Below are 105625 nucleotides of genomic sequence, written 5' to 3' on the forward strand. Positions count from 1 at the left end.
CCCTGCAACAAGAGAGGCCACCAAAACTAGAAGCCTGCACACTGCAACTAGAGAGTGGCCCCCACTCCCTGCAGCTAGAGAAAAGACCACACACGGCAAGAAGATGCAGTGCAGCCAAAAATCAATAAATCAAAAGGCACCAGAATACCACCCTATATAACATAGATTAACAGGGGACTTCCCTGGGGGTCCAGTGGTTAAGACTCTGAGTTCCCACTGCAGGGTACTCAGGTTTGATCCCTGGCTGGGGAACTAAGATCCCACATACACCAGGAGCTGCCAAAAGAGAGAAGAAAAAAAAAAGAAGCCCACAAAAGACAACTCAGTAAGAAAACAATATTTCCTACACTATTTAAAAAAAAAGAAAAGAAAATATAATACAAAAATCCATGATGAATAAAATACCAAGGTTTTTTTGTTTGTTTAAAAAAGTAGACTAACAACAAGGATTTGCTGCAGAGCATACTATATTCAATATCTTGTAATAAATAGAATCTGAAAAAGAATATATATAACTAAATAACCTTGCTGTACACCTGAAACTGAATGATACTGTAAATCAACCATTATAACACGTTTTAAACTTAAAAAAAATGCTAGAGTGGCTATATTAAAATCAGACAAAGCAGACATCTTAACAAGGGACATATATGAGAAAAGGGCCAATTCGCTGATCTCAAATGTGTATGCATCTTGCCACATACAACTAGCAAACAATCCAACAATACACAGTCAAGACAAGAAAAAAAGCTGATGATTCTGCAAGGAAAACGGACATATCCACATGTATACTTGGAGACTTCAAACTATGCTCCCAGCAGTTGATGGAAAACAGCAACGACATTGTCCAGCTCTTTGCAGCCCCAGAGACTGTAGCCCACTAAGCTTCCCTGTTCATGGGATTCTCCAGGCAAGAATCCTGAAGTAAGGTGTCATTTCCTACTCCAGGGGATCTTCCCAACCCAGGGATCGAGCCTGTGTCTCTTGCATCTCCTGCACTGGCAGGCAGGTTCTTTACCACCAATGCCACCTGGGAACCCCCATGGATAGAAAAAGTAGACAGAAAATCTGCAAAGATCTAGAAAACCTGAACAATACTATCAATCAACTTGAAATGGCATTTCTAGAATATTCCACCCAACAACAGCAGAAGACACATTCTTTTCAAGTGAACATGGAACATACACCAAGACAGGCCATATTCTTTAATCATACTCATCAAGGTGGGTCATAAAACAAACCTTACATTTAAGAGAAGTCAAACCAAAGAAAATATGTAACAAAATTAAGCTAGATATCAGTAATAGCTATGCGGAAAAAAATCTCCAACTTTGAGATTAAACCATAAACTTCTTAATAACCTAGATGGAAGTGCCATGAGAAAACACTTAATTCAGTGAAAATGAAAATCAAGGTTTGTGAGATGCAGCTACTATAAATCAGGTGAATGTATTTAATGTCATTGGAGCTACACTCTGAAAATGGTTAAAATGGTAAATTTTATGTTACATATATTTATCTACAATCGGAAAAACCACAAGAGAAGAGGGAATGAGGCCATCACCTTGATATATCACTTTGTATATTCCATTGGTTAGAACAGGTCACAAGCTTCGTCCACACTCAAGGGGTGGGATGATGCCAGGGCTGTGGGTGGGACTGACACAGAAGCTCATCTCTGCAGAGACCTTCCCAGCTCAGGACCTTCTCCCTGACCATCCAGCCTTGCCCATCAGATTTCCAACTGGCTTTCATCCTCCTTCCATCACACGACTTGACACTGGCTCATGCCTTTTCTATAGCCAAGAGTGCCCACCTCTGGCCCTTGACCTTCATCCTCATCCTTCTAGGCTCCACCTAAATGCCACCTGGCCTCTGGAAACCTTCCATGACCGCCAGAGGACTTGAGTCTTGAATCAGCCTGGGTTTGCTCAGGCAAATCCCTTCTTTTGTTTGAAACTCAATTTCCTCATCTGTATAATGGGTCCTACAATGTCCTCTTTGCAGCTTTGTTGTGAGAGTCAATCCAGTGTCAAATGTTTCCAAGCCAAGGTTCTGGGCATGGGATGTTCCTTCCTTCTTTCCTTTATCAGACCTTTGTTGAGCATCTGCTGTATGCCAGGTCCTGTACTGAGCTCTGGGGAACATAGCACAACCAAGGCAGACCCCAGATTCTGCTGAGGGGAGTTCTGGGGGGCCCTGACCTCATCTAAGCCACAGCACTGCCCACTTGGGAGCTGGAACAAGCCTCTTCTCTTTACACAGTCTCCCCTGCACTATGTTCTCCACACAGCAGCCAGAGGGAGACTAACCAATGCAGACGTGACTGCACACCTCACCTCTCCCTCCTATAAAACCCTTCATGGCTCCCTGTTGCCTTTGGGACAGAGACTGACATCCCCCACCAGGTCTCCAGGGCCCATGATGCCTGACAGTTAATCCCCTGCTAATTTATCCCACCCCCACTCCCTCCATGCTAGTTCCTGTGAGAGGAAAGGAGGTGATTATCTAGGGAAAGTGGGTTCCAGGCAAAGGGTCAGCCAGTGCAGAGACTGCGAGCCATGGCTGGCATGATGGAGAAGCAGTGATGAGGCCTGTGTAGCTGGAGCAGAGTGAGCGAGGGGGAGAGAGGGAGGAGGAGAGGGCAGGGAGGGGACAAGGTAGGTCATGCAGGGCCAGGGGCAGGACTTGGATTTTACCCCCAGGAGGTCTGTAGGCAGAGGAGGGTTGGGGCCTGACTCAGGTGCTTGTGAGCACCCTCTGAGGAGTGTGCTTCAGGTAGGACAGATGGGTTGGGGGAGGGGGTCAGTGAAGATGAGCCAAGGACCTCGCTGGAGGGGACTGCACTGGTCCAGGCGGGAGATTCTAGGGCTGGGTTAAGTGGAGGCAGAGGAGCAGGGGAGAAGTGGGCAGATTTAGGATATTTGAAGGCAGAGGCGACAGACTTGCTAATAGATTGGTTATGGAAAGAGCAAGCAAAATGTCAAGGATAACGTCAACATACGTGGGCCCAGCACGTGGAAGGATGGCACTGCCATCTGTTGACATGGAGCCGACGTGGGAGTAGCAGGACTAAGGACCAGGAACAATTTTGACCTGAGGAACTTCCACTTGAAGATGTAGAGTGGACTCATGCATCTGGGCTCCTTTGAGGATTTCTATGGGGGTGGAGCAGACAGGCAGAGAGAGAGTAGGCCTTTGTTCCTGGGGGCTGGCTGAGGGCCTGGGACGCTCTTCCTGGACCTTGTCCCCAGAACCTTCTACACACGGGTACACCCACCCACTCAGGGCCCTCCATCTGGGCTCTGGAGCTGTCCGCGACCCCAGGTGCTGAAACTCCAGCTCCAGTGCCTGGCAGGGGGTGTGCTCTCCAAACGTATCCCTGACTTCGTGCACGACGGCAAAGCTCTTTCTTCGCTATTAGTATGCGCTGGTTTCCCAACCTGTATTGTACAGATTCCTAAAAAGAGGCAGGTATATGTGTTGCTGTAAGTCAGTTCCAAACTCCCTGCTCTTCAGGAGGTTACTGCGCCTTTAAGTATCGCTGACAGTGTCACTTCTGAGGTCACAACTACCGAGGCTCTAAAGACAGGCCTGAGTTTAGGCTGTGGATTGGCTGATGGGCTCATGAATATGTAGATAATCCCCACCTCCACCTCGTTCTGGTAGGCTCAGGAAAGAGAGGGGCGGAAATGAGGCGGGATTGTGGTGAGGGGCTGGGGGCGTGGTCAGGGCTGTGTGTATGTGTGTGTGTGTGTGTGTGTGTGCATTCTGTTCCCGGCTGTGTCTCCAGGACCTACCTACAGCAGCGCCTGGCACACGGCTGGAGCTCAATAAATGCCTGTTGATATTTGAATCCACAGTGTTCACTTTCCTGATTCAGGAGATCTTGTCTTGTCTATAAGTGTTGTATTATAATGACAACGGCTGTTATTCGTATGCATTAATCCTGATTGTCTCAACAATCCTGGATGATGCACAGTATTTTACAGATGAAGAAACTGAGGCTCGGAGAGAGAATGACAAATACTGAGGATCCAGACGTAAGCATACTGGTCTCTGTCCTCGTGGGCTTCACATCCTATGTCACCATGTTTAACCACCACGTGCCCTGCTTGCATCCTCCGTGTAGCTCTGAGGCCAACCAGGGTGAAGGGTTCCCTGTTCTGTCCCTAGGATCTAGACCATTGCCACCTCTCCACCTCGGCCAGTTGTGTACCCTGTACTCGAAAGATTTCCTGTGCCCTCATCCCAAGCCAGCGTCTCAGAACTCCAGGGTGGGAGGGTTTCCCGGTGGAGGAAACCACAGATGGAGAGGCCTGGTAGCTGGAGAGATGAGGGGACAGAAGGGAGGTGGGACTGATGCCACAGGCTTTAAGGGACAGGCTAAGAAATTTGGGCAAGGTAGCTTTCATGTCCCAGGAGAGAGCCCAGGGATCTCCTTCACCCCCTCATCCAGCCCCCAGCACGCGTGCAACACGCATTTGCTGTTTAGTCTCTTAAGTCGTGTCTGACTCTTTTGTGACCCCATGGACTGTAGCCTGCCAGGCTTCTCTGTCTATGGGATTTCCCAGGCAAGAATACTGAAATGGGTTGCCATTTCCTTCTCCAGGAGATCTTCGCGACCCAAGAATCGAACCCGTTCCTCCTGTTTGGCAGGCGGATTCTTTACCACTGAGCAACCTGGGAAGCCTCATTGGGTGCTCAATAAATGCTTGTTCCATTTCAAGTGAAGGCGCCACTATTTCTGAACGAAGGCGTGAGTCTCTGTTGCCCCCTGCTGGTGGCCAGGAGCCAAGCCTCTGGAAAGTGAATTTTCTATGGGATTGATTTCTTTTCCACACTCCAGTGTTCTTGCTTGGAGAATCCCAGGGACGGGGGAGCCCTGGGGGTCGCACAGAGTCAGATACGACTGAAGCGACTTAGCAGCAGCAGTAGCACTTACTCTGGGCTTTATAGATATTAACTTACTCATTCACACAACGCTCAGAAGTGTGTGCCCATTAAGCCTCATATTCCAGCCGTGGGGGCGACTGAGCCTCAGAGAGATGAGCCACTGGCCTGACAAGTGTCATAATTGGGATTCAAACCCTGCGCAGTCTCTAGATTTAGGCTTAAGCTTCCAGATTTAAACGCTGTAATTTTAGGACAGTCAGTGAGCAGATACTATGTACTGGGATCCAGGGAACAGAAGAGCAAATAAAACAGGACAGGCACTGATGATGTATAACTTTAGTTACTATAGTTTTATAACATGTCTTTCTGTTCAGTAGAGCCGTGTGGATTCTTTATCACAGTTCAGTGGGCAGACTGTGGCCAGTCACCCAATCTCTCTGTATTCCCCATCTGTGAATGAGATCCCACCTCCTGGTGTGATAAATGAGTTAAACCTAATAGTGCACCGGGAATTGTGCCCGGCACATAGTATATGCTCAATAACAGCCATTCATCTCAGGACATTCCAGCCTTGCTTCCCTTACAATTCAAAGATCCACATGAATTTGAGAATTGGCCTACCCAGTTCCAAGCAAACTTTGTAGGGATCTGAATTGTGATGAAGTTCAATGTTCATCCAGGAGAGAACTGATCCCTTAAGATCGTGAGTTGCCCCAGGTACCTCTGTTACCCAGTTCACCACTTGTCTGCTTTTCCATTTATGTTTTTCAGTAAGATCTTACCGTTTTCTCTCTACAGGTTTTTCTGAAGTTTATTCCAGGTACTTAGTAGTCTCTGTCATAGTTGACGAGCTTTTGCTGATGTGTTATTTACCACTGCTGCACGATGAATTACCTTAAAACTTCATGGCTTAAACCATTTCCTAGTTTCAGAAATCTAAGGGTGCTTAGCTGGGTTCTCTGCTTTAGGGTCTCCCACAGGCTGCAATCAAGGTGTTGTGCTGGGGTGGTGTCTCATCTGAAAGCTTGACTGGGTCAGGATCCTCTTCCAAGCCCAAGTGGTTGCTGGTAGGGCTTCAGTTCCTTGCAGGCTGTTGGCTGGAAGCGGACCCCACTCCCCACCCCATTCCTTGCCCTGAGGGCCTCTCTGAAGGACAGTGGAGCACTTGAGTTAAATGTAGGTATTTTCCCCCAAATAACTCTCATACCTGTCATTTCCATTCTTTTATCTTCAAAAAAAAAAAAAAAAAATATTTGGGGACTTGCCTGGTAGTCCAGTGGTTAAGACTTCACCTTCTAAAGCAAGGGTTGTGGGTTCAATCGCTGGTCAGGGAGCTAGGATCCCACATACCTTGTGGCCAAAGGACCAAAACATAAAACAGAAGCAATGTTGTAACGAATTCAATAAAAGACTTTAAAGATGGTCCATATCAAAAAATCTTTTTTAAAGAACATTTAAAACTAATTCTTAATTTCCTAAATAATAATATATTCACCTTGTAAATATTGCAGCTGAGGTTCAACTCTGCTTAATCTTGGCCTCCAATTCTTCACTTCCCCAAAACCACCCCCATCATTATTTTGGTAAATATACTTCTAGCTTTTTCTTCTCATTCTTACAATCATATACATGTCCCCAGAATGTTTTAAATGCATATATTCTTTTTTCTCTTTCTAACTCTCTCTCTCCCCCATGTTGGATCATGCGATCTCTGGGAGAAGCCAGCTGCCATGTCATGAGCAGCCCTGTGGGCAGGTCCATGCAGTAAGGAACTGAGGCCTCCAGCCAACAGCCATGCGAGGGTGCCAGCTTGGACGCAGCTCCTCCAGCCTCAGTCGAGCCTCAGATGGTGTCTTAACTTTGACTTTGTGAGAGACCCTGAACCACAGCTCAGTTAAGTTACTCCTGGATTTCTGATCCATAGAAACTGGGTGAGATAATAAATGTGTGGGGTGTTTTAAGCAGCTAATTTGAAGATAGAATATTTGTTATGCAGCAACAGCTAACTGATACACCCTGGGTGTCACTTAGTCTACTTTCCCAGGATGAACACCCTACCTCACAACCAGGACTCAGCCATCCCAAGCACACCCCTAAGTCACTCTATGGAGATACTCAGGTACAATTGCTGTATTGTACAGGTGCACATTTTAATTGTTTAATGTCTTTGAGTTAAATTTAAAAGCTTATATTGGACTATCTCAAATAACAACTTGAACTAAGATCTAATACATCTCATTTCAGCCACTACACAGTACAGGGAAATGGGATAGCACAGTGGTTGAGACCAACCCGAGGTCCTGGGTTCACCTCCAGCTGTGCAGCCTCAGGCAGGTTAGTTAACCTCTCTGAGCTTCAGGCTACTGACTCATAAAGTGAGGCTATTGATAGGACGCACTCCACAAGGTTGTGGCAGGTTATGTTATGTACAGTGTTAAGACTGGTGTCGTCCGAGAAAACTCCAGAAGTGATGAACACGTGGCTCTTGAGCCCTTGAAATGTGGCTTAGTGGGACTGAGGAAATTATAGATTGATAAACTGATCTAGATGTAAATAGCCACAGGTGGCCAGTGGCTACAGTATTGGATGACAGGCTTGAAACAACACTTGGCAAAAGGTAAGTGCTTAATAAATGCTTGATAGAAATATTACCCTGCCCAGTTGTTCTCCAGAATGCCAATTTACACCTCAACAGCAGCACAGAGGTCACCTGAGGTGTCCCATCATGCCCCTCCCCTGCTCAAAATCCTCTGTGACTCCCTATTGACATCAAGATAATGTCCCAGGAAATTCCCTGGTGGTCCAGTAGTTAGGACTCCCCATCTCCACTGCAGGAGGCATGTGTTCGAGCTCTGGTTGGAGAACTAAGATCAAACATGCCGTGTGCCATTGCCAAAAGAAAAAAAAAAGGTAATGTCCCAGATTTGTTGGTTTCATTGTGATTACAACTTTTAGCACATTGCAAATTAGTTTTTCTTGTGGGGATGGAGTACTTTGATTTTTTTTTTTTTTTTTTTTTGGTCCTATAAGTACTTTCTCCTCAGCTGCAACTTTGGAGGGCAGAGACAAGGTCCAGCACATGGTAGTGCACAGTCACAAAAGAACCTCTGTAACCCATCACCTCTGCATCCATCTCTTCATCCAGTGCTGTGGTCTTAGCCAGTGGCCCAACTAAAAACCACATCCCAAGACTTTGAGCCTTTGCCCAGGCTGTTCCTTCCACCCAGAAAACTTTTCAAGGTGGACTCGGACTCACCTTTCCAACTCCCACCCGAGCTGGGCCTCTCTGCTGGAGCTGGACCAAGCATTTCCTGTCTCTGAGCCTCAGTTTCCTCAACTGTAAAATGGAGTCATTGATAAAGATTAAAAGACATAGTTTCTGCAAAGCCCCTGGCAGGACATGAGTAGCTCATTAAATCAAGTGCTTAGTATTCCTCCCATGAATTTGGAAAGGCTCAGCTTGGGTGTGGCCACCCCCCTCTACTCACATCCCCACTACAAGCTCTTACCCTAGAGCCCACTCTTCTGCATCCCAGGTCTCAGGATTTTCTTTTTTAGGACCTTTGAGGACTTCATTGGAACGGGGCAGGGTCTGCAGGCTGTCTTATATGTGCTTTTTCAGCCGAAGTCAATTCCTCTTTTGGATCTTACCTCCTTCAGGTCTCACCTCTTCAGGACACTTCTGGGTCCTTTACTACCTCAGCTCCAATGGGGGGATTTCTCCCTCCACATTCCAATTTGAATCTGTTGTGTAACAAGTATTGGTGAGGATGTGGAGACATGGGAACTCTCATGAGTTGCTGGTGGGAACACAGAGTGACCAGGACCCAGGAATTCTGCCCCTAGGTATGTGCCTTAGAGAACTGAGATGGGTGTTCAGACAGAAACTTACACATGAATAATTATAGTAGCATAATTCATAGTGACCAAAAAGCAGACCCAAATGTCCATCAATGGATGAATGGTCCATCCATAGATGGACCAGATTTTTAAAGGAGAGCACTGACACTCGTTACAATGTGGCTAGACCTTGAGAACACGATGACAATGCTCAGTGAGAGAAGCCAGACACAAGAGGACACACAGCCATGGGATTTATCTGGTGGTCCAGTGGCTCAGGCTCCGTGCTTTCAATGCAGGGAGGGGACCTGGGTTCTGCCCTTGGTTAGGGAACTAGATCCCATATGCCGAAATTAAGAGTTCAAATGGCGCAACTAAAGATCCCATGTGCTGCAACTAAGACCCAGCACAGCCAAATAAATATATTTTTTAAAAAGGACACGAGGTCATTTTGCTATACACCTGAAACTAAAACAACACTGTAAATCAGCTATACCCACAATAAAAATTTTTTAAAAGAAAAAGAGGATACACAGTGTGTGATTCCCTTGATGATAGGAAACATCCAGAACAGGCAAATCCACAGATACTGGTTTCCTGGTTGTCAGGGGCTGGTGAGTGAGTGTTCATGGGGACAGGGCTTCTTTTTGGGGTGATGAACTCTATCATCTGGGACTAGATAGATGTGATGGTTGCACATTGTGAATGTACTTAATGACACTGAATTGTACACTTGAAAATGGTGAATTTTACCCCAATTACAAAAATATGTATTGTACAGTGTCTCCCCTGCCCCCACCCCTGGCTGCCTCCTTGAAGCCAGAGCCCAGAACCATCTGGTCACTGCTATGTCCCTGATGGCCAGCATGGGGTCAGTCATTCAGTTGTTGCTGTTTTAGTCATTGAGTGGTGTCAACTCCTTTGGAACCCCATGGACTGTAGCTCGCAAGGCTCCTCTGACCATGGCATTTCCCAGGCAAGAAAACTGGAGTAGGTTGCCACTCCCTTCTACAGGGGATCTTCCCTATCCAGGGATTGAACCCTCATCCCCTGTATTCACAGGTGGATTCTTTACCACTAAGCCACCAGGGAAGCCACAGTCACTCAGTTGGCATTCAATAAATAGTAGACATTTGTTGAATTAATGAATGAACGTGTGAATCAACAAACTTAGGCACCTGCTTTTCATGAGAAAAGAATGCTCCATTTCTTTAGCGTCTGGATGATTCTGTCAGAATTCAGCTGTGGGGACATCAAACCCTTCTCCCCACACACCCCTCACTCTAAATCCGGATTCATCTCTAGCCCAGGCACCCAACTTGACCGGAAGCACATGGTCTTTATCCAGGAGAGGAGGGCAAATGAGGGAGGGCCCAGTCCTTTAGCAAGTAAAACTTTTATTAAATAAACTTTCAGTTTCTCCAGACCAAAGAGAGGTGTTTTGGACATGAAGGTGATGACTGCAGCTTCTCACCTGAAACACGCCACAGTGACAAGGACCTCGAGATTCAAAGCAAGTCAACTCAAAGTTCCCTCCAAGTCTTTTTCTCCTCTTTGTGTGTGTGTGTGTGTGTGTGGCGGTTTGTCTCCAAAAGTCAGTTTTGCAAGTTGAAACTTCATGAAATTACTCGTAGCAGAAATAAAGTACATCGTACAAATCACGTCGGTCTTTGATGTGGAGTATAAAAATGGTATTTACAGCCAGTAAACATGGACCAAAGGACACACACCACTGCACGCCGGCACGCAGTCCCAAGCAGGCCTGGCGGGGGCCGGGTGGGGCAGGACATAGCCGAAGCCCTGCGACCCCTGAGCACACACACACACGCAGACTCACAGAACACAGGCACACTAGAGAGGGTCTTGGAACAATTATCAAACTGGAATATCGAAACAGGTTTGTCAGAAGATTTTTTTCTTCTTTTTTTTTTTTTTTATGTTTTTTCTTCTTTTTTTTTTTTTTTTTGCTTTTCTTTTTTCTGGGTCCGTCAACACATTTTGGTAGAAACAAAAGGGAATGCTTTTTTTTTTTTTTTCCTTTTCAAAAATTTTTTTTTCTCTTGAGCTTATGAAGTTCTCTGGTGCCTCGTCTGGCATGAGGCCCCACCGGATGTCAAAAAAAAAAAAAAAAAAAAAACTTGACTCTGTGCTTCAAGGGGGGTTTTCACGGTTTGAGTAGCTATACAGAGGCGCCCCACGGGATATCCCTCCCCGCCCCAACTAGGAAACAAAAAAATCCATTGTTGTTTGATTTTCCCCCCATTTCTTCTTTGTACCTGCTCAGAAAGACCAAAAAAAAGAAAATTCTTTGTAGAGGTATCTCCGGTGAAGGGGTGCTGGGCCAGCGCACACTGGGCTCCTCCGGTGCACGTGGCGATCTTGGTCATGACATTGTGAATTCCAGGCTGGTGATCCAAAGGCAGGGAGGGTGGCTGCCTGCCCTTGGGAGGGGGCTCGAGGGGTGGGGGGGGCTTCCCCCGGCCCTGTCTGCCCCCGACGGAAAGCTAAGGGCTATTGGCCACATGAGTAAGGCTATGACTGGGGGTGGGGGGAAGGGTCGGGGGAGGCCAAGGGGTCTCTTTTGTGCCTGCATCCGGAGAAGGCAGGGCCCTGGGACGCGGGGGCGGGGGCTCAGGAAGCTGCAGCTAGGACCAGGGACACTGAAGCCGGCTGAGCCCTCAGGCCCATGAGAATTATCGGTGGCGGGGGGGTCAAAAGTCCTGGAGGTATATCGCGTTCGTTGGCTGATTCCCAGTGCTTGACCGGCGCCCTGGTCTGACATGACAGCGGGAGGTGGGGGGACACTGGGCTGCCCCGCCAACCTCAGCCCTTCTGAGCGTCCCTGCTGGGTGACTGGCCCAGGGTCACCTTCTCTTGGATGGAAAGAAGTCGGAAAAGTTTGGTCCCATGATCTATACTCAAAAAATATATATACTGTCTATAGCTCTATATATATATGCATATATATATATAGGAAAAGTTGCGATTTCGTTTGGGGAAGCCATGAAGGTTGTGTGTGTAGGAAGCGGGTGGAAGCGAGGAAATCTCCGTGGAGGGGGTAGTGAATCCTTGGCCCCCACCTCAGGAGTCCCCCAAAGACCACGAAGCCCCTTCCCCACTCCATGGGGCCTTGGGTAGCGTTTCACATTTTGGGAAGGGGAGCAGGGGAGTAGGGAGGGGAGGGGAGGGGGCTGGTGTCCAAACTCTGTTGTAATTTACGGAAAAGTCCTGGATCAGTTGGAAGCGGGAAACCCTCCTGGGGTGGGAAGGCCCCTCACCTGGCGGAGAAGGGAGGGGCGTTAGGGCGCCGCGTGAAGAGAGGGGGAGGGTGGGCACGTAGGCCAACAAATCACCTCCCACCCGCTCCCCTGCCCTGGCCAGACTTGGATCTGGGATCCCCAAGGACCCCTATCTTTGCAGAAAGAGTCCATTTTGGGGTTTGGAGGTTGACACACACGGCTTGGAGGGGTCGCTAAGCCCCGTGTCCTCGTCTGGCCACCGGGCACAAATATTTGTTTCTGTCCGTCTCCTCTCCCCTGCTCCCTGTCGCTCCATGAAGCAGCAACCCGCCCCCATTTCTGTTCACTCGTGGCGCTGGAAACAGTGCCTGGTGCACAGTAGGTGCTTAGTAAAGACTCGCTGTCAGAGTTCAAAGCGCGCGGATCACAGATGTTGGCTTCAGGTGGCGAGTCTCCGAGCATGCCCCCAAAGACCCACAACCCTTGAATCTGTGGGTGCTGAACACCCTTGAATCTGTGGGTGCTGCCCTGGCAGAGGGTCTGGAAGCAGACCCTCACTGAACACCTACTTCACACCAGACCCCAAGGTGGGGAGCCTCTGTGATGACCGCGGCAATGGTGGGTTTAGTGGAGAAAAATCAAAATAAGTTATCAAGAGCTTTCCAGGTGGTGGGTCCTGGGCTCAGCTGGAAAAACACCGAGTGCCCCATGTGAATCCACCCCACAGCCCCTGGGGGAGGCGACGTGCATGAGCCCATTTCACAGATGAGGCTTGTCGAGGCTGGAGCACAGTTATAAGTTTCCCCACTGGCCCTGGAGGCTCAAGGTTCATGCCTCCAAAGAAGTGATGAGTTGACAGGGTCGTTCACTCTGATGGTGCAGACATTAGGGGATTTGTTCATTTGTTCAGGGGATTTCCGCCCCCACCCTCACCCCTGGCATGGCCTTGGGTGGGGCAAACATTTCACTCTCTCATCTACCCACTGGGTGTGAATTGTGCCAAAGGAAGGGCTCCCAAAGGGGCCTAGCTGGGAGAACTGATTCTTAGTACAGGACAAAAGCCCCTCCTCACGGCCCTCCTCACCCCAGACCATGCCCGCTTCTCAGGTGAACTTCTATTCATCCTTCAAAGCCTTCTCCAGGAAAGATTACCTAACTGCCCTTCCCACCCCCATCTTACTGTTCCGGCTCCAGCCCTGACCATGGGGTGAGGGTAGGGGGTTGAGGGGACTGGGGGGGCGTCTTTGTCCAGCTCTGTCCCCGTCAACCAAACCTGGGGGCTCCTTGAAGCCTCTTGCATCGTCCCTCCAGCCTGGGGAGGGTTTGGAGAATGAGGAGAGGGTGCGGACAAGACAGGGTGGGGGTGGGGCAGGGGCAGGGCCGCCTAGCGGCTCACCTGGGCCAAGCCCGCAGCCTCTGGGTGGCTGTGGGCCCGGTCAGTAGGGGTGTCCCGGGTCTTTGGGCCGCTTCAGCTGCACTTTGAGCCTCTTCATGCCGATCTGAAAGCCATTCATGGCCTGGATGGCAGTCTGCGCACTGGCCGGGTTGTCAAAGCTCACGAAGCCTGCGGAGACCGGGGTGGACCCACGATGGTGGGCAACGCAGGGGTCCTCGGCTCGCTCCAGTGCTGCAGCCCTGGCTGCCCGGCTTGTGGGGTCCTGGGGGCGGGGGTGTGCGCTCGCAGGAGCAGATGACCCAGGGGAGGTAGGGAGGCTTCCCAGAACACACACAGCAGTCCTGATGTGGTTCTGACACCTTGGTGGCTTGCATGCCTCTGGGGATAGGGCACTCATTCCTTACCTGGGCTCTGCTCTGATGAGGCTTCCCAACTGATAGGGGGAGAGGGGGACAAGTGGGGCTTCTGGGGGTCCAGGGAACACCACGGTCTCCCTCCCCCACCCAGGCCCACCTCCTTCTAGGCTCTGGATCCCTACCTTTTGCCTCCTCTAAGCCCTCCATCCATTTGGGGTCTTGTCTGTCCATCTGACTCTTCCTGTCTGTCTCTGTGTCTATCTGTCCTTGTCTCTCTTCTTCTCTTCTCTCCTTTTGTGTGTGTCTTTGTGTTTCTTGTCTATGTCTCTCCCTCCCTCTCTTCTCTCTTTTTGTGTCTGTCTCTCTCTTTGCCACCATCAGTCATTCCAGCCACAGATATCCCCCAACGTGGACCATCAGAAACACTCCAGCGCACCACCTCCTGACACACACACCTTAAACTTCCACCACATAATTCCCTCCACCCAGCCCTACTCCTACCCCTTACCTGTTGGTTCTCATAGACTTTCTGGGGGGCTCTGCAGAGGCTACAGGGGCTGGGGGCCACCCCAGGGGGAGGGGAACCACATGTGTGAGCATTTGGGGGCAGGGTACCTGAGATCTGTGGGAGAGGCAGAGAGGTCAGGGCAGAGAGATGGTGGGATCAGGGCTGAGGGGTCTGGCTGAGGCCCACAGGGAGCCATAGGGGAATCTGGAAATGGGGTAGGGGGGGTGTCTTCATATCACTCACACCTCCCATTATACAGACGAGGAAACTGAGACTCAGAGAAGGCATGTGACCCCCTGACTGCTGAATGTTATGGAGGTTTTCTTCCAGAAATTTCTTTATTCTTCCTAGAAGCAGGATGTTTCCAGAAGCAAAAACAACAGCCAGTTAAGGATGTGACTGGTGATGGAAGTAAAGTTCGATGCTGTAAAGAACAATACTGCATAGGAACCTGGAATGTTAGGTCCATGAATCAAGGTAAACTGGAAGTGGTCAAACAGGAGATGGCAAGAGTGAACATTGACATTTTAGGAATCAGTGAACTAAAACGGACTGGAATGGGTGAATTTAACTCAGATGACCATTATATCTACTACTGTGGGCAAGAATCCCTTAGAAGAAATGGGGTACACCTACAGTCAACAAAAGAGTCTGAAATGCAGTGCTTGGATGCAATCTCAAAAATGACAGAGTGATCTCTGTTCGTTTCCAAGACAAACCATTCAATATCACGGTAATCCAAGCCTATGCCCCAACCAGTAACGCTGAAGAAGCTGAAGTTCAATTGTTCTATGAAGACCTACAAGACTTTCTAGAACTAACACCCAAAAAAGATGTCCTTTTCATCACAGGGGACTGGAATGCAAAAGTAGGAAGGCAAGAGATATGTGGCAAGGCAAATTTGGCCTTGGAGTACAAAATGAAGCAGGGCAAAGGCTAAGAGTTTTGCCAAGAGAACGCACTGCTCATAGCAAACACCCTCTTCCAACAGCACAGAGAAGACTCTACACATGGACATCACCAGATGCTCAAAACTGAAATCAGACTGATTACATTCTCTGCAGCCAAAGATGGAGAAACTCTACAAAGTCAGCAAAACCAAGACCAGGAGCTGACTATGGCTCAGATCATGAACTCCTTATTGCCAAATTCAGACTTAAATTGAAGAAAGTAGGGAAAACCACTAGGCCATTCAGGTATTACCTAAATCAAATCCCTTACGATTATACAGTGGAAGTGACAAATAGATTCAAGGGATTAGATCTGATAGACAGAGTGCCTGAAGAGCTAGGATGGAGGTTTGTGACACTGGTACAGGATGCAGTGATCAAAACCATCCTCAAGAAAAAGAAAGGCAAAAAGGCAAAATGGTTGTCTGAGGAGGCCTTACAAATAGCTGAGAAAAGAAGAGAAGCTAAAGGCAAAGGAGAAAAGGAAAGATACACCTATTTGAATGCAGAGTTCCAAAGAATAGCAAGGAGAGATAAGAAAGCCTTCCTTTGTCAATGCAAAGAAATAGAGGAAAACAATAGAATGGGAAAGACTAGAGATCTTTTCAAGAAAATTAGAGATACCAAGGGAACATTTCATGCAAAGATGGGGACAATAAAGGACAGAAATGGTACGGACCTAATAGCAGCAGAAGATATTAAGAAGAGGTGGCAAGAATACACAGAAGAACTATACAAAAAAAAGATCTTCATGACCCAGATAACCACGATGGTGTGATCACCCACCTACAGCCAGCCATCCTGGAATGCAAAGTCAAGTGGGCCTCAGGAAGCATCACTATGAACAAAGCTAGTGGAGGTAATGGAATTCCAGTTGAGCTTTCAAATCCTAAATGATGATGCTGTGAAAGTGCTATACTCAATATGCCAACAACTTTGGAAAACTCAGCAGTGGCCACAGGACTGGAAAAGTCAGTTTTCATTCCAATCCCAAAGAAAGGCAATGCCAAAGGATGTTCAAACTACCACACAATTGCACTCATCTCACACGCTGGCAAAGTAACACTCAAAATTCTCCAAGCCAGGCTTCAACAGTACATGAATCGTGAACTTCCAGATCTTTAAGCTGGATTTAGAAAAGGCAGAGGAACCAGAGATCAAATTGCCAACATCTGTTGGATTATAGAAAAAGCAAGAAAGTTCCAGAAAAACATCTACTTCTGCTTTATTGACTATGCCAAAGCCTTTGACTGTGTGGATCACACAAACTGGAAAATTCTTAAAGAAATGGGAATACCAGACCACCTGACCTGCCTCCTGAGAAACCTGTATACAGCAACAGTTATAACTGGAGCTGAAACAACATACTGGTTCCAAATCAGGAAAGGAGTACATCAAGGTTGTGTATCGTCACCCTGCTTATTTAACTTATATGCAGAGTACATCATGAGAAATGCCAGGATGGATAAAGCACAAGCTGGAATCAAGACTGCCGGGAGAAATATTAATAACTTCAGATATGCAGATGACACCATCCTTATGGCAGAAAGCGAAGAACTAAAGAGTCTCTTGATGAAAGTGAAAGAGGAGAGTGAAAAAGTTGGCTTAAAACTCAACATTCAGAAAACTAAGATCATGGCATCTGGTCCCATCACTTCATGGCAAATAGATGGGGAAAGAATGGAAACCAAGAGAGACTTTCTTTTTTTGGGCTCCAAAATCACTGCAGATGGTGATTGCAGCCATGAAATTAAAAGACATTTGCTCCTTGGAAGAAAAGTTATGACCAACACAGACAGCATATTAAAAAGCAGAGACATTACTTTGGCAACAAAGGTCCGTCTAGTCAAAAGCTATGGTTTTTCCAATAGTCATGTATGGATGTGAGAGTTGGACTATAAAGAAAGCTGAGTGCTGAAGAATTGATGTTTTTGAACTGTGGTGTTGGAGAAGACTCTTGAGAGTCCCTTGGACTGCAAGGAGATCCAACCAGTCCATCCTAAAGGAGATCAGTCCTGAATATTCATTGGAAGGACTGATGCTGAAGCTAAAACTCCAATACTTTGGCCACCTGATGCGAAATGACTCATTGGGAAAGACCCTGATGCTGGGAAAGATTGAAGGCGCGAGGAGAAGGGGACAACAGAGGATGAGATGGTTGGATGGCATCACTGACTTGATGGACATGAGTTTAAGCAAGCTCTGGGAGTTGGTGATGGACAAGGAAGCCTGGTATGCTGCAGTCCATGGGGTGGCAAAGAGTCGGACATGACTGAGCAACTGAACTGAACTGAGAAGCAGGATGTGGGAGCAGGGGGGCTGGGTACTGGGCCGGGGGCAGGGGGGTGGGTGTTGTTCCTAACTTGCTGTGTGACCTCAAGCATGTTGTTTGACCATCTATACCTCTCCTTCCTCCCCATGTAAATGGGGACAATTCTTCCCTTTTATGGTTGGACAATGAGTATATACAGCAGGACTTCCCAGGTGGCTCAGTGGTAAAGAATCTGCCTGCCAGTGCAGGAAACCTGGGTTCGATCCCTGGGTCTGGAAGATCCCCTGGAAAAGGGAATGGTAACCCACTTCAGTATTCTTGCCTGGGAACCTATGGACAGAGGAGCCTGGCAGTATATAGCCCATGAGGCTGCAAAGAATTGGACACAACTTAGTGACTAAACAGCAGGAGCTTAATAAGCAGTCAAGAATCAGCCCTTCCCAGAGGACAGGGTAGGGTTCAGAGTCCAGATTTTGGAGTCAGATTGTTTCTAATTTAGGTTCTTGCCTGTGACTTTGGGCAAGTTACACATCTCTGAGCCTTAACATCCTTTGTGTCTGGGGACAAGGAAGTCTTCCCCATGGCCCACAAGGCCCTTCATGACCTGCCCTTCCCCTCCCTGCCTTCCTCTCCTCCCTGTCTCCTCCCTGTCCTGCCCCAGGGCCTTTGCACATGTGGTTCTCTCTGCCTAGAACACTCTTCCCCTAGACACTCCTATGATTGGCTCCTCATCATTCAGGCCTCAGTGAAGCACTGCCTCCTCCTATCAGTCTGTATTTTCTTACCGGTTTTATTTTTCTCTATATCATTTATAACACCCTGGCCTATATCCTGGGCTTTCCTGATGGCTCAGACAGTAAACAATCTGCCTGCAATGCAGAAGACTCGGGTTCCATCCCTGGGTCAAGAAGATCCCCTGGAGGAGAGAATGGCACCCCAGTCCAGTATTCTTGCCTGTTTATTTCCACCTCCTCCCCCTGGACCTGTGCTTTTCAATTCAGTTGGCAGCCACTGGCCATGAGTTGTTACTGAAATTGAAATTCATTAAAATTAAGTAAAATAAAAAATTCAGTGCTTTGGCCACAATAGCTACACTTCAAACGCTCAGCAGTTACATGGGGTGGACAGCTCAGACAGTGGGGATATAGAATATTTCTATCCTCAGAGAAAGTTCTACAGGCAGGGTGGCAGGGCTCTGAGCTCCCAGAGGGCAGTGATTTTTGTTGGCTTCCTTTACCAATCTGTGCCAGGCACTGTGCTGGGCACTGGCACACAGTAGGTGCACTGTATGTCTATTTGGGTTTTTTTGTTTAATCTTATACAGGGCTTGTGTTATTGATTTATTTATTGGCTGCACCCTGTGGCATGCGGAATCCTAGTTCCCTCACCAGGGGTCAAACCTGTGCTCCCCACACACACACAGTGAAAGCTCGAAGTCTTAACCACTGGACCACCAGGGAAGCCCCTATGTGTCTATTTGTTGAATGAATGGATGAATGAACAAGGGAATCTTAGAAATGACTCATGCTAAGTGCTGGGTACACAGTAGGCGCTTAATAAGTGCTTGTTATGATCATAAATGTGATTCTTTCTTTCTTTTTTGCCCTTGACCCTGCTGCACAGCTTGTGGGATGTTCCTTCCCCAACCAGGGATAAACCCGGGCCCTGAGCAGTGAAAGCACAGAGTCCTAACCACTGGAGCTTCAGGGAAGCCCCAGAATGTGGTTCTCTCAGACCAGATCTGTCTTGTGGCTGACCACACCCGACCCCCCAACCCCACCCAGGGCAAGGGGCCTGCGGTTCAGGGAGTGGCAAGCAGGAAGGGGCACCCACAGCAAGGACTCACCAAAACATTTGCTCTGGTTGGTGGCCCGATCCATAAACACCTTGGAGGAGATGATATTGCCGAAAGGCAGGAACATCTGCGTCAGCTCCGTGTCTCCAAACTCCTGGGGGAGGTGGTAGATAAACAGGTTACAGCCTTCGGGACCTGCAGGTGGGGGGAGAGAAAGACATAAAGCCCCCAAGGAGAGGAGGCCGACCCCCGGGGGAGGGGCATGGGTCCGGAGCCCACAGCTAGTGTCTCCAGCTATTGGGGGAGGGGTGCACCCTGACACCCAGAAAGGAGGGGCGTGGAAACAGCGGGGAGGGAAGGCAGGGTGCCCTGAGCCCTTGTCTATAAAATTCCACATTCAGACACTCCACACCTCTGCTGATCCTCAGGCCCCAGAGAACTGACAAACTTTAGATGATCCCTAGCCCCCCAAACTGAAATAAAGCCTTTCATCCTAGACCGCAGATAATCCAAAACTCCCAGACAACCTCAACACCCCCCAGAAAACCCCTAAACCTCAAACTCTTGGTCATTGACAAAAATCAGATGAACTGGTTGTAGGGTATAACAGAAACTCTGTACTGTCTTTGCCATCATTCCATATCTTTAAAACTGGTTTAAATGGAAAGGTTCATTTTTGGAAGTCTAATGATCACAGATTAGAATAAGACAAGTAACTCCCCGGTCCCAAACCCCAAACATCCAGATAATTTTCAAAACCTTGGATAACCTTCCAAACCTTGGCTAATTTTTAAAAGCTTGGATAATTTAAAAACTGATGCAAAAATAAAATGTAGAGAAATAAAAAGATTATTCTTCAGTCCCAAATCTCAGATATCCTGAAACCACTGGTCACGTTTAAATGATTTGCTGTACCAACCAGAAATAATTTTTTAAAGCACAGCTAACCATCAGAATCATTCCTTCCCGAAGAATCCCCAGTGCATGGCTCATATAAGAATTATAAATAATCAGAACATTTTAAAACCTTAATTACCCAGTTTAGTCCTCAAACCTGCTGCTAATCCCGAACCTACAGACGATCTTCTCCTAGGTCTCCCCAAACAAAGGTAACCCTCAAACCACCAAGAAATCCCAACACTCATGATGAACATTCCCCACCCCAGAAAATCCAAAATTCAAGATTACATTACATTCACATCCACCCTTACCTTCCTGATGAGGACCGCAGTTCTGCTAATGTGCTTGTCTGCTGTTGTTGTTTGCTTACTTGTTTGTCTGGCCCTGTCGCAAGGTTTGCCTGAATTTAGCTCCCCGCCCAGGGATTGAACTCGGGGTCACGGCAGTGAAAGCACCGAGTCCTAATCAGTGGACCTCTAGGGAATTCCCTAATGTGCTTGTTTTTAAAATACAGGTGTGTTTCCACACAACTGATGTTACAGAACAGTTGTGAGCAAACATGAATTTTGTGTTTGCTTGTGTGCTAGCTCAACTCCAAGAAACACTAGGTGAAGGCAGAAAGCCACACCTAGCTGAACTGAACCTCATAAGAAAGCAAAATGCACACACATATGCAAAGGCAGCTTCCACATTCACCACCTTTCTCAGCTCTCCAAGTGTATTAGGAGGAGGACCTGTTCCCATCTGAGGTTCAGACTCTCCGTCTAATTTCAGACAAAACTTTCCACCACTTCACGATAACTCACATGCTACAACCCATCTGACGCCACTTTCCTGTGCAAACTTCTAATGCCCAATTTATTGTACTATTCATGGATTTCTTAATCATCTAACATGAATAAAACTGTGCTACCATTTTTATTAGGGTCTTTTTTTTTTTTTGCCATGTCACAGCCAATTTCTAAAAAAAGAATTTGGCCACACCAGGGCTGCATGAGATATCTTAGTTTCTCAACCAGGGAACTTGTGCCTCCTGTAGTGGAAGCACAGAGTCTTAACCACTGGGCCACCAGAGAACTCCCACAGGCAACATTTTGAGTGGTGTACCCTGACCCAACTTCCCCCACGAGCCCTGCAGTTGGTATTGTGAGGCTCTGGAACTCGGGTGGCTTTCCAGAAAGCAGATATCCTGTTCTGTTACAGCAGCACAGACGGCATCGGAACCAGCTTTTACCCACAGCGCCCTGCTGGGCAAGGAATTGAACAGAACCTCACAGAACTCAGTCTACAGGCCAGGCCATCCATAAACTTCCCATGTCCTGGGGGAGTCGGGGGACTTTTCTGGCTGGTCGCCTGGCTCCAGCTCCCCACCCCCACCCCCACTAGATGGATTAAGGCGAGGAAAACCTCCCAGGCTGCTGCTGCTAAGTCGCTTCAGTCGTGTCCAACTCTGTGCGACCCCATAGACGGCAGCCCACCAGGCTCCCCCGTCCCCGGGATTCTCCAGGCAAGAACACTGGAGTGGGTTGCCATTTCCTTCTCCAATGCAGGAAAGTGAAAAGCGAAAGTCAAGTCGCTCAGTCGTGTCCGACTTTTAGCGACCCCATGGACTGCAGCCTACCAGGCTCCTCCATCCATGGGATTTTCCAGGCAAGAGTACTGGAGTGGGGTGCCATTGCCTTCTCCTTCCAGGCTGAGTGCCTACAATGTGTCAGGAACCGTGCTGCTCACTCCCCAGCAAGGCCTCGGCACGGGTGGCCTTGCGGCCAATGAGGAAACAGAGGCATGGGGCAGGGAGGTGCCTTTCTGACGATGCCTCAAGTCAGCACTGGGTGGATTTGAATCCCCGCGGTCCGACTCCAGAATCTAACTCCTCTCCCACTTGACTTTACTGAGGAACTCCCATCTCACCAGAGATACCTCATCACCCCACCCCCTGACCTCAAACTCAAAAAAAGTCATTCCACTCTGGAGAGAGCTCGTGGTGGAGACAGGGTCACTGCTATCCCTATGGGGTCGGGACTAGCCCGGGTCCCACTTTCCGGAGGAGAAGACGGAGGCTCAGAGACCAAGAGTCAATTGCCTCCCAAACACCCAGGTGATGCTGGGAACTGAAGGCAAGTCTCTCCTGACCTCAGGCCGAGCAGTTCCCTGAGGCTAGGTCAAACCCGGCAGGAGGTCCTGGAGGTGGAGGGGGGCGGTCAAAGGGCGGGGCTGGCGCCCAGGGGAGGTCGCGGCCCCCTCACCTTCTCGCTGCTGCTGCTGCAGGAGGGGCGGCGGCTGGGGGACGCTGTGCGCGATGGGCGTGATGGCCGCTGTGGGGTACATGGCTGCAGAGACCGGGAGCGAGACATAGGGCGGAACGGGCGTGAGGCCGGTGGGCGCATGGGGCGGGGCTAAGACTGAGGGGGCGAGGTCACAGCCTAGGGTGGGGCCAAAATGGGTCTTGGGACGGTGGAGGGGGGTGGTCACAGGGGAGAGTTGGTCTGAGGGAAGTACTAAGACCTTAGTACAGGGAAGAGTAGAAGGGAAAGAGGTCATATTCGAAGGGTGGGGCCATGGCTGAGGGCAGAGCCAAGGCCAGATTTTAGGAAGAAGGAGGGGGCGTGGTCACATGGGAGAGACAGTCTGAGGAAGAGGCCACAGCCACAGGAAAGAGTAGAGTGGACGCGGTTGTGGCTGAGGGTGGGGCCACGACACGTCTTGGGAAGGCAGAGGGGGCGTGGTCACATGGGAGAGACGTATGTAGGAGGGAAGCGTTTAATGGGCGGGGCCATATTTGAGGGGTGGGGGACCACGGCTGAGGGCGGAGCCAATGCCCGGTCTTGGGAAGAATGAGGGGGCATGGTCACACTGGAGAGCGGGTCTGAGCAGGACACGACAAGCGGGACCAAAGGCAGGTTATGAGGGGCAGGGCCAAATGTCGAAGGAGGGTGAGGCGGGGGCCAAGCCACAAAGTAGGAGGTATGGCTAGACAGAAGAGGCAAGGTAGAATGAAGAGGGCGGCCCTGAGGGGTGGAACCAGATCTAAGTGCAGCTAGGGGCGTGGAGTGGCTAGTCCAGGGAGGAAACTGAGGGCGGGGGGGTTGGGGGGGGGTGCCACGCGTGGGGGTGCCGCACTGCCTCCCTACCTGTGTACTGCTGGACTCCAGAGAAGGCAGGATGGAGGGTCTCGGCTACCGTCGGACTCTGAGCTGCGGGGCAGACGGAGGGGCTCAGTGGGGCGGGGGCAGCAGAAGTCTTCCATCCACCCCACAGCATCCACCCCGGCTTCATTTCTGCATAAACATTTTATAGGTATGACCCTCATTCCACAGGTGAGGAAAACTGAAGCTCAGGGAACCTCTTACAGGTGGGAAAACAGCAGCTGGCACAGGGCCACTCAACTCGAATCCAGTTTTCTCAGACTCCAGAGAGGTTTAACTCCCAACTCTTTGTCCCCATCCAGACCCCCTTGCTCCTCCCCCTTTTTTCTCTGGATTCTCTAGGGCTCCAGGTCTCTGCTCCTGATCACCACCCATTCACATCTCTTCCTTCTTTTCCCTCCCCACACCTTGATCAGACAGCCTATGGATCCCCTATGTGACTGTGACCTTCCGATGGTCCCTAGTGGAGGACACAGGGGGAGGAGAGGGCTTGTCGAGGCAACTAAAAATCTCCTTGAATGGAGAGAGGTTGTTAGAAGATAGGGTAGTGAGGGCAGAGAGATAAGCCAGTAAAGGGGTCACATGAATGAATTACTTCGTAGTAATGGAACAGTGCTGTATGTTGATTGTGGTGGTGGTTACACAAAACTATACCTGTGATGAAATGACATAAAATGAACGAACCACACACACAGACACAAGTGCCTGTAAACAGTGAAGTCTGAACAGGGTCTCCAACACCTGTTCAGTTCATTGTACTGTACTGATGCCAGTTTCCTAGTTTTGACAACATACTGTTGTTACGTAAGGTGTTAGCATCCGGAGACACTGGGTGAGGGGTAACCAGGACCTCTCTGTACTATGTTTGAAACTCCCTGTGAGCACCAATTATTACAAAATAAAAATAAACAGATTCTCAGTGGTGGAAACCCAGATGACAAACTTCACCTAAGCAAGGTGTGGGAAGACATTTGCCTTGAAATCAGGGTATAGGGTAGAGAAAGGTGAGACCTCTGCTTCAGTAGGGCAGAGTCCAGTGCCACAAATCTGTGCATGGTCAATCCTGGATGAATGAATGAATGAATATGGGCACTGATCCCAAATGGTAACAATTAATAGTGAAGATTTGATGGCACCCTTCTTGGTACCAGGAGATGGGTTAGCATCTTACAGACTGATTGCCTCATCAGAGCAACATCATGAGATGAATGATACTATCTGTCCCATTTTCCAGATGAGCAAATTGAGGCTCTGAGATGTAAAGAAACTCCCCACAAGGGCCACTGAATTGGAATTTGAATCCAGGAAGGTCTGACTGCAAACTTCCTATGTTTAACCCCCTTCTCTGTGCCCATGTGTGTGTGTGTGCTTAATTGCTCAGTCGTGTCTGACTCTTTGGGACCCCCCAGACTGTAGCCCTTTAGGCTCCTTTGTCCATGGGGATTCTCCAGACAAGAATACTGGAGTGGGTTGGCATGCCCTCCTCCAGGGGATCTTCCCAACCCAGGGATTGAACCCAGGTCTCCTGCATTGCAGGCAGATTCTTTACTGTCTAAGCCACCAGGGAAGCCCATGAATACTGGAGTGAGTAGCCTATCCCTTCTCCAGGGGATCTTCCTGACCCAGGAATCAAACCGGGGTCTCCTGCATTGCAGGTGGATTCTTTACCAGCTGAACTACCAGGGAAGCCCCTCTGCACCCATAGCTAGTATCTATTAACCTAAGAGTCCCTGCTTCCTGTACTTTTGTTCCCTGGACACCAAGGCAAAGGGATTCATGCTTGTCCCAGGGACACCCTCCCTGTCCCCTGCCACTCTCCTCGGCCCCAGGGGACCACCCAAGTTACCTGGGTAGGGCACAAGGCCATTGGCATATACAGTTTCTAGGGCAGGGTGCCCGCCAGGGAAGGGCACGACACCTGCGAAGCCGTTGGTGATGGGGGCCACGAGGCCGGGCACGGCGGTGGTGCCGAGCAGCGGGGGCGAATGCAGTCCTGGGGAGTGGAAGAGCATCATGGGTAGCCTTAGTCCCAGCTAAGGCTGAGAGTCATAGCCCCGGCTCTGCCCCCCATCTGTGGGCCCCTGGCAGACTCTCACCAGAGGCAGGGGCGATGGGCGTGGCAGGCAGCCCGTTAAGGCTGACAGCGCCAATCTGCTGGATGTGGCAGGGTGAGAAGGCCACGCCGGGGCTCAGGTAGCTGCCTGATGTGGACAGGACCGTCGTCTGCTGCTGCATGAGCTGGGGGTGGAGAGGGAGTCAGGTACACAGTCCAAGTGGCACCTGGCCTTAGAGCATGGCTCATGGGGTTGAGGAGCCAGTCCTCCAGAAACAGGGGCAGGGGGTCAGGCCAGGTATCTTGGCTCAGGTTGGGTTAGGGCTCAGTTAGGAATTGGGGCTTAGCCTGGGATCAAGGCTCAGCATAGGATCAGGGCTCAGACTATGTTCAAGGATCATTTAGGAATCAGAGCTCAGCCAGGGACTGGAGCTCAGTCTATGATCAGAACTTAGTCTGGGACCAGGGCTCAGCCAATGTTTTTTTATGTGTTCTGCTTGTTTTGGTTGTGCCATGCATACGGCATGTGGGATCTTATTTCCCCAGCCAGGGATCGAACCTGCGTGCTGTGCACTGGAGGCATGGAGGCATGGCAACTTCCAGGGAAGTCCCAAGCTCAGCCAATGTTGAACTCACTCAGGGCTGGGTCTCAGTTTGGAGTTAGCCTGGAGGTTTAGCTAGAATTGGGGCTTATCTAGATTTGGGGAACAGCCAGGATCTGGGGGTCAACCCAAGACTGGGTCTTGATTTGACATTCACCCAGGGTTGTGGCTCAGGCTGGATTTGGTGGCCGAGCCTGGGGTCCTGTCAGTTGGGGTTCAGCTTGGGCTCAGAGCATAGTTCATGGTGGGGGGCTAAGCTGGGGCTGAGATCAGGAAGTGGACTGGATCTGGGGACTTAGCCATAACCAGAATAAGGCCATGAGTCAGAGATTGGGCAAGAGAAACAGAAAGATAGCACTCAGAAAGAAACAGAAAGAGGCACTCGACAGAGACTAGATGGAGAAAGAGAGAGAGAGACACTGAGCTAGGCCCTCAAAACAGTGGTGTCAGGAGCCCCACTGGAGACAGGAGTGTGTCCGCCGTTCACTCACAGCCTGGGCGTAGGCACTGTAGGGGCTGAAGGGCAGGGTGAGGGACGGAGTCAGGATGCCCAGCTGGCCCACCATCTGCTGCATGCGCCTCAGCGTCCGCTCCTTGTCCGTGTCGGCAAACTTGACCACCAGGCTGGAGGAGGCACCCTGCAAGGGCAGCCGCAAGCAGGGAAGGAAAGAAGGGGGACATTGCCAGGACTCTGAGGTACCTTGGGGGGAGTGTAGGGGTGTGGGTGGCAGCAGCTATCAGCCCCTCCCTCAAGGTCCCAGGGGCCGCAGTGAGACTAGTCTGGAGATCAGCATCCTGGGTCTCGCACTTGACCTTGTAGGCTGCCATGCACACAAGTGGGGCACCCACTTGTCTAGTGGGGGCTGCCTTTGGGAAGCAGAGGAGGACCTGACTGTCAGCCATACTTTCAAAAAAGATGGAGAACCCAAGTGCTGGAGAGGAACAATGAAGGCCCATACAGAGGATTCTATAGCTGCCCACACCTGAGAACAGGTGAGGTTCCAATCATTTGAGAAACTGAATACCTCCTTTGATGGGGAGCTCACTACCTCTCCACTCACCAGCTCCATCAGTGGACAGCTCTGAGCAGGAGAAAGCTTGACCTTGGATTGAGTTGATTCCCCCCTCTCCAGGGACTAGAACTGATGCCCAATGACCCAGAGAGCAAGAGAAGGGAGGATCTGAGACTGCCCTGCTCTTCATACCATGTTGCAGAACAACAGAAAGGAGAGTGGGTTCCCCAAGGCCTGTCTTCCCTGCGGCAGATTCGGACATTTTTGTACAGTGATGGAGGCTCCCAGGGCCACTTTTCTGGGTGGCAGGGCCACCCCCAAGACCCCAGTGGTCTCCTCCAGCCTCTCACGGCTGCAGGCCCACCAGCTCCCAGCTCTAGACTTGCCGCCTGCCTATCTCCCACACTGGCCCCACGGAGACATTTCCAAATGGCCTGCCCCTTCCTTCTCCTGGGGATACCCTGGGAGGCTCCCCATTGCCCTGGGAGGAATCCCAAGCTTCTTGGCCTTGAACTGCAGGCCCCTCCAGCCCCATCCCCTCCTGTTCCTCTGGGGCTCACACACATCTGCACACACACATGCATTCCACCCACAGTGACTCACACCCACCATCCACACTCATACACATACATACACTCAATAATACATGCACATATACTCACACACACATGTACACACACATTTGTCTACATTCACACACATGTGCTCACCCCTCCACACATACTCACACACTCTTACAGATGCACACACATGCACTCATTCCCCCCATATCACTGGGGCACACTCACACACAAACACACATGTGCACTTACCTATATAACTTACATATGTGCACTCACATGAGCACACCCACTCAACACACTTGCATGCATGCAGTCACAGCATATACATGTGCATATGCATCAGCATACATGTGAACATTCATGTGCACACTGACACCCACCTACTCACAACCACACACTCACATACAGGCATGGAAGCACACTCTCAGGCACATGCACATGTGTGCACACCAACACACACACTGGCCCACACATACTCACACATGGGCAGCCAAACACTGGCAGGACATTCTGCATAGTCTACACTTGCACGCTCACACACACACACAAATACATACATATACCCAGTCATACCACCATCAGAGATGCACTTCTTTCTCCCTACCCTGTCCCCTCTCTGAAGAAGGGCCAGGGGTTACCAGATGGCTGGGATGGTCAGGCCAGGCCCCTCCCCCTTGCCTACCCTGACCCAAATTGCCCAGGGCAGCTCTGACTTACCGGCATGGTCTGGCTGCCGTGCAGAGCGTGTATGGCCGCCTGAGCCTCGGTGTGGGAGGAGAACTTCACGAAGGCACAGCCTGCTCCAAGAGAAGGGGAGGGGTGAGGGGACACAGGAGAGGGGCTGGCAGCCCTGCACAGCAGGTCAGCATGGACATGGGCAGCCCACAGGTTGGACAACAGAGAGACAGGCAGCCATATGTTCAGACAGACAGTGGGACAACAAAGAACCAGACAGTAAGACAACTGTTTGTCCAACACATCATCAGAGGGTGTGAGGTGGTGCCCAGGGTAGGGAGGCAGGAACTGCCCATTAGAACAAGTGAAGGGGACAGGATTAGAGAACACCCACCAGCCACCAATACCACAAGATCCAGAGTTGTAATCAGGCAGAATTAAAGTGACAAACCATCAGACACAGAGAGAGATATGGACACACTCGGGCAGAGGTACACTCAGACCCAGATGGATACGCCCATGTGACCAGAGTTGGATAGATGGGGATGAAGAGTCATCGGGCAAGGGCAGAATCAGGCAGACAGACAACCAGAGACCACCAGACACAGGCAGATCCAGACAGATGGTCATAGGATACAGTTCCAGACAGAGGGCTATGGAAGGGTCACACAAATTTGGGGGAGAGGAGTGAAGACATCCTGGAATTCAATAATGATGACAGTTGCACAGTTCTGTGAATTTTGTGAAGCATTTCACTGTCCACTTTTTTTTCCCACTGTCCACTTTTAAAAGGTGAATTTTACAGTATATGTGTGTGTGTGTGTGTGTATGTATACTCAGTCTTGTCCAATTCTTTGTGACTCTCTGTACTGTAGCCTGCCAGGCTCCTCTGTCCATGGGATTTCCCAGGCAAGAATACTGGAGTGGGTTGTCATTTCCCCAGGGGATCTTCCTGACTCATGGATCAAACCCACGTCTCTTGCGCCTCCTGCCTTGGCAGTATGTGATTACAGTATGTGACCATATCTCAATTTTTAGAAAAGAGCCAGGCAAATAAATAGACAGGGACCATCAAATATATTCGGTCCTAGTAAGATCAAGTCACAAGGGCAGAGACAGGCCAGTTCTGGACAGATAAACCTGAACAAGTAGAATCAGGTAGACAGAGATCACCAGACACCTGAAGACCCAAACAGAGCAGACCAGAAAACAAGTTGCTGGAGATCATAAAACAATCATTCCTGGATGGTACAACCTTATAGGAACGGTGGAGTAAGTAGGATCAGGTACACCGACAGTCCAGGAGACACAGGCAAATCGAGACAGAAAGTCTGATGGACACAGACACAGGAGGCAGCCCCGGATGTCCTGGGCCGGCGAGTGGGACCAGGTGAGACTAGACAGCCTCTGCTCGCCCCGCCCCTGGGCCAGCCCCGTCCTTTTGTGTGCCTAGAGGAACCCCATCCGGCCGGCCGGCTTTCCACGTGCCAGGCCACGCCCACTGCGGGCCAGTCCCTCCCCACAAGCCCGGCACCGCCCCCCGGATCCAGCCTCCCTCTCCGGGGCCCGCGCCGACCCATCCCACCAGCCGCGCCCTCCTATAGTCCCGCCCCCGGAGCTAGCCCCGCCCCCAGCCGGTCACCTTTGCTGCTGCCGTCAGGTCCCCGGAGCACGGTGCACTCGTCGATGACCCCGAAGGGCTGGAACAGCCGCAGCACGTCCTCTTCTGACTGCTGCTTGTTCAGCATCCCCACAAACAGCTTCCGGTCCCCTGTGGGCGGAAACACCACCTCAGCCAAGTCCTAGCCTCCGGGAACTTCCGCATCCCTCCAGCAGAAAGCGGAGGCACCGGGGCGTGGAGTGGGGCCCCTGGACCTCCCCGGGGCCCTCTTCTACGCGTGTGAAGGAGGACGCAGCCTCGCGCTTTCCCTGCCTTCTCACCCGCCCACGTCCCTGAGGCCTACCACCTCATTCAGTGCCCTCTGCCTAGAATGCCCTCTCTGCCCAACTGCTCCCCATTCTAGGCAAAACGGCTACTCCCGCCTCTGTATTCCTCCCACCTCTCTGAGTTCTTCAGAAAGCCCACACACAGTACTAGGGTCTATGCCTTGCCTGGCCTGGGTCTATGTCTGTCTGCCATCTAAATTTTCTAGGCAAGGGTGAGCACTGAGGGTGCCTGCATTCTCACAGTACCCAGCAGAGCTCCCCATCGGACTTTCCCAGGGCTCCGGAGAAGCCAAAAAATCAATGTCTGATGAATGAATAAAGGCATGTGTGTGCAGAAGACCAGTTTTCTGGGGAGCCTGGGATTGGCTGGAAGCCTGGCTGGGACCTGCCCAAGCCTAAGGCCAGGGGCCAGTCTGGCCCAGCCTCTCCCATGTGAGGGACTAGAGCCCTCTCCCGCCTCCCGGGGGAGTTGCACTGCTCTCCTGTAATCAGGGACCAGGCAGCTTCCTCTGTGAGGAATGGTGAGTTGGGTTGCTATGGAAACCCGTTCTCTGGCAGCTGTCATTCATGGGGGTGGGAGGGAGAGAGAGGGACAGGGAGAGACCAAGAGACAGAGATAGGCAAAGAGAGAAACAAGAAGAGACAAAGAGAGACACACAGAGAGGCTCTGAGAGAACCAGAGAGATAGGAGGAGAGAAAAAGATGAGAGAGAAACAGATAGAGAGGGAGATAGAGATTGAGAGAGAGACAAAGAGAGACAGACAGAGATGAAAACATGCAGAGCCCCCTCTCCAATCCCTAACCTTCAATGGAAGCCAGGTTGAGAGTGTGAAAATGGGCTCCCAGCCCAGATGGGCTTTACCACGCTCCTATGCATACACAGAGGTCCTAACAGCCCTGCCCCACACACCATTTCCAAGGCTGAGTGCTCTCCTTCAGGCCCGTAATCCATCTGAGATGGGGAGGAGGGGTCAAAGTATCTAAGAATGGCTAGTCTTGGATCCCATGGGGGACAGTCAAGCATCTCCTGATGGCACACACCCATCCTGAGATCCAACTTCATGTAGACACAAGACAGAGCCTGCACACCCACACTCCCAGCCTAGAACAGTCAAGCACACATGCTTGCACATATACACCTACGCACCTATGCACAGCCCAGGCACACAGATGTGCACACAGACAGGCACTGAACCAGCCAGAAAACACATGCCTATGTGCACACTCCCATACACATCTGCACACAGGCATGCCCAGGAATGCATGCTCACATACACACATATGCACTGGCTCATATATCCAACTGAGCACACACACAACCCAGAAAGCCATCCATAGTCCTTTGGGGTCCCCCAGTGCCTCTGCATCTGAAGATATCCATCATTGCAACCTGAAATGAATCAGGTATTTCAAGTTCTAGGGGAAAGCAGCAGGGCCTGGCCATACCCTCCACAGCTGGGCCTGTGGCCCTGCGGTTAGGAGGGACCCATGCCTTCCTTCTCTATCACCTTGCCCCACCCTCGCGGGGGCCTCTGCCTCTCCCACCACCTTTTGTGCAAGGGTTTCCCTCCTCCCGTTCCTCCATCAACCCACAGTCTGGCAGCCATGGAGAGATGACAACTACCTCCACGGCTTTCGCTGTCCGCAGGCTTCACCTGGATTGGTCGCGCCATCTGTGAAGAGAAGGGGAGGGAGGTCAAGGTGGACAGTGTGGGCAGTGTGGTGGGAGCTTCTTCTGGGCCCTGCCAGGCACTCCTGCCCACTTCCCCAGCCTCAGCATCCCACCAGCTTCTGGCAGCAACCAGCACCTCAGTCACCACTGGGTATGACCAACTCAGTCACACCAAATGACACATGGTCCTACCTCCAGGGCTTTACTCTTGCTACCTGGAAAACTCCTACTTTGCCTTCAAGCCCCAGGAACAATACCCCTTAATCCAGGAAGTCTCTCTGCTGCACCCACCCCTCCTCCCCAAAGTTTGATAGATTGCTTGCCAAGATGGCACAACTCCTGTGGTCCCTGTATATAATGGGATATTGTGGCTCCTCTCATTGAGAACTGGAGTCTGTTTCTTTACCTCTTCTATCTGGACTTGGCCATGCAACTTGTTTTGACCAATAGAATATAGTGGAAGTGAAGTAGTGGGAGTTCCAAGCCTTGGCCTCAAGAGACTTGGCCATCTTGGAACCCTGGAGATTTCAGGGTGGACAATTCCAGGTGACTCACTGGAGGATATGATATCTCATGGACAGAGATGCCCTGCTGACAGCTCATGGGGGTCCCAGCCCAGCTAACCCCAGTCAATCCCCAATTGACTACAGCTGCATGAATGACTCAGGATGAATCAGCCAAATTGTCCAGTTAAGCCCACCCTGGGCTTGCCAACCCATGGAATCATGAATAAATAAAACGGTTGAGGCAGCTTATTACTCAGCAGCAGCTGACTGGTACACCAAGGCAGCTAGTTTTAGCCAGCCCCCTGAGCCACAAGTCAGGAGAACTGTCATACTTGAATGGACCAGCCTTCAATCTGGCCTCATTGTTCTGGACATGTCTGTCCACCACCCTCCAGCACTGAAACTGGAAGAAACCAATGAACTATTCAGTGGAAGAAATTCTTCCCTAACTCCAGCTCCTGCAACTTACCCAGTCCTGGGTATGAGCTAATGCAAGTATTTCAGAACAGACTTGAGGGATGTGGGGTTGGGTGGCATTTACTTCTCTCTTGGCTCTAGGACAGAATCTTCTTCCCAACCCGGTGTCTCTGGTAAACTGTTCATCCCAGTTCAAAAGCCCCCAGGCAGGCAATCCTTCCACCTTTTGGGGCCTCCTCCTCTCTCTGCCTCAGGGCAGGAGGTGTCTCCATGTTTCTGCTTCCCTCCAGACTGAGACCATCACATTACTCCCCATCCTTCAGGGCAGGGTACAGGAGAGAATCAGAGGAGTTTGCTGAACTGAAGTGACCAGAAGGAAGTGGTCAACACCTGCCATCATAGAAAGGCTCCTGGTCCCTCTCCACCAGGCCTGGGGTCGGAACGAGTGCTGGTCCCAGCCCCCCTCCCAGGTCAGTCTTGGAGTAGATCCCCACAGCCATTCGGAGGTACTTGATGATACTTGATAAGTGTCTTCTAATCACAACACAGCTGCCTGGCAAGTTTTCAGAGAGAGAGGCACAATTTTTACCCTGTTTTTTACGGATGTCAAAATCAAGGCCTGAAGAGGTATTTTTCTGCTCCCCCTCCCCTGGTGGGCCCCCTCATCTGATATGCTCCCCCATTTCAAGTGTGTGTCTGAAGCATATATGGGCCTCCTCAATGTGAACTCAGCCTTGGGAGCCCCAGAACTCAAAGGGTTTCTATTTCCCCCATCTTGGCCCCCATTTCCCCCAGCGCAATCATCCTGCCACCCAACCACACCCTCAGAGGGACCCTGACCACCTGGGAAAGGCCCAACCACATCTCCCTTCCCCCACCACACACACATACACACAAACACACATATGCACGCGTGCGCGCGCACACTCATCTTGGACCCTCTTCACCTGGGTACCACACCCCTCTAGCTGGAGGCCTGAGGAGAGATTATTTCAACCATATGGGACCAGTTTCTGGGCTGAGGGCAGACTGAAGTGGTGAAGGGAGATGGGAGGGAGGGGGCACCTGGGCTCCAGTCTCCCTCTCTTCTACCTCTCCCACCCGCCTCCGCTGGCCCTCACCTCCTCCCTCCCTCCCAGCACCTTGGGCAGATGAGGATGGGGTTGCCATGGCAACGCTGATTCACCACACGGAAGCTGGCAATTGTTGTTGCCATGGAAACAGCCTCTTAGGGGCGAGCCCAGCTCCTGCCTTGCACAAAAGAGATATTTAAATATAATCTTCTGGAGATGGATGAGCCGAGGGAGGGAGCGAGGGAGGAGGACCACAGGGAGGGAACCTGCCCCCATCAGGGTACCCTCCACCTTTACACCGTTCTCTGGGTCTGGATACCTGCTTCCCATCTCCCCCCACCTGCTGCAGAGCCTGGGACCTTCCGCCTACTAGGAGGCCCCTTCCCCCTCCTGGGTCAGCTCAGCGAGAGGAAAGGGGTCCTGGCCTGGCTCTAAGAAGCCTGGTGGGCATCCCCTTCCTCTCCAGTCCCCCACTCGAAAGTCGAGGTTCTGAGGCCCGGCCATCCACATCCCGCAGACCCGCGCCTCGCCTTACCCACCGGCCTAGAGATGTGCGCTAGGCTGGCATCCATGTGCCGCCGCCCGCCCGGCTGGCCCTGAGAGCACAGGCGCGCACACGCGCGCACGCTCGGGCTCCGCGCCTCGCTCTCCGCTCTCCGCGCCCAACGCCCAGGCAATCCGCACGCCAGAGGCCGGGCCCTGCCCGCCCGAGCCGGGAGGAGGCGTGCCGGGGAGAGCTGGGTCTCCCCTCACCCCACCCCTCCTGTCGCCCCTGCCCACCCATCTGGCTCTGCCCACCTCCTTCCGGCTCCCTCTCTCCATCTGTCCCACCAAGGTCTCTGCTGAATGCCCTTCCTCGCTCCTCTACCTTCCCTGGCTCCCCACTGTTGTATCCTTTCCCTTCCCTTTCCCTCCCTCTTTACACTTATTCAACAACATTCTCATGTGCTTCCAGCTGAGTAATTCTGCAACCTCAGGGAGCATTCCACTAGTAAGGCAGTGGGGGAAACAGAAGGATATGCAGTTATTTCCAGACTCATGGGGTCAAGTGCTGGGAGAGCCTAGAGCAGAGAACAGTGAAGAGCCAAAGACTTTCCTGGAGGTGCACTGAAATGGAAAATGTGCAGTGGGTTTTAAAGTATGAATAGGAGTTCATGGCAGGGTGAGGGGTGGTGAGGAACAAACTGGAGCAATACCTATGTCCATTGATTCATTTAATCTGCAAACAACTTTATGAAATGGAAACATACTCCTTTTAAAGATGGGCAAATCAAAAAGGGAGAGGAGAAAATCAGAAGCAGAGACCAGATCTCCTGCCAGTTTTCTCAGGGGGAGTGGGGGGTCTCTGAGAACCCAGCCATCCCTCCAGCCAAGGATCAGGTGGACTAGGGCTCTGGGCGGGCATATGTTAAGTGACTGGAATCCAGTCCTTGCTCTGCCACCCAGCTCTTGCTAAATGACTACAACCAAGCCATACACCGTTGCGAAAATAGGGTCCTTTATGTCTGACTTATGTATATGCTGCTGCTGCTGCTGCTAAGTCGCTTCAGTCATGTCCGACTCTGTGCGACCCCATAGATGGCAGGCCACCAGGCTCCCCTGTCCCTGGGATTCTCCAGGCAAGAATTCTGGAGTGGGTTGCCATTTCCTTCTCCAACGCATGAAAGTGAAAAGTGAAAGTGAAGTCACTCAATCGTGTCCGACTTTTAGTGACCCCATGGACTGCAGCCTACCAGGCTCCTCCGTCCATGGGATTTTCCAGGCAAGAGTACTGGAGTGGGGTGCCATTGCCTTCTCTGTTATGTATATGAGAGATGAGGAAACTGATGCCACTTGGGGGAAGGACTGCAGGAAGACCCTTTGGTAGACAGGCTGGGGCCCCAGATATTCTCCTGGGTTTGCAAAGCTGTGCCTTTTGAAGGTGTGGGGGCCCAGAGAAAGCCCTGACTGGGTTGTTTCTGGATGGTGTGGAGGGGGATGAAGCAGGTGGACCCCTATCTGGGCTGTCTGGGCTAGCATTCCATGCTCTTCCTCTCCCATGCAAGCCCTTCTCCTGTTCTAGATTCTGCCGTGGCTCCCTATTGCCCTTGGGGTGGCGTGCCAACTCCTCATCCTGGCATCCGAGCCAACTTTGTTGCTCTGTCCCAACCATTCCTGCCCCTTTCTCCTCCCCCTCCCTGAGGACAATGGACTGGAACACACCCCTGTGCACCCCATCCTTGCCCAACAAGCCCCTTGGAATGTAACCTCCCCCCGAAGCCTTCCCCTCCATCCTCCCTGCTTCAGTTGCTTTGCCCAGTCATTGCCTTGATGACAGCATCTCCCCCCACCCTTAGCACACATTCTGTTCCTCTCTAGGAGGGGTTTCCAGGGTCAGGGCTGAGGTGAGGGGCTCTAAGACCTCCTCCTGAGAAAGAACCAGCATAGGGTCCACAAGCGGCAAACAGGATGAGACAAGACAAGACCTATGGTTTCCAGACTCCTGTCCCACAGGCAAGAGTTGGGCAGGCGTGCTGGGCAGAGTGCCCGGCACGGGAAGTAACCCAAGAGCTTGTGCCAGGCGTGTCTGAGCTGTCCCCATTTCACGGGAGAACACGAGCTTGGGAAGAGACGTGACTGGCCAGAGTCCCACAGCTCGACTCCTGGGATGATGAGTTCATTCATTCGGCTGTGTATTTGCCAAGTGCATGCTCAGCCTCTGGTGTGTCCCAGCTCACAGGACCCTCAAACACACCACAAACCCATTTTACAGATGAGGACACTGAGGCCTCAAAAACCATATCCTGAGACACTTGGCTCCTCAGGGGCCTCCTGCTCACTCCCAGGACTGGCTTGACTCTGAGCCAAGTCATGAAATGTGGGGGTGGGTTCTGCAAAGGGACCACTTCAGATACCCCTGTGTACACAGAAGGGGGTTCAGGGTTTCAGGGAGGGGCCTCTGGTGGGGTGCTCACAGTTTGACAAACTCAAACTCATCCCTTTCCAGAATGCTCAGATGCGCTGCATGGCTGATCCCTGATCTGGCTCATCCCTCACTCCCAAGAGCTTCACAAAGAAAAAGATAGTGTTGCCTCAAATGGCCACCAGCCCCTTGCCATCCTCGAGGTGGGAACTGGACCTGTTGCCTTTTGTCGCCAGAGTGGGACTTTCTTCCATCCCCAGGATCCCCACCCTGGGTTTGACAGGCCAGCGGAGAATCCCTGTAACAATCGGAGGCGTCGGCCCGGTGTGGATTCCAGGGTCCTGTGGTCCATGCTGGGTTCTATTCTTGGATTCTGTTATTCATTGTAGGATCTTATTCCAGAATGCTGAGATCTGATTAAACTGCATCCCCCATGGACTCTGCTGTCACATTCGAGGTGGGAATTGGAAGGGGTGTGTGTCACTTGCTACAGAAAACAGCATTGGAGGGGGGAGGGGGCGTCGGCTGTGCCAAGGTGGGGGAAGATGCACTGAGCTGGCAAACCACTGGGACCACTCCCTCGTTCATCAAAAGATGAAGAGACAGAGGGGTCGATCTGTACTGTGTCCCCCAATGCGTGCACGTGCACACACACACACACACACAGGGATAGGAAAGGTGCTGGCAGTCTTTGTCTCTAACATGGCCCAGCCCAGGGCCCCTGTCTCCCGGGCAGTGCGCAGGCATGTGCAGCATGTGACCCTGCAGGGCAGGCTTTCTTCCACAGCCAAGACTCCATTCTCTGGCATTGACACCTATGGGGAGGCTTAGACTCCTGTGCTCAGACATGCTGACAGGTAAAGGGTCCTCCTGTCCAATAGACCCCAGGTCTCCTTGTGCGATTAGTGAGCAAGCCTCCAGCTCTCCTACTGTAAGACTGGTTCCATTTCTGTGGGTGTTCTTGTGGAGGGAGGCTCACCCCCAAAGACAACCCCTTCTCTCATCACAATTGGAAGACACACATATTCAGGGATCCCGAACTCCTGTGTATGAGACTGACCCAAACGTGGCATGTGTCCACCCAGAGCAAAACACTGGCAAGGATCTCTGTGCCTTAACAGCAAAACTAGAGACAACTCACATGTCCACCAGCAGGAGGATGGATGAATAAACGGTGCATCCAGGCTGTGGAATACCACACAGCAATGACAAAGCACAAAGCTACAAGGCATCATATTGAATCTCATCCGCATGGTAACGGAAGAAAAGGAAGGGCTGATTGCCATAAAAGTCAGAACAGGGGTTCCTCCAAGGAGAAGAGAGGGGCTTTGGCTTGGGGACGTGGGTCGGGGTGGTTTCCGGGTGCACAGTGTAATGGGTGCTTGCTTTATAGTCAGTTGGGTTGCATGCACTTTTCACTAAATGTGCAGTATTTTTCAAATTTTAAGAAAAAATTTAAGCTGAGCCCCTCTGTCCCCAGGATCTAGCTCTGAGCCTCCTCTTTATTTATCAGACATCTGCCCTCACCTCCAGGGCGCAGGGAGCAGCTTACAGGAAACTCCAGCAGAGAAGCCACAGGTTCAAGGTCTGTGAAGCAGGGTGGGTGGAGCCATAGTGCTCACCCTCCTGGGTGACCTGGGACAAGTCCCCTCCTCTCTCACCACAGTCCCCTTGTCTGTCACATGGGGCCAGAGCAGACCCAGGGCCCTGCTGACATGGCAGCTGGATGAAGTGCCCCCAAAGTGCTGGGGGACAATGATAACACGAGGGAAACTGAGCCCTGAGAGGAGAAGAGGTGGCTTGAGGCCCCTAATCCCTCCTTAGCTGTGATCTGGTGTCAAAACGAGACAGACAACTCCCTAACCTAGACGTATAATGATGCTGCACCATGCTCCTGAGTCTCGAACATTCTAGGTCTACACTGTTGAACAGTCTAGAACATTCTAGATCTGCGCTGTCTAACGTGGTGGCTGATCCCTGATCTAGAACATTCTAGATTTTGCAGTGTTCAGGACAATAGCCTCTAGCCACAGGTAGCCAGTGGAAGTTTAAATTTACATCTATTAAAATTAAATAACATTAAAAATTCAGTCCCTGAGTCACACTCACCCCTTTTCAAAGGCTCCATAGCCAAACGGAGCAAGTGTCCACACTACTGGACAGTGGAGACAGAACATCCAGTAAATTCTATTGGATGATGATAGCCCAATATGGGGATGGGCAAACTACAGCCCTTTTCTGCACCCCGCCCCAGCCAGTTTTTGTCAATAAAGTTTTATTGGCACTTAGCCACACTCAATGTGATTGTTTTGTGCTTTCAACAGATGCAACAGAGGCTGTATGGCTGGCAAAGCTGAAAACATTTGTTCTCTGATCCTCTTCAGAAAAGTCTAAAAACTGACTCCATTCTTGGAAAAGCTCTGAGTAGGTTTACAACAACTTGAGGAAAGGAATCTACTTTTTCAATTGTCAATTTTATAAAATTCAACTCCACATTGAGCATCTCTGGTAACCACTAAGTGTTCTGGTTGAGAGGGATTGAGGGTGTGCAAGACACACACCAGATTTTCAAACACTTGCTGCTGCTACTGCTAAGTCGCTTCAGTTGTGTCCGACTCTGTGCAACCCCAGAGACAGCAGCCCACCAGGCTCCCCCTCCCTGGGATTCTCCAGGCAAGAACACTGGAGTGGGTTGCCATTTCCTTCTCCAACGCATGAAAGTGAAAAGTGAAAGTGAAGTCTTAGGATGAAATAAAAAGAATGTGAACTATCTCATTAGTAAGTTTTACATGGGCCCTACTGACAGCCTCTTGATAGGATTTTGGGACAGTGGGTTAGAATAAAAGAAAGCATTAAAATTCATTTCACCTGTTTCTTTCTACTCTTTAAACGCTGCTCCTAGAAAAATCTAAATGCTGTATGTGGTATGCATTCTACATATTTCTCTTAGTACTGTTCTAGAACATTCACCAGCTCCTTATTCTCCTAAACAGGGTTCCTCAACCTCAGCACTGCTGATTTTGGCCTGAATCATTTTCTGTTGTGGGGGGCCGTCCTGTGCACTGTAGGGTGTGGAACAGCAGCCCTGGCCTGTACCTGCGAGATGCCATGGTCAAGATGATCATCACAAATGTCCTCAGACATTGCCCAGTGTCCCTGGGGGCAGTAAACTTCCATTAGGTTCTCGTGCGTTCCCACACTCAGCTTGCCAGGCACACTCCTGCCTCCATGTCTCAGTACGCTCCGTGCTCACATCACCCCCATCTGCCAACACCCTCCCAGTCACTCAAGACTAGCTCCAATGCTTCCCCCTCCAGAAAGCTGCCCTGTTTGCCCTCCATGAGGTCATCACCACAGGTCACCTGGTTCTCCCTTGAGATGCAGTTCCCCAGTCACCCTTCCATCCAGCTGTTCATTTTGTGGTCACCCCCTGCAGTGAAGTGAATGGCTGTCCTGCCCCAAAACGTGTCCAATACCTAACCCCTGCAATCTATGAATGAGACCTTATTTGGAAATGGTATCTTTATAGATGTAATTAAGTGACAGATCTGTGCACAAGGTCATCCTGGATTTAGGTGACCAGGACTGGACTGGTGTCCTCATAAGAGAAAGGCAGTGGAGATGGCAGAGATGTAGATATGGAGGAGAAGGCCACCTGACAACAGAGGCAGGAATTGGAAGGATTACAGGCCAAGGATTGCCAGCGACCACAAGAAGCTGGGGCGGGGCAAGGGGAAGGGAGGAAAAACTGGTTCAAAGGGGATGCTGTGGGCAGTTTGAGCTCTGCTGGGTATGGGGTGCCTGAAGGAGTCACCAAGGGGTATCTTCTGTACACAGAACTGGTAAGAGAAGTGCAGCATCAGGCCTACTAGGTAGGTGCTTAATAAAAGGTTGCTGGCTGGCTGGCAGGATAGATACGGATGAAAGAATTGGATTGTGCTAGGAGAGTGAGCAGAGAGAGGAGGACAAAGAGCCCTGAGACTGGGACTTCCCTGATGGTCCAGTTGCTAAGACTCCATGCTTCCAATGCAGGGGTCCAGGTTCTATCCCTGGTCAGAGAACTAGATCCCATATGCTGCAACTAAAGATCCTGCATGTTGCAACTAAGACCCAGTGCAGCCAAATAAATAGATACATATTAAAAAAAAAAAAAAAAAGACGCTGTGGCTTTTTCCTGGCTCACTCTCAGATCACATGCCCTGAGGGAAGCCAGTCACCATGCTATGAGGTCCCTCAAGTAGCAAGCACTGGGGAGATGCCCACAGAGAGGAGCGGAGGCCTCCAGCCAATAGCCATGCACTGGGCCAGATTTGCCAGCCACAGTAAGCTCTGGCTGACGACTCCACTGCAACCTCAGGAGAAACCAGAAGCCAGAACCATGCAGCCAACTCATGTCCCAGTTCCTAACCCCTGGCAGCTGTGAGACAATGCATGCTGATTGTTTGAAGCCACTAAGCTAAGGAGTAATTTGTTATTTATTTTTATAAATAAAAATCTTGGCCACATAGTGAGGCATGCAGGATCCTAGTTCCACAACCAGGGACCGAACCTGTGCCCCCTGAAGTGGAAGTGCAGAGTCTTAACCACTGGACTGCCAGGGGAGTCCCTGAAGAGTAATTTGTGACACATCGGGAGATAACTAATAGAATCCACTGAACCCCACTGTGCCCCTGGGTGCTACGGACAGACCTGCCCTCCAGTTTCCTGTTGGTTTGGGGAGGTGTTGGCAGAAGGTCCAAGTGAGGGAAAAGAGTGAATCCAGATGGTGTTTGTTCACCTTTGCGTATCTGGTCCCCTCTCCTAGCATGTCCTTCCTCCTCATCTTTCAAGTCTCTTCTCAAATGCCACCTCCTCAGTGAAGCCCTCAGTGACCTCCTCAACAGTTTCTTCCCTCTACCCCACCGCATTATACTCTTCCGGTGCTGAAGATCCGGTGCTGGTTCATCGTCACATGGCAACACCAGGTGGAAACTAAACAAGGAGCCCGCTGATGTGGCCGCCATAGCGTATGCTCTCGCTTCTGCCACTTCATCTTTCAAAGAGGGGCTCTTTGCTCTGCAAGGTAAGGTTGAGGCCACCCCCCAAACCTTTGGATGCTTGCTCAGAGTTGAGTCAAACTCATGCCACAGCTTCCGGTTCCTGGCAGGTGAACCCCAGATTGTCCACTGTCAGCCGTGTAGCATCCATGCTCCCAGCAGGAATGGCAAGATGCCACCCTAGCATCCTCTGAAGCCCCTTGATACTGAAGGGTCCCTGAGATTTCTAGAGGGAAAGGCGACACCCCCTGCCCCCAAACTCACGGGGTGGGGTGCTACAGATCTCACTGAAGATCTGGCTTGGCAGGCTGAAGGGGACCTTCCATCCTTTCCTGGGGGCAGGGACCTCCTGCCCACCCAAAAAGGACAGGGCTGACAGGAGAGAACCAGCAGGCCCAGAGCTTGGGCCAGCCTCCCCTGGGGAGGAAATACCACATAAGGAGTCATAGCTTTACTTGCTCCATAAGGACAAGAGGAAAGAAAATCCCCTCCCTTCTTATGGTGAGAGGTAGGTAGGGTCCTACCAGGTAGGTAGGCCTCCCTGAGGCCCACAAGGCCCTGAACATCTGCCTTCATCCTCTCCTTGCCCTCCCCTCCTCCCTCTCTCCTCCTCACTCTCTCTGCTTCAGGAACACGGCCCTCCTGGTTGTTCCTCCAACACACCAGGCACCATCCTGCCCCTGGACCTTTGCTCCTACTGACCCTCTGCCTGCTAATGCTTCCTCATCCTCCAGTGACACTCTTATGTGAAGCCAGGTGCCCTCAGGCAGTGTGCAACCTCCACAACCACACAAAACCACCCTGACATGAAGTGCACAGCCAGGGATGCAGTTAACACACAAGAAATGCCCATCTGGGTGATGATTTCTGTGTCTCTGCTCCATTCGTCTCTTTCTGAGTTCAGAGGCAGATGAGCTTCACAGCTGACCCCAGGAAGGACCTTAGCCTTCCCCAAACTGACAGCATCCCCTCCATCTGCCCCTTCACTTCCCAGCAGCATCCAGCACTCACCCCGGGCAAGGTCTTCTGTTCGTGCAGGGCAGTCTGAGCTTTGATGGCGGAGTCCCTGGCACAGTAGGTGAGAAAGGCACAGCCTGGAGGGGAGAGAAATAGAAGTGTTAGGAGAAAAGGAGGCTGTGCACCCATGTTCACAGGAAGATCCACTGTGAACCACTCACAGGAGATCCGTAGAGGAGTCAGATCCACAGAGACGGAAGGTAGATGGTGGGGGCCATGGGCTGGGGAAGGGGATGGGGAGTCAGTGTTTAATGGGGACACAGTTTCAGTTTGGGAAGATGAGAAAGTTCTGGAGATGGATGGTGGAGATGTTCGCACAACAATAGGAGTGTACTTAAAGCCACTAATTTCTGCACTTAAAAATGGTTAAAATGGCAAACTTTCTGTTATGTATATTTAACCACAATTTTAAAAGCTTAGGAAATAAAAGAAGGAAAAGTGATTAAGGTGGTAAATTTAAATTATGTGTATTTCACTATAATTTTAAAAATAGAGAAAAGGAGGCTGGAGCCCCCTTTGGGGTGGGGCAGTTAGGAGTAGCTCAGCTCTCCCCTCCCATACCCACACTTCCCAAAGGGTGAGACGGGAAAGGCAGAGAGGCGAATCAGCTGTTAATTAAATCTGTGGCTGATGCTAAAAAGCGGGGTGAGATGGGGGGTGGGGGAAGGGGGAAGCGGCAGAGCTGCCGCCCCAGGGAGGAGGATAGTGAGGGGCACCAGCAGCCCCAAGGAACCAGAAGAAGCCTCAGCACTGGACTGAGGAGCACAGTAACTCTGCCACTAACCAATTCTGTGGCCTCGGATGGCCCGTTGCACCTGTGTGGGCGCCTCAGTTTTCCCCATCAGAACAGATGCTCGGAGGGTGCAGTGGAATGGACCAACCTAGATGCGGGGCGGAGCTATAGGGGTGGGGCGTGGCGTCAAATGGAAGGACCAATCAGGAGAGGCAAGGGGCGGGGCCGGCTCTAAAGTGGTCCAGAGCCGGGGTGTGATTGGAAGACGTCCTGAGTGGGGGCAGGGGGTGCGAGGCATGAGAGCCATAGAGACAAGAAAGGTTGCAAGACAGAGACCGTAGGGAACTGAGCAGAGGGAGGCGCCCAGAGAAAGGCCAATGAGATTAAAGATATTTTAAAAGATTTTGTGGGGTGGGAGATGCAGGCAAGTTCTTTGGGATGGACACAGGGATCCGGGCCTCAGAGCTAGGTTTGCCTCTCTAACCCCAGGGGACCTCAGTTTCACTGACTGAAATGAGACCATCGTTGGCTGCTCTGATGCTGTCGAGTCCTGGGTCCTCCACCCCCAGCTCCCTTCCCATGGTCTCTCAGCTTCCCCCGACGGGGACCCCCCTGTGCAGAGCCCCTGGGAACAGCTCTGGGGGCACCACTTTCGCCCCAGGCTGGAGTTAATTAAAGCTGCATCCTGCTGGGCTGCGCTTACTTCTCCGGCTGCTCCCACCAGCTGGGCCTGGTGGTGGGGAGGAGTCTCTGACCCAGGCCTGAGAGGTGCCCTGGGGCCCTGGGGAAGGGGCACCAGGCAGAGCTGAGGACAGCTTCTAACATTCATTTTTTTTAAAAATTGTGTTGGGAATGTAAAATGGTGCGGTGGCTGTGGAGAACAGTTTGGCAGTTCCTCAAAAAAGTTAAACATAGAATTACCATATGATCCAGCAATTCCACTTCTGGGTATATATCCCCAAAGAATTGAAAGCAGGGACTCGAAAAGAAACACTCGTGCTCATAGCAGCATTGTTCGGGACAGCAAAAAGGTGGAAAAAACCCAAATACCCATCAACAGATGAATGGATAACAAAACGCTGTCCGTCTATACAAGGACCACAAAGAAAGGAGATTCTGACACCTGCTACAACATGAATGAACCCTGCAGACACGATGCTCAGTGAAATAAGCCAGACACAGAAGGACATTTACAGTATGATTCCACTCAAATGATGTCCTAGAGGAGTCAGATCCACAGAGAGAAGGAAGTAGATGGTGGGCCCAGGGGCTGGGGGAGGGGATGGGGAGTCAGTGTTTCATGGGAGACAGAGTTTGAGAAGATGAGAAAGTTCTGGATGGTGGGGATGGTTGCACAACAATATGAATGTGCTCAGTGCCACTGAGCTGTGGACTTAGAAATGGTCAAGATGGCAGATTTTGCTATGCATATTTTACCAGAATAAAAATTTGTAATAGGAGATATTACAAATACACCCTCTTTATATATTGTGTGTGCTTATCCTTTTTTGGTTATATTTAACGCCCATATCTTCTCCCAATACACGTCTTCCTGCCTTTTTTTTTTTTTTTTGAGATTCTATTTTCTGAATTGAATCTCCAGGGTCTTCAAGGAATGCAGAGGCACTAAGAAAATAGCCATAAGGCCTGAGAAACATTAGGCATGGCTGGAAAGAAATTGGGAGGTATAAAAGAGGGGCAAAGCCCTTTCTCCTTGGGTCTTTTCTTGCCTGTGGAGCCCTATATGCAGAAGACAGAATGTGTCGGCTCTAGGAGTGTAGGTATAACCCTTGAACAACATTTTGCCAGCCTGTGGGTCTGTCTGGAAGGCTTGCAGCCAGATAGACGGAAAAAAACAACCACCAAAAAAAAAAAAAAGGAAAGGCAAAACATGCAAGCTGCTGTCCCTGGTACTGAAATGTCTCCTTGTTTTCTGGGCCCTATCTTCCCAGCCTCTTAGCTTCTTTTTCTAACTGGTGAAAATGTGTCATATTTACCCATTTCTTGATAAACAGAGCCTTGAATTTCAGTTTCTATTAGGGCTGAATTGTTTCCCTTCTCCATCAACTCAACTCATTCTCCTAATCTCCAGGACCTTAGAACGTGATCTTATATCATTGCAGATATAACAGTAAAGGTGAGGTCATACTGGAAGTAGGGTGGACCCTAATCCAATAGGACTGGTACCCTTATAAAGGGGGAAACTTTGATCCAGAGACAGGCACACAGGGAGAATGGCATGTGAAAATGAAGGCAGAAATCTGGTTGATACAAGGATTTCCAGCACCACCGGAAGCTGGGAGATTTGCATCAGATTCCTAGTCACAGCCTCAGGAGGAGCCGGCTCTGCCAACAACACCTTGATCTCAGACTTCTGGCCTCTAGGACTGTGAGAAAATACATTTCTGTTTTTTAAGCACATTATTTCGGCAGCCCCAACAAACAAATACAGTTCCCAATGAATACAGACCTCTAATGATGTTAATAAAGCTCCCTAGATTTTTCTTTATTATTATTATTTGCCACACTGCACAGCATGTGGGATCTTAGTTCCCTGACCAGAGATCAAACTCAGGCCCCTTGCATTGGAAGCGTGGGGTCTTAACCACTGGACCACCAGGAAAATCCCTAAAGCTCCCTAGTTTTTAATGCTAATAAGCTTATACTCAATATTGATTCATTTAATCCTCACAACAACCCCACAAAGGAGATGTTAGCATCGTCCTTGTTCTGCAGATGAGGGGTTGCAGTACCAAGAGGGGAAGCGACTTGCCCAGGGTCACACAGTGGAACATCAGAGGCACCGTGAACTGTGTGCCAACCACTTGGATACAACTACCTGGAATTTGTATCTTTTCTAAAAATTTCTCCTAGGGCCTATGGGGAGGACCACAGGCCCTTGCTTTACCTCGCCCTGAAAGGAACCTTAAAATAGTCTCACCTTTCTGAGATAATCTGGGACTGGATCCAATGGTGAAGAGGCCATGGAGCACATTTCAGTTGGGGATTGGGGGTCTGGTTTGCTGTGTCCTAGTCCTAGAGTGACCCTCCCAGGGAACTCTCAGCCCAGCCAGTGCCCACGATGAGTGAGCCTCTTCTCAGAGATTCCAACCCTGGTTACCCTCACCCCACACACCAGACTTGTCCACCATAAAAGTGTGTATGTTAGTCTCTCAGTCATGTCCGACTCTTTTGTGACCCCATGGACTGTAGCCCACCAGGCTCCCCTGTCCATGAGATTTCCCAGACAAGAATACTGGAGTGGGTTGCCATTTCCTTCTCCAGGGGATCTTCCTCACCCAGGGATAGAACCAGGGTCTTCTGCATTGTAGACAGATTCTTTACCATCTGAACCACTAGGGAAGCCCCATGATAAGAGTAGGGCCAGGTATTCAGCAAAACACACCTCAAGCCCCATGCTGGCCAAGCCCTGGAGTTCTGTAGAGGTGAGGTGAGTCAAGAAGGCAGCCCTACCTCCAAGAACCAATTGCCCAAAAGGCTCAACCCTATGATTTCCTTCACACCCACCCTTATTTTCAAAGTCTGGACAAAGGTTGACCTCTTGACACCCAAGGTGGAGCAGGGACTAATGGAGGGGGGTGGGTCTTTGGAAAACAAGAGATTTCCTCAATGTATGAAAGCAGTCTACCAACTGATCTATCTCATCATGCTTGCTCTTTGTAGGGAGGGAGCTCCCTGTCACTGCTGCTTAAGCAAGCAGAAGATCCCCTAGAGAGGAAATTTCTTTGCTGGGAAATCCTGAGGATCCCTCCTCTCGCCAAGATCCTCTGTTCTCTGCTCCAAGATCAGGGCTTTTGGGATTTCATGAATCAAAGTTGTAACAATGCTAGTATGATAATAATTGAAGTCCAGTGAGTGCCAAGCATCTTACAGGGACATCACTCATATGAACCCTTTGAACCCTCAGCCCAGCCCAAAAGAAAGAATTGATACCATTGTATCTTTCTTGTCATTTTAAGATGAGGAAACTGAAACACCAGACAGACATTGAGTTGTCTGCCCAAAGTCACACAGAGGTGGGATTTGAACCCTTGAAGTTTAACCCCAGTCCTAATCCTTCTGCACCACAATATCCCCCATTATTATAAGATAATGATAATAGTGCCAGTAAACAGCCAACTCACTGAGCCCCTAGGCCAGTTGCTGTCCTAGGTACTTTACTTCACACCCTCCTTTTCTCTGCAGGAATCCTGTGGGGGGTGGATGTGATGCACAGTATGGAGGAACTGAAGTTCAGAGAGGTAAAGTGACTTGCCTATAACTGCACAGCAGGTAAGGGGTGGGGATGGAATTTGAAGCCAGGAATATCTGATGCTGAGGGCTTCCCTCCCATCCACTGCACCTCTAGGATTTTGGTCCCTGGAGTACAGAGTGGCAGAGGCACCCAATTCTACCATCTTCCATAAAACTCACTTCAAACCTTTCATACTCCAAGACAAAGGTGGCCTTAAGTGTTTCCATGAAAAGACCCTTGTGGGCCATGGACAATCTAGACACCAATTGTTTGATGCATGAATAAACTGAATCATTAATGATACAGGCTTCCCAAAAGTGGAGCCCCACGGTGACCCCACAGAGCCTTCAATGGTGGGGAGAAGAGTGTCCACCTTATAGATGAGGAGGCTGAAGTTCCCAGTGGCCCAGGTCACCCACAGAAATGACAGGGCTGGGACTTAAGCCCATATCTGCATGACCCATGACAAAGGGCTCTTCCCCCAGCCCACAAGGATGCTCCTCTCTCCAGTCCTGGAGATGCTCCTGAGAAAGGGAGCAGAAGTAGCCATGGTCCCTTCACGGCAACAGGTCTCTGTTCAGCTGGGGCTCTGGGGACAACACTTTGACTGATGGGAGATGCTAAGGTTCCCAGGCTGGGTAGAGACAGAGATGGACACACCTCCCTGTGTGTCATCAGCCTGGAAGACAGAGTGAGGGATACAGGGCTGGGGGAAGCCCAGAAGATGAGGAGCATCTTCAGGCACTCAATAGTGATCCCCCTAGAAAAGATACATCCACTCCAGGAATCTGTGAATGGGACCTGATCTGGAAAAAGGGTCTTTGCAGATGTAATCAAGGATCTTGACATGAGGTCATTTTGGACAACCAGGTGGACCCCAATCCAATGCCAAGCATCCTTATTTGAGACAAAAGAGGAGAGACAGATGGAAGGACAGGGGAAGATGAAAGCAGAGACTGGACGGATACAGACACAAGCCAAGAGATGAGTGGAGCCTCCAGAAGCTGGAAGAGGCCAAAGGGACCCTCCCTGAGCCTCCGGAGGGAGCAGAGCTTTGATCTCAGACTTCTGCCCTTCAGGGCTGAGAATCTGTGGTCATTTGTAACGGCCACCCCAGCAAACCAGTACAGATGGGAACCCAGGAGGAGAAGCGGTTTAGAAGGAAGATGTGGAACCCAATTTGGGCCCTGCTGAATCTGAGGGTTTGCAGGTCTTTATGGAAAGGACCCTCCAGGACTGACTAAAAAACCCCCCAAGTGGCCCAGGAAGATGTACCAGCTGTGTACATGGAGCCAAGCTCTGCTGAAGCCCCTCCCCCATCATCCCTGGAGCTTCACACTACTTTTATCCTCATGTTACAGGTGAGCAAACCCGTGTTCAGAGATGCTGAGCCGCTTTCTTGATGTCACACAGCAAGTCGGAAACAACCCCTGCTACTAAAGGCAAACTGGGGGTGGCTAAAGGGCTTCTGAGTCCCAGAAAATTCCACAGCACTGGGGATGACTTAGGTCTTGGGAGCCTAATACCCTGATTTAATGAACTAACAACAAAAAAAATGTTTTAAAGATGAAAACAGGGAATTCCCTGGAAGTCCAGTGGTTAAAACTCTGTACTCTCACTGTGGAGGGCCTGGGTTCAATCCCTAGTCAGGGAACTAAGATTCCACAAGCCATGCAGTGTGACCAAGAAAGAGACAAAACAAACAAAACCCCACCAAGAAAACACAAAATAAACTCAAAAAATAAATAAAAGGAAAAACTATTTTCCTTTTTACTATTCATAGTTGTCATGTTCAGGCATAAGTCTGGGATATTTGTCACTTCCCAGGGAGCTTGACACGTCTAGGAACTGATCCTGATGGACACTGGTGTGTCCCTGTCTGCACCCTGGTCCCAGATACACCTGGCCTCTCGCTGACCTGCCTTTGAATTTGCCATTTCCTTGGTCCATACATCCTCACCCTCATCTTTACCTTGCTCATTTCTCCTCAACCTGCAGGTCCCAGCTGAGTCACTCTTCCTCCAGGAAATCTCCCCATCCCCGACTGATGCTGGGGCAGGAGGACTGGCGACAGGTAGCGTGCATGTCACTGATGTGTCCCCAGTGCTCAGCGTTGGGCCCATTACACAGCCCGTGCCCAGGAAGAATTTGACCACTGTACATGGTCTCCATCCTAGTTCAGCCCCACCTGGACTGCTCATTTCTCCTCCCCACTGGTCCCCGGCTCCGCCCTCGTCCCCCCATTATGTCCTCCCCAGAGAAGCCACGAGAGGGCGCCTATGAGCGCCTGAGTCAGGCCCCGCCCCTCTGCCCACAGCCCTCCAGGGTTCCCACCTCCCTGAGGGAAATGCCCAAGTCCTTCCACAAGGCCCTGCACAACTAGCTCCTTCCTCTCCCTGCCCTCCTCTCCTTCCTCTCTCTCCCTCGATCACTCTGCTCCAGACACACAGACCTCTTGACTCTTCACACACCAGGAATGGTCCTGCCCCAGGGTCTTTGCATGAGCTGTTGTGGGATGTATTTCCCCTCTGATCTCTGCAGTTTACTCTCTTACTTAAGGTCTTGGCTCAAATGTCACCTCCCCCAGTGAAACCTCCTTGGAGCACTCCGTTTCAAATGACAGTCCTCAAACATGCCCCCCTCCCCGTTCTATATTTTCCAGTACCCTTAGAACCATCTCAAATGTCACTTTTTTTTCCCCTTGTTTCTCCCCTACTGAAATGTCACTCCAAGAGGATGGGGGGGGGCAGGTTTTTCAGTTTTGGGTCCCTAGTACCTAAATAGTGTCAGACACACAGTAGGTGCTCAGTAAATACTTACTGCAAAATGAATGATTTTGCTTCCAAGATGACCTGCTAATATCAAGACCACCTTGTGGGTAACGACCCCATTGATATGTTTTCCTGCCTCCCCTCCCCCACCACGCCCAGCATGGGGTCAGTCAGTATTTCCGAAGTACCGATCATGCGCCAGGTGTGCAGGGAAAACAGAGGCAGGAAAGACAACCTGTTTCATTTCTCTCTAATCCCCAACATCTCCCCTCCCCAGCTATAACCAACTGTGTGAACCTCTCATCTCAAACCCTTTTGAGCCCACCCCCTCACCACACACTGACACCCCTAATTCTAGTTCTTTAAATTCAGCTCTAATCTGGTGACTAAAGATGGGATCTAACCCTGCCCAATGCCTTCCTGCTGTGTGCTCTAGGGCCAGCCACTTAACTTCTCTGAGCCTCCACTTTCTCATCCATAAAATGACAACATCATCCACTCAGCACTATAGGCGACACTCCCTTCTGCTGTGGGGCCACCTCTCCACCACCCCTGCCCCTGGCCGCCCTCTCCACCTCCTCCTCCATCCTCTCATCCTGAAGCAGTCCCCCACTTAACTGGGAACAGAGGGGCTGATGGACCCCACTCCCCTATTCACTGTCCCTCCCTCCACTTATGAACTCATTGGCTCCTGTCCAGGAGGGCAAGACCTAGGACCCAGGGCTCATGCTTCATCAGGCACACTGTTCTAGCCTCACCTCTATCTCCCTGGCTGCTGCTCCTTAGCCTCTGTTGCTGCCTCCTCCTCTGTCCCCACGTTACAAACAGGGCTTCTCAGGGTTCATCTGGACCTATGACTTTCTGCCTGCACCCATGTCGACTGCTCCCATGGATTTAGTCACCATCGCTGCACCAGTGGTTACTCCATCAGGGCACCCACCCATCCATCCACCCATTCGCCTGTCCATCCATCCACCCATCCATCTGTCCATCCTTATATCTATCCATCCATTCACCCATCCTTCTATCCATTCATTATCATCCATTCATGTATCCATCCATCATTCACTCATTTACCCATTCATCCATCCACCCACACATCAAGCTATCAAGCTATCTCTCCATCCACCCATCCATCCATCCACCCACCCATCTATGCATCCACCCATCCATCCGCTGAGTTTCAGGCACTCACTGTTCTGGGCACTGGAGACATAGCAGTGAACACAAAAGGCAAAAATACCTCATCTTAATAGGGCTTCTAGTCTACTGGGAGGAGAGAAACACAAATAAAATAAATAAACTCTATGGTACATCAGAAGTTTTCATTTTCACAGAGGTAAAAAAAAAAGGAAGCAGGAAAGAGGGATGTGGAGTGTTGGAGAGTGGCTGAGATTATAAATCAGGTCCACAGGATGACTTCACTGAGAAGGTGGGGTTTACAGAGGATAGGGAGGAAGTGTGGTCCAGACAGTGGGCAAAGCCTGTGCAAAGGCCCTGGGGCAGGACCATTCCTGGTGTACTGAAGGAACAGCAAGGAGCTTGTGTGTCTGGAGCAGAGTGAGAGAGGGAAAGAGATGGAGGAGGGGAGAGGTCATAAAGGCGGGGAGAGGTCATAAAGGGCCTTGTGGGCTGTGGGGAGGACTTGGGGTTTTACCGTTGGGCAGGTGGGAGCCCTGGAGGACTGTGAGCAGAGGAGGGGTGGGGCCTGACTCAGGTGCTCACAGGGACCTTCAGCTTGCTGGGAGAAGTTCAGACTGTGGCTGGTGAGGGTGGGAGCTGGGAGATCAGGGGAGAGGAGACTAAGCTAGTCCAGGGGATGTGATGGGGTAGACAGAGGAGTGGGGAGACATGAGTGGACTGGAGAGGTTTAGAAGGCAGAGCCATCAGGAGGGAGGGATAGGGGAGCAGAGGTGTGAGACAGGGAGAGTCAGGGTGACTCTGAGGTCCTGTTCTGACACACTGAGGGCTTATCTCCATGACACTACGCTGACCACCAACTGCTCAGGCCAGAATGTTAGTGTGATCCTAGATCAGAATCCCCCTCGGCACTGCTGGCATCCAGGCTGGGTCATCCTCTGTGTGTGTGTGGGGGTGCTGTCCTGGCCACTGTGGGGATGGAGCAGCACCCCTGGCCCCACCCAAAGCCAGGAGCCCCCTCAGTCATGACCACCACAGATATCCCCAGACATTGCCCAGTGTTCCCTGGTTAAGGATCGCCCTGGGTGAGGCCCACTTCACCAGATCCCTCCCTATTGGATCCCAGCAAGAGATGATGACTTGACTTTTTAAATCACTACACATCACCACTCTTAGGACTGCTCAGCGTTCTGTCCACTTTCTCATAGTGCATCGCACTCCTCTTGGTCACACAGTAGGTCTGGTTCACTCAAAGGTGGCATATAGCAGGGACTCAAAAAAAAAAAAAAAAACCAGTTGAGAGAAGGGGTGGGTAAGTAGGTGAATAAACAACCTTGCAGCTCTGCCTAACCACATGGGGTAGCTCTGCTGTTGCTGCTGCTGCTAAGTCTCTTCAGTCGTGTTCGACTCTGTTTGATCCCATAGACGGCAGCCCACCAGGCTCCCCTGTCCCTGGGATTCTCTAGGCAAGAACACTGGAGTGGGTTGCCATTTCCTTCTCCAGTGCATGAAAGTGAAAAGTGAAGGTGAAGTTGCTCAGTCGTGTCCGACTCTTAGTGACCTCATGGACTGCACCTTACCAGGCTCCTCCATCCATGGGATTTTCCAGGCAAGAGTACTGGAGTGGGGTGCCATTGCCTTTTCCAGGGGTAGCTCTAGATGACGACAAATCCCTTCCAGCATAGACACTGCTGTGATGAACTTGTTGTGTGTCCTTGGGGAGGTGCTCTCCCCTCTCTGAGCCTGCACTTCCCACATATATCATTTTGCTCTGGAGACCCCTAGCTGGGGCGGGAATGAGGCCTCGGGTGCCTCCTCCTAGCAGAGGGTCAGGGACAAGGATGTGATGAGTGCCCCCTTCTCACCTCTCGGATGTGGGGAACTCCACCCCGGAAGGCTGCTGGGGGAAGCCAGAGGACTCTGGTGAGGGAGCTCACACAATCTACCCTCGTGGCACCTCCAGGCAACCTGCCACCTTTCAGAAGTCCCTCAGAGGAGCTGAGCTCACCTGTGGTGGCAGAAATGTCCAGCCACGTTCTGGGACTCTTTGTGCCTCAGTTTCCCCACCTCAAAAACGGAGGACCCAGAGTTCACTTTCCCCAGATTCAGAGCTCCCTAAAGGACCCTGACCTTCCCCTACCCACAGCCCTCCAGGGCTCCCACCAATCTACCTGTAAAAGCTCAAAGTCCCCTCCCTGCCCTTCCCTCCTCCCTCTCTCCTGCTGGCTCACTCTGCTCTAACCCCGTTCTCCCAATGCTGCAAACTTATTCTGACCTCAGGACCTTTGCACATGCTGTGCCCACTTCCTGGCATGCCTTTCTCTTGGCTTTAGAACAACCTTTTTCATCTGCCATGCAGGGCTCATCCCAGATGTCACCTCCTGACATCTTTGGTCACCCGCAGTAAGTTTTCACCCTTCAACACACATCCCTCTTTACTTCCTCCATAGCAACTTGCTCCTACTCAAGTCTTAGCTGTTTGCTCATTTAGTGTCAATCCCTCTTCTCTCCCAGACTGATTTGCGTCCTCCCAAACCAGGCACAATGCCTGGCACACCCCAGAGACTGGACAGAGGTTGTTAACTGTCTGGCTACCTGACCATTTATTAACACCAATGATGTGCAAGACGCTATTGACAGGGATTGTGTTAACTCTGTCATTATTTGCATTCTACAAATTAATGCTAATTCTTACAACTACTCTGTAAGAGAACTCTCAATACTCCTTCTCTTTTACAAGTGAGGATGCTAAGGCTCAGGAAAGATAAGGCGGCTTGTCCAAGATCACACAGAAATGAAAAGCAGAGTCAGGAATAGAAACAAAGCCTCTTGGGCTGCAAAGCTGATGGTCATTCCCATTCCCCTGATGGGGAGGAAGGTGGTAAATGTTGAGAAGGTATCCACCCAGCCACCCACTCACCCATCCATCCACCCATCTACAAATGCATACCTCCATCCATCTACCCACCTACCCATGCATCCCTCCATCCATCCACCCATCTACCCATGCATCCCTCCATCCATCCACCCGTCTTCCATGCATCCATTCCTCCATCCTTCCAGCCATCCATCCACTCCCTTAGTCCAGTCCTCTATGCTTCTGTTCCTCCATTCTCCATCATCTGTCTACCCAACCATCTTTCCATCTATCATTCCTCCATCCATCCATCCATCTATTCATCCACCCATTCATCCACCTAGATATCTATCAGTCCATTCAGCCTTTCATCCACCTACCCACACTTGCATCCAGCAATCCACTTATCCACCCACCAAGTCATCACCATCCATCCATTCATGCCTGTAGCCGTCTACACATCATCTGTTGGCCAGGCCACACCCAAGCACCCCCTCACCCTCTCATCCTCTCCTTCCCCTAGGCCTTTGTTCATCCACATGCTCCACTTCAAAATGGTGAACAGGACACGGTCCCTACCCTCACAGAACTTACATGTCAGTGATGATCACCATGACCCCAGATCAACAGGACTATTGCTAGGTCCATGTCTTCCAAACTTAGCAGCCCCTCCCTCTGGCCCTGGTCACCTTCAATCCAAGGAGAACAAGGAACCCTGGATGGCTTTCACCTTGAGTCTACATCTCCACGATCACATCTCTTTCCCTACTTCCCTTATTTATTTTCCAAGGTGGGTCAAGTCTCAGGCTGGGAGACTATTTTGTTGTGTGACTTGGGTGTGGGTGTTGCCTGTCTCTGAGCCCCAATTCCTTGTCTATCCATGGGGGAGGGGCTGGTTCTCTAAGAACCATTGTGACCTAAGCATGTGTCTGTTTATTTGTGTCCTTTTCATCCCACACTGTGAGCCTCAACCCCAAGGGGAAGCTTCTGTTGTATCCGCCCAGGTGTGTGAGAAGTGTGCATATTACAGATAAGGCTAGGAGGCTGGCAAGAGGCTGATAGTAGCAATGACAGTTAACAGGACATGAAGCTTTCTTTCCACACGGGTCTGAGATCCTCCTCTGCTCTAAATTCTTCCATGGCTCCCCAGTGTCCTCAGTAAAGATCCAAGCTCAGTGCAGCATAAGAGGCCCTTCAGGGTTGAGTCCCTGACTTCAAGGTTGACTCCCTGGCCTCAACTACCATGCCTCACCTAATTCCTCCTCGACTCCAGCTGTGCTCCTTCACACCTCCAGGCCTTTGCAAACCCAGTTCCCTCTGCCCACATCCACGAGGACAGAGACAGTCACCTGGCTTGCTCACTGCTGTGTTTCACATCCACCATAGGGCTCAGAACATAGAAAGCGCTTCTGTGAATAAATACATGAAATGCTTTCTCCACCTAGCAAATTCCTATTCACCCTTCAAAGCCCCAGTTCTAATCCCCCTCCTCCACCCAGCTGGATTCCCTAGGCAGAGCCTTCAACTCCCTATCCAGTTCTCTCAACACTGCACCCCTTCCCTTTGAAACACCCTGACCATTCCAGCTGTAGGTGCCAATGTGTAGCTCTGCTCATTAGGGGGGTCTCAGATCTCTCTTGCCTAGTACAAGGCCCCAGAAGGCTTTCAGGAAGTGTTGGCTAAATGAATGAGTGTGGTCCTACTGAGTGCTCCTAATGGCCAGGGTCTCATCAGCCAATATCAGGGTTTAAAGAGACAGCAAATGTCATCAAAAGGGAACCATGGGGCTCCCAGGACCCTCTGCTGTTTCCCCACCAAGGCAAAACTCCATCCACTCCTAACCTGGAGGGTCTTTGCACATGCTCTGCCAGGATCACCTTTCCCCATCAACAGATCCTTCAGGTCTCAGCTTAGTAGCATAACAAGCATAGGCTCTGCGCCCAGCCCTGTGTCAAGAGCTTTAACCACTATTCTGGCCCTCATCTCCCTTAACTCTCCTCAAGATGGGAGGCCCCACTGGTCTCACAACTCTTTTACAGATGACAACACTGAGCCTTGAAAAGTTGAAGGCAGCTGCCCAAGTTTCCATAGCCAAGAAGATGCAGAGAAACCAGACATCCTAACTGCTCTCCCTTATCAACTGCCTCCTCCAGGAAGCCCTCCTGGGCTCCACACCTGCAGCAGCTGGGGCCTCCTCTGGATTGTCCCTGCGGATGTGCGTCCACCATCTCAGCCCGGACATCAATGCCTTGGAACTTCCGGTTCCTCACTGTGTGGGCCCCCCCTCCCCGCCGCCCCCCCCCCACTCCCCCGCAGCACATCACCACCAAATGGGATCTGGGGGTGGGAGGAGTCTGGGAGAGGATTTTTCTCTATTTTGCCAACACTGTATCCTGGGTCTGGAAGAAATAGTGGTTCCATTAATAGATGGCTTCACAGCCTGTTGACTCCATCATGCCCCCCAGGAATTCCTGTTTGCCTGGACTCTCAGACCTGCACACAACAGGCGCTCAACCAATGCACTCTGCCTAACGGAAGGCAGAAAGGATATCATGGTCACCCATAAGGTCCCCAGGGCCTCATAAAAGCCTGTTAGCCCCCTGAGGATGGAGTGGTTGGGGAAACTAAGGCATGGAGGGAGGCGTGCCCAGCTCGAAGCCACACAGCCAGCCCTGGTGGCTTGCCCCCCGCCCCCTCCCTGCCCACCCGCCGCTGTCCCCTCCCTTCGTCCCTCCTCACCGGGCAGCGCCTGCCGGCCGCCCAGCCCGTCGGCTCCCTGGGGCTGGCACGTCACACACGGAATTTCATGCCTGGAGCTCGGCGTGCTCCAGCCTCTCCCCCCCACCCTCCGTCACCCCCCAACCGCCAGCCGAGCAGCTGGTGCTCCCATGGAAACTGCAGGCCCCCACCCGCCCCCCGCCCCTCCTTACCGGCCCCCTTCACAACCTCCGCTTTAAGACAAATATTGTCATTAACATGCAAATGCATATACGATTACCATAAAGGGGGCCGCGCGGCGGTGGCGGACGAAGCGATAGCGGGCTCCTGCCCCGGGCAGGGCGGGTATTAATATTCAAGCCGATCGCGCGAGAGAGGGCCCGAGCCACATCAGGCACCTGGGAGGAAGGGAGGGCATGTGTACCCAGCCCTCTCCGAGGGAGGGTCCCAGAGGGGGCCCGTCCCCCCAGCAGGTGGCTGGAGGGGACTATGACGGGACCCTGATCAGTGGGAGCCCCTCCAATTCCTGGCCTGAGCCCCTGGCTGGGCTGGGGGCACCAGGCAAGGCCTTTCTCTAGATGAGGCGCAGATCTGAGCAGAGGGGAAGCAGTCTCTTGGCCTCCCTGCCCCCCCAACTCTCTCCCCAACTCCCGCCCTCTCTCTGCCTTCCCCTGTGGGTGGGGATGGGGGGAGGCTTCGTCAGTCTCCCCCTCCTTCTGTCTCTGTGTATCTCTCTCCTCTGCTCTTGCCAAGCCTCTCCACCTCTGTCTCTGTCTCCATCTCTCGATCTTAAAAACAAAAACAGCCAGCACCCATGGGTCTGCGCTCTTCCAGAGAAACCTCCACTTCTTCCCTGCCTTTCTCTTGGTCCCAGCAGGGAGGCCCCCTGCACAGACCCTTAGGAATGGGGGTGCCCCCACCTCACCCCTGGCTGGTGGCTGTCAGATGTCATAGCCCCACCCCCTCCCTTCCCCTCCCCAGCACCACCCCTGGGGAAGGTGGGGGTCCCAGCTCAGCTTGTCACTCCTTCATCCCACAGATACACTTCTGCTTCTTTGGCCTGGGTGGGAGACAGGTGTGTGACAGCTGGGTGAGGGGCACCTCTGGTCAGTCCTTGGGACCCAGTATTTGCCCCTCCAGCCTCAGTTTCCCTTCCACATGAAATGCACAGATGCTCACAAGCCTGTGGGAGTCATGATCCCATCAGCAGCAATCAACCAGGCCCCCCATTGTAAAAATTAAGGGTGAGACAGTGATCATGGGAATAATGCAATACTGGATGTCCATTCTCCTGCTGGCTGCAGGGGCCACAGGGCCACAGTCAGTGTTCTCAGCGCCCCTGGTGCCCAGCCTCCAGGGGCCCCCCAAGGCTCTCTAGGGATTTCTCTCCACAACCTGAGGTCCACACTCCCACCCCTGGGCTCTCAGCCAGCACCCTCAGTAGGCACCCTGCACCCTGCAGGTTCCCCAGAAACAAAACCAGATGAGTGTTAGCAGGAGGTGCCTGGACCTCCCCACGCATCATTCCACTTCCCTTTGGCGGAGGCCCAGAGAGTGACAGCCACTGGCCAGAAGTCACACAGCTAAGCACCCCCACAGCAGGCCTCCAGCCCAGCTTCTGGCCCTTGAGACAACTCCCATCTTCAACACCCCCTCAACTCCCTCCCACAGATAAAGTCCTACCAGGCCCAGCACAGGTGGGATAAGGAGGAGCCTCCATTGGTGTCCTGAGGGCACTGGGTTGGACAGGTGGATATGGAGAGAAGGCCCTCCACTCAATTACCCCCAGGCCCTATATCTGGGGCTCCAACCTGCCTAGGGCTCCTGCAAAGTGGATGTGAGGGACACCCAGCTCCTTAATTTTCACCCTCCAAGGAAAGACTGCAAATGGGAAACACACTGAGGCACCCCCTAGTCCCAACATTCTCCAGCCAGAAAAAAAAAAAAAAACCTGCATTCATGAGACCCTGTTCTGTCGACAACAGGTAAACTGAGGCTCTCAGGTCAGTGAAAATCCAGCCAGTCTCTCCCTTACCCTTCTGTGGGGGTGGTAGGATTCTCCAGGAGAGATTTAAAAATGAGAAAAGAGGGGAGGACCGCCGGGTGGCTCCATCTCCCCACGCCCCATCTGTCTCCGAGACCCAGAGCTCGCCAGCAGCCTTTCATTCAACGTTTGGGGGGGGCACGTGGACACCACCTCCATCAGAATCTTTCTAGAAATGAGCCCTTCGGACACACTGGGGGTTCGGGTTGTGGAAAGACCCCTCACACAGCTGTGGATCCCTCAGCTTGACTCATGGGTGAGCACAAGCCCTTTGCCCTCCTAGGCCACAGGGAGCGGTTAGATTTTCCAGGCCGGTTTTTTTTTTTTTTTTTGGGTGATGGTTGGATTTGAAAGAGATGGGGGATGGGAGGAGCTGCTTTCCTCCCCCTGGGTATCAGCTGGAGGGGCTAGCTGAAGTGGCAGGCCTGGACTTCAACCCACCAGATCCTCCCTATGGCCGGTCCCAACCCATCATTCACTGATTCATTAATTTGTTCATTATTCATTCATTCATTCATTCAACAAACACATATTCATGCTTACCATGCCTGCCACACAGAGAGGAAGATGGGGATGAATGCAGTCTGAAATAGGTCACGGGCCCTGATCCAACCCCAAGGCCCCTCCAGGGTCTCACCGAGGGTGTCAGCACAAAGTCTTCCCCGTCCCCACCCCTCAGTCCCCATCCCCTGCCAGGAGAACTGCCAGGGCCACCCCAATCCAGACACTGTGCCGTGATCTGAGCCCAGGGCTGGGGCCACAGTCCCCAGCACCCCCTGTCAGCATGCCAACAGAGAATCAGGTGGCAGGGAGGCAGGCAGGCCTTCCCACCCGACCTGCCTCCTCTGCTGGGCTCACAGGTCGCCCACACCTCCCTGTCCACCCCAGGATCTGGGCTCTGCCAGATGGACAGCCCAAGCTCATCATCTTTGGCCTCAGCCCTCAACACACTGCTAACAGGCTTGGCCAGTTTTAACTTGAGCCAAAGGTGGAGGCGGCAGTCTGGGTGCGGAGGGGGCAGTGGGTGGCACAGAGAAATGGAGGGGGAATGCTGATCCAAACAGAGAGGGTGGGCATGGGGGAGGGTACACGGTAGCCTTTGAACCACCCAAGAGGCCGGTGCTCCCCCTGACTGGCTTAGCTGCCTGCACCCCCACCCCCCAACCCGCTTTCTTTGTAGTTACCGATTAGCCCGAGATCCTGAGCATCCGTGTCCCCCGCGGCCGGCTGGACCTGCCCCGCCGGCCTGGCTTTGTGCAAATGACCAAAGCAATGAAATCCAGTGGTGCAAACTTCCCCGACGGGCCTGGGGAGGCCGAATGAATGGAGGGGGGGTGCACAGGGAGGGGTGGCAGTGTTTAGGCAGCTTCCCAGCAAAGGGGCAAGAAAGAGTGGGTGAGGGAGGAAGGACGGGGTGGGGGTCTAGAGGGAATGAGAGGGAGAGGGAGAGAGGGAAGGATGCTGGGGCGGGGAGGATGGGAGGAAGGGGGAGATGAGAGAGGAGAGAAAAGGGAAGAGCAGAGAGAGGGAGAGGGAGAGAGAGACAGAGAGAGAGAATGCCGGAAGGTGGGGAGGGAGGGAGTGGGGGCGGAGGAGGGGAGGGGGCCAGCTCGGATCTGTCAGCTGCACCCCCAGAGGGGGGAGGAGGGGGTGGGTAGACCGGGGTTGGGGGGGAAGAAATGATGCTGTGGCAGAGGCAAGCGGAGGGAGGAGGTGAGGAGAGGAAGGTTGGTGGCGGGGAGAAGATGCCGGAAGGTGGGGTGGGGAGGCCGAGGGAGGAGAGGGGAGGGGAGGGGAGCGAGCCGGGCGCCCACCTTTGTGCATGCCCGTGTAGGGGTCTTTGAGCACCGTGAGCTCATAGATGCGGCCGAACTGCTCGAAGAGTGGCTTGAGGTCCTTCTCGTCCAGGTTTCGCGGGATCTGGCCCACGAAGAGCTTGATGGCGTCCAGGTCCTTCGTGCCGTCGGGCTGCCCCCCGGGGGGCTCGGGCCCGCTGCTGCCCACGGGCGAGGGCCGCGGCTGCAGGAGCTGCTGCTGCTGCCGGCGCGCCTCGCTCTCCGTCAGGCGGGCCATGGCGGGCGAAGGCGGGCGGCGGGCGCGGGACCGAGCCGGCGGCGGCGGCGGCGGCGGCGGCGGGCGGCGGGCGGACTCGCAGCTGGAGCGACGGACACCGCCTCCCGCCTCCCTCCCGCCGGGTCCCCGCGCCCTCCTCCCTCCTCCGCGCGCCCGCTCGCGCCAGCATCAGGACCACAAAAGGGCGGCTCCGCAGCGGCCCCTGGCGGCCAGAGAGCTCCTCGCCGCGGCGGCGCCCCCGCGCGCAGCGTCTATCCCGAATCGCACTTGAACATCCTGCATCCCACACATCCGGCATCCTTCCTGGCCGCCCTGTCCCAGCCGGAAAACTGAGGCCAGCGGGCTCGTAACCCCTGCCTTCTGGGTGGGTGACGGCAAATCTTTAGGCAGGACCGACCGGGCTTCGAGGTGGCTCGAGGTCTTCCCACTGATAACACCAGGAAAAACACAAAAAGTAGCACACAGTTCTACGGGGCGCTCACTTGGCTTTTACAGGACTGTCCATGGAATGGTTAAGCAGACAGAATAATAACATTAATAATAATAAAAATAATAGCAACAAGAAGGAGTATTTTGATAATACTATGCTCAGCACTTTTACGTTTGTAACTTACGGAATAGAAACAGCGATCATTGTGTTATATCCTCAGCGACACTTTTGGTCACACTTGCCATGGGCACATACTGTTCAAAATATATAGAAAGAAATGGATGCATTTGAGCCAAGTGCTCTATGGGCATCACGCCATCCCTGCTAAAACTCTCCATCAAAACCCAAGGAGGTTGTCACCTCACACTGGCCATCATCAAAAAGCCTACAAATAATAAATGCTAGAGAGGGTGTGGATAGAAGGGACCCCTCCTACACTGTTGGTGGGAATGTAAATTGGAGCAGTCACTATGGAGAACAGTATGGAGGTTCCTCAAGAAGCTGAAAATAGATCTATCATATGATCCAGCAATCCCATTCTTGGGCATATATTTGGAGAAAACTTGAATTTGAAAAGATACATGCATTCCAAAGATACATAGCAGCACTATTTACAATAGCCAAGAAATGGAAGCAAGCTAGATGTCCATCAACAGATGAATGGATAAAGAAGATGTGGTATGTACGTCTGTGTGTATACACACACACACACACACACACACCAGAATACTACTCAGCCATAAAAAAGAATGAAATAATGCCATTTGCAGCAACGTGGATGGACCTAGAGATTCTCATAGTAAGTGAAGTAAGTCAGGCAGAGAAAAACAAATATCATATGATATCACTTAAATGTGGAATCAAAACAAAATGAGGCAAATGAACTTATTTACAAAACAGACTCACAGATATAGGAAACAAATTTATGGTTACCAAATGGAAAGGGGGGTATAAGTTAGGAATTTGGGATTAGTAGATACAATAAATTATATTATCTATATTAGTAGATATATTAGTATTATATTATTTATATTAGTAGATATGTATCTATGTTATATCTATATAGATATATATAATATATATATATAATTAGTAAATATAGAAAATAGATAACAACAAGAACCTACTCTATAATACAGGGAACTATATATATTCAATATTTTGTAACAATTTATAATGGAAAAGAATTTGAAAAAGAATATATACATATACATATGTACACAGCCACTTTGCTGTACACCTGAAACTAACACAGCATTGTAAATCAACTACAATTCAATATAAAAAAATATCCAAAGATGTCTCCAAATTAAAGCCTGAGTTTCCTGCAGCACCTCCCTGCCCTCCCCTCCACCTTCTCTCTCCCTTGCTCAGTCTGCTCCAGACACATGCACCACTTCACTGGTGCCCCAACACATGAGCTGTGGTGCTGCCTCAGGGCCTTTGCACAACTGTGCCTGGAATGCCCTTCGCCCAGTCCGCTCCTTCAGTCTCCCATCACTTTCTGTGTCTACCTGATCTAAAATCATTTAGCCACCATTACTTCTTTTCTCAGGCTTCCTTTTTCTTCCATAGCATTTATACTCATGATAATTTAATTAATTTAATTCTCTGTTCAGTTCAATCACTCACTCATGTCTGACTCTTTGCAACCCCATGGACTGTAGCACACCAGGTTTCCTTGTCCATCACCAACTCCTGGAACTTGCTCAAACTCATGTCCATTGAGTCAGGGATGCCATCCAACTATCTCATCCTCTGTCATCCCCTTCTCCTCCTGCCTTCAATCTTTCCCAGCATCAGGGTCTTTTCAAATGAGTCAGTTCTTTGCATCATTATATATTGATTGATTGATAAGTCACTTTGCTCTCTTTCCAACACCAGGCTCTGTTCTCAGTGCTTGACTCAATCCACAGCACAATGCCTGGGATGAGTACAGACAAATAAACCAGATACTTTATTATTATTAGCCATGCTGCAAGGCATGTGGGCTCTTAGTTTCCCCACCAGGGATAGCCCTCCGCAGAGTCTTAACCACTAGTCCACGAGGGAAGCCCCTAAACCAGATACTTTGGACTGTGTTCAATGCAATGGAGGAAACAGAAGTAGAGAGATGGCTTTAGGAGGCAAATTCAGGGAAGGCTTAGAGAGGATGGCCTTTAAGAATGAAAAGGCAGATGCAAAGGCCCTGAGGCAGGGTTGGAGGAACTGGGGTCAGAGGTTGTAAGATAAAAAGCACCACACAGCCACTGGAGGGGTCAGTCTACTGACCCTGACTTTAGTTTAAATGTATTTCCTTTGTTTTTTTTGTTTTTTCTTAATACAGAAGGCTTCTTTTCTCTCTCTCTCGTTTTTTACAATTTATTTTTTGGTCATGTAGCATGTGGGATCTTAGTCCCCTGATCCAGGATCATACTCATGCCCCTGCAGTGGAAGCATGGAGTCTTAACCACTGGACCACCAGCGAAGTCCCTCTCTTTTTTTTTTTTTTTTGAAACAAAAACAGGATCAGTCATAGTGCTGTAATGAGCCAAAGGAAAAATCAGTAATTCTGATTCTATTTAAAATGTTGACCTTTTTGTTCATCATGGATTTTTTTCAGCATTATTTTTAGTTTTTGAAAACTATTATATTAAAATATTCTCTATTTTTCTCTATCCTTAAAGTTTGCTCCTCAGTAGAGGTCACCCTCATAGCAAGCATAAGAGGTGGGTAATGTTACTATACCCACTTTACAGAGGGGGAAACTGAGGCCCAGAGAGATCGAGTCACTTGGGCAAGGTCACACACTGAGACTGCTGGGATATGAACCCACATGCTTCCCACAGTCCCACAGCATCTTCCCCATGTTTTAGACAGCCAAGCTCCAATTTCCTTATTTGCCAAGTTAGGACTAAAGAGGGTGAAGCCCCTGGCATGGATTCAGTGATGCTAATAGGTGAGGCTCAGCATAAAACCAGGAGCACCTTTAGCATTCAATAAATGGCTGTTACCCTGCCTGATACCAGCAGCCACCCCAAGACAGGATTGAGGGAGGAGCAGAACCCGGGTAAGGGATCCAGTGTCCTCCTAGAACACCCCACCCCTTGACCCTGCACCCCTGGTTCTCAGCTCAGCCTGGGGCTGAGCTGGTGGTGCTGGGCTGGAGACAGGCTCTGTCTCCATGGAGACAGGATGCTGAAGCCCTGTGGCCCTCTGATATGCTGGGAGAGTCATTTAAAAGAATAAAAATAAAACCCCACCAGCTCTCTTGTGAGTCAAAGAGGCATTTTCCTCAGCCTCTTTCTCCCACTGGGGACAAGGAGTGGGGAAGAGCCCAGTATAACTTGAGTCTGAACTCCATGATCTAAAATTCAGTAACTGTGTGTGATCAGTCGTGTCCAACTCTTAGTGACCCCCATGGACTGTAGCCCACCAGGTTCCTCTGTCCATGGAATTCTCCAGGCAACATTAGTGGAGTGGGTTGCCATTTCCTTTTCCAGGGGAATCTTCCTGATCCAGGGATCAAACCCTCATCTATTGCATCTCCCACACTGGCAGGAGAATTCTTTACCACTAGCATCCCACCTCCTGAGCAATCTTCACCCCTGGCGTTTATTCCCTGACACACATCAGCCATATCAGGGAACAGGTCATGGCAGAGAAAACCAAGACTGTGTAGCTGAGGGCACCTAGAACACTTGAGGCTGACTTTGATTTTATTATCAGCAGAGGAAAGCTGGTCACACCGGCTTCGTGGCAGGAGGTCCTTGGTCTGGGCTGTTACTTAAAAGACAGTGAGGGTGGGAACAGAGCCTGATGGGGAATCTGGGGCTGAGTTACTTCCCAGCCGGTTGACTGGCTCTCAGGATCTGCTGAGAGCCCCAGGACCTTTGCACAGTCTCCCAGAATAGAGTTTCTCAAAATAATTAAACAGACTTAATTTATCTTAAAGGAAAACTCCCTACAGTTGGGATCAGGTCATTCTCTGTGCAGGGGAGGTGGGGGGGGGCTGTTGAGCAGCTTCCCTGCCCCACCCTCTTGGTGCCAAGGGCACCCCCAGTTGTGACAGTTGTCCCTAGATGTGGCCCAGGGTCCAAGGTGAGAACTGCTGATGTGAATGGGTAAGGTGCTTACTTTGGCTTACCTTGGCAGAGGGGCCAGACTGGGATCAGGGGGGCAGTGTCCAGGCGGCACTGCCCCTCAGATGTGCAGGAGACCACCTGGGCAGGCATTCCCTTGAAAACACAGAACCGCCCCCAACCCCATGGGTATGATGAGGGGCATGGGACTCTATTTCAAACCAGTCTCCAAGTGAGGGGCAGCAAAGGTGTGAGGAGACAGCCACTGTGTCCCCGTCTCGACGTTTACAGGCAAGACTCTCATTTCACGGGGTGTGGGTTCATTTCACAGGGCGTGGGTGTGATGACGACTGAGCCCATGAAGGGAAATGTCCTTTCTGGGTCCTGGTCTTGCCGTCCTTGGTTTGGGGGTTCATCCGGTGGTGGTGGGAGGGTCAGCCAGTGGGACTGGGGGCCCAGCCTGGAGCACCAGTGCCAGTGGTCTCTGCACTGCCAGCCCAAGTGTCATCCTGGGTAAAGGTCAGCCATGCCCCGTCCCCTTGGACCCTGTGTCCTTCGGCCTCATCCCTTCAGTGCCCCCAAGACCCTCATTGTCCAGGCTGTGTACACCTCCTCTGGCACATCCCCAGAGATGTGCCCATCCGACAGGGCTTAGGGGCTCAGGGTTTGTCCCCCAGAAACACTGTACCGCAGTCCCCACCAGCCCCAGATGCCTCCTGCCTTCACACATTTAAGGATACAAGGCACCCGGGGCTGTCCAGGGCTCAGTGCCCCCAGCCCCTCTGCCCTCCCTCTGCTGGGATGGAACTGCCCAGATCCTCTCTGACCCTCGCCATTTGGCTTCAGGGATGGGAAAAGGTTTTTCATCGAGCCAACCCCTTGCTGCCCCCTGTCTCAGCAAACCGCACTCCCTGGACACAGCCAGGGGGCGGGGGTGGGGGGAATCTGAAACACAACTCTGTCACCCCCTGAGCAAATCTCTCTCCCGTGCGGAGGTGGGGGAAGAAAAGGAGGGGCTGGAAATAGGAGTAGGGACCCAGCCATGCACCCCTCAGTGATCATGGTCTCTTCCCCCCATCCCTCCTCTGCTGTGGCTCTGCCCCTTTGGCCCTAGGAGTGGACACCTGCCCCTCAGGGCTTCTTCCTTCCTCTTCTGAGCCTGGGAACAAGAGGGCCTGGGTGTTGAACTAGGGAGTTTGTCAGAGGATCTTCCCCCTCCCCAAGTTAGAATGAGAAAGAGATGAATAAATGCTCTTTTCTGAATGAGCTAGCCTTACTGTGTTTCTGTAACTCGCCATCAAAACAGCATGAGAGTCTGTATTGCAGGATTCCATTTCTGTGAAATGTTCAGAACAGGCAGAATCCAGAGACATACAGTGCGTTTGTGGTTACCAGGGGCTGGGACAGAGGCTGGGGAGGTGACTGCTCATGAGAGCAGGGTTTCCTTTCAGGAGTGGGATAGGACGTTCTGGAATTAGATGGAGCTGACAGATACACAGCTCTGTGAATGGACTAAAACCCACTGAACTATACACATTGAAATGGCAAATGTTATGGTGTGTGAATGTATCTCAATAAGACTTAAAAAAAGAAAAATAAAAAAGGTGGGAGACTTCCCTGGTGGTCCAGGGGTTAAGATTCTGCACTCCCACCTGGGGGACACGGGTTCAATCCCCAGCTGGGGAACTAGGATCCCACATGCTGCAGGACGCAGCCAAATAATAAAAAAATATATATTTTTAAAAGTGACTGCCAGCAGCGTCCTGTTGCCAAGGGACCTTAAGGCAAGATACTTCTCCTGCCCAGAAACCCTTTTGTCCTCTGCAAACTGGACATAGATGCAAGTATGTGATCCTGACCCGTGCCTTTAGCAGAGGAATGGAAGGAGGGTCCCCGCTGGGCACCAGGTCCCGGTGGTTTCAAGCAGGAGCTGTCAGTGGTTGCCGACCCTTGGACTAAAGGATCAACCTACAACTTGCTCATTAATCACAAAGGGGGAACAGTGACTCTCTTGTGGGACACCCAGCAGACACATCGCCCTGAGCTTGGCAATGACACCCCCACTTCATTCCTGGTTCCTGTACCAGCGCCCCCTGTACCCCTGCTCCTCCTCTCCCTTAATTTTTTTCTGGACCTTCTGTAGGTCAAATATGATTAAAATTATCAATAACTCTCAGAACTGAGGCTGAAATGTCAAAAGAAGCCAAGGATGTGTGTATGTGTGTGTGTGTGTGTGTGTGTTAGTCACTCAGTTGTGTCCAACTCTTTGCAGCCCCATGGACTGTAGCCCGCCAATGGAATTCTCCAGGCAAGACTACTGGAGTGGGTAGCCACTTCCATTCTCCAGGGGATCTTCCCGAACCAGGGATCGAACCTGGGTCTCCTACATTGCAGTCAGACTCTTTACTGTCTGAGCCACTTGGGAAGCTCCTGAACTGAGGCTGAAATGTCCAAAGCAGCCCAGGACATGTGTCCCCTGCAAAAGGACTGTACCACCAGTCTGTTCTGGTAGCTGCCGGATGTGTCCTATGGTGAGAAAGGGGAGAAACCAGAGGGCAGTGGACCCCCCACAGTGGGGGCCTGTGGACTTCTGGGGGGCTGGAACAGTAAGCATTTGAGGGTTTGTGGCCCCTGCAGTGAGAAAACAGCTGAGGGTGATTCACAGCTGGGTGAGTCTGGTTGTGGCCATGTGCCAATAAAGCTTTATTTACAAAGATGGGCAGTGGGCCAGACACAGTCAAGGGCCACAGTTCTCTGGCACCTGGTTAAACACACTCCCTCCTGAGAAGCACCTATGAAGGCTTGTGATGGTATGAACATCAGCAGGGCGCCAGTAGATAAGCCATTGTCCCTTCTGAGTTCAGAATACTACACAGCAGGGAAAAGGAGCATGGAGTTTAAGTGAGAGATACCAAAACAAGAGTTAATGCAAGAGAAGGACAGTACAATGTGACTCACAGATGTGTAGGCCACACACAAGCAAAGCTGAATATTGTGTACATATCCATAAACAAGACGCTTGTTTCTTGTAAGGAAAGCTATGACAAACCTAGACAGCATATTAAAAAGCAGAGGCATCACTTTGCCAATAAAGGTCTGTCTAATCAAAGCTATGATTTTTCCAGTAGTCATGTACAGGTGTGAGAGCTGGACCATAAAGAAGGCTGAATGCCGAAGAATTGATGCTTTCAAACTGTGGTGCTGGAGAAGACTTTTGAGAGTCCTTTGGACTGCAAGGAGATCAAACCAGCCAATCCAAAAGGAAATCAACCCTGAATATTCATTGGAAGGACTGATGCTGAAGCTGAAGCTCCAACAGTTTAGCCACCTGATAAGAAGGGCCAACTCATTGGAAAAGACCCTGATACTGGGAAAGGTTAAAGGCAGAAGAAGGGGACAACAGAGGATGAGATGGTTAGATAGCATCATTGATTCAATTCAATGGACATGAATTTGAGCAAACTCTGGGAGATAGTGGAGGACAGAGGAGGCTGGTGTGCTGCAGTCCATGGGGTTGCAGACTTGGACATGACTGAGTGGCTGAACAATAACATAACCTTAAACACACACATAAACATTTTTAAGAGTGAGAAAGTTACAGTGGGAGATGCCTCTGTGCAGAAAGAGGAGAGACCAAGGTGGTTTCACCAGATGCTCTTCCTGTTTTATAGCCTTAAAACACAGACCCTGGAAAGAGATTGATGCCACTGGGGTCCCAGTAGGGGACTGCACTTTTGCCCAAATCATTTGCTGCTGCCCAGGGTTGATGGAGACCTGCGGTCATGTTCACTGATGCTCAGGGAGCCCACAGAACAGGGTCATCTTCACAACTGTCCCCTGGGAGTCAGTGGCCTTGCCGCAGCCCTCCTCTCCTCTGCCCTTCCTTCCCCACAGCTTCCCATCACTCTCACAGCATGCAGCAAATGCCCACCAACTCCCCAGGGGCCTCTTGTGCCCCACCTCCTTCCTCTCTCCCCCTCCATCACTGCCCCACCCACACAGGCCCCCTCCTCACTGCTCCTGCAACTCGCCAGGCCTGGTCCTGCCCCAGGGCCTTTGCATGGGCTGTGCACTCTGCTTGGACCACTGTCCTGAATTTCCATATGGCTTAGTCCCTCCTGTCACCCTGACTTCACTCAAAAGCCCGCTCATATCCACCTGGGAGGTTTATTTTTACTCCAGTGGACCGCAGGCCCCAGGGTCTCTGCTTGGCAGCTGCATCTGTATGCCCAGCAGGGCACCTGGCACATGCTGGGGAAATACTGGCTGACTCCACAGTTGAATGAGACTGATCTGCAGTGGCGGGACCAGAGGGCACCTGGGGACAAGGAGGCCACAGGGAGGGGTCATGGATGGAAGCCAGGAGCGCTGAGGGCGATGCATACACCATGCCTTCCATGTGGCAATGGTTCCGTGGGTGTAACATGTGTGCACCTCTCACCGCCTAACATGCCTACGGACAGAAATACTGTTTTCACACGTGGATTTCATTTCCAGAATGTGACTTGGTGTACACCCATGTACACACACCACATACCCAGGGTGGACATGACGGGGAAACACCAGCACATACATAACGGCAGCTGTGTCTGCCTGCCGGTGTTGTTGTGGTTTTCATGTTTTTGGTTATAATGGGCACAGTTTCGTGGAAAAGGAAGAGGAAGTTAACAGCCTGTGTTGAAATAAGGGAAGGGGCTGGCTTTTCCCCTGAAACGTGGGGAGTTTTACCTGAGTTCGAGCTGGAGCCAGAGCCACCTTCCAGCCTCGGGGTAGTGGTGTGGGGGACATGAGGGTCTGAGAAGAGGCGGCAGTGACATTGACCCTGAAGATGGGAGTCACTATGAAGACTTGAGCAACTGTGGTCAGGCCCACAGAGGTCCAGCCCCTCCTCTGGGTCCAGGGAACCCAGCCCCCTTCTCCCCTCATGTGTTCCCCACCTGGACAAGCATAGCCCCCTGACCTGCTGGGAGTACCCACTCCCAGTCTGCCTTCCCCAAAGCTGCCACCAGAGGGCGCACGTGAGCACCTGAGTCCAAGCCCTCCTCTGCCCACAGCTCCCCCGAGGCTCCCACCTCCTGGGGTCAAGGATCTCACAGCCCTCTTTCTTGGCTGAAGCCATGGAGTTCAAGCCACACCCCCTGTACTGCCTACCCCCCCCCACCCCCACCGGCTTCCTCTCCCCGTTGCATATGTCTCTGTACTCTGCTCTCTGCTCCCCAAAACCAAAGCCCCTGAGGCAGGAACCCTGACACAAAGGCACAGAACGGTGTGGACAGGCAGAAGCCAACAGGGACAGGCCCCAGATCAGGGGTCCCCCCCAGTGGAGCTCAGGAAGCAGGCAGACCCCTCGGGAGCTCCCAGGCCCAGAGCACGGAGCCCGCTGCTGGAACCCCAGTGTGGAGCTGCACCAGGCACCCCGATGACTGGCCAGGGCCTCCCCAAAGCCTGGGCTGGGGCTGGGGCTGGGGCTGGCCAGTGGGCTTGACCTTCATACAGCCATCACCCTTCCCCCATATCAGGTTGAATGGTGTCCTTCCAAATTCACAACCATGCAGAACTCCAGAACGTGTCCTTATGTGGAAATGGCATCTGCAGGTGGAGTGAGTTGGCACACTGGCTGGAGCACGATGCGCCCTAAACCCAAAGACGGACGCGTGCTTATGAGACGTCAGAAGAGACGGCCACGCGACCCTGAGGCCAGGAGCCGGGGGACACACAGGACACACGCTGCCTCCAGGGCTGGGGGGTAATGGATCCCAGCTGTATTGTGGTACGCCACCCCCACCATGGTCTATCGGCTCTGAGCTGGCTGCCACCTTCATGTTGCCATGGGGCGGGTGACGGTCCCAGCTACGGGCAGGAGGCACACCGACTCTGCTCTTTATACAGACATGAGGCTCTGCCCCCAATCCTCCCCCAAGAAATGCATATGACCCTCAGGGGGTCTGTCCAGATCCTGAGGCCCCAGCCCCGACAGGACACGCGATGCTGTGGTTTGTTATGGCTTTATTTCTCATCGTCTGGCCGCATCCCACAAGCAGCCTGAGCTCCACCTAGTCAGTGGCCCTGACCATGCCCCCCGGGGAGGAAGGACACTCACTCGGCATCCCCAGCCGGTCCCTGGCTCACACATTCACACCCGGGGAAGGGTGGGCCACCAGCCCCGCATCGCCCTAGAGGGGGCCGGGCACTGGGTAAACAGTCGGGCAGACGGGCCACTGGACAAGGAGGGTCAAGGAACCTGCAGCCCCAACGGCTGCCCCTCCCAGGCCTGCCAAATAGTCACCTGTTCCCTCCAGTGGGTGGTAGGTGGCTTCGGGGGGAAGCCAGTCCCCAGCCCCTCGGAATCGGAAGGCTAGTGAGCGTTCCCTGGTGGCCAGTAGGCCCCTGGAGTCCCTCCTCCTGGACCCTGAGTCCCTCCTCCTGGACCCTGAGTCCCCAGCACTGGACAAGTCACTGATTATATTGCTAATGAATGGTTACACCTGGGTCTCCCTGAGGTCACTCCCAGCCCTGCTCGCCTCCCCCATCTCACCCCTTCCCAGGGGCTCAGGCCTGGACCTGCCCCCTACAGGTCCCAGGAAGAGCTCCCCTGTGGTCACGTCCCCTCCGGGGATATGGGGGAACATGCTTCCCCTGAATGCGACCTCCTCCTTGCATATGAGGAAACCGAGGCCCCGGGACAGGGGCAGAGGGGCTGCCTCCGTCCCCAGGGCTCCTCAGGAGAACAGGCTGAGCAGGAGCTCCAAGGACTAGGAGAGGTGGGCGGGGCCGGGTGGGCGGGGCTCCCGGGCAGGGGACGGGGCAGAGGAACCCAGAGGCAGGGTGAGAGGGCCGACAGAGAGGGTGCCGGGTGTCCAGGGCGCCAGCTCCCCAGGGGCTTCAGGGAGTCCGGAGGCGGCCCCTTGAGCTGGCTCCCCTCAGCCAGGCTGGGGGGTGTGGAGGCGGTGCACAAGGCTGCGACGGAGGGGCTGGAACCGGAGACCCAGAGGCCCTGCGGCGCACTCTCCAGACAGGAAAGAAGGGAGAGCCCCGGGGGTGGGGTGGTTGGGAAATGCGAGGGCAGCCTCGAGGTCAGAACAGAGCCAGCATGGTGGAGGGCTAGGGGTTTGGGGGGTGGCCTGGCCCGACTTCCTTGGCCTGCAACTGCCAGGTCCAGGATCAGCGTTTTGGGCGGGGGTGATGCCCAAGGCCACGCTGGGTGCGTTTCCTCTTTCCTGGCCATGGCTTATGCCCCAGGGTCATGGGGCCGACTCCAGGGTGGGGGGCTCATCCACACATTTGTCCCCGAGTCTGTGGCCTGGCCCCAGACCTCCACCGAGCTCCTCCAGGGGAGCGCAAAGGACAAAAAAGAGAAAGAAGCCCCCAAGTCCTCAAGAGCAACACAGAAAAGCTCTGTAATTCAGGGTTTCGGCCACCGAGAGGGAGGCCCTGCCCTCCAGGTGAGGCGGGGATGGCAGCCTGGTCACTGCGTCTTGGCCTTCAGCAGTCTCTGAACTGTTTTGTATAAGAGGTCGAAGTGCTGGGGGGCGGTGGGAGGACTCCAATGAGACCAGGGAAAAAGGGCCACCCGTTGGGCTCCCACAAGGACCCGCCTCCCACCGCCCCCTGCTTACCTGGACTGCCGTGTAGGCCATCCCGAGGTAGGCACCAATGCAGACGGCTAGGAGCAGGTCAAAGATGGCTGGCTTGACCCTGGGGATGGGAGCGGGCGGTGGAGGCGGTCAGCCAGCTGCTCCCAGCTGTCCCGAGGACCCAGGCCCCTGGGCGGTGACAGGGCGCTCACCTGTAGGCATTCATCACCTGCTTCAGCTGGTCGTAGAAGACAAACTCGGGGTCCCTGGCAAGAGAGCACTTGCTCAGCGGGCTCACCCTGACATCAGAGCCACCCGAAGTCCCACTAGCCCAGGAACACAGCAGCGGGGAGGACCCTGGGTATGTGTCTACAGGGGGTTGCCACTGTCTGTCCTAGGGAAGGACGTCCTTTATTCTGAACTAACATCTTTTCTATGGTTTTCTGGGCCAACAATTCTCTAAGAACAAAGTGTGGTGACTGTGGAAATTCTCTGGTCTCGTTTCTATAGAGGGAGAATGATCACAGCTGAGGACTCGCAAGCCCCAGCTCCACAGCTGTGGGTCCACTGTGACCCTCAGTTTCTTCTTCTGTTCAAGAGCTCTGTCTCCCTGGAGTGCCACAAATTGGGAGCAAGATGGAAAGCCAGTGAGTGGCACTGACCTGTCTGTGGAGGAAGAGGGGTGTCTCCTGCTGAGGGTCCCCCAACACCCTTCCTCAGTCCTCATTCATCCCAACCAGGGTACATGGGAGCATCAAACAGAAAGACAAAACCCAGGAGGCCTGCAGTGGGCAGGAGCATTCTGAGGGCAGGAGGGGGCCAGGGGTATGAGTCGCCTGAGGCCCAGGGCACAGAAGGACCACAGAGGGTGGGCAGGGGTACAGGGCTGCCAGATAAAACACGGGGCTTCAGTTCTGTGAGGACTGAAGATAGAGACGACACGGGCTTTCAGGGTAAGTGTGTCCCAGACCACATGAGAGGTACTTATGCTGGGCTAATTCGTCGTTCACCTGGAGCTCAGATTTAATAGGGCGCCTGCACTGCTCACTCATCCTGTTACATTTCGCCCTGAGTTTCCATTTGCTCCGTCTGGTTCCAGGGTGGGCAGGGAGACCCTGGAAGGGCCCTCTGCCAGCTGGGGGCAGGGGCTGCGCCTGGTCTCACCGCTTGTCGGCCTTGACGTGGTGCGGCTTGACCTCCTTCAGGTAGCGACTGAGGTAGTGCTCCAGCGTGCTGAGGAACGTGCCGTCCTTGTCCACTAGCTGGGCGGCCCGTGGCTGGGTGGTCAGCCAGTCCATCACTGAGTCCAGCTGCTCCTGCTGGATCTGCTGTGGGGACGCGGCGGTGGTCACAGGACCCCCCACACACTCCCACCAGGCGCCTGAGCCCACCCACCCGCCGGCCAGGCCATTACCATCTGCTCCGTGAAGACTGGCATGTCCGGGGGCGTTCCCTGCAGAGAGAGGCGGGGCGGGGCTGAGTTCAGACCCACTGGGGGACTCAGGGGGGCGGAGAGGGCGGCTAGCGGGTGGCCGGGGGCTCACCTTCTCTGTCAGGTTGTAGATGACACGGGTCAGGGCCTCAGCGATGAGCCTCGTGTTTCGGGTAAGGGTTTTCGAGTCAACCCGGGACCTTCGAGGACAGGTTTTTTTAATTTATTTTTACTTTATTTATTTAATTAGAGGCTAATTACTTTACAACAACATGAATCAGCCACAGCTGTACATGTGTCCCCTCCCCCGCCCCATCCTGAACTCCCCTCCCACCTCCCTTAGAGGGCAGATTTTAAAAACATACATATTTGGAAGTGACATCAATCACCCAAAACTAAAAATGATCACATATGTATCTGATGATGAAAAGACAGAAGAAACAACAGCTTTCCCAGCGGATGGTCCCCCACCCCACACCTCGGTCAGGCCCACCCACCAAGGGGCTGCCCCGGGTGCCCAGCTGAGCCCTGAGGATGCTGTGGGCCTCAGTGACCAGATGGCTCTGGGCCCGTGTGCTCCTCCAGAACCTGGGGGTATGGGGGGACTGGTCAGGACATCTGCCTCCGCCGGCTGCTGAGGGCAGAGCTGAGGTAACGCCCCATGGAGGGGCTACGGTGTCCCCCACACCCACGGCCACCCAAACCCCGGGACGAGACCCGAGCTGGCAGCAGGCTGTCCGCAGACATGACTGGTTAACACGCGGTCACAGTGGAGCAGGGGGTCCCGAAGTCCACGGCTCTGTCCTCATAAGGAAGGAAGCCTGGACACAGGCATGGGGAGGGGACCCATGACAAGGGAGACAAGGGCAGCAGCTCAGCCACAAGCCCAGGGTCAGCAAGGGCTGAGGCCACACAGGACCGGGAGCCTCAGAGGCGACACATCCTGACCTGAGTGGGCGTGGGGTGCAGGCTGCCGTGGAGGCAGGGTGAGGTGGCGGCCGCTGGCTCTCCCAGCACCCTGCCCAATCAATTCTTCCCTCTCTTCTGCTGGCTCATGCCCTCGGTTCTGGTGCCCCCTCCTCCAGGAAGCCTGACGGGCCCCGGCTGGCTCAGTCCGATGGTGGGGGGCTCACCTCACGTCCATGATGCTGCTGCGCTGGCCGTCGCGGTGGCTCTGCAGGTGGGACAGGGTGAAGGCGGGCAGCCGGCGGACGGCAAAGCGCTCGTGTTCCCAGGCCAGCATGTCCTCGGCCAGGTTGATCTTCTTGTGCACCATGGAGAACCGCACCTCGGGGAACTGGTGGGCGGCCACCTGCGAGCGGAGCCATGAGGCTCTGCCCGGTGCCCGTGCGCCACACCCTGGCTTCACTGGCCTCTGCAGAGGTGGCCCCTGCCGCCCCACGGATCCCCAGTCCCTCCCCAACCTCCTGCTTCTGGAGCCTGAGGATAAGCCCACCTGCCCGCTGGAAACCCAACTGAGGCCCCAGGGCTCACACAGTTGGGGGGGCGCAGCCCTCACGGGGCGCCTACCGTTTCGAGCTCCCGCAGGAAGGCATGCTGCAGCGTCCCCTCCCTGGGCGGCTTGGACACATGCAGGTGGAGGCTGTCACCCCGGCCCACAGTGTCCAGGCAGAGGACGAAGGCCACGTTGTCCTGGAGCAGGCTGGAATCTGCAGACAGTGAGGGCTGGTGGGCAGGGGGTGTGGGGGAGTACCGGGGTCCCGAGGCCACCCTGGCCGCGGGGGACGCTCACCTGTGTGGTCCAGGTTGTCTTCCAGCCAGCGCTTGGTGCCCTGGTAGTTAAACTTTCCTCCTCCGGAAGCAAAGAACAGGAGGTTGTACCTGGCAGGGAGGAGTGGGGCCAAAGAGTTGACAGGTGGGAGTCCAGGCTCCCAAAAAGGAGGGGTGGTCTCCCCGCTGAGTACCCAATCCCACCCTGTCCTGGCACTGATGACATCGGGGCATCCTGAGTGCTGCAGGCGCTGGACACATCCCTGGCCCCCACAAGTGAGTGCCAGGAGCCCCCTAGTCCTGACAACCACAGACATCCCAACTTCACCCAGTGTCTCCAGGGTGAGAAGGGAGGCTCCAGAGACCTCTCAGAGTGGAGAGGTGGGCCACTCAGAGTGGTCCACCCATTCAGACTGGGTGGACCAACCAGGAAACAGAAGTGATGGGAACTCAGCACCACCTCCCTGAGCAGGAGTGAAGCCAGCGGGGTGGTGAAGGACCAGGTAACTGGGCCCCGCCCCAGCTGTATCCACCTCACCACAACCACAGCAGTCCTTATAAAAGAGGCACAGCAAGTGTGGCCCTGCCAACACCTTGATCTCAATGCCCACCGCGCCCCGCCCCCCCGCCACCCACTGGACTGTGAGCACAGTGCTTCTCAAGCCATCTGCCTGAGAGCAGGCGTGGGGCCTGGAGTGTGAAGTTTGGGGAGACCCGCTGGCTACTAGGGCCCTGCTCTCCCAGGGCACCGTGCTGTGTGGACAAGTGCCCCTGCGAGAGACTGCAGTGTCCGGCACTAAGATGGGGAGATGCTCGTCTAAGTGATGACGATTTTGCAGGGGTTTCTGTTTCTTGCATCTGGAAGCAGCCCAGCCCCTGGTGGGATTTCCGGGGAGGGGGTAGGTGAATGGACCTGGAGGGGCGGGGCCTGACTGAACCAACTCTGAGATCACGGGTCGGGCCCGCCCCCAGCCCCGGGCCCTGTCACTCACGCTGCGTGCGTGCGCTTGTAGGTGTACAGCCTGGAGAAGAGGCGGGCGAGCTCCAACAGCACCGAGATACCACTCCCGTTGGAGTCCGCACCGTGCGACAGCCACTGCAGGCAGGGACAAAGGGCACGCTCACCCCACCTCAGCATGCACCACCACCCACCTCCACCCCGGCCTGTGGCCCACTCTGAACCCCACCCCCACAATCTTACCTTAGGTCCTCGTTTCCAGTCCAGCTGGGATTGCTTCCTCTCCCCGCTAACCCCCAGCTCTGCCCAAACCTGACTGATGCACCCTTGGCGTGGCCCAATCCCTGCACACGTGGGAAGCTCCCCCAACCCTGCTACCCTGCAGCCTGAAGCCAGACTCCCCAGCTGGGCAGGAGGGGCATGGACATACCGGGGCCACCCCGAAGGCATCGTAGTGGGCCACGATGACAATGGTGGGCAGGTCCTCTCCACCCAGCCCAGTCAGCCGCCCCTGTAGAGACATGGATGTGAAGGGCCCCCCCATAGGAAGCAACAGCCACCCTCACCTCAAGGGGCAGGGTTCTAGGCTCTGCCGGCTACACCGTGGGCACCAGTGGACCAGTGGGCACGGTCACTTTCCAGTAAAACTTTATTTACAGAAACAGGCTGGCCAGACTCTGCTGGGGGCCAAGGTGCCAGCTGTTTCTCCACCTGGAAACCAGGCCTACCCTTCACAGGCTGAGCTCCACTGATGGAGACCCCACCCGTCCGTAAGACCCTGGCCGTAAGGACAGCACAGGAAGAGCCCGAGTCAGGGTCCTCTTGTGTAAACCGGCCCTCCGTCAAATCCAACGAGGAGCAGTTGGGAAGACAGCCTGTCCAGAGCACTGCCTAAGGGCATCAGGCGCTAAGGCCCTGCAGCCTTTACTCTCTGGATGGAGAGCTGCCCTGCAAGGAGACAGCGGAGGCCTCCTGGTGCGGGGAGTGGGAACAAAACTGCTCAGAGCTTTTGCTGGGGGGAGCAGTGATAAAACCCCATGTTTGCCAGTGGAGAGAATGGAAGTGGGGGAGGACTTGGGAGCTTGCTCTGGCCTGGACGCCTCCTGATGGGAGATGGGTGTCTGGATTTTTCTGCACTCTGCTTTAATTGCTGCCCTGAGCTCTCCTCTCTACCAGCTTAGTGAATGTTCCATGAAGGGAAAGGGGTGGCCATTCCAGGAGGCAGGGGTCAGGGAAGCAGGAGGAGCTGGAGGAGCCCCACCTCCTCAGAGGCAGGGACTTGATCCCCTCACCCAAGAAGCAGCCCCTCCAGTGGGGACAGGCAGGTGCCAGGCACTTACCTCCACGCTGGTGATGAGCCAGTCGCTCACGGCCTTGCTCTGGACCCCGCTGGTGACCATCTGGAAGCCGTTGGCAGTGGCAGTGTGGAGCAGCACTGGATACAGGGCCAGGGAGGGTCAGCCTGAGCCCCGTGACTGCCCTGCAGCAGCTGGGGGGGGAGGGGGGGTCCCAGACCAGAACCTGGGTCCTCGTCACCCCAGACTCTAAGCATTCAGTCTGAGTAAAAACGGGACTGTTCATATGGACAGAACACAATGTGATAACTGGACATGGGAGCAAACCTGGGCATCCAGGACAAGGGCTGGTGAAAGTCTCTGGTTCCCACACGGAGCCCATGTGCGCCCTCGCTCTGCTCTGTAGGGCCATCAGGGCCCCTTCCTAAATCACAGAGGGGTGCACACTGCCTCTGACCCAGCTTCCCAAGGATCACTTGAGCAGGGATGCCAAAACATGAGTTTCCCATCAGACAGCTCATGACCCTCCAGCCCATCCCCCAAAGTGGAGATGGTGTGAGAACCCAGAGATTCATAAAAATTAAAGTTTTGTTCTCTCCAGAATCAGGAGAGGGTGTGCCCACCTCCCACAGTGTGAGCTAATGGTCCACTTCACCTGGGGGCAGGGGCTGCCTTAAAACGCCCAGGAACTCACCCTGCCTCAAATCCTTCTGTTCTTTACACATTTAAAAACACAACTGTAGGGATTCCCTGGTGGCTCACTGGTAATGAATACACTGGCCAGTGCAAAGGACGAGGGTTCAATCCCTGGTCCGTGAAGATTCCTCCCTGCGGTGGCGGCTGCAAGATGTGATCTGTGATGCCCGGTGCCCCCACGGTTAAGCATATGTTGGCTTGGAAAGGGGAGCCCCAGAAACAGCACAGCGCAGCCCATCCACGCACCCTCCGCCCTGCAGCAACCCTCACCAGCCCACCTTCGGCGGCGGAGGCGGAGCCCTGGGAGGCGGAGGCAGCCTGTGTCTGCTCATAGATGGACAGCAAGGCATCGTCCTCTACGGCAAAGTACACGGGAACGATGGTCTCCATGGCCAGCATCTCAGGCTCAATCTCCATGAATTGCTGCGAGAGAGGCACGCGTTCGGTTTGCGGTGTGTGTGGGCGAAGGGGACCCGGAGGGAGAGAGGGGACCCCGGGGCGAGGCAGAGCTCACCCGGATGACGTCCTGCGGCACAGCGGCCATGGTCCGCGGCAGGATGATGACCACAGCGCCGGCAGACTGGCGCAGGGCGCGCTGGTAGCGCTCATACGAGAAGTCCAGCAGCCGCACGAGCACGCAGCGCCGGCTCAGCACGTCCGCGTCGATGGTGCGCGCCTCTGTGTTGAGCACCGCGTTCCGCGTGCCTGTGGGGACGGGATCCTGAGTGGGGTTCCGGATCCCCACCGGCCTCCAGCCCGCCGCACACCCACCCCAACCCCGGGGACTCGCGGGGCCTTCCAAGAACCTTCTCCCTGGGCCAACCTCCCCTCCACACCCACATTCCTAGACCACGGCCCTAGCGGCCTTCGCTGCTCTCGCACTCGCCTCTCCGAACTACACCCCTGCTGCAGTCATCCCCCAGAAAGCGATGTCCCTGTCCACTCAGCCACCCTGTGACCACGTGCGGGCTGCCCGCTGGGCCGGGCAACGTGTCCCCACCCCACCCCGTGTCCCTGAAGCAGCTCAGGGGGCTGGTGCCCTCAACCCACCCGACAGAGGCAGCCACCCCCGCCCCCACCCCCAGGCAAGACCCCCAGCCAGAGCACTAGGACCGGAACTCAGTGGTCTTGCTCCCCCAGTCCTTCACCACTGGCTTCCCCAGGGCTCCAGGACCCGCAGGGCTGACAGGCGCCAGCTGAGCAAACCCAACCCCCAGCCTCCTGCCCTGGCCAGATTGTTCTGAGATGCCCAGCAGTTTCCCCAGCCCCCACACCACTCCAGGGTCCAGACACCAGCAGAGGGAGCCCCCAAGCTAGGAGGCTGCACCTCCCCACCTCCAGGTTGCCAATGTCCTGGGGAAAACCCAAACCCTGCCCTCTTCAGGCCAACCCCCCGCCCCAGCCCCCAGGCAACTAGCCTGGGGTTCCAGGGGCACAAACCTTGTTCATTGCAGTGTGAACCCAGCATCACCTACCAACTACCAGCCTAGTGCGCTCAGGACATGGAATGAATGAACAAATGCTTGGTCTCCCCAAGGCCCCTCAGGAGGGCAAGCACCAGGGTTTGTGCACCTTCTTCCACAGTCAGGGCCACACTGTAGCCTGTGGGCCATCCTGAGCGCTGTAGGGTATAGGGCAGCCTCCCTGGCCCCCACACCCTTGTTGCCAGGACCCCCCTAGACGTGGTAATCACAGACGACCCCAGACATGGCCCTGTGTCCCCTGGGAGCAGGGCCACCCAGATTTTTCTCAAGAAAGATCCAGAGAATCAGGTAGGAAGTGAGAAGCTGCCTCCTGGAGTGGACCCTGCCCTGCTCACAAGCTTATTCCAGGCAACTGACTCCTTCCCACCAGAGTGGAAGGGGCAGGTTGTAACCAGGATTGTGCAGCCAAAGTGAAAGTCGCTCAGTTGTATTTGACTCTTTTGCGACCCCATGGACTGTAGCCCACCAGGCTCCTCTGTCCATGGGATTTCCCAGGCAAGAATACTGGAGTGGGTTGCCATTTTCTCCTCCAGGGGATCTTCCCAAACCAGGGATTGAACCCAGGTCTCCTGCATCACAGGGAGATTCTTTACTGTCTGAGCCACCAGGGAAGCCCACTGTTCTAAGGCTGGTGGGTCCCCCCACACACAGAGCACCGCTGCCCTGAGAGCTGAAGGGGCAAGAAGCAGTGCAGACATTTGATGCAGCACGTGGACTCCCGTGGTTGCACTGCCTGGGTGCACGGCCCCCAGCAGCCAGCCCTCGGGGCCCTCTATCCTCCCTGGACAGAGTGGGTGGGTAGGTGGGGCTCAGGCAGGCCTCCTCAACTGCCAGGGCCACTAGCACTCAGCAGGATGCTGCCGAAACTCCAGATTCTTAGGTCAGACCTCCCAGATGACAAAGGCACACAGTCCCCAAAACGTCTCAGGCCCCTGCTGAGCTGGGATGAACAAAGCAAGCACACGAATCCTCCTACTCTGGGGGCAGATGTGGCCCCAGGGCCTCCACCCTGAGCCCCTCACAGCAAGTGTCAAGACAACAATGCAGACAAACAGGTCTGTTTCCACACAGGAGCTGGACCATGCTGCCCGGAGGATGAGGCGGCCGGGCGAGGGGACACTGGTGTCCTTGAGGGACATACCAAGCCCCACGAAGCCTCAGGCTCAGACCAGGGGCAGGGTCCCCCCCACTGCTCTGCAGGAATGCACTGGCCAGCAGGAGAAGGGTCGCTTCCTACAGCCTGTCCTGAGGGCCCGTCCGGGGGAGGGGACCAGCAGGACACAGAAGGGACAGTGTCCCAGGTGGGAAAGGGCAGGGCCATCTTGGGGCAGGGGCCAGTGACCAAGGGGGCCGGGCTGTGCACCCCAGGCAGGGGCCTCCATGTCTCTCCCCACCCCTCTGGGCCCCCACTTCTGCTTTAGGGTGACAGGGGAGCCCCCAAGGGCCTGGTAGGAGAGGGCAGCAGAGACCTTCAGGAGCCCTTGAAACCCTGAAAAGGCGGGTGGGCCCTTCCCCTGTGCCCCACCTGTCCCAGCTGCAGCCTCCTGGGGGTGGCTCAGATGTCACCTCGGGGTGGGGACACACAGGGCCACCTGTGGAGCCTACTGTGACCCACTTTCCAGAAGGAGGATGGCCAGAGAGAGGAAGGAGGGGGTAAGAGCAGAGTCAGGCTAACGCCAGACCCCCAAGTGCCCCCTCAGAGGCTAAGCACCCCAAGAGCAGAGACTGCCTTGGTTGGTGCGAGGCTGAAGTCTGCAAGGCCTGTTGCCCCTGCGTCATGACGGGCTCTGGACACCTGGACAGCAAGTTGCAGGTCCCCACGGCGGGACCAGATCTGAACGGAGGTCGCAGACTTTTCAATCGAAGGCCAGTCCTCTCTCCCTGCAGTGGCACTAGTCTTACGCAGTGCAAAGCCACTGACTAGGTGTGGCGGAGTGCCAATAAAACTTTATTTACAACCAGGGGTGGAGAGCCCGTCCCGGTGCCCGGCGTGGGTGCCCACGTCCCCGCCTGCCAGAGCCATTTCTGCAGGGGACCAAGTGGGATGGGCATGAGCGGCCCAGCCCAGGGAGGCCGGAGTCCGTTGTGGGAGGGCAGGGAGGCAGGCCACACCCAGGGCCCAGCTCACACCCCAGCTCAAAGAGCACACGCCTCTCCTGCCGATTTCTCAAGAGGTGTGGAGAGAGGACAGGAAGTTGGGAAATGAGGCTCAAAGCAAGGGCATGTGCGATGCTGGGGACACTGCAATCAGCGATGACCCAGCAGAGCAGCTCTCAGATGCTCCACCACTGGGAGGGAGCTGGGGTTCCCTGCTCCACCAAACTATCCCACAGCATCTCCCCAGGTAGTGGCAGGCACCCCACATCCCTGCCAATGTGGACACTAACAGGTGGGACCAGGGTGGGGGTGCAGATGTGTAAGTCGAGATGGGTGGGTGCCCCGCCAGGCCCCTCTGTTCATCCCTGAGCCCACTCAGTGTCTGGCAAAGATGGGGGCCGGGAAGGAGGGCGTGTGGGGTGAGGGAGTCACGGGGTCAGAAAAAAGAATAGGAAGGAATCAAGGACTGGGGGCAAAGGACTCAGAGAGAGGAGGGGAGGAGGACAGGGAGAAAGTATTGAAGGTTCCGAGGGCCCACGTGGAGGACGAGGCAGACATGGCTCTGTGATCAGGGTTGGAGTGTCAAGAAGCGCCCGTCTGGGCAAGGACAGGGGGCCATATCAGCAAGCAGGCCAGCGCTGAGCAGGCAGCAGGAGACACGGGACATCCAGATTACAGCTGCCCAAGGGGCTGGGGCAGAGCTGGGTGTGCTAGGAGAGCTCGCAGCAAGGCTCCCAGTGTGAGACAGGACAAGGGTGTGAATCCCATCCCAACGGGATGGCGGAATCCTCCAGACCAGGACAGAGCCACCAGTCACACATGGCTATTCAAAATTATGATGATGAAATGCCAAAAGTCATCCCAAAGGGCCACCTGTGACACCCCTGGCATAGACCCTCTTCCCAGGGGGATGCCAACAATACATATAAACTGACCACTCCTTAGGGGCTCCTGGCCCACCACCCCACTGGTGAGGAGCCTGGGGTCTGCAGCCAACACTGTAACCCTGAGTTCTCCCCCTTGGCACTGCTGACAATCTGGCCCAGATAATTCTCGGAGTGAGGTTGTCCCGGGCACAGTGAGGTGTGGGGCAGCACCCCTGGCTGGGCCCCACTGAATGCCAGGAGCCTGTCAATCATGACGACCCAAAGTCATCACTCAGGGACCCGTGAACTGGCAACCACTGCACTAAACTAATGCTACAACTCTGGGGTGAGAGGGGCCTGAGGGGGACGTCTCCAGACCCCGGGGCTCCCCAAGGACCTGGCAGCGGCAAGGGGTCCAGGGGACTCAGGTTGGCCCTAATGTTCCAACAAGAGAGGCCAGTCCAAGAGAACCAGGGCTCAGATATGAGGGGACAGGGGCACTGGGGAGGGGAAGCCCTCATGGCATGGACGGGCCTTGCTTGCCAGGGGCCTAAGACACCAAGTTGGGAGCGCAACCAGAGGCCAGAAGGTTCTGGAACACAAGATACAGCAAGGCCGGGAAGAGAGGACACTTTCGAAAGACTTTAACAGATGAGAGGGCAGGGCTGAGGAACAGAAGCTAGGGAGGATCCAGGCCTGGAGGCCTGCAATCCTGGGGAGAAGGAGCAGCAGGGGGGCTTCCAGGAAGCTGAGGGGTGGGTGCGCTCCCAAGCAGGGAGCAGGACATGGGGTCCAACGGATTTCAGGAGCCCAAAGGCAGGAGAATTTCTGAGGAACCGAATTCATTAACTGGGACCAGGGAGTAGGGAGGGCCTTCACATAGTGACAGGCTGGGGTGAGCGATCAGAGCTCTGAGCCCTAAAGCAGAGCAGAATGTGAGCGCTAGATAAAGCGCACCCGGGTGCTGAAGGGCTGTGCAGGGTTGGCCAGCTTAGCCTGGAAAAACGGCGCTGAGAGGCTCCACTCCAAATCAAGGAGGCCCAAGGCGGGCGTTCTATTCCAGCTGGGGACTGGAGAGAGGGAGGGGACCCAGGAGGTCTGGAGAAGCGACAGTATGGCCTGAGGCTGGAAGGGAGTTCTGCGTTCTGGAGCAGGTAGCCCTTGTCGGGGACGGGGCCAGAGGGCTGTGGGAGCCAGGCGGTGGGTCCCCGGGACACTGGACAGAGAGAGCTAGGGGCCCAGCAGCGGTCCAGGTATCCAGGCTCGGACTTGCCTGGAGCTCCGGTAAAGGGTCTGGCAGCCCAAGTGAGGTCTGCAAGCTGGACTCCTGCTGGACGTGTGGGAGAGGCAGGTCCTGAAGCCCAGGAAGCAGAGACCGAACCGCGGGAAGGGGCATCCTGGCCGGCAAAGGCCGGGGCCCTAGGGAGGCGGGAGGCTGGGCGGGAGGTCAGGGCCCCAGCGGGGAGGCTGAGCTGGGGGAGACCAAGAGCCCAGGAGAAGAGCTGGGCCCACGGGGGAGGCCAGGGGCCCGGGTCCACGCACCGTAGGGTTGCCCCTGTAGGTCGTACTGCTGCATGCGGTACACGGTGAACTCGTGCGCCGCATCGGCGGCGGGCAGCGGCGGTGCGACGAGCAGCAGCACAGCGGGCAGGAAGACGATGAAGCCGAGAGGCAGGCACGACGCCTTCAGCATATTCTCCAGCACCTCGCCCGCTTCCTCCAGCATCCTGGCCGGCGGCGGGGCCGCGCGGAGCGGCGGCGGGGTCGGAACGGCGGTGGCGGTGGCTCCCGCGGACTCACCTCGGCATGGGTAGGCGCCGGGGTCCTGCGGGCGCCGCGCGGGACAGCCCGCGCCCGCCCCGGGGTCCTGCCGGCACCGCCGAGGGCCGCCTGTCCGCCGCGCTGCCTACTGGGAGTTGTAGTCTTCCCGGCGCGCGGAGCCACATGGGAGTTGAGGGCCCATTCTGTTACTCCCTAATAGAGAAAGCTGTGGTGGACTGTCTGGCTAAAGTTTCGCTTAAACTCCAAGTCAGAAAATACAGAGACTTTAAAACAAACTATTAGCAGTGTAACTTACTGAAACCCTGCCTTTGCTGCGGGAGAAAGGCGAGGGACGGAAGGAAGAGAGGTTGTACAGGAGGTGACCTTGCGACCCGGAAGAAAGTTAGAAATAAGGAGAGGGGCGGACCTGTTGCGCTAGGACTCCTGGGAATTGTGGTCTCGAGCAAGCACAAGGGATCATGGGAGCTGAAGTCTTCCTGGCAGATGTCTGGGAAAAATCAAAACTCCCAAAGAATATAGATGTTAAATTGCCTGAGGGCAAAGACTTGTGTTTGCTTTGTGCACCGATGTATTCCTCAGAACTTGACCCAAGGCCTGGCACACAAGGGGTGGGTTATATAATTTTTGGATAAATGAATGAAAGAAGAATCAAAAAATGACAGGTTCCTAAAAGGGAATGTCGCAATGGATTATGGGACCTGTAGTCTGCAACCTGGTGTTGTGCTGCGGTTGAGGATATATTATTTATACTTAGGCTTAACTATATTTGGAGCATACTCATAGTAAAAAAGTTACTCGTTGATAATGAGAAATTCAAACTCTACTGAGTGTCTTAAATTAATATTTTCTAATCTGCCCACCCTAAGAACCCAATTGTCCCTGGGTCAGAGGCCTTAAGGGTCATCAGTAACTCATATCCTCTGTACGGATGAGAAGTCTGAGGCCACAGGGTGCAGAACATAATGGCCCTGGTCCCTAGGCTCTGGTACTGTTGCCTAAAGAGTTGAGCTCCACCTCTGTCCCAAGTGAGAGGAGGCAGTTGTGTTGATTAATAACATGAGTTCAAGTCCCAGCTCCTCCACTTCCCAGCTGTGTGACCTTGGGCAAGTCTCTTCACCTCTCTGAGCCTCTATTTCCTCAACTGCCTGCCGAATACGATAATAAATAATCAAACACTCTTCCCAGGCTCCTCAGGGGTGTTTGAGGACTCAGTAAGATAATTCATGTGAATGCACTTTGAAAGGATGAGGCATACATGAAGTGCTCAATAACTGCGGGTATTACGAGAATGCACCAAGCTCCTGCAGCCTTGGAGCTGCTGCATCTGCTCTTCCTGTAGAATCCTCATCGACCCCTCCTGCTTTCTCATGGGTAGTTCCTCACCGAAAATGACGTTGGACTCTTAGTTTGGTGTTTGTCACCCACGCCAAACTGTGACCTTTGTGCAAGCAGGTGCCAGATTGTTCATAGCTGCAACCCCAGTGCCCAGAATAGAGCCTGACACACAGTGTTAAGTGAATGAGTGAGTGAATAAATGAGTCATGAAAACCCTAACACACCAGCCCATCCCTCCCAGCTATGTCACCTGCTTCTGGCCATCCCCAGGTCTCTCGGGGCGGGGGGGCTGGTCCCAGGCTGGAGAAGTCAGGAGTGGCTTGGCAGGGCAGGGAGAGGGGTAAGAACTCATTCTGGCCCATGTGATCTTCATCAGCAAATATTTATTATCTGCTTTTCCATCTACCCCTGCTCCTCCCAGCCAGGCTATGAACAAGCAACACACACACACACGTACACTCACCCAGAGATAGAGCAAGAAAGGGGCCTGAACCTGGCTCAGATAACGAGGCTTGGATCTTAGGGCTGCCTGTGCCACCTCCTCCCCTGAGCCTTGGTTTTTCTGTCTGTAAAATGGGGAGTTTCAACTAATCCTGCTTTGTGGAGGTGAAACCTTGGGGCAGCCCAAAGAATAACTTGGAACATTCATTCTTAGTTTTTCAAAGAGGGAAGGGACTGGTATTCATTCATTCATTCATTCAAGAGGCAGTAACGAACAGGGATCAAGAAGTCACCTGTCTGAATCTGAATCCCAATTCTGCCTCTTCCCAGCTGTGTGAACTTGTGTGTTACCTAACCTCTCTGGGTCTCAGTTTCTCCATCTGTAACATGAAGTTAATGACAGTATCTGCCTCCTGGAGGTTTTGCAAGGATTAAATAAATTAACACACAGGTGATTAGAACAACACTGAGTGGTCTTTAAGGCTCCGTTGTTATTATTCATTTAACTATGTTACCAAAAGCAAGTTTATTCACAACCAGGACAAACCAAAACCTTGGGAGTTGGAGTAGAGAAAGGTTTGTTGCAGGCCATGCAAGTAAACCAGTGGCTTATGCCTTATAAACTCATACTCCCTAAAGGGTTTCAGCAAATCAAGGTAAGAGAGGGATGTGGTTGATTGTTGCAGACTTCTTAGTGTTGGAATCCTTTGTTCTTGCAGCTGGCCACGAAGGACAGGATGTTCCTGTAAACCTCCAATGAGACAAATGTTATTCTCTGTTCTGCAACTTTTTACCTCTGTATGAATAGATTCAAGTGTCAGAGCCTTGAGGACAGGCTCTCCTGTATATTTCAGGCTCTAATGCAACATTCTTGTACAAAAGGTGCAGAATCAGCATGACAGGCAACAGGGCACAAAGGTGAAAGAGGAACAGATCTAATACGGAGTCAGATTTGTTCTTCCCTGTTACAAAAACACGCTTCCCAAGTGGTGCAGTGGTAAAGAATCTGCCTGCCGATGCAGGAGACATAGAAGACACAGGTTCAATCCTGGGGTCTGGAAGATCCCCTAGAGGAGGAAATGACAACCCACTCTAGTATTCTTGCCTGGAAAATTCCATGGATAGAGGAGCCTGACGGGCTGCAGTCCATGGGATCACAAAGAGTCAGACACGACTGAGCAAATGAGCACAGCGCATTACACAAACATACCTAGTTTGAGAGCCTTTATATTCCTTGCCTTATCAACATCCCAGGAGGGCAGGAGACATCAATATCTCCATTTTACAGATGAGGAAACTGAAGCCCGTGGTGCATGGCAGAGCTGGGGAACAGCAATGGGTTACAGACACCTGAGCCACCTAAGAGCAGAGGACCGCATTCATGACGGCTCCACCTCAGTTAGGGAGGTGGGGAATAAGGAGGTGAAGAGGTTTCCCTGGAAGGCATGCTGCTGGGACCAGTTACACCAGAGCTCTAGTTCATGGAGCATCTCCTATCTGCTGGGCCCTGTGCTGTGTTTGGGACACAGCAGTGACCCAAACACTGTCACTAACTCCACTCTCATGGAGCTCCAAGTCCAGGGGAGAAGGTGGATGTGTGACCAGGTGTGACTGAAGCTGTGATAGAGATGCACAGGCAGATGTGTGAGCCTGGAAGAGGGCTAAGGAAGAGGAGAAATCAGGGAGATTTCCTGGAGGAGGTGATGCTGAAGCTGAGACCTGAAGGATGCGCAGGCCACTCTAGTGGGGTTAACAAAGACAGGTGCAAAGGTCCCAGATAGGAAGGAGCAGCAAATGGTCCAGTTCAGTCAAAGCAAAGTGTGACACTCACAGGGTGGAGGGGGCCACGGGGCCAACAGGCCCAACTCACACAGGCCTGGGGTTGCAGGTCAAGAGCTTTAAGGCAGCCCGGGCTTCACTCACCCCAAATTCCACCAAGACCCCACCCACCCTGTGACTGTTCCAGATAAACATATGTGGTCAGGAATCTGGAAAATGTAAGTATCCCAGGTTATGAGTTACCCAGGGGGTGCTCTGGGAAGGGAGAAACCTCCCCCTGCCAATGCCCAATGCAGGAGACACAGGAGACATGGGTTCATTCCCTGGGTCAGGAAGATTCCCTGGAGAAGGGAATGGCAACCCACTGCAGTATTCTTGACTGGAGAATCCCCTGGACAGAGGAACCTGGTGAGCTCTACAGTCCATGGGGTCACAAAGAGTCGGACATGACTGAGTGACTGAGCACGCAAGCACACAATCCTAGCTTATACATGCTTAGAACTTTCCCCTCCCTGTCCCATAGCACTTTCTGTGATGATGGACAGATTCTGTGTCTACATTATCCAAAATAGTAGCCACAAGCCCTCAAAATGGGGTTAGCGTGACCAAATGTCATGGGCTGAATTGTGTCTCCTCCAAAATTCATGTCTCAAAATCTTAATTCCCAACACCTCAGAAGAGGCCCTTATTTGGAAATAGGATTTTTATAGGTATAATTAGTTAACCTGAGTCACACTGGAATAGGGTGGCCCTAATCCAATAGGACTGGTGTCCTTATGAAAAGGGGAGGGATTGCCCTGATGGCCCAGTGGTTAAGAATCCTCCTTCCAGAGAGAGGTCGTATGTCATTGCTTACATGTGGACTCTAAAGAGAAATGATACAAATGAATTTACAAAACAGAAAGAGACTCATAAAGGACAAACTTACGGTTGCTGGTTGGGAAGAATAGGGGGAAGGGATAGTTAGGGAGTTTGGGATTGACATGTACTCACTGCTACACTTAAAATGGATAACAAACAAGGACCTACTGTATAGCACATGGAATCCTGTTCAACCTTATGTGGCAACCTGGATGGGAGGGGAGTTTGGGAGAGAATGGATACATGTAATGGATGGATACATATATGCATGGCTGAGTCTCTTCCCTGTTCAGCTGAAGCTATTGCAAAGTTGCTTGTTATTTGGTTATACCCCAATACAAAATAAAAAGTTGAAAGAATCCACCTTCCAATGCAGGGGACCTGTATTTGATCCCTGGTCAGAGAACTAAGATCTCACATGTTGCAGGACAACTAAGCCAGAAAACTAGAGAAAAGCCCTTGTGCCACAGTGAAGACCCAGAACAGCCAAGAAAAAAAAAAAAAAAAAAGACTTGAGAATTTGGACACAGACGTGCAGGCAAACAGAACCCACGTGAAGATGGAGGCACAGATTCGGCTGATGTGTCTACAAGCTGAGGGATGCAAGACTGCCAGCAAACTCCCAGGATCCACGAGAGAGGACTCAGGGGAACCAAGCCTGCTGGCACCTTGACCTCAGACTTGCAGCCTCCAGAGTTGTGAGCAAATACATTTCTGTTATTCAAGCACCCCCTCCCCAGTCTGTGATACTTGGCCACTGAAGCTCTGAGAAATGCACCGAGAAACTGAATTTTTAAAATTAATTTTAATTTTAAGTAGCCACATGTGGCTAATGGCTACTTTATTGGACAGCACAGTCAACATGTCCATTATGCCATCCCCTATCCGGCAGGGGAGAAATGGAGGCTCAGAACAGAGCTGTCCCTTCTGGAGTGGCAGACAGGATGCTGCCCCAAGGACTTGGCAAGACATAGGCAGAAAGACCTGTGGGCGCTGTCTCAGCTGGGCGGATGGAAACAGAGAACTTCCCACTAGCCAAAAGTGGCTACATTCAGAAGGTGTCCCCCTGTAGCACTGTCTGGTACCATTGCTGAGAGTCCTGTGGAGTGCTTAAATTCTAACGCACTCAAAGTTGATTTCTTCAGTCCCATTGTCCTCTTATTGAGGGCTCAGTAGCCATGTGGTAGGGAGGGTTCCCATACTGGGAAACACAGATGTAGAACATTTCCACTATCGCCGGATGTTTCTTTGACACACTGATGCCTGCTCGCCACAGCAAAAGCACTGAGCAATCACCGACAGCGCCTGCGGTGAGTTCCGTCTGCCATCAGCCCATTTTACAGATGGGGAAGGGAGAGGCAGTTAGTACTAAAGCATCTCCCTCTCTGTTGGACTCCAGGCTGAGTCCCAAAAGATGCAGAAGCCAGAGGTGGGGGGAGGAGGCTGCCCGGAACCCAAGATGAGAGATAGGGCAGGCAAAGGGGAAGTGAATGGGAAGGGGTGGGTGTCAGTGTCACCGCCCCCACTCCCCCTTCTGGTAGCCTCCCAAAGCTTACACACACCTTCAACAGAGTGGATCGGTCACACACGTGTGTACAAGCACACACCCTCAGACAAGAGGCCTGCTACACGCAAGGATATCTGCACACCAGCGCACTCTGCTCACCGGCACAACTTTCTCTGCCCTCAACCTCTCTATCCCTCTCTGTCTAACACACACAGATAGTCTCACCCGCACCAAACCCCTTGCCATCACAACCACACCCCCCAGCACACAGACCCATGTCGCTCCCTGGCCACTGGCCCAGCTCCAGCAGACCCACAACCCTCATGCATTCACCCTGACACCCCCTGTGAATAAAGGACCGCACCATCTCATCCCACCACTGAATTTCCCTGTTCCCAGGGCATCCACCCACTCCCCCCCAGCCCACCCCCACCGAGGCCCAGAGAGGGGCTGGGACTTCCTCTGAGTCACACAGGAGCGGGGTGCACACAGCAAACCCATTGATCTCCAGTCCAGCGTGCTCTCGGTTCCAACCAGCTGTTGCCTCCCACTCCACAACAACCATAGGAAACCCACTTGGTGACAGCAGCCCCAGGAGGCTTCCGGGAGCATGGCGGGGCCCTGGGATGCAGGCCCCTGGTGGCTAACTGGTTCTTTCCTCTTCTTCAGGCCCGACTGCAGCATCCCTGCACGGGGATCGAGGCTGCTGAGCCTCCACCCCGACCTTGGCTTCAGACACTCCGCACGCTAGAGACACTGGTCAGGGGCTCCCGCATCCGGAAGCTGTGCGATCGAGAACCCCGAAAGCTGTCCCTCGGCCTCAGTGAGCTGTCGGTGTTGGAGGCTGCAGAGTGGGCCTCAACGGCCTGAGCCAGGCAGTCCCCAGGCCCTCGAAGCCCTAGCCGGAGACATGCGCCGCACAGGAAGCCCACCACGGCCCGGCACACCTCCCGGCTTCGGAAGGAGTAGATGATGGGGTTGACCGCCGAGTTGAGCACGGCCAGTGCCAGGATCCAGTCCATGCCCCGCAGGTACTCCTGCGCCCAGACGTTGGAGCCGAAGATATCGGCCAGCAGCAGGCCGAAAAGCGGGCCCCAGCACACCACGAAGGCCACCAGGATCATAAGTACCGTCTTGAGCAGCCGGCGGGCCTTGCGGCGCGCCGGGGTGCTGGGCGCCTTCTGCCCATTGGCGCGCACCACTCGGAAGATGGCCCCGTAGAGCACCATGATGGTGGCCAGGATGCAAGCGAAGACCACTACGCAGAAGAGGATGTAGTCCTTGGAGTAGAGCGGGAGGAGACTGGAGCAACGTTGGAAGGCGCACACGCAGTTCCAGCCGAGCAGGGGCAGCAGGCCGAGGAGCGCCGCCAGCAGCCAGCACAGCCCGATGAAGCTGCACACGCGGCCCCGCTTGGTGGCCCCGCTCTCGGCCACCGGCCGCACCATGGTGGCGAAACGCTCGCCGGCCGTGAAGAGCAGGCTGAAGGTGGAGGCGGCCAGCGCCATGAAGAGCAGGCCCTCGCGCAGGAACCACTGGGACGGCGCCAGGCGGAAGGTGTGCGCCCCCGACAGCAGCACGTTGGCCAGGTACGCGGCGCCGGTGAGCAGGTCGCTGAGCGTGATGTTCACGAGGCAGTAGTAGACCCAGCGCCGGGAGCGCATGCGGCTGGCAATGGCCACCAGCACCAGCATGTTTTCCAGCACCACCAGGCAGCTCACGGCCACGAACAGCCCTCGAAGCACCCCCAGGCCGACCTCCTCCGCCCCGGCGCGACCCGCCAGCCGCCCCGAGTGGTTGTAGTGCAGGACGATGAGCCGGCTGTGCCCGCCGGCCGCCAGCAGCTGGCAGGACTCGGGGTCCCCCGTCGGGGTCCCCGTGGCGTTCATTGCGGTCCCCCTCCCCGAGGGCAGACTGAGGCCCCGGGGTGGGGTGGTTCGTTCGCCCCAGGCAGGGTGGAGCCGCGAGCCTTGCCCGGCCTTGGTTTCCTGTTATTTGAAATTTCCTGTTATGTTCAAGGTACCCCCCTGGGTGGGGGTGAGGCTGAGACGGGGAGGGGCATCCAACGGTCGGCTCCCATCCTTACTCCCAGAGGGCAGGGCGCTGCGGTCACCCCCTGTCGCCCCCTTCCGGTCCTCGAAAGCCCATTGAGGGTGGGGTCCCCGCCCCCACCCCCTCACTCCCTCTAGAGGGTGGGTAACCGGTTCCTTTGTGGCACCCAGGCTGGACGACTCTCCCGCCCCCACCAACAACCCCTTGCAGGCCGGACCCACTGTTCCATCACCTGCTCCTCAATCTATCCAGGCCCGCCTGGCACATAGTAGGTGCTTAATAAGTGTGTACCGAGTGGCCGCACACACAGAAGCACTGCCAGCTCCCTCATTGGTGCAGTTGTACCCCCATTTTATCCTCACAATAGGGCCAGGACCAAACAGTTCTGAGGGGAAACTGAGGCCTGGAGAGGGGCAGTCCCTGGGAAACCCTGCAGAAGACAACACAGTGGGGAAGTGAACCCCACGCACCCACGCGGGTCTGGATGGGAGGACCCTCCTTACCCGGGTCTTCTGTTGCTTTCCAGCCCCTGAGCTGACCTTGCTAGCAGCAAAGCCTCAGGGAACCCCTACCCAGGGCGGCGCCTTACCTCTGTAGGGAGAAGGGGCTCACAGAAGTGGGGAGCTCACACCCCAACTGCTCGACCTCCCTCAGACTGACTCAGCCTGAGAAGGTGGAGGACCGAGGTGTGTGGGGACCAGGTGGGGGAGAGGAAGTGGGGGGTGACATGTGAAGTGATGCTGGGGGAGCCTGAGGGGGGAGGCACAGCCCTGGCCAGTGTCTGAGGGGAGTGGCACAGGCATCTGCGGGGCTCCCTAGCCCCCCTGAGTGGAGGATGGGCAGGACGTGGGGCTGGAGGGCAGCCCTGCAGCCCTCCCCTGAGTTCACTGTTCAGCCTGGAGCAGGACAGTTACAGGGAGGGGAGGGGGGCTGCACTGAGAGGCAGCCACATATAATCACTGGAGGTGACCAAGCAGAAACAGATCTGAGGTGGGAAGGGGATGGGAGGAGGGGCTATGCAGGCAGGTCGGGAGAGCGAGGAGGGCAAGAGCAGCGAAGTCTTTGCTCAGGTACTACCCTGTGCAGTAGGACCACCGAGCCCCAGTCCCAGCCTCACAAGGGACCCCTGACCCAGGCACACTCAGAGAGAGACACATGTATAGTCTGAGCCTGGACCCTGGACTGAACCTTGACCCCAGGCTGAATCCTGTCCTTGGTTGAGCCCATGACCATAGGCTGACTCCAGCCCTGACCCCTGACCCTTGCTGAGACTTGACCCTGAACTGAGCCCTGATTGCAAGCTAAGCCCTGATCCTATTGAACCCCAACCCTGACTAAACCCTATCCCTAGGTGAGCCCCTGACCCAGTCTGGAAGAGCAAATTGAGAACTAGACTGAAATGTTATGAGAGAGCAGGATTTGACTAAATTGAGGCCAAGCTGTCCAACTGTGGTGACCTTATGCCATGGATTACCTGCTGCTTAGGTGAAAAGCCATATGTGCATTATAACTTATTTAACCTTACAATTATCCTTATGTTACAGAAGAGCAGTCCTCCTTCAGAAATTAATCCTTAAGACACAGCTCTAACAATACCCAAGTGAATATGGAGACAATTATTAATTGTCATTTGTAAATGCAAAATATTGGAAGCAACCCACATGTCTGTATACAGGAGAGAGACTGATGTACTACACTGCACTTCAGAGTGGAGTACTACACAGCCATGAAAAAGAATAAGGTCTATTTCTGTGATGGAATGGGGTGACTTCCAGGACATATTGTTAAGTTGAGGGGGAAGTACAAGAGTATAGGTAATATGTTACCTTTTGTATAATAAAGAAGAGGGAATAAAATATCCACATATCTGCTTGTTTTTGCAAAATGAAAGGTAAAGCAAAGAGCAATCAAATTGGTTACCTACAAGTGTGGCTGGGACTGAAATTTAAGAAAGGAGGGGATACCATCGTTTGTATTTTCCTTTTTGTATAATTTTTAAACTGTTATTGCTTTCTATATTCAACAAAAATTTATATCAACAACAATGGAGGACAAAAGCTTTAAGATGGAATATAGAGACATCCCTGGTGATCCAGTGGTTAAGGCTCTGTACTTCCACCGCAGGGAGCATGGGTTTGATCCCTTGTTGGAGAACAAAGATCCCACAGGCATGCAGTGCAGCCAAAAAAAAAAAAAAAAAAGGGATATAAGTAGAAAACAAATGAACCGAATGATATTTCAAATGAAAACCATAACCCCCAGAAATAGAAAAGAACCAGCTTATGCAACTTGTGGACACGGTACTGATTCTAAAGACAAAAGGAACTGCAAAAAATATTTTAAACTTGGTTCAGTACATTGGTGTGTTCCGGAGTGGCACAGGCATAGTGATTCTGAAACTCTCATGTATATTATGGGACTGAGCAAACTAGCAAGTGTGTTGATATTATTAAGAATCAGGTCTTTCCTGGGGGAGAAAGAAAGTGCAAAGATGAAATGGAAGAATCCCATGGGAACAGAACGAGATTAAAGTATCTGCGTGGACTTGATAGTTAAACAAAAATCTACTTCCTAACTCTGTCCACTGAGACAACCCAATAGGAATGAGTGCACCTAGCACCTAATCTTGGCTTCTAAATATCATCCTCTCAGAAAGGTGGGAAGGGGAATGCAGGACTCTTGGGAGAAATGGCAGAATCCAGGATACAAGCTATATACAAGGTGAGGCTGGAATGTCTTGGTGCATCAAAGAGTAAGGAAGGGCTCCCAGAAGGATGGGACCCGTCAGAGAGATACAGGCTGGACAAATCTGGGACAATTGATTGTGAACAAATGTTGTTCAGTCACTAGATCGTGTCACCGTGAACTGAAGCATGCCAGGCTTCCCTGTCCTTCACTATCTCCCAGAATTTGCTCAAATTCGTGTCAATGGAGTCAGTGATGCTATCTAACCATCTTATCCTCTGTTGCCCCCTTCTCCTCCTGCCTTCAATCTTTGCCAGCATTGGGGTCTTTTCCAATGAGCCAGCTCTTTGCATCAGGTGGCCAGAGTACTGGAGCTTCAGTTTCAGCATCAGTCCTTCCAACGAATATTCAGGGTTGATTTCCTTTCGGATGGACTGGTTTGTCCTCTGTGCAGTCCAAGGGACATTCAAGAGGCTTCTCTAGCATCACAATGGGAAAGCATCAGTGAATGATCTTAAAATCATATAGACAGAAAATAGGATGGTGAATGCAGGGGCAGGGGAGGGAGAATTCAGATTTAGTGTTTAATGAGAAGAGAGTTTCAGTTTTATAAGGTGAAAAGAAAGAGTTCTGCAGATAGAATGTGGTTGTGACATTTGCAAACATTAAGAATGTGTTCATTCAGTCCTATCTCTGAAATGGATGCTCAGCATGGTTCATTTATGTTATGTTTATTTTACCACAATAAAAAACAGTTTTGAAGGGACTTCCCTGGTAGTCTAGTAGCTAGGACCCCACGCTCCCAATGCAGAGGGCCCAGGCTAGATCCTACATGCCACAACTAAGACCCAGTACAACCAAATAAATAAATATTTTTTAAAAATTAGAAAAAATAAATGATCTTTCCATATGACCCAGCAATTCCACTCCCAGGCCTTCACTCAAAAAGAGTTAGAAAAAAATCACCATTCGATAATTATCCCAGCAGTAATGGACCCAAACAAGATTGATCAGTGGAGGGCTTCCCTGGTGGCTCAGTGGTAAAGAATCTGCCTGCTAGTACAGGAGACACCAGTTTGATCCCTGGTCCGGGAGGATCCCATATACTGAGGAGCAACTAAGCCCGGGCACCACTACTATTGAATTTGGGCTCCAGAGCCAGGGAGCCACAGCTACTGAAGCCCAAGTACCCCAGATCCTGTGCTCCACAATAAGAGAAGTCACTGCAATGAGAAGCCCAGGCACTGCAAGTAGAGAGTAGCCCCCACTCGCCACAACTAGAGAAAGCCTGTGCTCAGCAACAAAGACCCAGCACAGTAAAAAATAAATTCATCAGTGGATGTTAAAATGATTGGGTGGAAGTTTGAAGGGGAGAAGTAATCTCAAAGTATGTTCCTACAGATGACTTAGCAATTACAAATGCCTTACTTAGAACCCTAGTGAATAGCTTCTTAACCAAGCCATGCAGGTAAACACACTGGGAATGAGGACAAATGGTCTTTGTGGGCCTCCTGATAGGAGGCGCCGAGGAGGACACATTGCTTCCTGGATATTCCTGCCAAACACAGACCACCTGCATTTGATCGTGGGAGCCATCAGACAAACCCACACTGAGGGACAAGGTCGGAACAGCTATTAAGTGTGTGTGTGTGTGTGTGTGTGTGTGTGTGTATGCGCACGCTAAGTCACTTCAGTCCTGTCTGACTCTTTTGCGACCCCATGGATCGTAGCCCACCAGGCTCCTCTCTCCCTGGGATTTCTCAGGCAAGAATACTGGAGTGGGTTGCCACGTCCTCCTCCAGGGGATTTTCCCCACCCAGGAGTCAAACTCACATCTCCTGCGTCTCCTGCATTGGAGGTAGATTCTTGACCACTGAGCCACCTGGGAAGCCTGAAAGGTATTAAGAGACAATAACAGCAACAACAAAAAGCCTGAAGCTGACTCAGAAGAAAGGAGATCACAGATACATGAAATTATGTGCAATAAGTGATCCCCAACTGAATATACCACCGGTGGAGAGTGAGGGGTGGGGAGGGGAGCATTGCTATATAAGACAATATTAAAACAACTTGTGACGCTTTCACACAGGCTGTATATTAGCTACTATTATTGTATCAGTGCTAGATTTCCTGAATTTGACCATCCTGATTACTTAACAAGACGTGTTTTTTTGTTTTGTGGGTGGGTCTTTGTTTTGTTTTTCCAATGCATGAAAGTGAAAAGTGAAAGTGAAGTTGCTCAGTCGTGTCTGACTCCTAGCGACCCCATGGACTGCAGCCTACCAGGCTCCTCCATCTATGGGATTTTCTAGACAAGAGTACTGGAGTGGCTTGCCATTGCCTTCTCCGTCCTTTAGGATTAACTGGCTTGATTTCATGCATTATTTGTTTTGTTTTTGAGTCAAAGTGCATGATGTCTCCAGCTCACTGTCAAATTATTTAGAAAAGATTAAGAAAAAGAACAAAATTATTTTGTGCATATTCTTTAGGGAATAGATTATATACTTTTAGATTATGATTATAGAGAAATGTAAAGCAAAAGGTGAACTGTGGGAAGCTCTAGCTCAGGGATGGGCAGACTTCTTCTGCAAAGAGCCAAACAGTAACTATCTTTGGTGTTGAGGGCCAGGCAGTCTCTGTCACAGTGATTCTGCTGTCATGGAGAAAGCTGCCCCCCATGATGTGTAAATGAATGGGTGTGGTTATGTGCCAATAAAAATTTATTTACAAAGCAGGCTTAGAGCAGGTAGGGAGCCCTGCTGACCTAGAGGAAGCCTTTATGCGGGTTCATTATCATCATCTTGCAACTTCTGTTGGCCTGAAATATTTTCAAAGTCAAAAGATAAGTGAAGAAAATGTGGATTTCCTAACTTGTGGTCAAGTGATGGTCTCTAAATATCAAGAAGAAGCAGGGGGACTTCCCGGGTGGTCCAGTGGATAAGACTCCATGCTTATCTCAGGGAGCCCAGGCTCAATCCTTGGTCAGGGAACTGGATCCCACGTGCTGCAACTAACTAAGACCCAGTGTAGTCAAATGAACAAAATTAATATGTTAATTAAAAAAAAAAAGGAAACAGGGCTCCTTGGGGAAACAACCGGATCCAAGGCTGGGGCTGTGAAGTATGAGATGATCAGAAAGCGTCTCACTATGCCAGAACTATGAGCTCTTAAGACCACTGCGTCACATCACAAGGACTTAGGGGCCAACTTGAAGAGGCTTCCATTGGCTGGAGAAGGAAAATAGCAGAGACACCACCTTGCAGAAAAATGTCCATATTGTCAAAAATATAGATTTTCCAGTAGTTATGTATGGATGTGAGAGCTGGACCATAAAGAAGGCTGAGCACCGAAGAATTGATGCTTTAGAACTGTGGTGCTTTAGAAGACTCTTGAGCGTCTTGGACAGCAAGGAAATCAAACCAGTTAATCCTAAAGGATGGAGAAGGCAGTGGCAAGCCACTCCAGTACTCTTGCCCAGAAAATCCCATAGATGGAGGAGCCTGGTAGGCTGCAATCCATGGGGTCGCTAGGAGTCAGACACGACTGAGCAACTTTACTTTCACTTTTCACTTTCATGCATTGGAAAAGGAAATGGCAACCCACTCCAGTGTTCTTGCCTGGAGAATCCCAGGGACCGGGGAGCCTGGTGGGCTGCCGTCTATGGGGTTGCACAGAGTCGGACACAACTGAAGTGACTTAACAGCAGCAGTAGCAGCAATCCTAAAGGAAATCAACTCTGAATATTCTTTGGAAGGACTGAAGCTGAATCTAAAGCTACAATCCTTTAGCCACCTGATGTGAGGAGCCGACTCATTGGAAAAGACCCTGATACTGGAAAAGATTGAGGGCAGGAGGAGAAGGGGGCAACAGAGGATGAGATGGTTGGATGGCATCACTGACTCAGTAGACATGAGTTTGAGCAAACTCTGGGAGGTAGTGAAGGACAGGGAAGCCTGGTGTGTTACAGTCCATGGGGTCGCAAAGAGACATGACTGAGCGACTGAACAACAAAGGGAAGAATAAGATGTACACTGTGTAGAAACACATCTAATGTTACATCCATGAGTTCATAGTGACACAAAGGAGAAAATAAAACCCTTTGGTGATCTTTTGTGGCTATTAAGGAACTAACTCATTATTATGAAAACTGCTAAAGAAAATCAAGAATCAAGCATTAAACTTTTCTTTCCTGCACAGCTTTTATTTCTGGGTAACCAATTACTTGATAGGGGAAAGATATTTTGATCATACTACATTAAAAATTTTTAATTGTGGTGAAACACATGTGGCGTTAATTATCACTAACCATTTTTAAGTGCCCAGAGTGGCTTTAAGCACATTCACATTGTCTTGCAGCCACCACCACCATCACCTCCAGAGCTTTCTCATCTTCCCAAACAGAAACTCTGTCCCCATGAAATATTGATTCCCCCTCCTGCTCCCCCAGTCTCTGGCCCCACCATCTCCTTCTGTGGATCTGACTCCTCTAGGGTCCTCCTGTGAGTGGAATCAGTGTGTGTCCTTCTGTGTCTGGATTACTTCACTGAGCATAGCATCCCCAAGGTTCATGCATGTTGTAGTGTGTGCAGGGTCTCCTTCCTCATTGGGGATGAATCACATTTCATTGTATGGATGGACCGTATTTGTTTAACCATCCGTCTCTCAAGGGACATTTGGATTGCTTCCTCCTCTTGGCTATTAGAAATAATGCTGCTGTGAAGATGGGTGTACAAATATCTCTTCAAGACCCTGCTTTCAGTTCTTTTGAGTGAGCTGGGTTGTTGAAAAATTCCAGGCAATAAATGCAGAAGGAATGCAAGTATTCGAAGTCACCATTTTTGCAACCCCGATTGATGTATGTAAGTGATGATCATCAGTGGCCACTAAGATTATTAGTAGAGAGAAATTTCTCATTGGGAAGTTCACAATGGATGAGTCAGACCGATGCCCCCTGAACCCACTGGTCCATTTTAATGAGAAGAGAGAGAGAGACATACACACACACACACAGAACCAACTGGCTGTTGTGTTGTTACATGTTTCATGGAGAGAGACACACGGATACACAGAGAGAGAACCAACTGGATGTTATGTGTCATCTGCTGGAGCTCACACCACCTAGAAAGTCTGTTCATGTATCTAGGCAGATCATTCGCAGGGGTTACAGGGCACAGAGGAGCCCATTGAGCCACAGCTGGAAAGCAATCCACCAGTTAGGAAGCTGAGAAACTCTACCAGACAAGTGATCTCGTTTATTCAATAAATAAATGGCACACACAAAAAAGGTTGGGTGATAGTTATTGGTGAAAAGCTTCTTAAGAGATAGAAAAACCAAGGGGATTCCCAAGTGGTGCAGTGGTAAAGAACCCACCTGCCAGTGCAGGAGATGCAAGAGACATGGGCTCGATCCCTGAGTCAGGAAGATCCCCTGAAGAAGGAAATGGCAACCCACTCCAGTGTTCTTGCCTAGAAAATTTCAAGGACAGAGGAGCCTGGCAGGCTACAGTCCGTGGGGTCCCAATGAGTCGTACATGACTGAGCAACTGAACTGAACAGCAACCAAATGCCACATGTGGGCTTTGTTTGGGTCGTGACTCAAATGAACCAACTGTGGAAAAAAAACACAGGTAGCATTTCATCATCTGTGATGAGGCATTTCCCCACCAGGGCCCCAACCGTCTGAGAGGAACCCTGCGGGACTCTTGCCCAAAATGCATGGCGTTAATCACATTGTGAGCAAACCTCAGACAAACCCAAATTGTGGGACTGTTCTACAAAATAACCAGGCAGAATTCTTTAAACAGGCCATGACAAAGGCTAAGGAACCATCAGCCAGGAAGGAGACGAAGATCAGGAGGTGCAGTGTGGAATCCTGGCCCAGACAGAGGACAGAAGAGGGAAAAACTGGCCAAATTCTATCAAGTCTAGAGGTTAGGTAATAGCAGGATGGTTGATGTGAATTCCCCGGCTTCTATAACCTGGTTTGTAGCATGTTACCTAAGAGGTTCACGTCAGAGGAAGCTGGGTGAAGGGTGTTCTGGAACTCTGCACTATTGCTGCAACTTTTCTGTAAAACTAAAATGATTACAAAATGAAAAGCTTTAGGGAATCCCTTGGTGGTCCAGTGGTTAGAACTCCGAGCTTTCACTACCAAGGGCCCTCATTCAATCCCTGGTGGGGAAACTAAGATCCCACAAGCCATACAGTGGGGCCAAAAAAAAAAACTTTAGAAAAGATATTTACAAGACACATGGGGAAATGTGAGTACCCAGTGGATATTAAATACACAGGGATCATTGCTAACTTTTTTAGACGTGTTCACGTTGCATTATACTTTTTCTTTTTAGAAGTGAGTTTTGTCTTTTGCTTTTTACAATTCTGATGTGCTTTTAAGCTTTATTGGTATTGTCTTTTTGCTTGTTTTTGGCAGTGCCGTGAGAGGCATGTGCGATCTTACTTCCCCTGCAGGGGCTGGAACCTGAGCCCTCTGCATTGGAAGCTGGGAGTCCCTAGAAAAGTCTTTATATTCTAAAAAGATGTGAATGAAATGGTACCATATCAGGGAAAATGAAAGTAACCAAGAGGCAGATTTCTCTGGTGACTCAGACAGTAAAGAATTTGCCTGCAATGCAGGAGATGCAGGACATGAGGGTTCGATCCCTGGGTCAGGAAGATCCCTTGGAGAAGGGAATGGCAACCCACTCGGACTTTCACTTTCAAGAGGCAGAAGGGGCAGGAAGGGAGGATGGAGAGATATGCATGGAACAGGCGTGACGAACTGTCACTCGTGGGATGACGGGGTTTGTGTACTAGGTTCAAGGTCAACTTAGCCTTCAGGCTTAGGGCTCACAGCACTTTCAGGGGTCCATGGAATGTGTTAATTTTCATTCCCTTTTAAGATCTAAAGAGGAAAATGAATAGGCTAATCATGAATACATAACAACAAACCCAGTCTGGATTTCATCCTTCTGTCTACCTTCTTCTACTTCTACTACTGTCTACCTTCTTCTACTTCTACCTACTTCTACTGAAGATTTCCTTCAGTCTACCAACAGGGTTGTAAAAAATAATTTTAAATATTGTTTTATCAAGGAAGAAGCCTATGAAAACAAAAGTGCCTCAGACTCATGAGAGTCTTAATGGCTAGTCTCCCTGCTTTGGGAGGTTTGATATTTTCCATCTTACAAAGGTTTTATTTTATTTTTAAAAAATTTATTTACTTACTTGTTTACTTATTTGGCTGGACCAGGTCTTAGTTGTGACATGTGGGATTTAGTTCCCTGACCAGGGATTGAACCCAGGCCCCATGCGTTGGAATGCAGAGTCAACCACTGAGAAGTCCCTCCATCTTAGAGAGGTTCTAAAAAGAGTTGGGTGCCTGACTCAGACAGGGAACCAAGGTCATGCTGACAGCAGGTACTCTCACTATAGGGGCTTCCCAGGTGGCGTTAGTGGTAAATAACCTGCCTGCCAATGCAGGATATGTAAGAGATGAGGGTTCAATCCCTGGGTCAGGAAGATCTCCTGAAGGAGGGCATGGCAGCCCACTCCAGTATTCTTGCCTGGAAAATCCCATGGACAGAGAAGCCTGCAGTCTACAAAGAGTCAGACACAACAGAAGTGCCTTAGCACACATGCCTGCACTCTTGCTATAATGGGCCAAAATTTTCTTCACCTCTCTGCTCCCCTGGTCAAAAAATTAAACTTCAGTCTAATCACAAGAAAAAACATTAGACAAAACAACTAAAGGACGTCTGGCCAAACACCTGCTGGGAGACGGCTGAGGTCCTAACCCAGGTATGGTATCTGGGAATACGACCTTCTTTGGAAATAGGATCATTGCAGATACAATCAAGTTAGAATGAGGTCAGGTTCATCTAATTCAGTATGACTGGTGTCTCTGTTGTTGTTCAGTCAATCAGTTGTGTCTGACTCTTTGTGACCCCATGGACTGTAGCCCACCAGGCTCCTCTGTCCATGGAATTCTCCAGGCAAGAATACTGCATTGGGTTGCCATTTCCTTCTCCGGATGTCTCTGTAAGAAGAGCAAAATTGGACACAGACACACACAAGAAGAAACGGCCATGTAGGGACAGAGGCAGAGACTGGAGGGATACTGCCACAAGCCAAGGGACACACAGAGCCACCAGAAGCGGGAAGAGACAGGAAGGACCTTCCCCTGGAGCCTCAGTCTCAGACGCTGCCTCCAGAACTCTGAGAGATTACATTTCTGTGGTTTTAAGTCCCTCTGTCTGGGGTACTTCATTACTGGAGCCCTGGACAAGCCACAGAGCTGACCAGCACTCTTCAAAATGGTCAGGGTCATCAAAGACAAGGAGAGTCTGAGAAACCATCCCAGCACAGAGGACCTTAAAGAGATGTGATGACAAAATGTCATGAGGGATCCTGGATGGTGTCCCAGGACAGAAAAAGGGCATTAGGGGAAAACAGGAAATCAGAATATAGAGTAGACTTCAGTTAATAATGTTTCAATGTTTGTGTGTGTTAATCACTCGTGACCCCATGGACTGTAGCCTGCCAGGCTCCTCTGTCCATGGGATTCTCCAGGTAAGAATACTGGAGTGGCTTGCCATTCTCTTCTCTAGGGGATCTTCCTGACCGGGAGATTGAACCCATGTCTCCGGCATTGCAGGTAGATTCTTTACCATCTAAGTCACCATACCATATTAATATATTAATAATATGGGAAATCAGATGTGGTTTTATAAGGCAACTCTGTATTCACAATTTTTCTATAAACCTAAGACTATTTTTTAAAAAATAGTTAATTAAAAAAAATTAAAAAACAACAGACTTCCTTGGTGGTCCATTGGTTAAGATTCTGGGCATTCACTGCAGAGAGCACGGGTTCAATCCCTGGTTGGGGACCTAAGATCACCCACACTGCACGATGCAGGAAAAAATTTTTTTAAAAAGAAACCACAAAACTGTTGAATGAATAATAGAGTCTTGGCTCAGCCATCTTCAGGTGTGTAGCCTTAGTCAAATTATTCAGTTTCTCATGTGCCTCAGTTTCCTCATCTGTAAAATGGGGGCAATGAGATTTGTGCCACATGGGGCTGCCCTGAGACCAGGATATGGTGAGTAGAGTCATCATTGTCTCCATCAGAGATGGCTGGTGGCTGCTGCTGGAATTTTGGGTGAGTAGCAACAGAGGGCCCGCTAATACGACC

At 52.3% G+C, this 105625-nt stretch overlaps 3 protein-coding genes across 4 annotated transcripts; all 3 read right to left on the bottom strand.

The window, feature by feature from the left end:
* Positions 1–10705: 10705 nt before the first annotated feature.
* On the bottom strand, positions 10706–61365 carry CELF5 (CUGBP Elav-like family member 5). The gene is made up of 12 exons (XM_070374839.1): positions 61107–61365; positions 42769–42851; positions 31773–31824; positions 29847–29975; positions 28247–28326; positions 26445–26591; positions 25395–25536; positions 25145–25291; positions 23284–23346; positions 22399–22482; positions 19304–19447; positions 10706–13539 (listed from the first exon to the last, which is right to left on the bottom strand). The coding sequence occupies exons 1-12, from the start codon at positions 61363–61365 to the stop codon at positions 13412–13414; spliced, it is 1458 nt and encodes a 485-aa protein (XP_070230940.1). The 3' UTR covers positions 10706–13411.
* Positions 61366–71845: 10480 nt separating this feature from the next.
* NCLN (nicalin) lies at positions 71846–86073 on the bottom strand. 2 transcript variants are annotated; one of them, XM_005888326.2, is made up of 15 exons: positions 85532–86073; positions 80057–80247; positions 79821–79965; positions 78892–78986; positions 77982–78062; positions 77586–77689; positions 76616–76704; positions 76393–76532; positions 75996–76174; positions 74975–75062; positions 74845–74883; positions 74595–74758; positions 73643–73696; positions 73473–73551; positions 71846–73378 (listed from the first exon to the last, which is right to left on the bottom strand). In XM_005888326.2, the coding sequence occupies exons 1-15, from the start codon at positions 85713–85715 to the stop codon at positions 73322–73324; spliced, it is 1689 nt and encodes a 562-aa protein (XP_005888388.1). In that variant the 5' UTR covers positions 85716–86073; the 3' UTR covers positions 71846–73321. The 2 variants fall into 2 exon arrangements, with proteins under 2 accessions (XP_005888388.1, XP_014336359.1); XM_014480873.2 differs by having other exon boundaries at positions 74595–74755; positions 85532–86070.
* A 4105-nt stretch (positions 86074–90178) lies between these two features.
* S1PR4 (sphingosine-1-phosphate receptor 4) lies at positions 90179–94406 on the bottom strand. The gene is made up of 2 exons (XM_070373947.1): positions 94336–94406; positions 90179–93682 (listed from the first exon to the last, which is right to left on the bottom strand). The coding sequence occupies exon 2, from the start codon at positions 93581–93583 to the stop codon at positions 92426–92428; it is 1158 nt and encodes a 385-aa protein (XP_070230048.1). The 5' UTR covers positions 93584–93682; positions 94336–94406; the 3' UTR covers positions 90179–92425.
* Positions 94407–105625: the final 11219 nt, after the last annotated feature.

Source organism: Bos mutus, chromosome 7 (assembly GCF_027580195.1).
Source record: "Bos mutus isolate GX-2022 chromosome 7, NWIPB_WYAK_1.1, whole genome shotgun sequence".
Taxonomy (NCBI): domain Eukaryota; kingdom Metazoa; phylum Chordata; class Mammalia; order Artiodactyla; family Bovidae; genus Bos; species Bos mutus.

Bases quoted from the DNA above. Each gene is read 5' to 3' on its own strand.
- CELF5 (XM_070374839.1), bottom strand. From the start codon at position 61,365: ATGGCCCGCCTGACGGAGAGCGAGGCGCGCCGGCAGCAGCAGCAGCTC. The intron at 28,327-29,846 runs GTGACCGGCTGG...CTCTTGGAGCAG, and splicing joins ACCTGACGGCAGCAGCAAAG to GCTGTGCCTTCGTGAAGTTC. The intron at 13,540-19,303 runs GTGAGTCCTTGC...CGGTCTCCGCAG, and splicing joins CAACCAGAGCAAATGTTTTG to GCTTCGTGAGCTTTGACAAC.
- NCLN (XM_005888326.2), bottom strand. From the start codon at position 85,715: ATGCTGGAGGAAGCGGGCGAGGTGCTGGAGAATATGCTGAAGGCGTCG. The intron at 76,533-76,615 runs GTGAGCGTCCCC...CACTGTCTGCAG, and splicing joins AGACAACCTGGACCACACAG to ATTCCAGCCTGCTCCAGGAC. The intron at 73,697-74,594 runs GTGAGACCAGGC...CTCTCTTGCCAG, and splicing joins CACGTCAAGGCCGACAAGCG to GGACCCCGAGTTTGTCTTCT.
- S1PR4 (XM_070373947.1), bottom strand. From the start codon at position 93,583: ATGAACGCCACGGGGACCCCGACGGGGGACCCCGAGTCCTGCCAGCTG.